We start from the raw sequence: 144,179 nt of genomic DNA, 5'->3' as shown, positions 1-144,179 counted from the left end.
TGCAGATAGTGATTGCTGCCATGAAATTAAAAGATGCTTGATCCTTGGAAGGAACGTTATGACCAACCTAGACAGCATATTCAAAAGCAGAGACATTACTTTGCCAACAAAGGTGCTTCTAGTCAAGGCTATGGTTTTTCCAGAAGTCATGTATGGATGTAAGAGTTGGACTATAAAGAAAGCTGAGCACCGAAGAATTGATGCTTCTGAACTGTGGTGTTGGAGAAGACTCTTGAGAGTCCCTTGGACTGCAAGGAGATCCAACCAGTCCATCCTAAAGGAGATTAGTCCCTGGTGTTCATTGGAGGGACTGATGTTGAAGCTGAAACTCCAATCCTTTGGCCACCTGATGCGAAGAGCTGACTCATTGGAAAAGATCCTGATGCCGGGAAATATTGAGGGCAGGAGCAGAAGGGGACAACAGAGGATGAGATGGTTGGGTGGCATCACTGACACGATGGACATGGGTTTGGGTGGACTCTGGGAGTTGGTGATGGACAGGGAGGCCTGGTGTGCTGCGGTTCATGGGGTCGCAAAGAGTTGGATACGATTGAGCGAGTGAATTGAAGTGTACCCATCTCCCTCCCCATCCCACCCCTCTAAGTTGATACAGAGCTCCTGTTTGAGCTTCCTGAGCCATACAGAAAAGCCCCGTTGGCTATGTATTTTACTTATGGTAATGTAAGTTTCCATGTTACTCTTTCCATACATCTCACCCTTTCCTCCCCATCTGCCCATGTCCATAAATCTATTCTCTATGTCTGTTTCTCCATTGCTGCCCTTAAATAAATTCTTAGTACTATTTTTCTAGATCCCATGTATAGCATTAGAATATGATATTTATCTTTCTCTTTCTGACTTACTTCACTCTGCATAATAGATTCTAGGTTCATCCACCTCATTCGAACTGACTCAAATGCCTTTCTTTTTATAGCTGAGTAATATTCCGTTGCATGTATGTACCATGTATGTACCACAACTTCTTTATCCATTCATCTGTTGATGGAAATCTAGGTTGTTTCCATGTTCTAGCTATTGTAAATAGTGCTGCAATGAACAAGGGGATACTTGTGTCTTTTTCAATTTTTGTTTCCTTAGGGTATATGCCTAGGAGTTGGATTGCTGGGTCATATGGTGGTTTTATTCCTAGTTTTTTAAGGAATCTCCATACTGTCTTCCATAGTAGCTGTATCAGTTTACATTCCCACCAACAATGCAAGAGGGTTCCCTTTTCTCCACACCCTCTCCAGCATTTATTATTTGTAGAGTTTTTGATGATGGCCATTCTAACTGGTGTGAAGTGATACCTGATTGTAGTTTTGATTTGCATTTCTCTAATAATGAGCGACATTGAGCATCTTTTCATGTGTTTGTTAGCCATCTGTATGTCTTTTTTGGAGAAATGTCTGTTTAGGTCTTTTCCCCACTTTTTGATTGGGTTGTTTGTTTTTTTGGTATTGAGTTGTATGAGCTGCTTGTATTTTTTGGAAACTAATCCTTTGTCAGTTGTTTCATTTGCTATTATTTTCTCCTGTTCTGAGGGTTGTGTTTTAACTTTGCTTATAGTTTCCTTTGCTGTGCAAAATATTTTAAGTTTAATCAGGTCCCACTTGTTTACTTTTGTTTTTATTTCCATTACTCTAGAAGGTGGGTCTTAGAGGATGCTGCTTTGATTTATGTCATCGAGTGTTCTGCCTATGTTTTCCTCTAAGAGTTTTATACTTTCTGATCCTATATTTAGGGCTTTAATCCATTTTGAGTTTATCTTTGTGTATTTTGTTAGGAAGTGTTCTAATTCTATTCTTTTACATGTAGCTCTCCAGTTTTCCCAGCACCATTTATTGAAGAGGCTATCTTTGCCCCATTGTATATTCTTGCCTCCTTTGTCAAAAATAAGGTACCCATAGGTGCATGAGTTTATTTCTGGTTTTTCTATCTTGTTCCTTTGGTCTATATTTCTGTTTTTGTGCCAGTACCATACTGTCTTGATGACTGTAGCTTTGTAGTATAATCTGAAGCCAGGAAGGTTGATTCCTCCAGCTCCATTCTTCTTTCTCAAGACTGCTTTGGCTATTCGGGGTCGTTTGTGTTTCCATATGAATTGTGAAATTTTTTATTCTAGTTCTGTGAAAAATGCCATTGGTAATTTGATAGGGATCACATCGAATCTGTAGATTGCATTTGGTAGTATAGTCATTTTCACAATATTGATTCTTCCTACCCAGGAACATGGAATATCTCTCCATCTGTTTATGTCATCTTTGATTTCTTTCATTAGTGTCTTATAATTTTCTGTGTACAGTTCTTTTGTCTCCTTAGGTAAGTTTATTCCTAGATATTTAATTCTTTTTATTGCAATGGTGAATGGGATTGATTCCTTAATTTCTCTTTCTGATTTTTCATTGTTATTATATAGAAATGCAAGTGATTTCTGTGTATTGATTTTGTATCCTGAAACTTTGCTAAATTCACTGATTAGCTCTAGTAGTTTTCTGATACTATCTTTCATCTGCAAACAATGAGGACTTTACTTCTTTTCCAATCTGGATTCCTTTTATTTTTTTTCTTCTCTGATTGCCGTAGCTAGGACTTCCAGAACTATGTTGAATAATAGTGGTGAAAGTGGATACCCTTGTCTTGTTCCTGATCTTAGGGAGAAAGCTTTCAGTTTTTCACCACTGAGAATAATGTTTGTTGTAGGCTTTTCATATATGGCCTTTACTATGTTGTGGTAGGTTCCTTCTATGCCCATTTTTGGATGAGTTTTCATCATAAATGGGTGCTGAATTTTGTCAAAGTCTTTTTTCTGCATCAATTGAGATTATCATATGGTTCTTATCTTTCAATTTGTTAATATGGTATATCACATTGATTGATTCGCATATGCAGAAGAATCCTTGTATCCCTAAAATAAACCCAACTTGATCATGGTATATGGGCTTCTTGATGTGTTGCTGAATTTTGTCTGCTAGAATTTTGTTGAGGATTTTTACATCTATGTTCATCAGTGATATTGACCTATAGTCTTCTTTTTTTGTGTGTTGTGTATGTCTGGTTTTTGGTATCAAGATGATGGTGGCCTCATAGAATGAGTTAAGAAGTGTTCCTTCCTCTGAAAAATTTTAAGAGTTTTAGGAGAGTAAGCATTAGCTCTTGTCTAAATGTTTGGTAGAATTCTCCTGTGAAGCCATCCGGTCCTGGGCTTTTGCTTTGGGGGAGATTTTTGATTACAGCTTCAGTTTCAGTGGTTGTAATTGGGTTGTTCATAATTTTTATTTCTTCCTGGTTTATCTTGGAAGATTGAACTTTTCTAAGAATCTGTCCATTTCTTCCAGGTTATCCATTTTATTGCTGTATAGTTGTTCCTAAGAGTCTCATATAATCCTTTGTATTTATGCATTGTCTGTTGGACCTCTCCTTTTTCATTTTTAATTTTGTTGATTTGATTCTTCCCTCTTGTTCTTGATGAGTCTGGCTAAAAGTTTGTCAAAAACCAGCTTTTAGTTTTATTAATCTTTACTATTTTTCTTTACATTTCTTTTTCAGTTATTTCTACTCTGATCTTTATGATTCTTTCCTTCTACTAATTTGTGATTTTGGTTTTTTTCCCTCTTTTTCCAGTTGCTTTAGGTGTAAAGTTAGGTTATCTATCTGATGTTTTTCTTGTTTCTTGAGGTAGGATTGTATTGTTATAAACTTCCCTCTTAGAACTGCTTTTGCTGCATCCTATGGGTTTTGAGTTATCGTGTTTTCATTGTCTTTTGTTTCTAAAATTTTTTTGATTTCCCTTTTGATTTCTTCAATAACCTGTTGGTTATTTAGAAACATATTGTTTAATCTCCATGTGTTTGTGTTTTTTACAGTTTTTCCCTTGTAATTGATATCAAGTCTGACAGCGTTGTGGTCAGAGAAGATGCTTGATACAATTCCAATTCACTTAAATTTACTGAGGTTTGATTTGTGACCCAAGATGTGGTCTATGCTGGAGAATGTTCCATGTGCACTTGAGAAGAAGGTATATTTGTCTGCATTTGGATGGAATGTCCTGAATATATCAATGAGATCCATCCCATCTAATGTATCATTTAAGATTTGTGTTTCCTTATTAATTTTCTGTTTTAATCATCTATCCATTGGTGTAAATGGGGTGTTGAACTCTCCTACTATTATTGTGTTACTTTCAATTTCTCCTTTTATGTATGTTAGTGTTTGTCTTATGTATTGAGGTGCTCCTATGTTGGGTGCACAGATATTTACAATTGCTATGTCTTCCTCTTGGGTTGACCCCTTGATCGTTATGTGGTGTCCTTCCTTATCTCTTGTAATCTTCTTTATTTTAAGATATATTCTATCTGATATGAGGATTGCTACTCCAGCTTTCTATTGCTTCCCATTTGCATAGAATATAGTTTTCCATCCTCTCACTTTCAGTCTATATGTGTCTTTAGGTCTGAATTGGGTTTCTTGTAGACAGCAATTCAGCCAGTCTGTGTCTTTTGGTTGGAGCATTTAATCTGTTTCAGTTCAGTTCAGTTCAGTTCAGTCTCTCAGTCGTGTCCGACTCTTTGCAACCCCATGAATTACAGCACACCAGGCCTCCCTGTCCATCACCAACTCTCAGAGTCTACCCAAACCCATGTCCAGCAAGTCAGTGATGCCATCCAGCCATCTCATCCTTTGTTGTCCCTTTCTCCTCCTGCCCCCAATCCTTCCCAGGGGGAAGACCTTAAGGTCTTTTCCAATGAGTCAACTCTTTGCATGAGGTGGCCAAAGGATTGGAGTTTCAGCTTCAGCATCAGTCCTTCCAATGAACACCCAGGACTGATCTCCTTTAGGATGGACTGGTTGGATCTCCTTGCAGTCCAAGGGCCTCTCAAGAGTCTTCTCCAACACCACAGTTCAAAAGCATCAATTCTTCGGTACTCAGTTTTCTTCACTGTCCAACTCTCACATCCATACATGACTACTGGAAAAACCATAGCCTTGACATTTAAAGTAATTATTGAAATATATATTTCTATTGCCATTTTCTTAATTGTTTGTGGTTGGTTTTATAGATCTTTTTCTTCTCTTGTATTTCTTGACTATATAAGTCCCTTTAAAGGAACTATATAAGTCCCTCGTATAGCTGGTTTGGTGGTACTGAATTCTCTTAACTTTAGCTTCTCTGAAAAGTTTTTTATTTCTTCATCAATTTTGAATGTACAGTAATCTTGGTTGTAGATTTTTCCCTTTCAGTACTTTAAATATATCCTGCCATTCCCTTCTGGCCTGCAGGATTTCTGCTGAAAGATCTGTTAAACATTTGGGGTTTCCCTTGTATGTCACTTGTTGCTTTTCCCTTGCTGCTTTTAATATTCTTTCTTTGTGTTTAGTCTTTGTTAGTTTGATTAGTATGTGTCTTGATGTGTTTCTCCTTGGGTTTATCCTTTATAGGACTCTTTGCACCTCTTAAACTTGATTGACTGTTTTCTTTTCCTTGTGGGGAGATTTTCAACTATAATCTCTTCAAAAATTTTCTCATACCCTCTTTTTCTCTTCTTCTTCTGGGGCCTCTGAATGTTTGTGTATCTAATATTGTCCTAGAGATCTCTGAGGCTATCCTCAGTTCTTTTTATTCTCTTTACTTTATTCTGCTTTTCAGAAGTTCTTTCCACTATTTTTTCTTCCAGCTCACTGATTCGTTCTGCTTCAGATGTTCTGCTATTGATTCCTTCTGCTGCTGCTGCTGCTGCTGCTTCATCACTTCAGTCGTGTCCGACTCTATGTGACCCCATAGACGGCAGCCCACCAGGCTCCACCATCCCTGGGCTTCTCCAGGCAAGAACACTGGAGTGGGTTGCCATTTCCTTCTCCAGGGGATCTTCCCAACCTAGGAATCAAACCCGGGTCTCCTTCATTGCAGGCAGATTCTTTACTGACTGAGCTATAAGGGAAGCCCAATTCCTTCTAGAGTATTTTTAATTTCAGTAATTGTGTTTTTTGTCTCTGTATGTTTATTCTTTAATCTTTCTATGTCTTTGTTAATTGATTCTTGCATTTTCTGCATTCTGTTTTCAAGGTTTGTGATCATCTTTACCATCAATGGGGCTTCCCTGGTGGCTCAGAGGTTAAAGCATCTGCCTGAAATGCTGGAGACCCGGGTTCAATCCCTGGATTGGGAAGATCCCCTGGAGAAGGAAATGGTAACCCACTCCAGTACTCTTGCCTGGAGAATCCTATGGAGGGAGGAGCCTGGTAGGCTACAGTCCATGGGGTTGCAAAGAGTTGAACACGACTGAGCGACTTCACTTCACTTTCACTTTACCATCATTATTCTGAATTCTTTTTCAGTAGTTTGCCTATTTCCTCTTCATTTATTTGGACTTCTGTGTTTCTAGTTTGTTTCTTCATTTGTATAGTATTTATCTGCCTTTTCATTGTTATTATTTTCTTAACTTATTGTGTTTGAGGTCTCCTTTTCTCAGGCTTCAAGGTTGAATTCTTTCTTCCTTTTGGTTTCTGCCCTCCTAAGGTTGGTCCAGTAGTTTGTGTAAGCTTTGTATAGGGTGAGATTTGTGCTGAGCTTTTTGTGTTTGTTTTTCCTTGATGGCAAAACTGAGTGAGGTGGTAATCCTGTCTGCTGATGATTGGGTTTGTATTTTTGTTTTGTTTGTTGTTTAGATAAGGCATCCTGCATGGAGTGCTACTGGTAGTTGGGTGATGCCAGGTCTCATATTCAAGTGGTTTCCTTTGTGTGAGTTCTCATTATTTGGTACTCCCTAGGGTTAGTACTCTGGAGAAGGCAATGGCACCCCACTCCAGTACTCTTGCCTGGAAAATCCCATGGACACAGGAGCCTGGTGGGCTTCAGTCCATGGGGTCGCTAAGAGTCAGACACGACTTCACTTTCACTTTTCACTTTCATGCATTGGAGAAGGAAATGGCAACCCATTCCAGTGTTCTTGCTTGGAGAATCCCAGGGATGGGAGAGCCTGGTGGGCTGCCGTCTATGGGGTCGCACAGAGTCAGACATGACTGAAGTGACTTAGCAGCAATAGCAGTAGCAGGGTTAGTTCTCTGGTAGTCTTGGAGTCAGTTCTGGCACTCCAAAGGCTCAGGACTTGATCTCTTCAAAGATCTACTGGGCCAGGAACCTCCCCAAAACTTCCTTGCTTCTGGAAGCCGTTCTTTTCCCAGGATGCCAACTCCTGAGAGCAGCTTTGGTTAAAGTCTTCAGCACACAAGTGTGGAGTATCACAAAGATTCCTTTCTCCTGGAATTTGCGCTCTCTAGTTTCCAGAGTTCAAATCCTAGGGCACTTGAAGGCCCATCTACATTTCTTTTCCTTCCAGAAAGCCTCCCTATTATTGAGTTTTTTTCATTAATTTTTTTAAGTAGCTAAAAGATCAAAAGTGAATCTAGTTTGCAAAAATGCTCACTTTGCAAGGAGTCTCACAGGCATGTGTTTTGGCCTGGGGATGTGTGGAGGTGGCATCCAAGAGATTCTACCTCAGTTTGGAGCAATTGGAACCTTGTTTTTAAAGTTCCCCCTGCAGGCTGGCACACTGCTGACACTGAACCTGAGCATGAGTTGGCAGGATGACTATTCAACAGAGCTGAGACACAAAGCCAAGCATGAACCCCGTGCTGTCTACCAGATTCTTCTGCGGCCTTTGGTGTGAGTCACCCCACTTGTTCTTATAACATATTTTTTTTTTAATGGAAAAAGAGTTTAGTGATACAGTTTTTAAAGTACTTTCAAAATACAAAGTCTTTAACATCAATACTGGACTAGATTGCTAGTGGTTTTATTGGAATATTCAGCATATTCCTCTGGGCAGGAATGAAATTGTCAGAGATCCAAGAAAGGATAGGATAAAGGGGGTGAGAATGACAAAGGAAGAAATCTTCCATTTATGAAATCAACTTCTTCAGAACTCTAGAAAATTGAATTTCTACCCTCAGCTAATTTTCCTAAGGAGAGAGAGAAGCTCTCTAGGACTTGTGATAAATGCAATTTCGGTGTTTCAATACAATGTGATACATTGTTAGAAGGTAGCACCTGAATTATATTAACTGACTGTCCATGTTGTGGCAGACCATTTAGAGACATTGTCTATTTATTGATCTCAATGACCATGTGAGGACATAGAGAAACATCCTTATTTTAATGATGGCAACCTGTGTTTCAGAGAGGTGAAATAATCTGGTCACTTTCACACAGCTTCTGATGTTTGACCACAAATTATGACCTGTCCCTAACATTATACTGCCTCTATTAGAGCACAAAGGCAAGTATTTCTCCTCCTTACCTCTTGGTTGGAACTTCCCAGCTTGCTTTGCAGCACGGAGTGTAACAATAGTCCACTCTCAAGGGAACAAAAGCTGGGATAACTATGTTATGTACCTTGGTATTATTTGCATGGCAAAATAAAGCGTTCTTGCTACAGATGTAACCTTCGATAATTTATTGATGTAAAAGTGGCCTCAGGTACCAGGTTTTTGGCAGCTGTTACACTGTCAGAGTACACTGTAGAACATGCCAGCTATGAATATTTTATGTGGAGAAGAAACGGAAAAATATACCTTTCAATATATCAGTTCCCAGTCCTGATCTTCATTACTGAAATATGAATCGAATCTAATCTCTTAATTTGATCAACCCAAACTGTGCAAACCAAGTGCTCCTGAAACTGGGTTTGAGTAGTGAATTGATTTGAGCCCTAATTTTTGTTGAGTACATCAGCTGTTTATGTCAGCCCATCCTGTAGTGGTGGGTTAGTGACCTCAGTGATATGTTGAAAACTGCAGACTTAACTGTCAATAGGATTGGCTTGGCCCTTTATTCTTCAGCGGCAGATAAATAGAGCCCCATTCAGTTGGTTCATTGTGTAGGGATTTGTTGGAGTTTTATTTATGCAGATTTTGAAGCAGTTGGAGATCATCAACATCCAATACACCCTCTGTCAAATATTTCTCTCCCATTGTTGGGTTATTAAAATATGGTCTGGAGGGTTGGGGGATCCTGTCCTTTTTAGAAGCAAATACTTCTAAAAAATAATCAAAAGGGAATTTTTTTATTTGTATTTTTTTTGTATCCAGGGTACCTCTGAGTAGTAGATTTTTGATCTCTAGCCCATCCTCAAAACTGAAAACCAATCCTCCATTTCTCCAGGGCTTACCTTTTCATCACTTGAAGACCAGTGGTTACATGATTTGGACCCACTGAGGAAGGTAGAATGATATCAGTTCAAAAGTATCGGATACCTGTGGAGCACTTTGCAAGATATTGCAGGATTTTCTGTGCTTTCTATAGAACTACACAGAAGTATTGCTGAGTACTTTGCAATATGAATTCCTGCAATTTGCAGGAATTTGCCGCGCTTTTCAGGTGATCATACTAGGTAAGTGCTTCATTTTTATCTCAATTGGTTTGATTTTGGGCTTTCATTATATTATTGCATTTAGGTTTTACATACTTGGGGGTTTGCTTTTTTTAAAAAACCAGTCTTTAATCCTATCTCTGATGAGCACCTGACTAAGCTTAGCTATATCTTTAATTGATGCTCTCTTCAACTCTATATGCTAAATTGCAATTCCATGATCTACCTAAAGAGATAGACAGTTTAATCAATGTATAAGTTACTCTACTTATTTTAAATAAATGCCTTTCAGACTTAGTAAACACCATTAGGGGAAACATGGGTGGTTTAAAATCAGGTAAGTGATTTATGTTTCCTCAAATGAAGCCCTTAAATTCATTTAAGTAATGAAAAACTCATATGGCCCTTAGAAAACTGATTTTGTATAAAGTCTTTTGTTTGCAAAATTCTGTAATTGAGCAGGATTCCTTTAAGATAGATTGAAAGGTACACCTTTGTTGGCAGCTGTTAAATCTTCCAGTAATATTCTAGGGTTCTAAGTTTAGGATGCTAAGATAGACCTTCCCCATAATATTTGTTATATCCCAAAATGTATTTATCAAAGGGGAAGAGGTTAATTAATATTATAATTAGCATTATAAAATTGAAGCTCTCTAGAATTTTTAAACATATGAGTATAGTGAGTGACAAATAATTACTGGGTTTTATGGATAAGCCTAAATGCTTTAGTTAAACTTCCTGAGCTACCTAACTTTTAGCCATAAATGATTGCAGATACTGAGTGAGTAAGTTTCATCACACTTGATTTCTGCATGATAACCACCCTGATGATTATCACCACTTCATCCCAATGAGAAGGTGGTAACTTTGTGTTTTCCTTGTTTGTGTGTGTGCCTAAGTTCTTATTCCTAGCTGGTAAAGAGTCAGAATTAAAACTCAGATCTTCTGATTCCTAGCCCAGAAATCCTTCCAAAACTGTGCTTTTCTTGAATGCTCTCCTTCAGCACAGATGCTAAATAAATCAAACATGAATATCTAATCTATTCAATTTTAGAAGAAAAGTAAAAACACATCCTCTTTCCTACCAATTGGCAAGTTTGGTTTTTCACGTTAGAGTACTAGAGCACTTGGTTGATCAGAAGCAATAAAGCTTCAAAGTGTTACAGAAATTATAAATCACCAGAATCTCTTTTCATGAAGGAATCATGAACTTACTTTCCTGGGAGTTTCAACTTCAATATTTTTGTCTCTTATTCCCATAAATGTACTGGTACCAGTTAGATATTGGTGTAAATTTCTTATTTTAGAACATAGTTACTTAACTACAGGATTCCTTTAAATGGCAAAAATCCCTAGTGAGTTTAAATTATCATTTGATTCAGAAAATCATCAATACTTACAAAAATATTTATCTCCAGCAGCCCTAAACTCCCACCACTAGTCAAAATTTGAGTTAAGTCTCTGAAAATCTCTCCTTTAAATGTCAATATAATCATAATAATAATTACCATTTGTTGAATGCCTACAGAGGGGCAGACTAGATGCTTTACATACATTACATCTTTAATCCCCGCGTCTGTCATTGAAAGTCTGCATTATTATCCTCATTCTAAAGATAAGGATAAGCAACTTGCCCAAGGCCACACAGCTAGTAAGTCCTAGGGCCAAGGCTTGAATCCAGGTCTCTGTGTTTCTGAAGTCTTTTCATTTCTCCCTGTAAGATGGAGAAATGAATGCATGAAATTGTGCTGATCAATGACACTGAGTCCACATCACTTTAAACTAATGAAAGTCTTGAAATAATTGCCCTAGGGAAGATGCCACAAGACAGATACTTATGATAAAGACTTGTCTTCATTTCCTTCATGACTTCACCTCAAATCCAATGGCTTCGCCTTCCCAGCTCCATATTTTGCATCCTCTGGCCTGCCAGGGTAAAATTGGCTCTTTTTGGTCACTCAGTCTATTTCCCTTCATTCAAACGCATGCTTTGATGTAGAACCAAAGTCTGAGAATTCCAGCACCATCTGGTGACAAAGAAGGAACAGCCAGTCACCACCTGTCAGGCAGTCACAGATAGAAGAGTGACCGCGGCTGAGCCTGCATTGGCCATGTGTCAGCGTGCTCTCCTCCCAGGCTGCACTGCCCCGAGGTGGCCAGGGCTCCAGACCTCTGTGCAGTGATTCATTGTAGGGTGTAGGGTTTCCCACTAAACTCATATCAGATTTGCAAGCATGACCAGAATACTCACGTGCCCTCATGCTGCAACCCAGTAAGGGTGAGGTCATTTATTTGAAAGCATTTTTGCAATACATGCCACATGATGGCTGGGTGGTTACTGATGATCCTGGTCTCGGTACTTGCATTTCCCCTGGAACTGCCTCTGGATCTTTGCACGCACTGTTTCCTCTTCCTTGCTTCCTCCTACTCTTTATGAAGTTACTGCCTGCACATCCTTCAAGACTTGGCTTAGATGCCACCTCTTCTGACCCTCAAAGCTGAATTTAATGATTTTTCATATGTCACCATAGTAACCCAATGCCTGCTTTTCTTGCAACAGCTATACCTAATCTCAAAATGGTATTTTAAATTGTCTTTCTCTCCTAGAAGCCTAAGATCAGTGAAGGCAGAGGCTTAGAGACACTGTTGCATCTAATTAAGATGGACTTTGAAATCAGACAAAACTAGTTTCAAATCCTGACTTCAGGATTTATGTACCTATCTTACTTTGGGTTAGGTTAACCCTGGACTAAAGAACCACCCAGAGCTTCATCTTCCTTGTCATCAAGACTGTGATAATAATATAAACTATCTTATTGAGTTGTTTTGAGGATCAATTGCAATAATGAATATAAAGTACTTAAGACAGTGCTTGGTGTATATACTTGGTATATAATATTGATACATGTGTAATAAAGGTACATATATTCTATAAATTGTTGTACCACATTTTCTATCATAGTGCCTACTTAATAAAAAAATATTTGGTATTCAGATTGTATTAGAGAGCTTGAAAAAGACAGAACAGTTGAGTACATTAACATGAAGCTCCCCTATTGGGTATTAGAGGGTCTCTGGTCGTTTGTTTTCTTTTTCTGTGCTACTGTGAATAGCTGATAATTGCTTGTTTAGTGCTAAATCCTCCCATTCAACACCAACAGTTCCCTGCTTTTCTGCTCCAAATTAGCAGGAGAGGGAAGAGCAAAAGATACCGAAGCTGCAATTGAAGATCAAACCTGAGGTCTGTCCAGGACCCACAAGACATAGCCATGAGTCCATCATCCTCACGTATGTGAGTCAGACTGCAAGTTCCAGGAGACGGAGAACTGCCATTTTTGTACAATGGAGCATTGCTAGCATATTGTATAGGTCTGACACATCCTACACACTCAATAAATGTTTGCTGAATGAAGCAGTAAACATATGTGAAATGTTTGAATCAACCCAATTTCTGCTGGGAACCATGGAGCCCTATGATTGACCAGGTCTGCCAACTTTTGAAACATTTTGCTTACATTTGCATTAGTAGTATCTGATGTGATACAGAGAGGACTTCTTACAGAGCCTGTATTCATCTTATTTAACTTCTAGGAGCTTTCTTCGTGTTCTGTTAACTTCAGGATTTTGTGGACATGTTTACATTAACCATGCTGTTTGCTATTTATAGATTTGTTCCTCTACCTTTTTGTTTTGGCCTTTCTGGACTGGAAAGACTAAAACATTTAGGTCTGTCCATGCATAGCATCCCTGTACTCATTTCAATTTTGTTGTCATTGTGGAGTCTCTCAGTCTTGTTTAACCCTTTGCAACACTATGGACTGTATCCCGCCAGGTTCCTCTCTCCATGAGGTTTTCCAGGCAAGAATATTGGAGTGAGTTACCGTTTCCTTCTTCAGGGGATCTTCCTAACCCAGGGATTGAATACACATCTCCTGCACTGGCAGGCAGATTCTTTACCCTTGAGCTACCTGGGAAGCCCTCATTTCAATTACATTAGTTTAATTCTATACTAGAAGTTGCCTCCAGTATCTCCAATGACAGGCATTGGGAATGCTGAGACCATTCTCTAGTCCAGTGGCAGTCCTCCTTGGGGTCAGGTAGTGATCCAAACTTCCCTCCAGGTACAACACATTTTAGGATAAGGTCATAGCTTGTTTAACGTTTTCTTTCTAATTGCTTTCTCAGAGATGTTGGTTTTGTACTGACCTCTTGGATGCTTCTGGGTTGCTTTTTTTTTTCCTGATACTCTCCCTACAAGCATGATCCGCTTTATTATTCAAGACTTTTCTCTTATTCCCAAAATTCTTACAAAGGGAGGCAGCGTTATCTCCAGAGTCTCAATATGTTTTCAACCTGTGTGGTTGTGCAGACCTTGCTTTTCTTTTTCTATGCAGAGGGACCCAGCCTTGCTCTATTTCTGTGTTATGCAATGCAGAGCACTGGATTTGGAGTCAAAACACTTGGGCTCTAGACTTAATTCTGCTGTATGCTCTCTGCATGACCTTTCAAAAGACATTAAACTCACGAGTTCTTTACCTGCAAATGAGGTTAGAACCTACCTCACAAGTTTTCTGTGAAGATTAGGGAACTCTATGGGCACCCCTTGTGGCTCAGCTGGTAAAGAATCTGCCCACAATGCAGGAGACCCAGGTTTGGTCCCTGGGTTGAGAAGATCCCCTGGAGAAGGGAAAGGCTACACACTTCAGTATTCTGGCCTGGAGAATTCCACGGACTACAGTCCATGGGGTCACAAAGAGTCGGACACGACTGAGTGACTTTCACTTTCAGAGAATACTATATGTGAAAACACCTTGCAAACGACAAAGTACTCATAAATGTGGGCTTCCCAGGTGGCTCAGTGGTAAAGAATCCCCCTGCCAATTCAGGAGAAGTGGGTTCGATTCCTGGGTCAGGGAGATCACCCGAAGAAGGAAATAGCAACACCCTCCAATATTCTTGCCTGGGAAATCCCATAGACAGAGGAGCCAGGCAGGCTATAGTCCATGGGGTGGCAAAAGAATCAACTACAACTTAGCAACTAAACAACTCATAAATGTAAGTTACTAATTCATTGTCATCTGCAATGATGTATAGAGGATGGACAGGGAGGCCTGGCGTGCTGCAATTCATGGGGTCGCAAAGAGTCGGACACGACTGAGCAACTGAACTGAACTGAACTGAGCTTCTTCTAAAGAGTTTAGTTGCCAGAGCATGAATTTCCCAATCTCTCAATAAGAACTTGACTTAATAATGTGCATTTATTTAAAGATTAATAAAACTGTATACACTAACCCAGTGTCAGTTTTTTGAAGGGGAAAAAAAATCCCTTTTCATGGGTTTATAGTTGGCACTGAAGAAAATATTAAAGAAACAAAAGAAGAGAACTTAATCAACAATTTCATTTGTTCTTCATCAGCTTGTGCTGTAGCTAAACTAGGATAGAATAGAGAATGTTCTGCCTCAACAATTCATTCTATAAATGTGTGATTCAGTCAATATTCCAATCAACATTTATTGGATGTTTGCTTTGTGAGTACTATGCAGTTTATGTAGATATAGTTTTTCAGTTGCTAAATTAAGACTTTTGTATTTATTATTGCAAAAGCATCAGATTCTCAGTCTAAAGCCAAACTGCAGAATTAAAATACAATTCTGCATATGAAAAAGATGAGTAATGCATGATCCCTGTTTTAAGGCACTTAAAATTTCATTGGAGAAAGAAAAAAAATAAACAACTCACTCTAATGCCAGCCAGAATAAAATGAAAAGATGCAGAAAAATTTGAAAGTCACACTATGGTGTCTTCTGTCATATCATAAAGAAGTGATAGCGGTTGGAGATTTCAGGAGATGGGAAAAGAGTGTAAAAAGAATATGGAAGAAAAGACTGTCCTGTGAGAATTAGACAAAGCAATTTCCTATTTTAGTAAACTCTCCTTCAGTTCAGTTCAGTCGCTCAGTCGTCTCTGACTCTTTGTGACCCCATGAACCGCAGCACACTAGGCCTCCCTGTCCATCACCAACTCCAGGAGTCCACCCAAACCCATGTCCATTGAGTCGGTGATGGCATCCAACCATCTCATCCTCTGTCATCCCCTTCTCCCACCCTCAGTCTTTCCCAGCATCAGGGTCTTTTCAAATGAGTCAGCCCTTTACATCAGGTGGCCAAAGTACTGGAGTTTCAGCTTCAACATCAGTCCTTCCAATGAACACCCAGGACTGGTCTCCTTTAGGATGGACTGGTTGGATCTCCTTGCAGTCCAAGGGACTCTCAAGAGTCTTCTCCAACACCACAGTTCAAAAGCATCAATTCTTTGGTGCTCAGACTCCTTTATAGTCCAACTCTCACATCCATACATGACTACTGGAAAAACCATAGCCTTGACTAGATGGACCTTTGTTGACAAAGTAATGTCTCTGCTGTTTAATATGCTGTCTAGGTTGGCCATAACTTTCCTTCCAAGGATCAAGCATCTTTTAATTTCATGGCTGCAGTCACCATCTGCAGTGATTTTGGAGCTCAAGAAAATAAAGTTAGCCACTGTTTCCACTGTTTCCCCATCTATTTGCCATGAAGTGATGGGACCGGATGCCATGATCTTTGTTTTCTGAATGTTGAGCTTTAAGTCAACTTTTTCACTCTCCTTGAAAAAGGAGAAACTCTCCTTGATTAATGATTTTTTCCAGTTTTATCTTTTAGAAAAAAATAGGATTCTTCTATTCCAAACAGAGTGAGGAAGAACATGCTTGGCTAAGAGAGAGGCTCTGCCCAGTTGGCCGAAAGGATGTGTTTGGTGGCAGGGCTGGGGACCCTTGAAGGAAGCAGTGAGGGTGGTTCTGAGGCAACTTGAGTTTCATTTGTGCTATGCTCCCTCTAGGCAAAAAGGAGAGATAGATTTTATTTCATGGATGATGGGAACCTAAAGAGGCTTAGAGGAACAGCTGTGACATAATTCAGGAAAAGGCAATTTGAAGACTGGATCTAACAGGCAGGATGAGATATGAGTGATGTGAAATTATGAAAGATGAGGAACTTGGTTAGAGAGCAGCAGAGCAAGAGGAATGATGGGCAGTTTGAGATTCTCAGATTAACGAACCTGATAGGTTTACCAGATTGATGGGCATCCCCTTAGCATTTGCTTCCTATGCCTCAGTTTTGAACTGAATCAGACATACTGCTTCGTGAAGAGGGATGGAAAATGTGAACCATTGATTTCAATAGTCTTATCTTAAAGACAGTGACTTTAAATGAAAAATGTTAAAATCTAAGCAATATAAATGGTAAGGGGACTATTTTGAGGAAGCGGGAGAGCAACTGGTGCATGTGTATTTCTGTGTGGTATGTGGTATGTGTGTATGTGTGTGATGTGATATGTATGTGTGTGTGTGTAGCCCATATTCTTTGCTAGAGATACTGATTATAAGAATGCCAATTATGACAGAATAAGACTCAGTAGTTAGGACTCTAGAGAATATCATGCCTTAATCACCCACTATTGATACTTAATGTGGAATAAAGTCTATTTTTATCTTTCTGTAATACTCTGTACATTAGAAATAGCCCTACAGTAAGTATATAATTAAACTCTGTATTTCTTTAACATTCATTTCAAGTACTAAGGCAGAGAAAGAATTGAGTCATAGCAATCAATAAACATAGCCCCCGAAGTCTTTTTAATTGTTTTTATTTTACTTTTTGACAGTCTGTAACTTATGGATGAAAATAAATACCTCCAAATAGCTGGCTTGACATAATTAAAATATTTAAATGGAATATCTGATAGTTCAATTGTTTAACTATAATTCTTCACCTATAAATGTCAAGAATGTGTTTTCTTACATCTATCCATTTTCTGCACTTCAAATCTCCCTCACTCTAGGAAGCATCTCCCAAGAATGAACTTCCCTGTCCTCTAAGCCTTCAGAGGAAAGCTCTGGGCTTCAACCTTATTGTGGCCACAGCTAATTTTAGGCAGAGTAGAAGACACAACAGTCTATAATTAGGTCCTATTACAACAATGCCCTGGGTGAATGGAACATACTCAAATAACATCACAGGCAAGATAGGACCATCCACAAGAAATCAGGTAGGCCATCTAACATCAAGTCTTGGCCAGCCCTAAATGCTAGAAAAGTATGCAATATGTATGATAGGATATTGAAATATCTTTTTTTCTTTGAATGACAAAGACAAGATTGTAGATGTTGATAAATGTTGTTTTAAAATGCTCCAAGGCTATTCACTGTTGCTTTATAATAATGATAGTGGTTACTAGTACAGAGTGCATAGGATTAGATAACCAAGGTGGTGTGATCACTCACCTAGAGCCAGACATCCTGGAATGAGAGGTCAAGTGGGCCTTAGGAAGCATCACCATGAACAAAGCTAGTGGAGGTGATGGAATCCCAGTTGAGCTATTTCGAACCCTAAACGATGATATTATAAAAGTGCTGCACTCAATATGCCAGCACATCTGGAAAACTGAGCAGTGGCCACAGGACTGGAAAAGGTCAATTTGCACTCCAATCCCAAAGAAAGGCAATGCCAAAGAATGCTCAAACTATTGCACAATTGCACTCATCTTACATGCTAGCGAAATAATGCTCAAAATTCTCCATGCCAGGTTTCAACAGTATGTGAACTGTGAACTTCCATATGTTTAAACTGGATTTCAAAAAGGCAGAGGAACCAGAGATCAAATTGCCAACGTCTGTTGGATCATTGAAAAAGGAAGAGAGTTTCAGAAAAACATCTTCTGCTTTATTGATTACACTAAAGCCTTTGACTGTGTAGATCACAACAAACCATGGAAAATTCTTAAAGAGATGGGACTACCAGACCACTTTACCTGCCTCCTGAGAAATCTGTATGCAGGTCAAGAAGCAACAGTTAGAATTGGACATGGAACAACAGACTGGTTCCATATAGGAAAAGGAGTACATCAAGGCTGTATGTATATTGTCACCCTGCTTATTTAACTTATATGCAGAGTACATCATGCGAAATGCCAGCCTGGATGAAACACAAGCTGGAATCAAGATTGCTGGGAGAAATATCAATAACCTCAGATATGCAGATGATACTACCCTTATGGCAGAAAGTGAAGAAGAACTAAAGAGCCTCTAGAGGAAAGTGAAAGAGGAGAGTGAAGAAGTTGGCTTAAAACTCAGCATTCAGAAAACGAAGATCATGGCATCCGGTCCCATCACTTCATGGCAAATAGATGGGAAACAATGGAAACAGTGACAGACTTTATTTTCTTGAGCTGCAAAATCACTGGGGATGGTGCCTACATCCATGAAATTAAAAGACACTTGCTCCTTGTAAGAAAAGTTATGACCAACCTAGATAGCATATTCAAAAGCAGAGACATTACTTTGCCAACAAAGGTCTATCTAGTCAAAGCTATGGTTTTTCCAGTAGCCATATATGGATGTGAGAGTTGGACTATAAAGAAAACTGAGTGCCGAAGAATTGATGCTTTTGAACTGTGGTGTTGGAGAAGACTCTTGAGAGTCCCTTGGACTGCAAGGAGATCCAACCAGTCCGTCCTGAAGGAAATCAGTCTTGAATATTCATTGGAAGGACTGATGCTGAAGCTGAAACTCCAATACTTTGGCCACCTGATGCAAAGAGCTGACTCCTTGAAAAAGACCCTGATGCTGGGAAAGATTGAAGGTGACAGAAGGGTATGACAGATAATGAGATGGTTGGATGGCATCATTGACTCAATAGACATGAGCTTGAGTAAGCTCCAGGAGTTGGTGATGGATAGGGAAGCCTGACATGCTGCAGTCCATGGAGTCACAAAGAGTCGGACACGACTAAGTGAACTGAACTGAACTGCACAGGAATAGAACAGAAGAAGAGAGCCACAGGTCTGCAGTTACTGCTCTTTGACCTTGAGAAAGTTACCTGAACCTTAGTTTTTCCATCTACGAAATGGAGATTATGATGTCTCACAAAGCTGTGAAGGATCCAATGGAATAACCCATGTGAAGCTTTAAGGATGCTCCTGGCACATAATAAACTCCAAAATCTTTAACAAATATTAGTTATGAAAAAGTGCTTTGAAAATAGTATAGAACATTATGTATCAAATCATTATCATTATTAAATGTGATAACTATTCACTATAAAATGCTAGTACCATATCCGAGTAGGGTAGCTCAAGATAAAACCTTATATGTATCCATCTCCCTCAAACCCCACTCCCATCCAGGCTGCCACATAACACTGTGCAAAGTTCCACATGTTATACAGTAGATCCTTGTTGGTACTTTTTCTTTTTTTATTAGGGATGTCACAGGTGTTAAATACTTAACAAATTATAAAATTCATAAATTGTTTTTTAATGTATCCTCTAGATAAGGATTTTCTCCCCAAAATGTTTAATAGTTTTGTTTAGTTCTTTTTTTAAACACTACATGGAAGATGTTGCCTTTACTACTCCTCCACATACTACTCATTTGAAGTGTCTGAGATGTCAGAATAGAGACTTGCAGCCCCCTCAGCCACACTATGGCTCAGCACTAAAGCATCCACCTGCCAGCGCAGAAGGCCTGGACTCGATCCCTGGGTTGGGAAGATCCCCTGGAAGAGGAAATGGCAACTCACTCCTGGGTTTTACCTGGAAAACCCCATGGACAGAGGAGCCTGGTGGGCTAAAGTCCTTGGGTTCTCAAAGAGTTGAACATGACTGAGCAGCTAACCAAGTCACATGCCACTTCTACTTGATTTACCTGTCAGCATCCACTCTCTCTGGGCTGAATGTTTCTTTGGTCTTGTTGGGGGGACCTTGCGCTCCTGGCTATCATAATCTGGTGTAGCCTCTAGGCCAAGTGAGTCTAACTCACTTTCAGGTTTTATTTCTTCTTTGAGAAAAATGTAAACAGGGAAAGAGGATAAGTACGTGGAAATTTGGGAGAGGGCAAAGTGAAAGTGTTAGTCTCTCAGTAGTTTCTGACTCTTTGCGACCCTATGGACTGTAGCCCACCAGGCTCCCCTCTCCATGGGATTTCCCAGGCAAAAATACTGGAATGGGTTGCCATTTCCATCTCCAGGGGATTTTCCCAACCCAGAGATTGAAACTGGCTCTCCTGGGGGAGGGCAAGTAAGGATAATAAGAGACATCAGCCAAGTAATTGCCCTAAATTACACCCTGTCTGTTAAATGGCCATGAGCAAGGACTGAGGTGAAAGCTGAGTGTGGAGCACTGGGTGCTTTCTGGGTGCTAACTCTGCTAACTGCTGGACAGAAATACTCTCCTAAAATTTCTAGGAGTTCTTTCTCAAAAGATATATTGTTTGAGGGGCTATAGATTGAGACCCTTGGGGTGCAGAGAAGAAGGGTAATTAATTTGGCAAACCAATTCCTTCTATCCTCCATTAATTAAGGGAAACTTGTCAGTATTTGGGGTATACTCCTTCACGTATTTGGGGTATGCATGTTAACACAGAGAGATACAGTTCAAAATAATCTAAATTTGTACTAAATCCCATTAAGTTTCTTTCCCCTTATTGTGTCTATAATAAGAAGCAATGAAACAAGCATCTTTAACAAAATAACTCCTTTTGTTTTTGTTACAAGATCGCAATACCTGCTAAAACCATGAACTTGTGGTGTAACAAAGGTAAAATGTGGCTAGTCTTCACCTAAGGCAGTTCTGAGATAGGCACTTCAGTTTTATTATGAAGTGAAGCTGCTTAATCCCAATGAAGTCCTCAGTCTGAGAAGAAGCAAGAAATCCTAAAGGTGGCAGGGGTCATCATACTGACCAGACCTGGGTTTGAATCTTTACTCATTCACTGGCTGTCTGTGTGACCTTGTGTTCCAAGCCTCTCTCTGACTTTAAAATGGGCATAATTGTACTACTAACTTTAAGGATTAGCTACTGCAAAGCCCTAAACCCTCTGTCTTATCTGGCCCCTAGGAGGCATCTGATAAATAATCTTTGCTATCTAAAGAGTTGAGCTGGCCTGAATTCAGTGGAAATAAATATGTCACCATCATTAGACTCTCAAACATCAGGCAGATATTTTTTTAAATGTGGAAATCCTATGCTGCAGTAGACTTGGAAGAGCTTTGAACACACAGGTCATGAGGTCTTTACAACCTGTTTAGTTTTTTTAAAGTTTGCTTTAATTGGGATTTATTTGTATCTGGATGATAAGAGGGATGTATTTGGGCAAATGTGACAATGCGAGAAGCAAGAGTCCTTTGTTTCAGCTCCCCACTTTGGATCCCTGAAGAGATCATCCCAGTCAAAACCTTCTGAATGCAGCACAAAGAAGGTTCTGATTCTGAAGAAACCGTGCAGTCCCTTTAACCTGCACAAAAATATTTCAAGGGTAACTAGAAAGTACGTAAGAGGATTCAGACATTCCGTGACATACATTTAAAATTCTTCCCTTTCCAAATGAGAGCACCATAATATGCAGAAGAGAAGTGCATCAAAAAGATGAGGGTCCTTTGAGGCAGGCGCTTGGAGAGCTGTGTAAGTATTATTTGAAAAATAATCCTCAAAGAAGGATCAGGAGAAGAAAGCTTGTAAGTGAGGAGCATAGAGCCTGAGGCTCTGTATTTGCAAATGAGACTCGGAATATGAACTTGGTCTGCTCAGGTAATTTTACGAAGTTCGAAACCCTGGGCAGAGTAGCCAGTTACCCAAAGCCTCTTACTAAATGTCTGAGAAAATACGCTCACCCTCATGCTGCATGAACACCGGGGAACTGTGGACTGCTCTCCGTCTGCCTGAGCTGAGGACATGGAGTTAGGAGCTGAGCGCATGTGTTGCTCTCATGGGGCATTCTGTAGAAAGCCTCACTCAGTCCACCCAGAAAAAGTAAAATACCAGCCAGATTGCAGCTGAATCAATAGCAGCAGCACTACCAGGCTACTAATCAAAAAGGATAACAATAATAGTCCTTATTCAAGGAGAACTCACTAGGTACCAAGCACCATTAGAGAATATATGTTATTTTGATTTTTACAAGAATTCTGTATGGAACATTCTATTTGTGTTCCCCTTTTATACGTGGAAAAACTGAGGCTTGGTGATTTGGTAACTTGCTGCATGTCACCTCTGGTCAGTGGCAAAATAATAACTTGAACTCAGTGTTGCCAAGCTTCTGTTTACCATACAGGCAGAAGAATCTAATAACAAAAGGGGAACAAAATAAGATGCTTGATCAGAGGTTCTTATCTCCGACATTCAAGTTTTCTTTGCATTCTAAGGCTCAGCTGGCCCGGGAGTCACCCTTGACTTTTCAAAGATCCTTAAACGGGATTCATCATTTTTTTCCTAATTTGTCTGACACTACTCCCCTCTACACCCTTCAGAATATACTTGAAAATCAGTATAATCTATCATCATTTTACCTTCCTCCCTAAATGTTATAATTAAAATATTTAATATTTGTAACTCCTTCTGAGGTTATTTTCCTTTGTTAGGTACAGAACTAAGGATGTGTTAGTGAAGGTATGGGCTAAGCTGCTGTAACAAAGTATCTGTGACAGACAATGGCATCAATAATCTGGTGCTGTGTATGTTTAGTTGCTCAGTCTTGTCCGCCTCTTGCAACTCCATAGACTGTAACCTGCCAGACTCCTTTGTCCATGGGATTACTCCAGGCAAGAATACTGGAGTGGGTTGCCATTTACTTCTCTAGGGTATCTTCCCCACTCAGGAATCAAACCCAATTGCAGGCAGATTCTTTACTGCCTGAGCTACAAGGGAAGCCCAGCTAGAAGCTAGAAGTTTATTTACTTCTAAATAAGCTAGAAATTTATTTACCTCTTTCTACTGTCTAACGGTTCCTGCCTGGTAGGCCACACTGGCATTCTCAATGTTTCCAGGGTTGTTCGTTTGAGCCATCAGCACTTCGCAGACAGCAGGAAGGATGCAAGGAATAATGGATGGCAAATGGGTTCGACTTTGAGGAGATGACCCAGAATGACAGACAGCTCCAGCTCCCATCTCACTGGCTCAGATGCAGCTTCACAGGTATACCTAGTTACAAGGGAGTCCAAAAAATGCAGACTTTTATTGTCTGTGCTTATCTGCAACTCAGGTCTCTTACTATTAAAGGGAAAATCAAGAGGGTGGACACTGCGGACAGGTGGCTGCCTATGCCACAGTCTTTCTGTCTAGTCCCAGTCTAGTTCTATTACTGAGGCAATGGAAGTATTAAGTACTAAGTCTCAAATGTTATACTTCATGGACTCGGTGCTAGAGACCTTAAAAATAATAAGCAAATAACACCAAAATAATCAGAGAATCATTTGTGGACTTTTAGGACATGTCAACCACTTCACTAGCAAAAATCTGTGGTCAGACCTGCATCAAGCTAGTTGGTTGGGTTGCCAGTACCAAAAATACAGTTAGTAGGGAGAGTTGTCTTTAACAAGCTGCAAAATATTATACTTACTTCTTGGCTTGGATGAGTGATGTATCAATATAAAAGTCTGTGTTATGGGTTGGGGATTTGTTTAGAAGTAATAGGATAAAACTGCTGAAAGAGATTCTGTCCAATTCTATGTTTTAACCGAAGAGGAAACTGAAGCTCAGAGTAGTTAAATGACTTCTCCAAAAGTAACAGAGCTGGCTGATAGAAAAGTATTTTGTGGAAGTGCTGTATTTGCAGGGTTAATGGAATGAGTGAGTGAATGAATGAATGAATGAATGTTTGAATATTAAATAAATATGAAAGGTAAAGCAAGAAGTCATTGAAGAGACTGAAAGTAAACAAAAACATTGTCACGGACAGGTAAACAGAGAGATGGCAGCTTTAAAAGGTCACATGGCACTCATACTTAAATTTTATGAGATTTAAGCTTTAAATGGGCCACCCTGAACTAGACATTTATATTTAATTTTCCCTGGGAACTGTTTTGGCTTTGCCTATAAACACATCATGATGACAGCATGTAGGTTCCCTCTTCTAAAGCTGCTTATTCCAGAATTCAATCAGGTTAGGTCAGATACCTTGACAACCAGGAGCAGAATCTTCAAAAGAAACCTAGAGCAACTCTTTGAAAATGTATTTTTCCTATTATTAAGACAGGGTACTGTCTTGCTGTGCTGTTTTTTCCTATACCTTGACACTGTTTCATGAGTCACCTTTGCTCAGCCTGACAGCGGAATGGTTCAGAAGGTCACAGCCTTCTTCCTGGCTCAAAAAACCTGCACATTCCTGGGAGGAAAGGCATTGTTTCACAGGAAGAAAGCTTATTAGGTTAAGAGATACATTAATGAGTTCTGCAGCCATTTATGTGCTGTAAATAAAGAAGAAGACAAAGGATACTATGGAAAAGGAAGCCAAAACACACAATGAAAGCCTTAGAAAGTTGAGTTTTCATACAAAAAACCATCTGAAGAAAATCAGAAAGAAAAATTAATTTGCTTCTTTGCTCCTTAGAACACTGATTCCAACCTTGGTTTTGTGACACTCCAGGATGTCCCCAATTATCTCAATGACTGTCATGAAACGTTCCAAAGCATTCTTGAAATGAAATTAGTTTTATTTCATTTAAAAATAGATGGCCAGACTCTCTTCAAAGAGTAAGGGAATCAAATGAGCAATTGGCTGCCACCTGCTCAAAAGGTTTCCAGGCACCAGGTTAGGTCTGATGAAAGGTGCAGAGCCATTTTAGAATGGAAATTTTTAATACTTATCTAGACATTTATATCCTCCCAATCCACCTGAGACTTCTTTTTTTAAAAAAATAGAATACTAATAATAGTGAGAATGATGTTGTTGAGATGTTTCCTTCACAAATCACCCATGGTGAGGTGAGGCTGCAGAAAACACTAGAAAGAGCAAAAGGTTGAGAATCAGATGATTCTGCCTTGGAAATTGTCTGGGTCACTTAACTGTGGAAGGATCTTAGTTTGTTCTTCTAAGCAATGGGGATAATAGCAAGTACTGACTTCCTAGGAGTGTCGTGGCATGAAATGAGATAATGTGTGTAGAGCGTGTGGCGCAGTAGCTGCCTCACAGCAGCTACAATAATGGAAATGCTTTTCTTACTATCTTCTGACTTTTGAGATGGAAGAGCAAGCTGATGAAAACCTCCCTGGTGGGGGTGCTGGGGGTGGCCCTGCGTGATGGTGCTGACCCAAGTGTGGAGGAAGGAGTGTGCCTGCTACCCTTCGGGATGACCAGAGTCCCCACCTTTTTCTCCACGGAACTGCACCTCACCCAATGGCTGAGCTGTTTTCTACTCCTTTCCCATTAACGCCTCTGGGAGGGCAGTCCCCCATGCCTCAGAGATAGTTCCACTGCACTATTTAAAAAGTGGAGAAAAGCACGTGAAGCCAGTGATCTATAAGCATATACTGAGGTTAAAGCAGCCAAGGGGGTAGGCGGAGAGCGGAAGTGCTTTCTCTTGCGCAGGAAGTTCTTAGAACATGAGAGCGGTGAAAGGGAGTTCGAGATCTGTCTTATCAACACCCTCCCTTAAGGAACAAGGAAACTGAGACCAGGAGAAGGGGGGTGGCTTCCTGCAAACCACACAGCAAGTTAGGGACCAGGCTTTCCTATCAACCATGCTGCTTCTCCTCTGTCTTGTGGCATGTGTGATACTCAGAATTAGGGGAAGAATTGAGTTTTACCAGCCTCAGCGGGTATCTCTACTTTTATTTTCACTGAGATAGATGTCTCAAATATTATCCCAATGTTCAAACAGAAAAACTAAGTTCTAGGTAAGTTAAGTCTTTTGCCTAATGACACAGGACTTTTAAGAAATGGATTTTGTTTTCATGCGAGCCTTGAAATCAAGGTGAGGGAAGGGCTGTAATGAGACATGATCATAAAGAGGAGTCATAAATATGAGTCAAGACTTAAGGCATGAATGAGCAATCAGACATATGTGTAACAAAGTAACCTGAACACATACCCATTGCTAATGGAAAACAATGCACAGGAACAGAGCTTAGGAAAAGAAAGCGTGCATGAACACCTTAAAAATGTGTTTTGCTAAATCGGGGTCTTTTGAACAGTCAGAGAAATAACGCTGCCACTTCGGGTCTACACACTGGGTAGCACTCTTGAGGATTCCCCCTCCCAGGTGCTGTTTCGGTGTCAGGCTAGAGGCTGTGCTGGTGGTGCAGTTTTAACCTGTGTTCAGTGCAAACACAGCAGTGTGGGCAAAACAAACAACGGGATAACAGAGGAGAGCACAAACAAACAGCACCGGCTGTACACTTCAGAGCAAAATGCCCCAGGTATGGAAGTGCCGGGGAGGTTAAAAGGTCACCTGTCAGCCACGTTTGTCCACTCCCCTTAAAAGGGTAATTGTGAGTAAATTTACTTTCCAAGGAAGAAGCTATAACCTTTCTTAATGTATATGCTGTGTTAATCAAGATGTAGCTGAGCAATTCAAATGGCTGAAACAAAACATTTGGTGAAATTAAACATCTTACCAGGCCACAGTCACCAATGTGACCCCACCATATTGCCCTTGGGTATCATTGAGGAGCCCCCTGAAAATCTAGCAGTTTGATCGTCTTGCAGCTTGTATGTTAAGGAGACATTAAGAATCGGCAACCAAAGGAAGTACTCAGATTTGTATTTTAAAAAATATTCTTTTTCTTACTTAATTTACCCTTCAACAGGCCAAGTTATATTTGATTTTTTAGCAGTATCATTCTTGGATTGTGTTTAGAGCCAGTTCACAATTCATGACATAGCCTAGTTATGAGAATCCTTATTATGTTCCAAGGGCTAGCATATAAAGATAAGTAAAAATGATCTCTGCTCTCAAAGAGTAGAGAGGGTGGAAATCAAGAGAAGAAAATAAAATTACATTTCTTCCACTTTTCCCTTAAAAAAATCATACGATCACAAGTAGATTATAATAGCCACTAACAATCCATATTTCTAACACTAAATCGTTTATGTATTATATTAACTGCATTTGTAAAGGAAAACAAATGGGTTTAAGATGTAGCTTTATAGTTTACTAGCAGTGGCTCTGAACAAGCTCTCTAACATCCTTGAATCTATAAAATGGAGTTCCTAACATTAACCTTAGAGGCTGGCAAGGCTCCAAAGTGCACGGAGCACCTAGGGTGGCATGGGACATGAAGTAGGTGTTCAATAAATGGTGACATTATTATTTCTAGCTTACTCTCTGTCTTCAGAGTTCTAAGACTTGTCTAATTTCAATTACAAAGCATTTAGACAATGTTTCAGATAACTTTCAGTCTTAAAAATCTGTCTGTAGAGAATTTTCCCAATGTTTTTCTATGTTACCACTTTATGGTTTTTATTCATGTAAACATATAAACCGACATGGATAACATATGTTATAAAACCTGAGAAACATGGGGACCAATCATTTAAGTTAGAGGATAAAACATCACTAATATTATTAAGTCTTCTCTGAGAGCTCTTAAATATTGACATTTACTATAGATTTTTTTACTTATTTTATTGCTACATTCTTATTTCTCAGAATTTCAGATGATGGTTTTAATACAGTGTTTGTCAGAATGGTAAAGGAAGTGGCAGGGAAGGTAGAAAACCTGGGAGTGGAGTAGGAGAATTACAAGGAGGGAGCCTACTGATTTTCCACAAGATTAACATTAAATATGCCCTGAACACCAGGTAGGGGGAATTTAGGCTGAATCCCATTGTCTATGTGGGAGCTATTTTTTGCTCTATGGTTTCAAAAAAATATAACAAAACTGCATTTTATTAGCACTTTATAAATTTAAGTACACCAGGGAAAATTGCCTTATTTAACATTACTTAGTTACCTGAAAGGCACAATGTTAGAAACTAATATTTTTACAGAAGACTGACATTAATAATCGGTTATACTTCCCTTAAGAGCTTAGTAATCTTTGATGAATAAAAAAATTCTCTTCTGAAGAGGAAAATAAGAAAATGTTTTAGAAAGTAAACAACAGTTGACAGAGGGCTCTTTCCCTGTCTAGTAACCCCAAATGACCATCATAATCACTGATTAATGTCTATACAAGTATCTGTCACAGGAGAATTCTAAGTAATGCTACAGACTTGCTATGTTCAAAGAAAACAAAAATTTCCTGCCAGTGGTACACAAATCAGACTTCTCATATAAGGTCAACAAATGCTGAAGTAAAAAACATGAGAAAAAATGCCATGGGGGAGGGAAGGATTGGGAGTTTGGGATTAGCAGGTACAAACACTTATACATAGAACAGATTAACAATACGGTCCTACTGTATAGCACTGGGAACAAGAGTCAATATTCCATGATAAACCAAACTGGAAAAGAATATGAAAAAGATTATATATATGTAAAAGTGAGTCACTTTGCTTTACAGCAGAAATTAGCACAACATTGTAAATCAACTATACTTAAATTAAAAACATTTTTTTAATGCCAAAGTAAAAAGTGTAAACATTGGAAAGGAGGCTTATATCTTATTCAATTTTAATGTTAAAAATGGAGAGAAACATTAGCTTTGAGTATAACACAATGTGCATGTTTCCTTTTTGGTTACCTATTGTGGCCACTAATTAAAAACTTCTGTATTTTACAAAAGTTCTCTGGCTGACTTCCTATAAAACTTTCCTGAAAAGATCTTTTGGGTTTGTTTTTGGCTTGATTGTGTTCTTTTTTTTTTACGATTCCAACACACTTACAAATAGGCCTAAAGTACTCTTTCTTAAACCATAAGCGTAGGAAACAATAAAAGGAAGGTATTCTGTGCAGTCTAGGAGATAATAGTGTCCGGTGCCTGGTCAGCAGTAATAACCAGCTGTTCAAATCATGCGTTTGGTGCTAATATCATCCAAAGTGATTCCCTGTAGAAATCCATGCTCTGTGAAGGGGTAACAGAGCTTTGCAATGATAGGGTAATATTTGCGTTTCTTATCTTTAAAGCATTAGCATTTTATTGTTTTCATAAGGAGTTGTAGCTATAGTAGATGTTGTTAAAGAAAGCCCTGAGAAGTAGATAGAGAAATCCTTTTGCTTTCAATTTTTCTTAGAAACCCTTCATGTGCTGCCTCTCCAGGCCATTGCCTGGCACCCCCACCTCCATCAGACACACACACACACACACACACACACACACACACACACACACACACACACACACACAGAGCACTGGTGCGTCTCTAGTCTGGCCTATGCTGCCTGGGGGGTTTCTGCGGCAGCTGTGATATCCTGAAGGGTGTGTGAAATTGAAGACAAACATTTTTACTAGGAGTTTACAGCCTTAACAAAGTAAACTGCAAGCCCTCCAGGTGTCCTTGATGGTGGGAACAAAGGCCTGTGGTGCAGCAAAAAGAGACCTGGGTTTTGAATTAGAAGGAGCTGCGTTTGTATTCCTGCTCCAAGTTCATGGGCTGGGTGAACTTGGGCAATCACTTTCTCTCTGAGAGTCTAGGCTTCATCACAAGTCAAATGGGGGTGCAGACTAGATTGTTTCTAAAAGCCTTTATCCAGTCCTAGGAGTCTACAGTTCTAATGTTTGCATTACCTTTTATATTTTATTAGTTACTTTCCCATAATTTTTTTTTAATCTTAAATGCCTAGGAACCAAAGAATAAAATTACATTTCTGTCGTACTTTTTACTTTGAGTGATGTTTTTTCCTCCTTATTTTTAAAAATTGAACATGGCCTTTAAAAACAAGCAACAAAAATGAGACAGAAGTTGCTGTTAGGTATCTCTTCTCAAGAAGCCAAAAGACAGTGGTGGTATTTTGGTACTGCTTCAGAGCAAAGGAATTCTTATTTACTTATTACTCTAAGATAATTTACTTTTCAAATATTCCAAAAAAGTCATCTTAAATCCTAGAGGTTTCATATATGAATCATTATTAATTACGAAATTTTGTATCATGCATTTTAGTTTACAAAACCTGCAGTTTACCTGCAGGATCTCATGACCTCACCTAGCACTGGTCCCACTCTATTAGACTGATGTTGTTAAGACAGATACTAAGTCGTGTCCAACACCTTGGAACCCCCATGGACTGCAGTACATCAGGCTTCCCTGTCCTCCGCTATTTTCTGGAGCTTGCTCAAACTCATGTCCATTGAGTCAGTGATGCTATCTAACCATTTCATCCTCTGCCAACCCCTTCTCCTCTTGACTTCAATCTTTCCCAGCATCAGAGTCTTTTCCAAGAGAGGTACTAACCTCTCCATCTGATTGGTGGGAAGTTGAGGCTCAGAGAGTTGCTGAGGCTCTGCAGATACCCCTAGAGCCAGGGTCTGAATGCACATACCTCCTAGTGTAGGGTGTCATGTAAATGTTCATGTGATTAAACTAAAATTATTCATTTCAAGGCTACTACATACATCAAGTGGCATTTCACCTGGATTAGGTCAAGGAGTTTAGCTCATTTCTAGTTTGAAGTTTAGATTCCTTGAATGCATAAAATGGCTCAAAAATTGGCCAGGGTTCAGATCGGAAAAAAAAAAAAACAGGTGAATCAATTCAAAGATAATGTCCTTTGATGATCAGTATAGAATATAAAAAATAATTCATGGGGAAAATAGGGAAAAAGAATAAAGCACATTTCTTCAGAGTCTTGGAGCCTTTGTCTTTTATTGAAGAATCTGGATGCCAGGCGTGATCGGGGAATGAACTTGGACTTCATTGCCGTGCAGGTCCGAGTTGAAATCCTGGATCTGCCTCTTCCTGACTCTTACACATTCGACGATTCATTCCTTGGAGACTCCACTGAGTCATATACTAAAATAGAATTAGTAGGAATATTTAACTTCAAAGTTGTTTGTAAGCACTAGAAATAATTATATATATAAAGCACCTGTAATATAGTGCTTGATAAAATAAACGTCTCATAAACCATGGCTATTGTTATTAGGATTCATTTTCTTTCAAATTGTTGTTGGGTCCATTTTATGACACGTTAAACTATTTGGTGTATGAAATCTAAGTATAGGAGGAGTTCTATCAATGGAAGGGCAGTTGATCTAGATAATCCACAAGATCCCTTGCAACTCTGAGCTAGTGTTATTATAAACTATATTTTCCAAGGTGTTCTCCCTATCAGAGATCCTGATTATGGTAGTGAAATAGATACTTTTGTCTTCATACATGGGATCTTTTATCTGAATATCTATATTAATGTGTTATGCTGTGCTTAGTCATTCAGTTGTGTCTGACTCTTTGTGACTCCATGGACTGTAGCCCTCCAGATTCCTCTGTCCATGGGGATTCTTCAGGCAAGAATACTGGAGTGGGTTGCCGTGCCCTCCTCCAGGGAGATCTTCCCAACCCAGGGATCGAACCCAGGTCTCCTGCATTGCAAGTGGATTCTTTACCATCTGAGCCACCAGGAAAGCCCTTATATATTAATGTGTATATATATATGTGTATATATATATATATATATATACACATGCTACAATTTTCAAAATGGAACCTGCCCACATGCATAAAGGAAGATACTGGTCTTCAACTAAAAATAGTGCCAGAAGGGGACCCACACGATACCAATGGTAACACTAGTAATAATAGCAGCAATCATTTCTAAAGAATCTAGTGTATTTCAGGCATTGTAAATCACCATGCAGAAACGTGTCTGTATCCTTAGGATGCTGGAGTTCATGGCCTGTGCTTATGCCGGGGTTGGGTGAGACTTACTGTGCAGTCTTGTCTGTGTGTGCTAATGAAGTGCCCATGAAAGTCTACAAAACTTTTCTAAGCAGCAAGGATGTCATGGAAAATATGTTGCGGTTGGTATCGTAGGACCAGAATATATCTTTCATTAGTCCAGAGTGACTTTGCACAAGTCACAATCTTTCTAAGCCTCAGTGTCCTCAACTATTAAAAATAATAATAATCTTTCAAGTCCAGCATTCTATGGTTGGATGTGTTATTTAGTTAGTTTTTACAATTTGCTTGAAATCTTTGTATTCTTATTAAGTATGTATAGTCCTATAGGTGTTTACAGTTCATTAATTCTTTTTCTTTTTACCTCTTTAAATAACATTAATATCTCTTGCTCAGCCTGAATGAGCTAGAACAGGAATATCTGAACTGACTCACAAATATGTTTCCTAATTAAGTTTTAATTATTAGTACAGTTGCAGAATCAGTTGTTCCATCTTCAGATATTTAAACAGTTTTAGAAAATTAAAGCTTTCTACAAAGGAGTGACATTGCAACAAGGTTTCTTTTTGTTAACTGTACATTAATTTCTTAATGTACAGTTAATCAACATCGTAGTTTTCACAAATTTCAGAGTGACCAGACGCAGAGGATTGGCAGTGAAGTGGGTGTCAGAGATCCAATTACTAATAGTTAAAATGTCTACGTGAGATTTTGACTTGACTCAGTCTTTTTCCTTCTTCCTAAATGGCTCCTAAGGAGAGTGACATATTAAGGAAAAATCCAGATATTAGACTGACATAAGAAAGGTGGAAAAAACAGTACCATGCATCAGGGGTGAAAAAAGAAGTCTCTACGAATGTGTCAGACATAAAAGAAAGTGAAGGAAAGTTAAAAATTACCATAGGGCAGGCAGGACACCTGCTAAAGAACCTACCGCTGCCAGTCACAGCTGGAAAGAAAATGAAAGAGATGCAAACAACTGTCCTGGAAACATGGAATCATCCTTTTGTCTTTTTGTCCCCTTATGAACAATTACAGTATGCAAAAATGGAGGGGGATCTCAAAGTATTGGGATGAAAATTTCAGCAGGCTCTGCATATAAATAGCAGAGGCATGGAAGTGTGCCTCTTTGAAAACAGGCCGTGTTTGGGAGCTCCCAGTGCATTGAAGAGAATGGTAATTAATGTATAGTGAATGACTTTGAATGAAGGATGAATAGGGGGGCCTAACAATGGGTAGGTTTTCTCTTTCTTTCCTTTTTTTTCTTTTTCTTTCTTTTCTCTTCTTTTTCTTTCTTTCTTTCTTTTTTTTTTTTTAGGTTAAAGCATTGAAGAAAGAAAGCTGTTAAAAGATGGCTACTGTGAGGCTACAACTTCAATGTCTGTCTTGTGTGGCTTTCCTTTCGAGGCTGTGGTGGGAGTTTGTTTTGTATTGCTCTCCAATCACAATGGAGTTAATTTGCACCAATTTCATTTTTTGTGCGTGCTCCTCAATGTTTTCCTTTCTGCTGGATTTTTTTAAAAAAATATTATTTTGGCAGGGCTTGGTCCTTTGATGATCCTTTTGAGCAAATGGTTTGCCCAAAGTTCAGATGGTGCTGGCTCCGTCTTCTTTTTCATTTACAACATCAAGAGGATTACAGAGAATAACTTTGTTGCCCAACATCAATGATATATCTTCAGGCTACTAGAAAGGTAGTTCTCAGAAAGTGTGTCTTCTAATAGTTTAGAACCTCCACAGGCTTCAGATAAAACAAGTATTAAATACAGAAAGCTCACAAGGATACCAAGGAAGGTTAAACTCACGCAACCTCCTTCATCTCAAACACCTGAAATATATCGTTTTTTTTTTTTTGACTGTCGAAGTGTGATCATGGTGAAGACAGCAGTAAGATCTTATATAACAGCAGACAGAAAAAGGCAGAGGAGTCACGTGGAGATGCACACACATATTAGTGAGAGAACACAAAAACAATCTTGTCAAAGAGCAGGTAATTTATAATAGGTCCAAAACCAAATATATGTGTCAGTTCAAACGAAGATGGCATAAACAGGGGTGATTTCTCTCTTGGTGGAACTATCTGACATAACCTAAAATTTTATATTAGGGGAATTTTAGGAATTCTCACCATTTTAACAATTATGGGTGTGCAGAGGAAATCCCAAATAGGGCAGACAACTTGAACCTCTCCCCTGGGTTCCAGTCATCATTTCAGCTGTGGCTGGACATTCGAATGCGGATGGCTCACTAGCTCTTTCAAAACCTTTCCTTTCCTCTGCCCCTTCCTGGGGAACTAGCGTCTCTCATCTGGTTGCAAATTCTGTGCACAGCTGTAAGGGTCCATGGGGACTGGTATTCTGGTTGTGGTAACTAAACACCCCAGAGTTTGGCCACAGTCTTACTGCCAGGCAATTGTGTTCTTTTTAATAGATTCAGTTTTAGACTGCATAACTAAATATGATTTTGACTTTACATCTCTATATGGCTTCTCATATGAATAAATTCAAACTCAGAATAATTTCTTGGTGAGATTATGAAGGATTTTTGAGTCGACTTTAAAAATAACAGTATATTTCAAATGCCACAAAGAGCCTTTGCTTAAAGGCTTGTCACATTACTTGAAATTCCACAGTGGGAAATACTTTCCTTTTTGTCCAAGGTCCTCAAAGCCCCCATATTAAAACAATAATCCCTGAGCTGGGAATTTCTGCCATCTGGGGATGTGCTCCCAACCATTGGACATTGTGGAGAAGCCAAAACTATTGAGTCAGTAGGAAGATTAGTGGTGGCCAGGGGCTTGGAAAATGGGAGGGAGGTGTGAATAGGTGGTGTACAGGAGATTTTTTAGGGACTGAAACTCTCTGTATCACATTATAATGATGGACATCACACTATACAATTATCAAAACCCATGGAACTGTAGAACCTAAACAGAGAACCCTGGTGTAAACTGTGACCTTTACAGTTAATAATAATAATAAATTTAAGTTGGTTCATCAATTATAACAAATGTACTTATTATTGCAAGATGTTAATAATAGGAAAAACTGTAGGGTGGCGGAGGCGGGGGGAAGGAGGAGGTATACGGGAACTCTTTGTGCTATCTGTTCAATTTTCTGTAAACCTGAAACTGCTCCAAAAACAATTCTATTGATTTTTTTTAAATGATATGTTTCATTATAAAAAGGAAAGCACTTTCAAAGTAATTTCTAATATTCCTCAGAGATCACTTGGAGTGCCCACTCCTCGAGTTTTCTATCATCTCTCAGGCCATATGCCGTCTCCATAGCTGATGCCTCTTAAGGCTTCCTTAGCCCACACACAGGTCACTGCAGTTTTGGGAATGGTGGTCAGCCTGGGGCAGGAACCATGCACAGTGTCTGTTGTACAGAGCACTGCCCAGAAACTTGTAGGCACAGGTGCAGACACACACGGGAACATGAAAAGAAAGGCAAAACTGATCAAAAGTATCTAACAAAATAGGTATGCAATGTACCTTACACATGTTGACTTATATTTTTAGAAATTTTGGTTGGAGTATAATTGTTTCACAATGATATGTTAGTTTGTGCTGTGAATCAGCAATATGTATACCTATATTCCCTCTTGAACCTCCGTCTCGCCGCCCACCCATCCCACCCCTCTAGGGCATCACAGAGCAGAGCTGAGCTCCCTGTGTTGCACTCCAGGTTTGCCCCAGCTATCTGTTTTACACATTTGAAAATAGTAACTCAGCTTTGGAAAGAGCTACTACTCTACTTATGTTATGTTAACAATGATTTAGGCTATTTTAGGGGGGAAAAAAGTACTCACAGAATCTGTCTTTCTCATACTCGCATAATTGGTCTTTCTCACAGGGTCTCTACTAGGTACTATCAGTTGAAAATGTTAGTGTGTTAGAGCTTAGATAATCATCAATATCTTTCCCAATATAGTATATAGCTCTTTTTTTATTAGTATGATCTTGCAATAATCATCTTGAATATTTTTCCCCAGTTTTCTCCTAGATACATAATCTAGTACTTTCAACATGCATAAAAGTAATAAGAAATCACGTAACTTCTTAGAATACTTTGAACTGTTGCAATTTAACAGATTCAGAAGTTTCATCTTTATTTAATCTTTAGATTCCAATGGCACTTTGTAAATACAATTTGACCCACCCACATCACTTCTAGAAGTTATACACATAAAGCATCTAAAATGTATAGGAGGGAGTAGCAATATAAAATAGAACAAAAGAAATAACTTTATGTTGTGCTTTTAAAAAAAGAATGTATAATATATACTATGATCTTTAAGTAACCTGTTGTGTTTCAAGAAGAAAAGACATATTGTTAATGGATTATTCCTTTGGTTCTTTCCATCTCAATTAATGTAGATGCTCTTAAACATAAGGGATATAGTGTTGGCTGCAAAGATGATCCAGCATTTTGGACTCTTTTCATTATTTTGCTTCTAGTAGCACTTTAAGTCTCTGGTGTCTTACCTCTACTGAGACCTGGCATTTCTTTGTGTTGGAGAGGCAATTTAATCCATTTTTACTGTCTGCAAACAGACTTTCAAACAAAACCTCAGACTCTTTGACTGTGCCCCAAGGATTCCACCAAACCTATAATCCTCCACTCTCTTCTGGGGCCGTGGAGGGTGACAAGAATAGAGCTGGGCTCAACGAGGAAGCCTCATTAGTGTTAGTGATTTTGATTTCTGTTACATTTCTGCTCTGCGGCCATTTCAAAGTTGGAGTGATAACTATCTTTGCATCTCCTGCACCCCAGCCCCAGCTGCCCTGAAGTCAAGCCCTGGAATGATCTGGTGGAGCATCTTAAGACCACGGAGGAGGCCAGCAGACATGCTTTCTCTCAAGGAGTCAGGGGGCCTGATAATAAACAGATGAGTATTCAGCTTCTAGATGTTGACAGTTTGCAACAGAAAGTCAACTCTGACAAGCACCATCCGAAGTTCTGTGTGATCATGACCACCACTGGGTGACATGTGTGTGCCAGGCCACATAGGCAAAGCTTGGGGAAAGATAAATTAGAAAAAAATGATCCTGGTTGTCCCTTTCTCTGTGGGAAATCACACTTAATGCCTGGGAAAATAGTACATTCTGAAGGTAGTCTTTTGAAAAAAAAAGAAAAAAAAATGGAGCCCAGTGGAGTAAACTGCAGGCAAACAACATTTAACAAGTGACTGCCATGTGTCAGGCAAGGGATATCATTTAACTCTCACAACCATCTAGGCATTATTATTCCATTTTATAGATATAGGAACTAACATCAGAAAGATTAAGCCTCTTCCACATTCTGTGTTTAAATTGCTCCTGTCTAAGCCAGGATGACTGCTCTTGATTGCTGCAGACTGCCTTCTGATGGAAGTTTGTAGGTACTTATTGCTATAAACCCTAAGAGGTATTTCCCATCTCACCAAAGCTCTTGTACACCCTCCCCTTCTCTGTGAAATGTGATTAACTGTTAATTTTAAACTTTGGTAAAGTTTGTAAAGTACCTAAACATAAACATTTAATATTTATGGTTTAGCCACTAAATCATGTTCAACTCTTTGCAATCCCATGGACCCACCTGGCTCTTCTGTCCATGGAATTTTCCAGGCAAGAATACTGGATTGGGTTGCCATTTCCTTCTCCAGGGGATCTTCCTGATCTGATCCAGGGATCAAACCCAGGTCTCCTCCTTTTCAGGTGGTCTCTTGCATTGCAGGCATGTTCATTACTGATTGAGCCAGAGGGGTACAATCTAATCCTTAAATTTGTGGAAACAGTCTTTGTAATGTACGGTTGAATTTATGTATTGAGAAATATATCTTGGGACAAATATGTCTCTATTTATGAAACAGTAACAAAAACAATACTCAAGTAATTCCTTTCAGTCTAACTGCAACTTCTGGTAGAAAAACATTATATACCTATTTGTCAATGCATAGGCTTGGTTGGCTAATATTAACTTTACTGTTGCTATGCCTATTACAGGCATATTGCCCAGGAAACCAGAAGAGTATAAATAACCAAAAAGAAAAGGGTCCATAATATCATGGAAAGATCAGGGAGTTCACACCAACTCCTGGTTTGAACCCTAGTTTCTCTGCTGCTGAGTGTGTAATCAGTTACATATCTCTCGAGCTTCACTCAGGCACATTAATGTGAAAATACAATGACACCTTTTATCTGCACTTTATTTATTTATCAGTAGAGAGATCATCTGAGTGGATTTAAGCACTGGCACAAAAAAACATGTCTTTCACATGGACACTCACAACTTTTAGCAGATGTAGTAATGTGGACCTGAGCCAACATTTCACTTTTTGTGTGTCAACCTCCACATTGGTTAAATAAGAAATATGTGCGTTATAGGGATACAGGGTTAGGAGACATAAATAGGTACAATTGTTTTGCTGTCGTTCATAATTCAAATTGGAGGAGCTCATCTGAGCATCTCTAATTCCCTCCCCATCTCATTGAGAATCAAATCATATAGTAGCTTGTAGACCACACACATTGCATTACTCCTATTATTATCAAGCTGAAATGGTAAAGGTCAGAGCAGTTAGAGCTTTAGCTTTTATTCCTTCTCTTTTGGTATTATTATCCATGTGTATGGATTATTGATCATGCTGCTGGCTTTTATAAACTCTGTGGGAAGGAGGAGTGCTGCCTCTGCCTTTGCAAACGGCAATGTAGCCCTGCTTTAAAATAAAAGAGAGAAGCACCGCCCCCCCCTAAAAAAATTCAGATGGGTAGAAGTAAATAATGTCAGATTCTAATCTTTTGAAAAGAATAAGACCAGATCTATGTAAATAATAGCACGACCATGAAATAGACTGTCTAGTCAGTCAAATACGTATCTGTTTGTAATTCGAATACATTTTCTCAACTTTTAAGTCCTTTCTCATTTCACATCAGCTCCTTTCAGGAGATTTAAGTGTATTTATTTTTCACATATATTAGATGTGCACATATAAAGTTTCTTTAGGGCAGAGATATGTTATTGTAATTTTTAGAATTTTACCTCCTACATAAATAATGATAATTTACCCCATAAATAATAATCTTACCAGTTAATCAGTGCTTACTAAGCCCCAAGCATTGTCTTAGCCACTTAATACAGATTTTCCCAATTAATATACAACCCCATTTTACAGATGGGGCAGATGAGGCATGAGGAAGCTAAATTGTGTCTTAGCCTTGCTACCTAAGGTCACAGAACAGCAGAGTGGTGGAGCTGAAATCTGACCCAAGAGGTGTGAACCCAAGTCAATACTTTTAGCCACTTCACTGTGTAGTCTCCTTGGAAAGTGCTCAGTAAATATTGACAAATAAATGAATTAATGGGTACAATAGTGGGTATCTAGGACAAGGAGCCTATTCCTTAAACTCTCCCTTCCTTTCTTTTTCTCCTTTTAAAAATTTGTTTTATTTAGACTCTCCCTTTCTTTCTGAGGAGGCATTTCCCTTCGGGAAGGCAGGAGGGTGATAGGCCAGCTAGGTGTGAAGCTCAGGGATCCAGAAGAAGCACTCAGTGTCTGCTGACAATGCGAGCAGGGTGGTGCCCTCCATCGGGAACTGCCAGCTCCACTCCCCTGCTCTGTTCCTGCCTTATTATTGATTCTCAAGAGAACAAACCAGGGCTGGGGCTGGGGCCTCCTGACAAGAGATGGGGCTGCATCTGGTCTTCATGATATTTGAAATTATTAACAATGTCATTATTTTTACATTCAAAAACCTTTTACTAACAGCTTTCCATCTAGAACCAGAACATTTTACCACTTTTGAATAAGAAAAAGCTTCTGTTCCCAAAGATTCCCACAAGACACTCAACATTTGGAGTCCCCTTGGCCCCTGGACTTTTCAGCCACCCCTTGTTTCCCTCTCTGCCTAGGTCTTGAATCCGGTCACAATTTATGCTTAAGACTCAAAGAATCAGAATGAAATTATGCTTGTCACGTAATTGGAGCAAGACGATCATTTAATATGCTGGTGGCTGGTGCTTAACACAATTTCTTAAAAATATGGGTGACACCATGAATTGGTGTTTTTCATGGTTTTACTAAACTATCTTGGAATATTTAGCGCATTCAACAAGAAAAGTTAGGCAGGCCGTTTCAGACCAGGTTACAAGCGGGAAGACATTTGTCAGGGCTGCTTTCACTGGCAATATACTTTAATGAGATGGCATTGAGAGAAGATGGTTTAAAGAACAAAGTCAGGTTTGTTGGGAGGCCATCAGTAACCCAAGAAGCCACACCGCTCGGGGGCAGAGGCTGTGGAAAGGGTAATTGCAGAGAGTGTCAATCACACATACACGCTACACAGAAACAACTGGCCATTGATGGTCCACACCAGAGGAAGGGCACAGAGGCAAGGAGGCTGGAAAACAGCAGATTCTTCAGAATTTCTTTCCACTTGCCTTTCAACTTCATCACATACATTCCATCATTAGGAGAAAAAAAGACAGAAAATGGTGGCCAGGAGCAAGAAAAATACAGCAAGGGACACCGCCCAGCTGAGACCATGAAATTAAAAAGAAAAAAATGCAAGCCCCCATTTCAGTTTGGTTGAGTTCATGCAAGCCACAGAAAATTTGTGATTTGCTCTAGATACTCCTATTGGAAATATTTAGAAGACTTGTGAGTTTAGGGAAGACCTATCAACCACAATAATCTGATGACAGGTTATCCATGGATACAGATGAAGAATCCCTGCATCAGACTAGATCACAAATCTGCTCAGACTTTTCAAGTGCTGGCTTTACAATTTAAGCCAGTACCTATGAGGTCATGGGAACTATGGACTCCTCTGCATCGTCCATGGTGGACTTTTCACTTCCTCCTAGAGACCTGGGAAGGACTGCAGTACAATTCGAAAGTCATATTGCTTTACAAGAGAGACTAAGATGAAACACTGGAAGTTTAGGAGCTAAAAGGCAGATAAGCGAGGTGAAGCAACCATCTTTCAGGTAGATGCCATTAGTATGCTTGATTCAAAGGAAGAGAAAAAAGAGGGAGAAACTGAAGAAGTGCTTTCAAGCAGCACTGGGACTGGAGTCATTAAAGCCTCCTCTGTATCAAGCCATTGAGCAGGAAGAGTTGGAAGCTGTTCTGGTGGCAAGAACACTCCAGAAATACGATAAAGTTGCATTACTTATTAGGGTTTAAATGGAGATAACGAAGAATAATTTTGATGAGCACAATCATACATGATTGATTTTTTTTTTAAACTGAATCCTCTGATCTTGATTACACACTTTGGTATATAAACCACCTTCCCTTTTTAGAAAGCTTAACCCCTCTGAATAAATTCAGCTCATGTTTCAAATTAAGTTATATGCCAGATTGAATTCAAATTAAACATAAAGTAATGAATTTATATCCTTGATGCTCAGAGACAGCAGACTGATTTTGATCCTTGTTTCTCCATCACTTGGCCTGGGGTCTTTCACCTAGCAGTTGATCAATAAACAGGTTGATTTGCTTGATTTAATCGGTGCTTGTGATTATTTTCAGCATTGATTGTTGAAGCTGTGGATTCCACCATTGCCCTGGCTTGAGAGTGACCTTTTTATTTGCTATGTCCTATGAACATTCTCCATCTCTTCTTTTTGACTCACTTCACCTATAATTTTATACTTTTCCTCCTCTTTCTTTCTTGGTTTTGTGGTGACTGTCTTAGTTCTTCCTGTGCCTCTCTGACCGCCCTTTTGATTTCCTTTTGCTGATCTTCCCTGTTGTCTTCCAAAACCTTTAAATGCTATTGGGTGGCCCATATGGTCTGATGAGCTCCACATCCATATCTCCAGCCCACAGTGGTTTTCTGAGCACCAGACGAATGTATCCAACAGCCTACTAGAAATCAGCACCTGAATGTTGCAGTGGTAATTCAGAATCAGTTTTATCCATCTTTCCGCATGAAACCTCTTATATTTCTATCTTAATGAAAAGCCCAACTTTTCTCCAATTGCCCAAGGCGGGAACTTAAAAATCATTTTAGGTTTCTCCCTCCATGCACCCCTGATATTCAATCACTAGACCACCTAAATGTCTTTTTTGTACCTACTACCTCTGCCAGAGTCCCGCCCCTCATCATTTCTTTCCTGAACTAAAGCAGCGGTTGCCTTTTCGAATAGCTAAACTTATGATTTTCTTATCTCCAGTCCAGTCTTCAGTCTGCCTCCAAGATGACTTTACCGAAACAAACTTAGAGGCTTAACCAACAAGAGGGCAATCTGCATTGCTAGGGGAGAATCCTTGGGCACTATGCCAACCCCAGACAAAGTTACTGTGAGGATTTTTCAGTTATGTGAACCAGTGACACACCCCAATCTTTGCTATCCCCTGCCCCCTATTTAAACCAGTTTCAAATGAGTTTCTGTTGCAACTTTCAACAAAACAGACTTAACCTGTACATCACTGTGCATATAGTATAAAAATTAAGCTTTCTCTTTCTAAAGGTTGATCTTCTTCCTTTCCTTTTGCTCCCAATTCGAGTTTCCCCAGCTCAGCACACCCTCATGCCTTGACAATTCAGATGGCTCCCTTCATTCAAAGTCCCACTCTTCTTCAAGCCTCCTCCGTACCTCCTTCTCTGACTCTTTCATGCTGAAACAGGCATTATTAGGATGTTCTGTACTCAGTAGGACCACCTACAAAGGAACCCCAATCAATGGATGATACCATCCATGGAGTCAATTGTTGAATACCTTCAGCAGCATTTGAGTGAAAAGCATGGCCAGAGTGAATTGAGAAGAAACTTCTAGTTGTCAGGAGACCCTCTGAACTCTTAGAACCTCAATGCTACCTTTCAAGAAAAAGATGAATGGGACAGTGTTTTGAAGTGAGAAGACTCTTGATAAATATCTCGTCAGGTCAAATAAAAAGAAATCTCAGTGTCTGCATGTCTCCATAACAAAGGGAACCACAAAAAGGTACGTAGGAGTAAGAAGTTCCAGCCCTCATACAGGGCAAGATCAGTGAACTTCTGGCTTTAGATTATTACCATAGAGTACATTTTCCATGTATAGTACTCCGCTAAATTTTCCTAAAAAATGAACGATTTCTCTTCATTTTCCATATTGTTCAAATCACTGGTTGTGTTCATTTATAGGATTTCTACACCAGTGATTTTAATAGCAATTTATTTCAGAATTCAGTATTAAAATATTTTTTGTGTTCAGAGAACATGTATCCTTGATTTTCCTCTGGACTCATGTATTTGCAGTCTTCTTTATAGGGAAAGGCTGAACAGAAAACAGGAGCTTGGTTTAAACACCCATTCAGTGTGTCAGATCCTTTGCATATATTATGTAATTTGATCCTCACAGCATTATTGCTCTGGTATGGGTAATATTGGTTGAAGGCAACCTCTCTTTGTTTTTGTTTTTTTTTTCCAAGAATGCACAGCAGACGGTTCAGGCCTTGTAGATTTTCTACAAGTTAAATAGGGCAAAGGGCATAGTGGTTAAGAGTTTCATCCAAGGGAGGAATGATAGATTTAATCCCTGCTCCACCCTTGACCAGCTGTGTGACTGTGGGTAAGTTCCTTAACCACCCTGAGTCTTGGTTTCATCACCCATAAGATGAGGGTATTAATAGTACCTACATCATAGAGCTATTGTGCTGAGTAAATGAATTAATATTTGAAATGTACTTTGAAGAAAGAATGGCACTTGGTAAATGCTAATTTTTATTAACAAAATTAATAAAATATTCACCAAACATTATATCTCTTCTTTGCAATAAAATAGCAAGGCAATTCCCTCCATCCAACCAGCATTTAAAGACAAGATTTTCAGGTCAATTTTATAAAAGTATCAATTAAACCTATCAAAACCTCTGATATCTGACTCTCCCTGCAAATCTCACTAGAATAACTGGCACAAGCCATTTTTGCTAAGCCATTAGGGAAAAAATTTATGAGTATCAATTATTTGTACACCCTTTATTCCCCTCTATAAATCTGAAATCTGTAATCCAGATATACTATAAAAGAGTCTAACTTGGATAGAGAGATTTTGAGAAAGAAAGTATCCCCAAAAGTTATTTAAAGGATGTATCATCTACACGTGTATATCAAGAATGTTGTTTTAAGGATCTTGTAGCCATTTCCAGTCTCATCAAGGAAAGAGCTTGGTGTTCAACTAGTGATGTCTTCCTTGAGCATAAGAAGGGGAGTGACATGAAGCATACTAAGAGAGACCTGCACCCTCATCTTATGGAGAAGGAAACAGAGACAGAGGCTAGAGAGAGGGAGTGCCTTGCTGAACATCACACATGGGCTAGGACAATATGAACCTAGGACCAGAAGGGGAATATGTGTGTGTTGGGAGTGATGGGTGGAGGTGGACTTAAAGACCACATGTAAGTTTTGTCAACCATTTCCCCAAAGTTAGGATTTTCCTACAGGCCAGGCATTATGAAAATGAAAACATAATTTGCATCCTGACTTTGGGCTAACATACCTGGGTATCTGCAAAACAAAACATTACTAAAGGTAAACTCATGCAATAGGACTATCTGGGATGACAGAGAAAGAGACCCAGAGTTTCACCCCATAAAGCTTCAGTGACAAGTATGGCAATGACTCACCCAAAATGCAAGGCAAGAATGAAGAATGACAAGCAAGAAATGCTGGCCCAAATCTCGACAACAAGAGAAGCCAAGCATAACTGCAAGCTCGTCATGGCGCTGCAGAGAATGAACTGGTCATGCAGGATTTGGTACCCAATGATCCTTCTGTTATGACAGATGCTCTCCAAACACTGAGAAGCTGGAAGACACACACACACACACACACACACACACACACACACATTCATCTCCCTCTGGTGGATCTCAGTCTTGGAAATGGACGGCTAGGTTTACGCCAATATTCAAATATTAACAACACTCTTATCTGATAATGATGTGTCCCTTCATCTGGAAGAATTAGGGAAGAATTTCTGCTTGAGTTACTGAAGTGTCACCACTTTTCAAAGGATATCAAGTATAAATAAGTTCTATTACTTACAACAAGATGCAGGCTTTGTTTAGCTACAAAGAAGCGCAGTGAATTTCTCATTTAAGTCAAAGAGCTTACTGAAGAGGACATGGCAGACATTGTTGTCTCCAAGTTGTCATTAACCAGTTTTATCCTGGCTGTGGTGACACAGGAGAAAGCTTTCAGCAATAACTGGATGATTTTGGTTTTCTGAATTCTATGGGGTTGCTGCAGATGAATGCAAATATAGGTGTTTGGTAAGGAAGGGTATGTTGATAGTAGACAAAGGCTGTAATGCCACAGTTATACCCGTGAGAAAAAGTGTGCTAGTTGATTTTGGGAGCCTTTTTGGTTCCCTTGTGCGCTCCTGGGAAGCTGTGAGTTAGTCACAACTTCTCTGTGATGCCAAGGGGAGATCACAAATCTGTTAGTCAAAGGAGTGGGTTTTCTGTCTTGACTTGGATGCCATCAGCTGAATGACCATGGGCAAGTCATTCCTGGCCTCTCAACTAAGCCTCAGTTTCTTACCTGCAAATGAGGCTAGCATAATCTATTTCATCAGATTGTTTTGAGACCTAAATAAGAAAAATATACGTACATATGCACTGTACAACAGAGGATGTTTGGTTCAGTTCAGTTCAGTTCAGTCACTCAGTCGTGTCTGACTCTTGGCAACCCCATGAATCGCAGCACGCCAGGCCTCCCTGTCCATCACCAACTCCTGGAGTTCACACAGATTCACGTCCATCGAGTCAATGATACCATCCAGCCATCTCATCCTCTGTCGTCTCCTTCTCCTCCTGCCCCCAATCCCTCCCAGCATCAGAGTCTTTTCCAATGAGTCAACTGTTCACATGAGGTGGCCAAAGTATTGGAGTTTCAGCTTCAGCATCATTCCCTCCAAAGAAATCCCAGGGTTGATCTCCTTCAGAATGGACTGGTTGGATCTCCTTGAAGTCCAAGGGACTCTCAACAGTCTTCTCCAACAGCACAGTTCAAAAGCATCAATTCTTTGGTGCTCAGCTTTCTTCACAGTCCAACTCTCACATCCATACATGACTACTGGAAAAATCATAGCCTCGACTAGATGGACCTTGGTCGGCAAAGTAATGTCTCTGCTTTTGAATATGCTATCTAGGTTGGTCATAACTTTCCTTCCAAGGAGTAAGTGTCTTTTAATCACCAGCTGCAATTACCATCTGCAGGATGTGTGGTATGTGCTTGTAAAAATTCACTGGATACAAATCTAGAGATGTTTTATTTCTATTTTGAACTTGATGCCTTATAGTAAATACTAGAAGAGGACCCCACCCCCAACTTGAATTCAGTTTCCATCATGACATATATAATAAGCTCATATAGATTAAAAAATAGGAGCATCCACTTAAGGAGGAGAAGGGAGCATAAAGCTGGCAGACTGGGAATAGGTTGGGCTTCCTGGGCAACGAGGATCCCAAGCTGTGCCAGGCCTGGACAGGAAAAGGAAATTGAAGCCAGATTGACTGGGGGAATCTCTGGAACAATGTGGAAAGAAGCAGTTTAAAAGAAAATGGGAAGGGAAATCAAGAGGATTCATGTTCTCTACTTAACTGCCAGGTACCAGGCACAGGGCCAGGCCCTCATATAACCCCATGTGTAGTTATCAACACAGTTCAGAGAGGGAGTGTTATTACCCCTGGTTCCCTGGAGCACAGACAGACCACTCACTCACAGCACACCTAATATACATCAGGGCTGGGATCTAAGCCTTGGTCTCTAAATCCCATTCCCCAGTTCCTTCTGTGGAATCATCCAGTGGCGGGTGGGAGAGGATTAAGTCAAACAATACACACAAAGCATGAATTTCAATGCCTAACAAACAGGAGTTGTTGAGGGAAATCCAGTCTCTCTTCCCCAGTACAGAAATCTGTTTTGGAACGTTTGTGTATCTGAACTTAGGTACATACAGCAGGAGGGAAATTTTGCCTTCCTACAAAATATGCTATCATATGCATGTGTGCTGAGTTGTTTCAGTCATGTCTGACTCTGACTCTCTGCTACCCCATGGACTGTAGCCCGTCAGGTTCCTCTGTTCATGGGATTCTCCATGCAAGAATACTGGAGTGGGCTGTCATGCTGTCCTCCAGGGGATCTTCCCTACCCAGGAGTCCAACACGAGTCTTCTGCGTCTCCTGTATTGGCAGGTTCTTTACCACTAGCACCACTTGGGCAGCCCTTGCCATTGTAGAATACGAATAGTACCCCAATCAATCTTTGTGAAACAGGAGGACCAAATCTGTACTGCTAAAACATGCTGTGCTTGAATTTGAAAAACAGAAAAAAGAATCAATTGTGATTCTATCAAATTATTGGTAGAATGTCATGGTCTTTACCCTTTCAAGCCATAGCCATGACAGAAGAATCTTGGATATCCAGTCCTCCTGTCACAATAGCCCAACACATACTTAAACTCCCGGTGAGTCAGAAACATGCGAGTTCAAACTCCCCTGAAATCTATGGTGAGAAAATACTTAGGTCAGCTCTTGTTAAGCTCCCACTAAGCACTCCATGATGGTAATTAATCAGGGAAGGTTGCTCACCAATGTGTCCTGCAGGTCAGTCAGGTTCTTGTGCAATGATCTGGGCAACAGCTCTTGACCCACAGTTATGACAATGTGATCAGCAGTGACACTCACACAGGAGTGTGGTCGGCTTCATTTCTGCCTGTGTTTCAGAAAGGCAGAGGGAGCCTGGGACCCAGGGGACCCTCCATGAGTATTTGATGAATGAATGAGTGAACAAACTCAAAGCCAATATGGAGATTTGAGTGCTGGTCTCATTTCAAGGAACACATTAGTCACGAACTGCATTCTGCACATATTAGACGATACATTTATAGGTGCTTGGGTCTGGATATAATTTTTAAATTAGTTTTCTTATTATAGAAATAATACTTATATACATATGTGTGTGTATGTGTATATAGATGAAAGTGAAAGTAAGTGAAAGTGAAGTCGCTCAGTCGTGTCCGACTCTTTGTGACCCCGTGGACTGTAGCCCACCAGGCTCCTCCATCCATGGGATTCTCCAGGCAAAAATACTGGAGTGGGTTGCCATTTCCTTCTCCAGGGGATCTTCCTGACCCAGGAATTGAACGCAGGCCTCCCACATTGCGAGCAGATGCTTTAACCTCTGAGCCACCAGGGAATATTATACCTTATTCTTGTTAATTGTTGTAAAATAATATACTATAACATGAATGTACCCCAGTTTGATTAACAATTCATTTTGATTGTTATAGTAAATTTAGTGATATTCTGTAGATAAACATAAAGGTTTTGTCTCGTTTTTTATTGCAATAAATATTTCTGATTATTCATTGTGCATTCATAAAAGAATATAAACAGTTTGAATCCCTACAGTTGGTGTTACGGGGTCAAAGGGCACATGAATGTTTGTTGTTCTTCTTCCTATTAATAATTTCCAAATTGCCCCTCTGGAATTGTCTATTTAGCCACCCCTTCACCAGCTCTAGCTATTTTCATAATTTAAGATATTTCATAGGTGGAAAATGGTATCTTACTTTTTTTAAGGATTTTTTTTTAATGTGGACCATTTTTAAAGTCTTTATTGAATTTGTTACAATATTGCTTTTGTTTTTAGTTTGGTTTTTTGGACACAAGGCATGTGGGATCTTAGCTCCCTGACGAGGGATTGATCTGCATCCCCTACATTGGAAGGCAAAGTCATAACCGCTGGGCAGCCAAGGAAGTCTCTTATTATTGTTGTACTTTGCATTTCTTGTTTTATGAGTGAGGTTGAGCATTAATTCTGTATGTGTTGGGAACTGGTATGCCTTTTTCTATGAATTCCCTGCTTATATATTTCACCTGGTTTTTCAGTTCAATTATTGGTCTTTGTCTTGAATTGATCCCTGAGTTATTTGCATATTAAGAAACTTAGCCCTTTGTCATATATATAACAACAAATATTATTTTCTAGATTATAGTTTGTCTTTTGACTTTGTTTATGGGATATTTTCACATAGTAGTCATTTATTTCATTAAGTTTGTTTTTTAATTTTATATTTTAATTAAATTTTTATTCAGTTAAATTTAATCCATTTCTTTCTGAGTTTTGTGTCATACTTTTGCTATGCCAAAACCATATATTTTTGAAATTTCCCATTTAAAAATATTTTTATGGCATTTTCTATGCTTAAATGTTTGATCCATCTAGAATTTATTTTGCTTTAAAGAAAGAGTAGAGCAGAGATCAAAATTCACAGTCCTCCAAACAAGTAGACTTGTATCTTAATGTCTTTATTTATTAACCCATCTTTACTGATTTAAAAGGCTACTTTCGTCATACACGACTTCAGATGTGTTATGCTCTATTTCTGGATTTTCTTTCTCATTTTTAAATAGTAGCAAACATTTTAATTTCTGCCTGATTTCATACCCCCACCACTATTCTCTTTTCACATTTTCTGGTTCCTTAGGCATGTTTATTATTCCAGATAAAATTATATTAACTCATGTGATCAAGTCAAAAGGAGATCATCCCTCCATCAGGAACACCAGTCTGCACCTTACACCTGGCCTTTCCTTCTGCACAGCGGAGGATTCCTGTCCCTGTCAGGAGCCTCTCTCCACCTGCAGTCCTCATCTGCATCCCTTTTTGCTCTTGCGGTTCTTCATATTCACTCATCATTAGCTCTTGCTAACTATGCAACTAAATATACCTTTAACATCACCATTCAAGAAAAAAGAAAAGGAAAAACCCTTGGGTCTGTTTCCCAGTCTTTTTTTTTTTTTTCGCTCCATTTGTTTGCTCATCTTTTCAGCAGAAATCCTTAAGTTGTGTTTGCTCTCACACCCCATCCTCTCCTCAACCACTGCATTAGGCCTTCCTTTCCACCACATCCCTGAAGCAGCTTTTACCTTCCATTTGGCAACTGCATGGTCAGATCTCTGCTTGCATTCTACTTGACTTTCAATATCATTTGACACAGGTGATTTCTCTTCCTTTACTTGTTTATTTTCTCCTGAGTCTTTGAGGCCACCACATTCTCCTGCTTTTACTCCATCCTCATTGGTCTTTCCTTCTATGTTTTAAATCTACTCTCTAAGCGCTAGAGCACCTCCCCTCTCCCCCAGCATCCCCTGTTCTTGCTGTTTCTCCTCTCCTCATCTTCCCTCCTCCCCTGTTCTACTCTTCTCTCCTGTCCTCCATCTAGTTGATCTTCTCTAATGCTACGCATTCCAATACTCTATGCCTCCAATCTTGATCTCTCCCCTGGACTCTGAGCTCTACACACATCTCCAATAGTCTACAGACATCTCTGCTTTGGGGGTTTGGTGGACACACTTAATATGCTCAAGACAAAAACCTTGTTTTTTGTCCCCTATATCCATTTGCTGCCCCCTTAATCTTAACCAGAGGTACAAATTGCAGTGCTACTCCTCCCTCACGCTGAGGCCAAAACTTTGGCATTGTCCTTGGCTCCTCTCTTCCCCTCACACTCCTGATTCCATCTATTAGCAAAATCTGTCAGTACGACTTCTGAAATACAACACAAAGTCTCTTCTCCTCCCTCCCATCTCCTCTACTACTGCTGTAACTTAAGCCTTTGTTTTCTCAGTCCTGGACCTCGAACTGGTCTCTTCGTTTCCACTCTTGCCTCCCTATTCCTCTGCAGTTGATTCTTTGCACAGTAGGCGAGTGATCTTCTCAAATAAGACCTTATCACTACCCAACTTCAATTTCTCTGATGAAATCCAGCTTCTCACCATGAGTTGCAGGCTCTAAAGAACCTGAGTGCTTGTTGACTGACCACCCCACTCATCATCCTCACCCTCATCTACTCCGCTCCAGCAACACTGGCCTCCTTGCAGTCCCTTGAACACAAGAGTTGTCTCAGGGTCTTTACTTCTGCTGTTCCCTCTGTTGGGAAGATCCCTTTCCCTGTAGGTTATTGGACGGATGCTCTCAGGGTTTTAGCTCAAATGTCATCTCTGCCAGAGGCTCCCCCACCTATCCTAGCTAAATACACCACTCACACATCAACCCTAGTCATTCTCTACACTACTGCCCTGTTGTATTCTCTTCATTTCACCTAAAGCTTTCTTAAATGATATTTTCTATCTTTCTGCACTAGAATGTAAGCCTTATGAGTAAGCAATTTTATCTGCCTTATTATACACAGTAGCTGGAATAGTGCCTTATACATAGTAAGCCTATAGTAAGTTGAATGAGTTTTAACAGCTCTAGGGAAAAAAAAAACCCTACATTGTTTATAATTTATATATTTATTGACTGGGACCATATGGAATATATAGATTACTATAGGGAAGTATAGGTCTTCCCCAGTGGTTTAGTAGTAAAGAACCCACTTGCAGTGCAGTGGACGTAGGAGATGCAGGTTTGATCCCTGGGTCGAAAAGGTCCCCTGGAGAAGGAAATGGCAACCCACTCCAGTATTCTCACCTGGGAAAATGCCATGGACAGAGGAGCTGGGTGGGCTACCGTCCATGGGGTCACAAAGCGTCGGGCATGACTGTGGCGACTGAGCACGCGTGTGTAAATAGAAAAATATGTAACACCTTTAATATATTAAATCTTGGCCAAGAACATTGACTGTCTCTGCTATCTTGTTGTTGTTTAGTCTTCAAGTCAAGGCTGACTCTTTGCAACCCCATGGACTGTAGCACACCAGGCTTCTCTGTCTATGGGATTCTCCAGGTAAGAATACTGGAGTGGGTTGCCATTTCCTTCTCCAGAGGATCTTCCCCACCCAGGGATCAAACCCACATCTCTTGTATTGGCAGGTGGATTCTTTACCACAAAGCCACCTAGGACGTCCATCTCTGCCATCTCAAATGTTTATTTTTAAAATCAAAGTTCTGGTAGTCTAGGGGACAATTTTTTTTATTTCAGAGGGATACTTATTTCAGGGAAACAAGTATTCAAGTTTATAATCACATTTGTCTCCAAGTGTGACATCAAGTGGAAGAGGAAATTTATTTATTCACCATATTCCAAAGACCAGAAGTATATGGGAATTAAAAGGTGAGAAAGTTCTAGCTCAAGGAAGAAATCTCCAAAAATGAAAACTGTTCAACATGGGGTAAGCTGCCTAGTGAAGGCATGAGCTCTCCATCACTGGGGATGTCCAAGCAGAGTCTGTATCGTCATTGGGGAGATTCCTGTATTGTAGGGGAGTTTGGACTAAAAGGTACCAAAGCTCCTCTGAACTCTAAGGGACTGTGATTCATATTCCTATTACAAGTCTCTACCAGTTTGATGCATTCCAAGAAATTGAACCAATCCAAATTTTCCCTAGTCAAAGATACTTGAGGGATTCTGAAACAGTGATTTCATGCTAGAGCCCAGACACCATTCATGTGCTTTTAGCTCTGCCCTATGAATTATATCTCCTTTCATTAAATAAATCTCTAATACTGACTTCTCCTAGGACATAACTTTTCTGAAATATTTGACTTTCCTAAGGCACCATGAAACAGAGGGTGTTAAAATCTAAAAGTACTTGGTATTCTCCTTAAGAAATCAGATGACAAAGCTGAACGGCCAACAGGTTTTGCAAGATGTTACTTGTCTCTGCAAGTTATTGCTTTCAAATCAGTTGAATCAAATAGTGTGAAGCTTTATTGAAGAAGTTTTGTCCAAAGTTGTTACTACTGACCTGCAAACCTGGACTTTTTTTCCCCCCTGCTTCCAAAACCTTGAAATGCTCATGAAGGAAAAAAAAAAAAAAAAGACTGAAAGAGAAAGTAATAATGATAGTAGCCTCACTTGCTATTATCGTCTTTTGAAAGAAACGATATTGTTTGCCAAAAGTTCAAGGCTGTGGAGCTTAAACCACAATTCTAGATAGCTCAGCAAGGCTTACCAGACAGCAGAGTGAACTTCTTTGTTCCAGGGCTTCATGGAAAGGAATCATTTCACAGCTTGCCTGGCTTGTGCAAAGGCCTCAAGCTAGGAAGTGGACGGTGACCCACAGGAGGTGTGCAGGGGTCACTCCAATGATGCGAGATGGCTCTTCAGGCTGTTGGCTTACACTTGTGAACTCTTATAATGTGACTGCCACCGTGACCTTGATGCTCAAGTCCAGGGATGTTAGAGATAGGAAAAATATTCCAAACCAAACCACACGCTTGCAGCACGATGTCACTCATTTGTCAATCTAAAATTCACACAGAAAAGGCAACCCATTCTTGAAGAAGTGTTTAGACATCTGAGTGCATCAAAGCTGTATTTTATACAATAACTTTTTCTCTGAGGAAGTACACAATGATTTTAGTCACTGTCAGTAGCCTAGAAAATCCTCCAGGCTGGCTGCGTGGAATTTCTCGAAGCACATTCAGAGCTTTGGGTGTCATTTCCCTACATGTCTACCACAAGCTGTGGTTATTAGACACAGTCAGGATTTTTTTAAAAAATTCCCTGCAAAATGCTTTGAACAGAGGGACCACGGATGCTTGACACTATGCAAGAGACACAAGCCATCTGAGACCCAAGGAGCTTGCCTTTTAGATTTGTTTGATGGCTTTTCATTTCAGGAAAAGCAAGATTAATGCAATGCTCCCTAAATGCTAAAGTCTGTTGGGAAAGAAATCCAGTTTAATGGAACGCCAAGATTCCAGGGCCCATGTCTTTTTTCTCTAGTAAGTTTTGCTGCCGAGATTTTGCTTCTTGCCTTATTAAATGCAGATAACTTTACTTCCTCTGCACTTCACAAGGGTAATGGCAGAAGCTAATAAAATAATTTACGTGAAAATGCTTTGAAGAATTTTAAAGTACCATTCAAATATAAAATAATATTATTACTGAAGACCTGAATATATTTGTAGAAGTTTTTTGGTTTTGTTTATTTGTTTCTTACTTGCTTTCTCTGTCAATGACAAAAGAGCAGGGGTATTAAATTCTTTATCCCTAAAATGTGACTTTCCCATGGAAAGGAAGACATGAAGTATGTGACACACGACGACTTCTTTGGGTGTGGCTTTTAGAAACTAATCTCACTGCTTTTTAGGCATGATGAGATATGAGAAACATATACATAAAAGCAAGTACATTTCTCAGAATTTGTTATAAAGCCTGCGAAGTGCATAGGTTGCTTCAGAATATTTCCTGAGTTGCTTCCAACCACAAAAAAGTACTTTGTTTACATAAAAAATATGGCTTGAAGTCCTGCCACCTCCCTAACATTTCAACTGAACAGGGAAAATTAAGAATTACCTTGTAGAGGAAAACTCAATAGATCATCATCAACTGATTTTAACTACCCTCACTTAGTATGTGGGCTTCCCTAGTGGCTCAGAGGGTAAAGAATCTGCCTGAAGTGCAGGAGACCCATGTTTGATCACTGGGTTGGGAATATCCCCTGGAGAACAGAATGGCAAGTCACTCCATTATTCTTGCATGGAAAATTCCATGGACAGAGGAGTCTGGCAGGCTACAGTCCATGGGGACTCCAAGGGATTAACACTTCACTTCACTTAGTACTATTTTTTTTTAAATCCTGCTTTTAAGTATAAATTATAGTCACAGAATTAAAAAAAAATTCAGTCCCCAAAGGAATTTCAGATATAATCTAGCCTATCTTCTGATTTTATAGGAGAAAACATCAAACCTCAGAGATGGTAAGTGGAAGAGAGATTAAGACTCACCTCTTCTGGCTTGCAGCCCATGGCTTGTTCCACCCTGTGCTACTTTAGCCCAGGGTAAGAAATATTTAATTGAGGGCTAATGACAAAAGACAATGAAGACATATTGTATTTCTTCTTTAGATTTCTTCACGTATCACTGCAGCACCTAGGAACTCAGATAATTATACAGTGAGGAGACAAGTGACAGGAGAGCAAAACACCTCCTCTAATTCCTAGCCCTCTGTCAAATGCAGAGGCTACGACAAATTGCTACCCAGAGGCTTCTGGAGGCAGGTGGGAGAGGCGCACTACTTGTGCAAAGTAGTCTTGGCATCTCCCTTTGTGAGACGTAAATCTAAGATTTGGGCAGATTTCGTGGATGGAAGTTTAGAGAGGGCCTCAGGTCTTGGACTCAAAATATTCTTTCCCCAGGTCGTATCGAATTAATTTGAGCCATGAACAACTGCCTGGGCTGGGGAGCAGAGCCGGATGGGGGATGTGAGGTTGATCCTCTGCTACTTAAACTCTTCAGGTCTCCTATTATCTGATGCAGCTTCCCTCTCCATAATGAAGATCAAATTATATCCAGGACTCTGGTTTGCTGAAAAGAGAGAGCGATCATAGGGTCATATCATTTTACAGAGGACAATACCAGCAATTTCTGAATGAATCTGGCAGCTAAGCCCAGCAATTATTTGGACCAGCAATCACGGGTTCTTTGGGGATAGACTGCTCGTGGGGCTTTAGGAAAGGGTAGAGCTGTGGTGGCATCCAGTCTCCAGGTGGCAGAGACTGTTGACTCTCACTGTTCAGCTCATCCTAAGTCACAATATTTTCCTAAGATTCCATGAAAAGTAAAAAAAAAATCAAATCACTATGTTCAGAAAAATGTTTATTTTCTCTTTAAAGCCTTTAGAAGGAAAACTGCCTCCCTAGAACAAGAAAACATTGGGACATTTTCCACGTGAAGTTGTTTGGATATCTTTGTTTGTAAGGTGAAAACATGTTTTCTTTTTAATTATAAAGAAATTTGGTGCCAGTTATGAGAAAAGGATTTGTGAAATAGCTAATTCAAACCAGATGCCTAGAGAAATTGAGTTCACTGTTCTTTCCTCAACAACATTTCAGTGGAGAAAGTGTCTCTGCTGCCCTGTGCAGAGTAGAGTGCAGCCAGTGGGTAGAAAATAAAGGTGGATGCTAGTTCCATGTGAGGAAGAATTTCCTAATGATCTGAGCTGTCCAAAGATGTATTGGGCTGCAACAGAAGGTCTTCCAGGGCTGAAGGTGTTTATAAAGAGGAGGGACTGAAGCTGAGATATAGTGAGGGGATACTTCACTATATCACCTGTCAGTGCCATTGTAGAATTTTCTGAAAGCCCTTCCTTTATTGCTAAGAAACACTTCTCCATGTTCATGGCTTTTGTAATTTAAAAATCATGGATTCTTAGAAGTGCATATTTAACATCTAACTCAAATACAATAAGGGAAAAAAATGAGTCCTCAAACAATGGCGTTACAGAAGGAAATTTTTATGAAAAAAAAAAGTCTCATGTATCCATCCATTCTTTCTAGGGAATTTTCTAAAATGATTCAAAATTGTGAAAAACAACTGAGCATTTAGCCACCCTGGGTTGGTTATGGCCTTGAGGTGGGGGTGCCACCCCTTGGCCTGAGAGCCAGCACCATCACATTTTCCTGCGATGGAAAAAGTTGATGTAGGCAACCAACCCTTTCCTCATGTTTCTGCGAAGCAGTGTAAATGTTAGTAGGTCATAACAGAACAAAGAGAATTTGACAAGCAATCTGTTTATTCTTCAGATTATAAAACTGTTTTCAGGGCTACATTAAAGTAACACGCACTTGGCCAAGAGAAAGAAGCCATCACTTGATACAGACAGAATAGGAGCTTTCAGACAATCAGGAGAGCGATGGAGAGCCGTCCCCTCTCGAGGTGGTGACAGGGGTAGAAGTTCTGTTTCAAAGGCTAGCACTGCAAATACAAAGCGCAAAATTGGTCTAGCGTAAGAACAAAGATAGGCCACAGGTGGGGAAAGCAGCCCTCAACATTTAAGCCACTTTATAAAGGGGAGCAAAACCAAATAAAAGGAAACACTCTGATTGTGGCAGTACCTTAGGCCATTGTAAAGACATCATCTATGAAACTGCATCCACCCAAAGAAACTTGAAAAATATACAAAGTGTACCTTCGTCCTGGAATTAAGATATTTAGTTCGCATTTGATTTAGGCTTTTGTAAAATATCACCAATAACTGCCTTTTCAGATGCGTTTTACATCTGTCTGTCTCTCTGTCCCTCTCTTTTTTGTGCCTCTCTTTATGTGCTCTTCCCTCTGCCTGGAAAGCTTGCCCTCTTTCAACTTACCTGTGTGAACTCGGTCTCAATCTTAACATCTCAGCTCAACTGTCACTTTCTGCTCTGAGAGAACTTACTTCAGGCTCATTTTAGTTTTTCTCTGGGTAACTGTCTCTTTTCCTCATAGAACTTCCACATTTTGCCAATAGATTTTCATTCTTGTGTTTGCTTATTGCCTGACTCCAATAAGCTCCAGGAACCAGGGATCTTATCCATCATGTTTCCTACCTTGTCTCCAGTGTCTGGCATGGTGCCCAGAGGAACGTTTTTGGATACATAAACAAATGTCAGAGTTAAGATCAGCATGGTAATAAGCAAGGGGCATCCTCAGCAACCAGTGTAATACTGCTGGGTGCCCACTCTTCCCTTCTGGACCCCAGCAAGTGGGTGGGTACTGTGGGCCATGATGCTCTGGATCAAGAGTGCAAGGTTAAGATGGCCAACTTTTATGAAGGTAAGTGATTCCCAAGGATCAAAACAGTACAATATTTCTCAATTCTCTGCTACCCAGCTAGACCGTCATAACTCAGATTGCTCCACTATAGCTTACCCCTGTGGCAAAGCATCAGCATTGAGAATGGCCAAAGGTAAAGAAGACTCTAAAGTTGTTAATATCTACTCAATGAAACAAACTGTGTTGTGCTTAGCGAGCTAAAGTATCACATAAACAGACAAATAAATCAAAGTTTGCAAACATAGAGTGGCATCTTGCTTTTATCAAAGAAGCAGCTTGATTGAGGAACCTTTTGACTAGTCAGAACTTGACTCTGAGTGCTTCTTCCCAGCATTTGCCACAATTGAAAATTCACTTTTATTGTTGTGATTATTGTTTAACATCTGTGTTTCCCAAATAGACTCTAAGGTGCCTGAATGTGAGGGCAATGTCTGCTTTTATTACCACTGTGACCCCAGCACAAAGCCTGGTAGAGATTCAGTGAACTAATGAATGAATTAATAAGTGGATAGGACACAGTCTCACTACACATAGCTTATCACCAGCTTGCTGAGTATTCTTGAATAAGTCACTTTATCTTGCTAATATTCATTCTCTCATTTGAAAAAATGGTGATATCATTCTAACTCCTTTTTAGTAGAGTTTCAAAGATCAAATGGCACAAAAATGATATGAATGTTCTGAAAAAGATGAGATCCTATTAAAATTTAAGCTATCATGCAAGGATGTATTCTTTCTACCAGAGCCTTAGATACAGGCGATAGAACAAAAGCAGATCTGAGATCAAGTGAGACCTGAAAGCAGCTGTGGAGCTAGGACAGGAAAGAGACTGAACCTAAAACGTAACTTCAGGAACTTCGAAGTCACTCATTAGGAGCTCTGTTTGCAGAAGGACTCCTTATTAGCGGTAAGGAATCTGCCTGCAATGCAGGAGACCCAGGTTCAATCCCTGGGTTGGAAAGATTCCCTGGAGGAGGGCATGGCAACTAACTCCAGTTTTCTTCCCTGGAGAATCCCCATGGACAGAGGAGCCTGGTGGGCTATAGTCCATGGGGTCATAGAGTCAGACATGACTGAGGTGACTGAGAAAGCAAGCTCCCTATCACCTCGGGGAGGAAGGAAAGGAAACATGGAAGCTTCATGTAACCCCAGGTAACACTCCAGAAAAACTAGGTAGAGAAAGATCACCCCAGCCTTCCTGTAGAGGATGTTAAGGAGACGTGCTGAGTCTAGATTCAGGGTGGCATGAGATGATACTAGATGCTGACCTGGACACCATCCAGCCTGGGCATTAGAGTAAACTAATTTCAGTTTCCTTAATTGAGTGAAAGGTAAACTGTAAGAGCAAGATTATATTTGAGGGGAGAGATGTCTTACAGCTATCATTATTCAATAATAATGATGATGATAGTATTATTTATTATCTAATGCATATTAGAAACCCACTCCAGTGTTCTTGCCTGGAGAATCCCAGGGATGGGGGAGCCTGCTGTCTATGGGGTCGCACAGAGTCAGACACGACTGAAGCGACTTAGCAGTAGCAGCAGCAATGCGTATTAGAAGCTTTGCCTATGTTCATTTCTACATCAGCTTTGTAAAGCAGATATCTCTATACTTGTTTTACAGATGGGGAAACTAAGACTCAGAGATCAAGCAACTTGATCACACAGCTAGGTGGCAGAGCTGGGATTCAAACATGGAACTGCCTGATTTTAAATATCATGGTCTTTCCACTCTGTCTCTCCAAACAAGAGTCCAGCTGGAGATAAAACCATCAGGACCAGCTACATAATTGGCAGAGCCCTCTGTAAAATGAAAATGCAGGGTCCCTTGTTCAAAACTCATTAAGAATTTTAAGACAGCAAAGAGTCAGGAACATGGCCCTCCTGCATGTGGGGCCCTGTGTGTACAGATCATAGGCCCATGAAGCTGGTTCTGCAAACCATTTAAGGTTGGCTGAAAAGAATCAAGCAACCAAGAAATGCCCACCTCTTTTTTTTTTTTTTTACAACTTCCCACCTCTTGCCAGTTCTTAGGACCCCTCAGAACTCCCTGTATTTGGAGATTTAATCAGAGAAATAGTGACAATCATGGTGAGGTAAGACAAAGGTGAGCCTAGGAAGAGGTGAGGGAGAGGCCACAGCAGTGAAGCAGGTCACCACTGCTATGTATTCCAGGAACCAGAGCTACCTGGAACCCTCACCAATGGATGAACCCTGGGAACCCACCTTCCTGGGAGCAGCCCTGGGCCAAGGCTCCCGTCAGGCACCATGGTTATCCCCACCATTGCCATCCACACCCTGGTTATCCCCAGGACAGGTGCCCCAGGGAAACAAGAGAGGCAAGTATGACATAAACATGCAAATATTTAGACAGAGAGAAGAGAAAAAAAATTCCCATGAGAAACCAAATAAGAAATAGTCACCAGTAAAAACTCAAGTTACATGGTGGCAAAACCAACAAAACAGGGCTTTTCCAGTTTGGTTTTAGTGACTGTCATATCCAAGAGAACAGGACAATCCAAAGAGAGGAAGTTGTCTCGAGAACAAATGAAAGCAATCTAGTGGAATGCTATTAATAGTATTGACTGCCCAGCTGGTGGGCTCTAAGTATGTAGTTTTTGGAAAGGATGGATATAAGGACTTTTATTAAAATTTGTTTGTAAAACTAACACAAAAGTCATACACACTAGCTCAGAAAACCTGGAAAACATAAGAATCACAGTGAAAAAAAATCACTCATAATTCTACCACTAAGTGATAACAGTGGTTAATTTCACCTCCTGTGCTTTCAAACTTTTGTTATATACCAACATACACACACACACGATCATTTTCAGGCATGAAAATGGTAGTAATATACCATGATTTTCTTCTTGCCAAATATTATTTCATGTGATTTTTTAATAGCTGAAGAGTAGCTCATCAAATAAATCCTCTATATAGTTCCTTTTATTTATAATTAATGCTACTGTAAATAACTTTTGCACACACTTTAACTTTCACATTATTTATTCTTGGTTTTGCTCAGAAAACATCTTCGCCTGGTGCAACATCTTCTGTTTTCACTCTTAGGGAAAGCCGCAGAAGAACAGGGATGATGGCAGCACACCACCGCCTGCACCACAGCCGATCACCTGCTCTGGGCTCGTAATCTCCCCTAGCATTTCACCGGCACATCGTTGATGGCACTTAACACCGCCGCTTATTGTAATTTATGCTGTAACTGGATCCTCCTGGAGGGAAAGGGCATGAGAGACTCATCGCTACATCCCCCAGAGCCTTGTCCACATTAGGTCTGTCATAAATGTTTATGCAATAGCTGAACAAGTTCCTCAAGTACCGTAGCCTAGTCCCAATTCCAGTGTCTTTCCAACTTTCTTCCGTAATTGATGTGACATTTCCTTCTCAGCTGAGGGATTGATGTTTGAGGATATGTCCTAAGGGGGTCAATTAGTCCCTTTGATGCATCTACCACAAGATGACCGGAGGTGAATCTTTTGAGAAATTTAGCAGGAAAAGTGGTTTTGAATTTCCTAGATAGGTATAGGAGAATTAAGTAGTGGAGGATTATGCTAGAGTCTATGCTTTCCAAAAGTGCCTTCATGTTTCCCATTCAAAATTAATTATAGTCAGAAAAGCACTGTTGCCTTACATCTACAGACCATTCAGTGTCTTATAAAGGAAAAAGGCAATCCAGTACAGATGACATACTGCCTCTTCTTAAATGAGATGAACCTCTAGTTCTAAACGTGTGCTTGGCTTATTCTGCTCCTCTCCAAAGGATGCCCCAGGCTTTTCTCTACTTTAGCCTTGAAATATTCTAGTTGTTCTAATCTAGTAAACCAATAAAACAGGGCTTTTCAAGTCTGATTAAACCACATTCTCTTATCAGTAATAATAATTTATTTTATTAACTTTTATAATGTTCTGCACTGATTAATTTAAATAATACTTCTTCCCCTATACTGGCCTTCTACTAGAGCTACTCTATGCCTTCCTACTATGTGCTAAGCTAGGTTAGGAGATGGGTGTAAACATGACTGAAGCAGGGTTCCTGCTTCCTACCAAGTATTAGGAGAAACAGGTTCAGAACAAAGGCCAGAGCCTTTGAGGGAATCCCAAGGGGTAGAAAGTCTAATGAGTCAAAGCCGCATTCCCAGGCCCCTTATCACTTCCCTTGAACTAGACATTCCCTTCCCTCAAACTCCTACACTGAATAGACATCACAGTACAAGGGAAGCAGGGAAGATTTAGCTTTGAATTTTGGCTCGTTTCTTTAGCAGCCATGGGTCTTGGGTAAATCACTTCAACTCTGAACATCTCCAAATTAGTATGGAGTAATAATAATGTGATCACAACAGTGATTGGTGAAGAGCATATAGTTTGCAGTCAGACAGTTTGAGGTCAAATCTCTTTTAGCATTATAAGTTGCATGACCTTGTGCAAGTCATTTCAGTTCTCTGGGCTTCAATTCCATCAGCTGTAAAATGGGAATAAAGATAAGACCTACCTCATTGGATTGTAATGGTTGAATATGGTGATATAGATATATATATATATATATAAAGCGCTTATAATAATGTTAAGTTTTATTACAATGATTAGATGGTTGCTGCTAGTAGAAGTCATTAATAGTGGTGGTAGCGGGGTAACAGTTTTAACAATCTATGCCTAATCACAGCCCCAGACTCAGTCTGGTTGTATGCAGTTACCTCCAGTTAATTCTATTAGGATTTGAAGAACCTAAGTTATATGCATCTTTCCTAACTTAGTAATGACATTGACATTTCATATGTCAGACAGATTCGAAGAACATTGGAAGCATTGGCTCACTTAATACTCACAATATTGCTGCTGCTGCTGCTGCTGCTGCTAAGTAGCTTCAGTTGTGTCCGACTCTGTGCGACCCCATAGATGGTAGCCCATGAGGCTCCCCCATCCCTGGGATTCTCCAGGCAAGAACACTGGAGTGGGTTGCCATTTCCTTCTCCAATGCATGAAAGTGAAAAGTGAAAGTGAAGTCTTTCAATTATGTCGGACTCTTAGCTTCCCCATGGACTGTGGCCCACCAGGCTCCTCCATCCATGGGATTTTCCAGGCAAGAGTGCTGGAGTGGGGTGCCATTGCCTTCTCCACACAATAATGCTAAGCACTATTATTAGCACCATTTTACAGAGAGAGCAACTGCGTTACAGGGAACATAAGTATCTTGTTCGAGACTAAATAGCTAATAAGGAGGCTGGCTCCAGGTGCGCAAACTGTCAACTGATAAGACAAATCCCACCATGCTCCTTGCTGAATCCTACTGGGGTTTGACTTCCTGTAAAGAGCCAATGTGTACTCCATCACTAAGTCATGTCTGACTTTTTTGCAACACCATGGACCATAGCCCACCAGGCTCCTCTGTCCATGGGATTTCTCAGGCAAGGATACTGGAGCGGGTTGCCATTTCCTATTCCGGGGATCATCCTGATCCAGGGATTGAACTGGTGTCTCCTGGGTCTCTGGCATTGGCCAGCGAATTCTTTACCTCTGAGCTACCCGGGAAACCCCATAGATAGCCAATAGTTCTCCAGTATTATTTGGGCTTCCAAGTGCCAGGTGTTCTGTATAGCTGCAAAGTGCTATTCTGAAAAGTATTCACAAAAATGACCGATTTTGACCAGCAGAGATCACAGTATTTTGAGAATTTGGCTGAGCTTTTCTCCCCAGCCTCTGTGTTGGGATAAGAGGGAGTGCTCCTGTTTGCATTAGCCAGAGGAGGACTGTGAACTATTATCTTACCTTGTTATCTGAGCTGCTGGTGCACAAGGAAGTTTCCTTTGCTAATGGTTGAACTGCTCTTCAGATAAAGGCCTGCCCAGGATCTCCGCAGCACTAATTAATCAGCTGTTAAAACAGTAGTTGATAAAGACAGGCTTACTTAAAGTTCGAATTGCCTGCAATCAGAGATAACCAGCAGTCCCTTTTGGCAGTGAGATATACAAACAGGAGAATGATCTCTTATCAAAGTGAACATGGCACTCAAATGAAAAATGTGATTCAGAAAAAAACTATGGTTCCTCACATCAGATTGGGAAACAAACAAACAAACATATAATTATTTCTTTTAACCTGTGTGGACAAAGTGGAAATGGCACCAAATATGCACACACACACACATAAGGACTAAAACATGGTCCACACGAATGTTTCAGTGTAAGCTGGGTGAGCAGAGCCAGAGCAGATTTCACTGTTACGAATGTGGTTACACAGCAGCGTGTGACATGTGGCCACCATTTATTTCCCTTTGATGGTGCCTTATTTGCTGACATTAGTCACTTAAAAAAAAAATTTTAAAGCACTGATTTCCTCAGAGGCAAAGGGTATGATTTTAAAATATATTTATTAAAGAAATCACTTTAAAAAATGAGCATCTGGTGGATAAATGGAAATAGACTTCCCTGAGAAAAGGTTTGGATGAAACAGAGAAATAAAACATGAAGATTGGTTTGGATATTAGTAACAGCTTTCCAGCAGGCTTAAAGGAGAGAAAGGCTCTGTTTGGCACAGATGTGAAGGAAAGAACAACTCTACTTTCTGGGAGTGAGGCTTAGGGAGGCTCAGACAGGTGGGAATATAAAGCTTGGGGCATGGGACCATCAGTGATCCTAATACTTGCAGAAACACAAAAGTGAAGGTGTGTAGAAGTATGATGTAGAGTTGAAAGATCTTCAGTAAAACTTAAATTCCATTTTCTGGGAGAATCAAAAGCAAATGTAATTGTCAGAAAGGTTGAGTTAAGAGAACATTTATAATTGAATAATCTATACAATTTTGAATTGATCACAAACATGTAGTGAATGAATATGCAAAGCCTCCCAGATAAGTTATAAACTGGGAAAATAAATTGTAATACAGAGGTGAACTTTCCTAAGTGAAGCTGTCATTAGCACTGTTTGCTAACATTTTAATTTTCTCGATTTCATAAACTCAGTATAAAGAAGTGGAAGAATCATTGGTTTTGGAATCTGGCAACTTGACTGTATAACAAATATTATTAAAACTAAAAATCAATGCAAATCTAAATAAATAATCTCTCTCCACCCCAGTTTTCTCACTTGTAAAAATGAGTGGGGAGATCACCAAACTAGACTATACCAGTAACTCTTTTAAGTTTCATAGCCTATAATTCTAGATTTTATCACGTATCATTTTTATCTAAATGCTCTACATTTTATTGGCAATTTCAAGTCACAAAAGAGCATCTCAAAAGTTTCTAAATGCTTGGGTTCCAAGAAAATATTACTAGCTGTAAAACACAATTACTAATGTGCAAGTCTTTCCCAAAACTTTCTTGGAAACATTGGCCTTAAAAATGCAATGGTAATTGGTAATAATTAAGAAATATTTCAGCAAAATTCCACCTACTTATGTATTTACATAATGCTGGCACAATGGGAATTAGATGTCACTGAGTTTCCATGTCAGTAACCCCATTTTGCATGCTTCAAATTGCCTTCTGCCTTCCGGATGCTGATTTTGCCTTTCTACTTGACATGTATGTAACATTATCACCACAGTGCTCAAGTGCTTTACAAAACAGGATAGAAATCAGTCACAGATTATTACTGTTTCAGGGTGTGGGGATTCAGGGAGTGGCGAGTGTGGACAGCTAGTGGGGTTTGCACCCGTTTGGTGGTGAGCTGGGTTCTGAGGTCAGAACACCCCCTGTGCCCTGCACCACCTTGGGTCCTGCATTCCGCCTGCCCTCTGTGAGTCATCATCGTCGTCTCACACGAAACATAGATGATAATAACTGGCCATTGTCCCCATGTGCTGCTGGCTGTGGTTCAGCCGTGGTTCACCTGATCTAAAAAGCCACAGGGACATGGGAAAAACTGCTGTATAAATTTGGTGAACTATTATTATTCCACAGGATGATTTCTTTGCTACCTGAGAAAGAACCAACCATAGCAAAAAATAAATGAGAAGGTATATAAATACACTTTAGCTAGTTACCAAGAAGTGGCTTTTGGGTAGCGGGGAGACGTGCTCAAAATTACTTCTCAAAGATTGATGACAACGAATCTGTCAAGCAGGGTTAACATGCTTAAAAATAAAGAAAAAAATCTTCGAATACTTATTCTATGTCAGGCACTGACCTGCCAGTTTACTCCCAGTATCTTCTCTAACCCTCACAAGCAAAAGATACTGTCATCCCTATTGTTATTGATGAGGAAACGAGGCAAACATGGTTGAATAACTTGCCCAAGGTCACCCAGCCAAAAAATGGCAGAGCCTAGATTTAAATATACCTAGGTGGGCTGGCTCAAGAACCTGTGCTTTTAAGCACTACATATATGGCACCCCACTCCAGTACTCTTGCCTGGAGAATCCCATGGGTGGAGGAGCCTGATAGGCTGCAGTCCATGGGGTCGCAAAGAGTCGGACACGACTGAGAGACTTCACTTTCACTTTTCACTTTCATGCATTGGAGAAGGAAATGGCAACCCACTCCAGTGTTCTTGCATCGAGAATCCCAGGGACGGGGGAGCCTGATGGGCTGCCATCTATGGGGTTGCACAGAGTTGGACACGACTGAAGCGACGCAGCAGCAGCAGCAGCAAAGTTCAAAGGAAAAATACAGTAATTTACCCAAGATCCCATGGCCTGTAAATGGCAGACCCACAACCCGAAGCAGGTCTTCCTCAAGCAGAGCCTGTAGGTTCCCAGCATTCTCACCTCAGTGTCCACGCCCCTGACAGGCTGGGGTTTTCCTCCCACCCTCAGGGGATAGGTGAGGCATGCCTTCCTCAGCTTCCATCCTCACGGTAAGGAGGAGCCTGAGAGAGATGTGATGAGCCAACTCCAGATGACATCCAGAGAGAGGGAAAGAAGAAAAGTGGAGGAGGACAGGAATAGTTCCAGGCCAAGAAAGTAGGAATAGGAACTCAGTTCTGTCAAAAGCCCCATTAACTCTACCTCCCTTCTCTCATTCACCTCTTTTCAGCCAGGGCCCTGCCAGCACCCACGGCCATGACTGGCACGTAGCAAGTGCTCAGTAAAGGTCAGTGGCTCGTCTTTCCCTCTTTCTTTCCTTCCTCCTGTCCTTCTCTCTCTCTCTTTGGGCATAAGGACTGCATATTCACAGGTGGACTCATCTAGTTTGTTAGAAAATTACCTATTTATTGCCTGTGCTGGGTCTTTGTTGCTGCACAGGCTTTTCTCTAGCCGTGGCGAGTGGGGACTACTCTCTGTTCCAGTGCTCAGGCTTCTCACCTGCAGTGGCTTCTCTTGATGTGGAGCATGGGCTCTAGGGCTCGTGGGCTTCAGCGGTTCTGGCACGTGCGGCTCCCAGGCTCTAGAGCACAGGCTCAATAGTCGTGGCACAGAGGCTTAATTGCTCTGAGGCATGTGAGATCTTCTCAGGTCAGGGACTGAACCCTTGTCTCTGAGCCATCAAGGAGGTCCTCATGTAGATATTTAATATGACCAGTAGTGGTGGTGGACAGGCACCCTCTGCCAGTAAATTGAAAGACTAAAGCCAAATAATACCCATCTCCTTTCCTATTCCAGCCACACACCTGTTGAGATGGATAATCCCCACCAAGGAGCACCCATCTACTCCCAGTTTATTTTTAATTCTCACTCATACTTGCAAATAGAAGTCTCCTCCAAATGCCATGCTCCACTTTGGCATATTGTGATGCATGCTAGTATTCAAGAAATGCCATCCATGTTGTTGTGATAGCCGTGAAAAATTCAATATCCTTCCTGGACTGCTCGTGACTTTTCAGGGACTCAAAAGGGAAATACTTTCTTCTTAAATTCACCCATTCACTAATTAAATACCAAAGCAATCTTCCCTTATGAAACTACAGAGACACAAGTCATACTTGCCGGGATTAGTTTCTGGGCCCAGATCTCTTAGTAGGATTTTCTTTCCATTATTGACTACATTTTTGCTCCCGGTGCTCAACAACAAGCGATGACTGAAGCCAGACCTTCACACAAGGCCCCAAGTCTGGCTGATGTCTCCTTGTTTCCCAAGAACCTGCTTAAACAAAAGGCCTGGGTGCCTCTGGCCTTCCTGCAAATTGATGGCACTGTGCTTTCCTAATTGGTTTGGGGATGGGGATGTGTGCACGTGTGTATGTGCTCATATTCAACAAAATATTTGCTTGATTCCTGTTTGTTTGTTTGTTTTTTAAACTTCCATCTAAATGCTTAACTCAGAAAGAAAGGAGAACCAAGGTGCATTTCTATGTCAAGGTAGAGAGGAAAGAGGACTTAGAAAGATTCTATGGGGAACAAAAGCTTTTTGTTTAGTAGGTGTCTTAATATTAGTGTAATGACTTCAGAGGCCAAGATAAGGTAAGGAAAGGTAAGATGGGGTGAGATAAGATAAGAACAGGTGGCAACATCAGTAAGTAATACAGTTTTAAGAGCATAAAAGGTGAACACACTAAAAATGTTTGAGTCTGAAGAGAAACTGTAAATTTAACCCTGGTTCTCAATGGACTCAATGTTACTCTAATCTATGTTATAGAAATTCAATAAATGGCTCTATAATCTCCAGAAAGACTTGTTCTTCAGAGTTGTGATTGAGGAAGTATGGGTTTGGAACCACCAATTTTGCAGACACTATTGTAAATGGGGCTGCTCCTACTGGTAAGAAAGGCACCAATTCCCACTTTGAGGGGGTGTATTCATCCTTTCAAACACTGTCCTCTTAGTAAATACCTTCTCCTGGTTAGGCTTAAAAGATCAGTGACACATGGCAAAAGTAAAATCAAATCACATTAGTGTTTTCTTTTCCCTACCCTGGTGAAAGAGTATACGTGACATGATAAAATGTCTTTTGAAGCATATTGATATAATCACGTCCATTTTTTTTTATTACAGTGTTCATCTTAGACACAACACTTTAGAGCTGGGTTATCTAGTCCAACCCCCTCACCATAAAGCTGAGGCACTGAGATCCAGCGAGAGGCCTGACTTCCTGGAGGCTGTAAGATGCTGTCAGAACTGGAACCCAGTTCCCAGGCCAGTGAGGGTTCTTTCACCACACCATACTGCATACCATGTCTGTGGGTTGTTATTGTCAATGGTGAAAGTTCTGCCTTTTGAATAAGTTATATTCCAAAGAGCTGAATGGAAAATTTAGGATGCAGTTCTCTTCTATTCTATGTAAAACACTTCATCATAAAAGAGCATGAATTTGCATAAGATTGGAAGAGGGGACTCATTGCAGCAGTTATTGGTCAAATGCCTCTCGTGGTGGGAGAAACAGTCTGGGAGTCTTGTGAACTTGATTCTAAATCCAGATTTGCTTTCAGCTCAGTTCAGTCGTTTGGTTGTGTCTGACTCATCAACCGCATGGACTGCATCAAACCAGGCTTCCCTGTCCATCACCAGTTCCTGGAGCTTGCTCAAACTCATATCCATTGAGTCGGTGATGCCATCCAACCATCTTATCCTCTGTGGTCCCCTTCTCCTCCTGCGTTCAATCTTTCCCATCAGGGTCTTTTCCAACGAGTCAGTTCTTTGCATCAGGTGGTCAAAGTATTGGAGCTTCAGCTTCAGCATCAGTCCTTCCAGTGAATATTCAGGACTGATTTCCTTTAGGATTGACTGGTTTGATCTTTATGCCTTGCTTTATGCTTCCACTGTTCCAATGAAGTCTAAACATTCAGTGACTAAGAATCTAGCTATGCTCTAAAAAACCCACCAAGTTTCCAGGTGGAGGGTGGGAGAGGTGGTAAGGTAGGAGATGAGCAAGAAGCAAAGAAAATCTCCCCAAATGATTTTTTTTTTAATCCCTTAACAAGCTCACCTAATACAAATGTCCTTTTACTCCCTGTCCATTTTGTGGCCCTCTTTCTTTGTCTGTAACTGGAGGAAAGAGAGGTCTAATGGAAGCAAAACAACACTTTTACAGAAAAAAGAATTCCTGTTCTCTTTCCTTTGCAACCAGCAACACCGTGGATTAATAACATTTACATCTCCAAGTCTTGCTTAGGCTAGTTTTATAGCTTGTCTGGCTTTATAAAATACAATTGTGGTTTTATAAATCCTTAAAAAAAGCAAAGCTGCCCATTTCCAAATCTGCATTTAAGTGCAAAAAACATGAAGGCATAGTATTCAATCAAAGGATAATTAAATTATTGAGAATTTAGGAATATATTTAATTGGGAAAAAACCTTTATTCAGCTACATATGGTCAAAAGAAAAGCTACAAGTTCATATGCAAGCAATAAGTATAGACTGATATTCTTAGCTACATTTACAGCAATGTGTTAAGTGGGAAAGTGGCAAACCACAGCTATCAGTAAAGGGCATGAGATTTGTTATCAGATAGGCATGGATTCTACTCCTGGCTCTTCCAGTTAAAACCTACAGATCTTAGAAAGATTCTTTAGCTCTCTGTTTTCTCATCTGTAAAATTTAGATGACAATAACATTTTGTAAACAGGTTTGTTGTAGAGACTACATTTTCAATCATATATGTCAAATCCTTTGTAAACTCTAATTCACCATGAAATCATTATTTACTAATTATCATCATCATCATCCTCTTCATTGTTAGTAAATAAAACACGGTCCTTTCAGAAGGCTGCCATTGCACACCTAAGTGTTCTCCCAGACATGCTGACAACTGGGGAAGCGTAACAGCCAAATTGGTTTCTCATCCAGAAGTAACTCAGGTGTGGCTGCATCAGGGAACAGGAATTGGGGCTTTGGGATTCCAGGGAATTATAGTGTGACATCCCAAGATGTGAGTTTGCAGGCCATTACTTTCAAGAAAATTAATTACAGGGAAAGGTAAACTAACACCTATGGAGAATCCATAGTGGGTCTGATTCTACAAAAAAAAGATTCACAATTCAAAGGACTGGAGTTTAGATCTAACGTGTCAACTTGGTCAACTGCAGATGACCTTGGATAGGTTCCTTAGGCTCTCTGAACCAGTATATTCAGAGTCACAATTTGCAATCCCATCATCAGTGTTTCAGAGTAGAATTCAGTAAATACTTGTTTAATGTATTTGTGAATGAGCACCCATTTCTCCAGGTTTTTGTCGACAATAGCATTGTTGAAGTTTCAAAATCTTTACCTGGTAGATGAAAAGTGGTACATAAGCACTTTAATTTGCACTTTTATAATTATTGAGTGATGATGAACACTCACTAATTTACTAGCTATTTATATTTTATTTTCTAATATTTGCCTGTTTGTGTCCTTTGTCCATTTTATATCGAACGATTCATATTTTTCTTATTAATTTTACAACGGCTATTTGTGTATTTATTAAATTAGTCTTGTTTCACATATATTAGACAAATTTCTTTCCAATGTGTTTTTAATATTTTAATCTTATTTTTTTGTCCATATAAACCCTGATTATTTTAATAGGGTCAGAGTTATCACCCTTTTCCTTTATAACTTCTAGATGCCTGATGCCATGTATATTCTTTACACATGAACCACTTATAGAGATATATTTCTAGAGTTTTTGTTTTTAATATTAAAAAGATCATTCAAAATATATTAGCTACTTAATTAGCCAAATTAAGTTAGGGTGGGTTTTGTTGACTAGATTTTCTTAATCTGAAATGTTGAGATGATTCAAGATAATAAATGCTGCTATTACTATCATATAAATAGGGAAAGTACAAAACTGAAAAATAACTTGACCAAGGTGAGAGACAGAAAGAGCTAGGTGGTGACGGACTCTCAGACTCACTTGCTAAAGAACATTAAAATAATATGTGAAAGTAGAAAAAGTTTGTGAAGGGAAAAGAAATGATAGGGACAAGTGAGGAATAAAAGAAGATAAGCCAATGGAGCAGGGAAGCACAGTGAGCGGGAAATGGGAGTGCTGAAAAGAAAGCTTCAGAGACTGAGGAAGGTATTTAGTGAGGCTTACAAATGGGAGTGAAGGTTCAGAAGACGTTGAAGAGGGCTGTTCCCAGGCAAATATCTCCCATCCATTTGGTTTCTGAGATATCTCTTATCACCTACCACTAGAGCTCTACAGGCCTCGAGATGAAAATCAACTCCAGTCGGCATTACCTGTCTCCATTCACAGATGCATGTCCTTTTCTTTTCTTTTCTTTTTATAAATAAGAAAAACAAAGTCCCATATAGCCCCCAGAAAGCCATCTTCAGGGAGGTAACACTCAGGCTAGATATTTATTTTTTCAAATTTTCTTTTTCTGGGTAAGAAAAATTGGAGGAAAGGAAGGTGAATGACTTTCTATGGGCTATTCAGAACCATAAGAAAAATGTTAGTCTTCCTCTATTCTTCTGTACCTCACTGGGCTCAGTTTCCATTTGTAAAATGAATCAACATAAATCAGCATTTTCCTATGAAACACTTTTATAAAGGATTCTAGGAATAGACTCTGATACGGAAAATCTAAGGCCAAGAAATTGACCATACAAATCGTTTTATTCTTTGAAAGCTACAATTAAATATTTTATCACTTTGAGCAAGGTTCTCATTCGCCAATGTCATCCAATCATATATTCAAAGTGAAAGAAAAAATCTCACTATTTCTGTGTTTAAAAATGACTGTGCGTATTTGGGATTTGGCTGGACCTTTGTTATAACTGCATAGGCTCTCTCTTTTTAAAATGGAAATACAGTCTGTTCCTCCAATTATTCCCATCCTCCCTCATCCTCTTCTTTCCTAGTTTTTTAAACTCTGGATATTAGACACTACAAATACATCAATTTCTCCATTTCTCTGGGATTCAGGATTTATGCAGTTGAGTCTTTCAATGTTAGGTGATTTTTGAGATTCTATTTTATTCTTGTCCTCTTTGCATGTCCAATTATGTCTATTTCTTAGCTAGTGATACCTACAAAATATGACTAGTTTCAGAACTATTTCCAACTTCTTTGTTTTCTCTTGTATTTCTATTGTGGCACTAATTACTAGCAATATGATTAATGCACTACTTACCCGTGGCTTTGTTCCCTTTGTTTTTCCAATAATGCTAATTAATCCAATTTCGAAAAAAAAAAATTTTTTTTTTCAGTTCTGCTCACACACGTCAGATTGTAGGTGCCTTTGAAATCACTTTTTCCCCTTTGGTTTTACGTTAAAGCAAAGAGTAAGAGTAGACCAATTAGCGATACGGCTGAAAATACTCCTATCAAAGTTGTTCATCAGGGAATGTCCAGGACCGGTAGTGTTGGGGATGGCTCTGAAGTAAGAAAGTTTCCATTTACTAAAAAGTTATTTTGCCCTTTGCTTATCTTAGTTACTGTGCTTGTGTGGGCATTGGGGTCGGGGTGGGGGATGGGTATGTTACCTAGGTTTGGGTGCAACAGACTTTTAATATTTCCAAGGGGAGGCACAGCTGAGGATGGCTGCCAAAGACATGGTCATTAGTCAGATTCAAGCAGAATTCATGGGGCCCCCGCCTCTGAGTGCGTCGTCATCCCGCAGTTCTGTCTTCGCCTTGCCTTTGGGAGACCATTTTAAGCCTGTAGTTGGTACTCGCTGTGCAGTTTGGTTTACCTTCACAGCATTCATTTTCTTTGATAGATCAATCAATAATACTCAATGGTACTCCCCCATTAAACTGAGCACTTTTTAGGGCTTTGCTAAATTACACTATATATACTAAAATTGGAGTGGTACCTAGTTTCCCAGATACCAATGATGCAGTGATTTTGGTCCTAAGAAATATTACTTTAAAATCCACTCCATTGTTCCTCTTAAAAATATTTTATAGGGTTAATTTTGTTAACAGTATAATTTTATAGAGTTAATTTACATTTTTATAGATTAGGGGGAAAAAGGCTCACAATTTATGAATCATTGCATAAATAATTACATTATTATTTATACTTTTGATTCAAATTATAGAATTATGTAGTGTGTATGTAATTTCAAAAGGTTTAACATGTTAGATGTTTATACTCAATATGGAATAGAAAAATTGCTGACTTCCTCTTACATTGATCATTTACTACACAGTACATCTCATTTTGATCATGCATACTCTAGTCTATCATTTGTGTATCTAATAGTATGCCAGAGAGGGTTTTCAGAATACCTCTGAAACTCAGAATACCTCTGAGAACTGCAGTGGGATGCCAACCTTTGTTTGTTTCATTTCTTTCTTTTCCTAAATAAAATGGCAGAGGAAATCTGTCTAAACTCTCTCATTCACTCAGCAAGGGTAGGTAAAAATAGTTAAATATTTTTGTTGCAATTCAAGGTTTTGCTTTTAATTTTTAAAATTAACTTTGAAATCAAATTCATTTTGACAAAAGGCAAGGGTCTGGGTGAAGTCCCCACCCCGTACAAAACTGCATTAAAGTGCTAATTGTTTTATTTGAAATATCACTTTCAACTAATTAATTCGTTTTGCCCTTGACTGAATTGATTGGAAACCACATAAGATCTTTAGGGAGAGAAAGAGAGAGCTGTGCGCCTTGACCTTCCCTCATTCCCAATCACATCTTTATTTACTATATTGAAACATGAAGCTCTGCCACAGAACAAAAGGTGGAGAAATTATGTATTGAGGGAATAGTTTTCCCTTATGGAAAGCAAGCAGGCTAGGAGATTTTCTTCTTTAATAAGATGAAATTTATGTGTTTAGATCACTTTAAAGAAACTACAGTCACTCTAATCTAGGTTTTCAGTTTGTTTTCCAATCTGCCTTGGCTCACATTTCGAGGCATTATGTTGACAGATTCCATGTCACTCAGTAGTCACCAAATAAATTTGACTGTTTTTGGTATAAAAATTTGGAGTTGAACAACAGAATTATTGCTGGGGGTTTTTGGTTTGAGTGTTGTTTTTTTTTTTTTCCACCTGTTAGAGTGGAGCAGCATTTCTTGCCTCTCTTATCATAACTTTAAGTTCCAGTACAAGACTGTTCTAATATCTGCTCTCTATTGTGCATAAGTGCCGAAGAATTGATCCTTTCAAACTGTAGTGCTGGAGAAAACTCGTGAGAGTCCTTTGGACAGCAAGATCAAACCAGTCAATACTTAAGGAAATCAATTTTGAATATTCATTGGAAGGACTGTTATTGAAGCTGAAGTTCTAATACTTTAGCCACCTGATGAGAAGAGGTGACTCATTGGAGAAGACCCTGATGCTGGGAAAGACTGAGGGCAGGAGAAGGGGGCAATTAGAGAATGAGATGGTTGGATGGCATCACTGACTCAATGGACATGAGTTTGAGCAAACTCTGGGGGATAGTGAAAGACAGGGAAGCCTGGCATGCTGCAGTTCATGGGGTCACAAAGAGTTGGGCATGACTGAGCTACTGAACAACACTTGTGCATGAGGCCCTTAACTGATTTTCAAAAGTGGTTAAATACAGCAAATGTAATGCTTTCTTTTAGACATATATATGAAATTCTGTTAGGTCAGTAGAATACCTTTGAAGCGTATTAAAAATCTCAGATGCTATCATGCCAGGCTCAGAATATTCAAAAAAGTGTTTTGGGAGAGTTTGTATAGGTTTTTTTAAAACTCCTTTTAATTTTCATAATCTTTTATCAGAACTTTGATTCCTTTTTAGTTCCTGACCACAATCAACACATAAAAATGTGTTTTATAAATTGTCTTTATTGTAAGTTCTAGTATTTCTAGGGATAATTGCTTGTCTTTCTGTTTCCACAATTTATATATAATGACTAATGTCAACAAATATGCCATCTGAGAATTATATGTACTTACCCTGAGTTCTATAACAGTCCTTAGGTTACCTGGAACAAAATAACTGAACATTTGGGCATGTAGCATGAGTTCAGGACTGTTTGTATCGCTCATACAAGGAAATGACATATTAAATAACTGAGCGCTACTGTTTATTGAGCACTTGCTATGTGCCAGGCATTCTGCCAAGGAGGGTACACAAATGCCTTTTCACTTCAAATGTACAGCATCCCTCTAAGGAGAGTGCTGGTGGTGAAACTGAGGCTCAGTGAGATTACTCCAGGGTTCCAACTGTTTGTCAGATATACCTGAGAATTCTGGAGCAAGAACACTATCCTTTCTGAGATTCAAAGTTTATTTTGACTAAGAAGTGATTTTTTTTTTTAAGTTACCAATTCAGTGAAAAATATTCAAAGAGCTTGCCTTGGAATCTGTGTTAAGTATACTTAAAGGAATTTCCAGAAAATAAAAGGATTAACAAATTAGATTGTTTATAGTTTGACTACAAGGCCATAGTGTGTTAAAGAAACTCCATGAAATCAGTTAAAAACAAAAGGAAGGAAGGAAGAGAGGAAGAAAGCAAGGGGAAGAAAGAAATGAAAGAAACATCTGGTTGATGAAATTCTTCACTTTTTTCAGTGCTTAAAATGGGGCTGTCCAGGACTGAAATAACTTAAGCACCTTCACAGCCACAGAGGATTTTAGATCTTAATATATTCTATGGTCAAAACACAGAGGACTGGTTTTATTCAAGAGCCGGGGCCATTTAAAAACTTTCTTAAGTGCTGGAGAAGGTGTGGAGAAATGGAAACCCTCCTACACTGTTGGTAGGAATGTAAGTTGGTGTAGCCACTACAGAAAATAGTACAGATGTTTCTCAGAAAATTAAAAATAGAATTACTATATGATCCAGCAATCCTACTCCTGGGCATGTGTCCAGACAAAACTATAATTCAAAAAGGTACATACACTGCTATGTTCATAGCAGTACTATTGACAATAGCCAAGGCATAGAAACAACCTAAATGGCCATCAACAGATGAATGGATAAAGAAGGTGCAGTACATATATACAATGGACTATTACTTAGACAAGAAAAAAAGCCTCTTGAAAGTGAAAGAGGAGAGTGAAAAAGTTGGCTTAAAGCTCAACGTTCAGAAAACTAAGATCATGGCATCTGGTTCCATCACTTCAGGGGAAATAGATGGGGAAACAGTAGAAACAGTGTCAGACTCTATTTTGGGGGGCTCCAAAATCACTGCAGATGGTGACTGCAGCTATGAAATTAAAAGACGCTTACTCCTTGAAGGGAAAGTTATGACGAACCTAGATAGCATACTAAAAAGTAGAGACATTACTTTGCCAACAAAGGTCCATCTAGTCAAGGCTATGGTTTTTCCAATGGTCATGTATAGATGTGAGAGTTGGACTGCGAAGAAAGCTTAGCACCGAAGAATTGATGCTTTTAAACTGTGGTGTTGGAGAAGACTCTTGAGAGTCCCTTGGACTGCAAGGAGATCCAACCAGTCCATTCTAAAGGAAATCAGTCCTGGGTGTTCTTTGGAAGGACTGATGTTGAAGCTGAAACTCTAATACTTTTGCCACCTCATGCAAAGAGTTGACTCATTGGAAAACACCCTGATGTTGGGAGGGACTGGGGGCAGGAGGAGAAGGGGACGACAGAGGATGAGATGGCTGGATGGCATCACCAACACGATGGACATGAGTTTGGGTAAACTCCGGGAGTTGGTGATGGACAGGGAGGCCTGGCGTGCTGCAATTAATGGGGTCGCAAAGAGTCGTACACAACTGAGCGACTGAACTGAACTGAACTGAAAAAAGAATGAAATAAAGTCATTTGCAGCAACATGGATGCAACTAGAGATGATCATACTGAGAAAAGTAGGTGAGAAAGAGAGAGACAAATACCATCTGGTATCACTTATATGTGGAATCTAATATGCAGCATAAATGAACCTATCTAAAAAACAGAAACAGACTCACTGACAAAGAGCAGAATTGTGCTTGCTATGGGGGAGGCAGGGTGAAGGAGGGAAGAACTAGGAATTTGGAATTAGTAGATGCAACTATCACACATAGGATGAATAAACAAGCTCCTACTATATTGCACAGGGAACCATAACTATATCCAACATCTTGGGATAAACCATAACGGAAAAGAATATAAAAAAGAATGTGTATATGTGTATACCTGAGTCACTTCGCTGTATAGATATTAACACAACATTGTAAAACAACTACATGCCAATAAAAATATGTATCTGTAAGAAAACAAACAAAAAAGCTTCACTTTTTTTCTGGAAAAAGTTTAAACAAATGCAGTAGAATTAGTTGTAGAATGCTATAAAATAATCCAAATATTTTTGTCTAAATTGAACTATATATTCATAAATATATTGACTAAATTTTCAAAGAATTTTTGTTAATTTTATTTCCACAGTACCTGTATGTATATATATTGCCTATATATATATATGTGTGTGTGTGTGTGTGCGTATGTGTGTGTGTGTGTATAGCCTGTATAAGGTAATCAAATTTGGTTTATATGAATTAAATATCGAAAAAAATATATATGTATATATGTATGTATGCATATATATCCATGTATATGTATATATACATACACACATGGATATATGCATAGGAAAACACTTCTTAATTTGTCCCTTTATTTGATTTAAAATAATTATAACTGTACCATAAAGCAAGCATCTTTATTGAAAATGGTGCTTATGAGAAGACAGAATTGACATTAGCAATATTCTTTTCATCATACCAGTTTCTTATGAAGTTATTCTCCATGTAGCAGCTTATATTCAGGGAGAGTTTCATAAAAACTTTGTTTTTCTTCTTTCATTATATACAGTTCTTACTATTTTAAGGAATGAAAATTGTTATGTAAAGGTTAGCTTTTTGCTTTTTAAGATAATCTTTGCTGGTGAAGAAATATATTTATAAAATAGCGGCTAACTTTCATGTCTGTAATCCACACTAAAATTATTAGAAGCAATAAGAAACTGTACCTTGAAAATGATTTATTAAAATATTATACACACAATGACCTTTTATTAATATTTTATTTAATACTTAGTACAATATAAAGTATGAATAATATTTATGCATTATCTGTAATTTTTTTAAAAAATGGTTTCCCTTTGCCAGTTACTGTATTCTCAGGTTACTTTCTCTTTCCTGTATGAAGACAAGTGTTAGAAAAATACAAAATATCTTTCATCCACTTAGCAAAATTCAGAAAGATGAATTAGTCACCAAAAGAAAGGAAAATGTAATTAATTAACTATTCAGTCTATTCATATGTCCCACTGGAGGTAGAATCCACAGTTAACTATACATCAGTTCAGTTCAGTTGCTCAGTCGTGTCTGACTCTTTGCGACCCCATTAATCGCAGCACGCCAGGCCTCCATGTCCATCACCAACTTCCAGAGTTCACTCAAACTCATGTCCATCGAGTCGGTGATGCCATCCAGGCATCTCATTCTCTGTCGTCCCCTTCTCCTCCTGCCCCCAATCCTTTCCAGCATCAGAGTCTTTGCCAATGAGCCAACTCTTGGCATCAGGTGGCCAAAGTATTGGAGTTTCAGCTTCAACATCAGTCCTTCCAAAGAACAACCAGGACTGATCTCCTTTAGAATGGACTGGTTGGATCTCCTTGCAGTCCAAGGGACTCTCAAGAGTCTTCTCCAACACCACAGTTTAAAAGCATCAATTCTTCAGTGCTCAGCTTTCTTCACAGTCCAACTCTCACATCTATACATGACCATTGGAAAAACCATAGCCTTGACTAGACGGACCTTTGTTGGCAAAGTAATATCTCTGCTTTTGAGTATGCTGCCTAGGTTGGTCATAACTTTCCTTCCAAGGAGTAAGCATCTTTTAATTTCATGGCTGCAGTCGCCATCTGCAGTGATTTTGGAGCCCCCCAAAATAAAGTCTGACACTGTTTCCACTGGCTCCCCATCTATTTCCAAATACCTACATAATATTTATTCTCTTACCTCAAGGATTTTTGTGCATATAAAAGTATGCTTCCACAGGAACTTATACTTAGGAAATACTTATAATAAGAATTAGTAAACATGAATGATGTTTATCATATTTATATAAAGGCAAAAAACAGTAGGGTATAAAGTTATGTATGCAATATGATCACAACTATGCAAAAGAAAACTATGAATAATATTAGAAGATAATATACCAAAATGTTAATTTTGATCATATTGGGTTATGAGTGATTTTTCTTCTCCCTTTTTTCTATATTCTCCAAATTTTATATATAACAAGTGTATATTATTTTTATAATATTAACAGTATCACATAAAATGAATGAGGTGAGCTTGAGTTATATTTCCAAGCAACATTTAAAATCATCCCTCCATTTTACTGGAGTTATTTTACATGTAAACATGAAAATTCTGAGTCTGTGCCATAAAAGAAGCTGACCCCTAGTTGGTAGATGTGCTGGTGCAAAGGATGATCTGGAGACAAAACTGGTGGATGAGAAGGAGAAAAATGGAGGGATGGTTAGAATAATCAGATAACAGAAATGATGCAACATTGATTATTAATATCAGGGTACAATTGAGCCAATTCTGGGTTAGATCCCACTCAGTTTTACTGATCATTATTAGTAATTGGTTTGCAAGTATTTTTTCCCCATATACTATCACGCGAAAATGTTTCCTCCCTAAAACAGATCTTAGAGAAACAGAAACAGTGTTGACTAAACTACTTGATGTTTTTATTTTATTTTTCTCCAAGTAGTTATGGAAAAACATGGCTCTTCCCTGGTGGCTAAGACGGTAAAGCGTCTGCCTACAATGCGGGAGGGAAGATCCCCTGGAGAAGGAAATGGCAAACCACTCCAGTACTCTTGCCTGGAAAATCCCTGGGGAATGCCATGGACGGAGGAGCCTGGGAGGCTACAGTCCATGGGGTCGCAGAGTCGGACACGACTGAGCGACTTCACTTTCACTTTCCTAAGACTATGGAAAAACACAGTTCAGTTCAGTTCAGTCGCTCAGTCGTGTCCGACTCTTTGTGACCTCATGAATCGCAGCACGCCAGGCCTCCATGTCCATCACCAACTTCCAGAGTTCACTCAAACTCATGTCCATCGAGTCAGTGATGCCATCCAGCCATCTCATCCTCTGTCGTCCCCTTCTTCTCCTGCCTCCAATCCCTTCCAGCATCAGAGTCTTTTCCAATGAGTCAACTCTTCGCAGGAGGTGGCCAAAGTACTGGAGTTTCAGCTTTAGCATCATTCCTTCCAAAGAAATCCCTTTAGATCTCCTCTTGCAAGGAGTCAAGGGACTCTCAAGAGTCTTCTCCAACTCTACAGTTTAAAAGCATCAATTCTTCGGTACTCAGCTTTCTTCACAGTCCAACCCTCACATCCATACATGACCATTGGAAAAACCATAGCCTTGACTAGACAGACATTTGTGGGCAAAGTAATGTCTCTGCTTTTGAATATGCTGTCTAGGTTGGTCATAACCTTTCTTCCAAGGAGTAAGCATCTTTTAATTTCATGGCTGCAGTCACCATCTGCAGTGATTTTGGAGCCCTCCAAAATAAAGCCTGACACTGTTTCCACTGTTTCCCCATCTATTTCCCATGAAGTGATAGGACCAGATGCCATGATCTTCGTATTCTGAATGTTCAGCTTTAAACCAACTTTTTCACTCTCCGCTTTCACTTTCATCAAGAGGATCTTTAGTTCCTCTTCACTTTCTGCCATAAGGGTGGTGTCAGCTGCATATCTGAGGTTATTGATATTTCTTCCCGCAATCTTGATTCCAGCTTGTGCTTCTTCCAGCCTAGCATTTCTCACGATGTATTCAGCATAGAAGTTAAATAAGCAGGGTGACAATGTACAGCCTTGACATACTCCTTTTCCTATTTGGAACCAGTCTCTTGTTCCATGTCCAGTTCTAACTGTTGCTTCCTGACCTGCATATAGGTTTCTCAAGAGGCAGGTCAGGTGGTCTGGTATTCCCATCTCTTTCAGAATTTTTCAGTTTATTGTGATCCACACAGTCAAAGGCTTTGGCATAGTCAATAAAGCAGAAATAGATGTTTTTCTGGAATTCTCCTGCTTTTTCGATGATCCAGCGGATGTTGGCAATTTGATCTCTGGTTCCTCTGCCTTTTCTAAAACCAGCTTGAACATCTGGAAGTTCACAGTTCACATATTGCTGAAGCTTGGCTTGGAGAATTTTGAGCATTACTTTACTAGCATGTGAGATGAGTGCAATTGTGTGGTAGTTTGAGCATTCTTTGGCATTGCCTTTCTTTGGGATTGGAACGAAAACGGACCTTTTCCAGTCCTGTGGCCATTGCTGAGTTTTCCAAATTTGCTGGCATATTGAGTGCAGCACTTTCACAGCATCATCTTTCAGGATTTGAAATAGCTCCACCGCAATTCCATCACTTCCACTAGCTTTGTCCGTAGTGATGCTTTCTAAGGCCCACTTGACTTCACATTCCAAGATGTCTGGCTCTAGGTGAGTGATCACACCATCGTGATTATCTTGGTCTTGAAGATCTTTTTTTGTACAGTTCTTCTGTGTATTCTTGCCACCTCTTCTTAGTATCTTCTGCTTCTGTTAGGCCCATACCATTTCTGTCCTTTATCGAGCCCATTTTTGCCTGAAATGTTCCCTTGGTATCTCTAATTTTCTTGAAGAGATCTCTAGTCTTTCCCATTCTGTTGCTTTCCTCTATTTCTTTGCATCAATCACTGAGGAAGGCTTTCTTATCTCTTCTTGCTATTCTTTGGAACTCTGCATTCAGATGCTTATATCTTTCCTTTTCTCCTTTGCTTTTGGCTTCTCTTCTTTTCACAGCTATTTGTATGGCCTCCCCAGACAGCCATTTTGCTTTTTTGCATTTCTTTTCCATGGGGGTGGTCTTGATTCCTGTCTCCTGTACAATGTCACAAACCTCAGTCCATAGTTCATCAGGCACTCTATGTATCAGACCTAGTCCCTTAAATCTATTTCTCACTTCCGCTGTATCATCATAAGGGATTTGATTTAGGTCATACCTGAATGGGCTGGTGGTTTCCCTACTTTCTTCAATTTAAGTCTGAATTTGGCAATAAGGAGTTCATGATCTGAGCCACAGTCAGCTCCTGGTCTTGTTTTTGTTGACTGTATAGAGCTTCTCCATCTTTGGCTGCAAAGAATATAATCAATCTGATTTTGGTGTTGACCATCTGGTGATGTCCATGTGTAGAGTCTTCTCTTGTGTTGTTGGAAGAGGGTGTTTGACCAGTGCATTTTCTTGGCAAAACTCTATTAGTCTTTGCCCTGTTTCATTCCATATTCCAAGGCCAAATTTGCCTGTTACTCCAGGTGTTTCTTGACTTCCTACTTTTGCATTCCAGTCCCCTATAATGAAAAGGACATCTTTTTTGGGTGTTAGTTCTAAAAGGTCTTGTAGGTCTTCATAGAGCTGGTCAACTTTAGCTTCTTCAGTGTTACTGGTTGGGGCATAGACTTGGATTACTGTGATATTGAATGGTTTGCCTTGGAAACGAACAGAAATCATTCTGTCGTTTTTGAGATTGCATCCAAGTACTGCATTTCAGACTCTTTCGTTGACCATGATGGCTACTCCATTTCTTCTAAGGGATTCCTGTCCGCAGTAATAGATATAATAGTCATCTGAGTTAAATTCACCCATTCCCATCCATTTTAGTTCACTGATTCCTAGAATGTTGACGTTCACTCTTGCCATCTCTTGTTTGACCACTTCCAATTTGCCTTGATTCATGGACTTGACATTCCAGGTTCCTATGCAATATTGCTCTTCACAGTATTGGGCCTTACTTCTATCACCAGTCACATCCACAACTGGATATTGTTTTTGCTTTGGCTCCATCCCTTCCTTCTTTCTGGAGTTAGTTCTCCACTGATTTCCAGTAGCATATTGGGCACCTACTGACCTGGGGAGTTCCTCTTTCAGTAGGCTACCAAAAAAAGGAAAATTGCTAACTGTGACCCTCAGCAACTTAATTTTCCTTATCAGTAAAATGAAGATAACAATATGTATTTTATCTTTATGTAAATAACCTCAAGAAGTGACCTCAAAATCAGATTAAGCTTATACTTACAGGTGAAAGTAGAAAAAAAAATGGTTCACTTTTATTATATATGTGTGTGCATGTTATGTATTATAATTTTATAAGCAAATATATTGATTTATATACACTGACATATATTCTGACCTCAATGCCCAGTGTAGGGGCTGACCCTGAGGCCTTGGCTTTATCCCACGTGTTGGATGAGTATAGTCTTATATAGAGCAGGAGGGATCCTGGTAGAGGGATCATGGACCAGGGAGCTGACCAGACACCCTCAACTCTTAGGCTGTTTTCAGTACATTGTCAGGCATTACAATCTTCCTTCACTTGGCTAAAGGGAATTGTGAATTACATTATCTAGTTTTAGCTACAGTGTCCCGCATAACGTGGATTAACGGCTTTAAAACATTCATACAACGAAACCACGTGTTGAAGGTAATATTAATCATGTGAATACAAATGAACAAGAAATGGCAAAGCTGACATCCCTCCCACCCCTAGCAGAGCTCACTGATAGCCACACTAAGCTAAGCACAATGACAGTCTGTTTATGCTTTGGCATAACCATGCTTCGATAAGCCAAGGCTTATCTAAGAAATTTGGATCTGAGCAATAAAAAAATTTAACTCAATATAACAATACAAGCAAAAATTTTTTCCCCTCAGCATTAATTAAAAGTTATTTAATTAATGATTATATTAATTATTGATCCTACATCTTCTCAGGCAGAGTAGTAAAAGTTATGGGATAAAATTAATAATAATAGCTATTTTGTCCTTCATTTTTAGATAGTTAATATCAACATAGGATTAGAAAATTTAACATAGTATTTACAGCTGACAAAGAGTTTTCCATAGATTTTTCACAGAGTTCTTTCTCAGAGTTTTACTTATAGGGGGATAGATAGTTGTAAGAAAGAGAGAGTGAATGTGTGTGTCTAATAGCCACATTTCAATGTGATTCTTGAAATGTTATCTCACTTGAATCTTTTCTTGTGTTAGGCATTCAAATTTGTAATGTACAAGAATCAGTAACCTATTTCTTTCTCCCCTATCCCTTCCCTATTGTTTCCTCAACATAAATAAATACATTTAACACAATAATAAAAGACAAAAAGAAAAATATCTGCTTGGAAAGTTATTTTGACCCTGACTCTTATTCTTGAGGGATCAAATTATAAACAAGAGAGAGGGAAAAGCTAGCCAGTGCTTCCTTCCTCTTTTCTTGCTTTCTGTCTTCCCTGGATTCTCCTCTCTGTCTACTGGAATGTAAAAGACAGAAAGTTCGTTGGACCATACATAGTGGACTCATTCAAATTCCATATGCATTCAGCTGTGCAACTAGAAAAGGCCCCTATTTCCTTGGTGCTTTGGGGAAGCCAACATAATTTGATCAGCAAAATTAGTAAAAATGATATTTAAAACAAACAAAGAACTGGAGAGTTGGGACCTAGAACAAAACAGTGGTTTTCTTCTCACAGTTTTTTGAGAGGTATGTATTCAAAATCATAATTCACCCAGGGTTTCTAAACACAGCAGAGGGAAAGGGCAGCCCCTCTCCCTGTCCAAATGCCTGAGCAGCCATGTGACTAAATTCAGCCCTGCTGCTTTTCCAGTTCTGATTTCCTAGCCCTGTGAGAACATCCAGCCATTTAAGGGAGTGTCACTCAAGCTTATCCTTTTAATCGGAGCCCTTAGAAGAAATGCCAGTTTGTTTTTGGAGACAGTTAATCTGACGGAAGTAAATTCAAGTTTTGGCAAAGATCTGTGGTAAGATAGAGTGTAAAGCTGCCAAACAGTATTATTAGCAGAAGAAGAAAAGGCACGACCTCCTCAAGTCAGATGCCAAGCACACCTACATCAGTTTCAATCAAGCTGTAGAAAAATAAGATATTTTTAGGTGTATTAAGCCTATGTGCTTCTGTGCCCCAAGGGCTGTTTTATTACTGCAAAAAGAGTTTATAATCACTTTTCCATATGGTTTTTATGATTTAATATGAAATAAACTTTTAAAATACTTTAGTGCCAAACAAACCTAAACTGTTACTCCTCTGCCTCATTTCAGACGCTCCTGTGGATGCTCACTTTGTCTATCACAAGGTTCTTCTATGACGCTCTTCAGACATCTGTGCAGTTCTACAGCTGCATCTTCAAACTTGGATTCCATGAACTGCACTACACGGGGTGAGTTACTGTTACAATGCTGAGCTGATCCCTAAACTGAGACCTACAATGACACTGTGGCCTGCCCAGTGCAGAGCAGAGGAGCAAACCAAAGTCTCCATGGTCAAGGTTACCCATGGATGAGATTTTGGAGATGCTCTGTTCTAACATCCCCTTCCTACAGAAGAGGGGATTGAGGTTCAGGGTGGTTGCAATGGGTGCAAGTGAAACCAGCAATTAAGTGTTAAGTACAGAACATGGATTTGAACCTAGGTCTACCCCCAGTACTTGGATGGAATCTCAAAAATGACAGAATGATCTCTGTTCATTTCCAAAACAAAACATTCAGTATCACAGTAATCCAAGTCTATGACCCAACCAGTAATGCTGAAGAAGCTGAAGTTGAACAGTTCTATGAAGACCTACAAACCTTCTAGAGCTAACACCCTAAAAAGATGTCCTTTTCATTATAGGGGACTGGAATGCAAAAGTAGGAAGTCAAGAAACACCTGGAGTAACAGGCAAATTTGGCCTTGGAATGCGGAATGAAGCAGGGCAAAGACTAATAGAGTTCTGCCAAGAGAATGCACTTGTAATAGCAACAACACAAGAGAAGACTCTACACATGGACATTACCAGATGGTCAACACCAAAATCAGATTGATTATATTCTTTGCAGCCAAAGATGGAGAAGCTCTATACAGTCAGCAAAAACAAGACCAGGAGCTGACTGTGGCTCAGATCACGAACTCCTTATTGCCAAATTCAGATTGAAATTGAAGAAAGTGGAGAAAACCACTAGACCATTCAAGTATGACCTAAATCAAATCCCTTATGACTATACAGTGGAAGTGAAAAATAGATTTAAGGGACTAGATTTGACAGAGAGAGTGCCTGATGAACTATGGATGGAGGTTTGTGACATTGTACAGGAGACAGGAATCAAGACCATCCCCAAGAAAAGGAAATGCAAAAAAGCAAAATGGGTCTCTGAGGAGGCCATACAAATAGCTGTGAAAAGAAGGGAAGCCAAAAGCAAAGGAGAAAGGGAAAGATATACCCATCTGAATGCAGAGTTCCAAAGAATAGCAAGAAGAGATAAGAAAGCCTTCCTCAGTGATCAATGCAAAGAAATAGAGGAAAACAATAGAATGGGAAAGTCTAGAGATCTCTTGAAGATAATTAGAGAAACCAAGGGAACATTTCATGCAAAGATGGGCTTAATAAAGGACAGAAATGATAGGGACCTAACAGAAGCAGAAGATATTAAGAAGAGGTGGCAAGAATACACAGAAAAACTGTACAAAAAAGATCTTCACGACCCAGATAATCATAATAGTGTGATCACTCACCTAGAGCCAGACATCCTGGAATGTGAAGTCAAGGGGGCCTTAGGAAGCATCACTATGAACAAAGCTAGTGGAAGTGATGGAATTCCAGTTGAGCTATTTCAAATGCTGAAAGATGATGCTGTGAAAGTGCTGCACTCAATATGCCAGCAAATTTGGAAAACTCAGCAGTGGCCACAGGACTGGAAAAGGTCAGTTTTCATTCTAATCCCAAAGAAAGGCAATGCCAAAGAATGCTCAAACTACCACACAATTGCACTCATCTCACATGCTAGTAAAATAATGCTCAAAATTCTCCAAGCCAGGCTTCAGCAATATGTGAACCGTGAACTTCCAGATGTTCAAGCTGGTTTTAGAAAAGGCAGAGGAACCAGAGATCAAATTGCCAACATCCGCTGGATCATCGAAAAAGCAAGAAAATTCCGGAAAAACATCTATTTCTGCTTTATTGACTATGCCAAAGCCTTTGACTGTGTGGATCACAATAAACTGAAAAATTCTGAAAGAGATGGGAATACCAGACCACCTGACCTGCCTCTTGAGAAACCTATATGCAGGTCAGGAAGCAACAGTTAGAACTGGACATGGAACAAGAGACTGGTTCCAAATAGGAAAAGGAGTATGTCAAGGCTGTACATTGTCACCCTGCTTATTTAACTTCTATGCAGAGTACATCATAAGAAACACCTGGCTGAAGGAAGCACAAGCTGGAATCAAGATTGCGGGAAGAAATATCAATAACCTCAGATATGCAGATGACACCACCCTTATGGCAGAAAGTGAAGAGGAACTAAAGAACCTCTTGTTGAAAGTGAAAGAGGAGAGTGAAAAAGTTGGCTTAAAGCTCAACATTCATAAAGCAGAGATCATGGCATCTGGTCCCATCCCTTCATGGCAAATAGATGGAGAAACAGTGGAAACAGTGGCTGACTTTATTTTGGGGGGCTCCAAAATCACTGCAGATGGTAATTGTAGCCATGAAATTAAAAGATGCTTACTCCTTGGAAGAAAAGTTATGACCAACCCAAACGGCATATTCAAAAGCAGAGACATTTCTTTGCCCACAAATGTCTGTCTAATCAAGGCTATGGTTTTTTCAGTAGTCATGTATGGATGTGAGAGTTGGACTATAAAGAAAGCTGGGTGTCAAAGAGTTGATGCTTTTGAACTGTGGTGTTGGAGAAGACTCTTGAGAGTCCCTTGGACTGCAAGGAGATCCAACCAGTCCATCCTAAAGGAGATCAGTCCTGGTTGTTCATTGGAAGGACTGATGTTGAAGCTGAAACTCCAATACTTTGGCCACCTGACTCATTTGAAAAGACCCTGATGCTGGGAAAGATTGAGGACAGGAGGAGAAGGGGAGGACCGAGAATGAGATGGTTGGATGGCATCATTGACTCAATGGACATGGGTTTGGGTGGACTCTGGGAGTTGACGATGGACAGGGAGGCCTGGCATGCTGTGGTTCATGGAGTCACAAAGAGTCGGACACGACTGAGTGACTGAACTGAACTGCCCATAGGGTTTTCCAGTCCCCACTCTGGGCTTTTATTTGCTCAGAAAAGTATGAATAAGAGAACTGGTCAAAGGAATGTAGTAAGGTCCTTTCTCCTCCTGCATCTGCCTCTTCTTCGCTGACAGATCACAGGAGTCCATACTGTGCCTTAGTGTGATCTGTGATTTATCAGTCCCTGGAATGCCAAAGAGAAAACTGCCAGAGCATCCCTTTATAGAATTTACTCTGGCATGGGAAGAAGGTGAGGAAGAAAGTTTTCAGGAACACCCCTCAAACACAGGAGATGGGGTAGGAATATGGGTGACTGAATGCCGTTAGTTCCATGTACATCCAATCCCACCAGATGGAGCTGAGTATGCTCTCAGCAGCTTCCCTTGTTTTCCAAGAACTGTAATTGAAATCATGAAACTAACCATATCCAACTGTTCTTGACCTTCAGAAACATCAGTCTCATATAGTTCAGCCTAATTGTATTGAGCAACAACCATGTGCCAAGTGCTCTGCCAAGTGCCGATCAGTGTGTTAACCCTTCAAAGGGCCTGTGAGTTCAGTGTTTCAGTTCCTCCCACGTAGATAAGGCAGTGGGGATTTGGAGATGGAATGTGATTTACCTAAGGCTGTAGGGCTGGAAAGTGAGGACAATTAGTTTTGGACAATATGGTTTTACTTCCTATTCCCATTCTTCTGTGCTATCTCTAGTGGAGGAAAAGGAGAGTATTCTGCCTCCCCCTCTCCCCTGCTCTTTATCTTGCCTCAGCTGAGCTCTGCTCCTCAGTCTTCTAGGTACTCACTGTGTGCAAGATCTGGCTGCAGTCCCTGGCCCTCCTCTCCCCACCCCTCTACCACCCATCTTCCATCACTGAGAGCCCCTGCCCCTATCTCTCTCCTGTGTTTACCTTTACAGCCCTTTGATCAGCTTCCAGCCCTGTAAGATCCATCAGCACAGTTTTCTACCCCACAGAGATTGATTGCTTTGCCCTAGGAGGTGTTTTAAAGCTCCCATCACCAATCAAGGTGGCGCTGGGGCTGCAGGAAGGGTTGGGCTGCAAAAACTCTGTCCATCAAGATCCTGACCACTGTCTAGCCTGGCCCAGGAGTCCCTAGCCTCAGGTTACTGAAGAGAATTCAGGAGACTTGTAAACTGGAATGGAAACAACAGCTTTTTAATTTTCACTAGCTTTTTACTGAAATTTAGCATTTTCTCCTATTTTGAGTGAATGAAACAATAGTATTACTGGCACCCATGATTTTGTCATCAGCAGAAATCACAGATATTTTCATTACAGTTGTTGCTTTTATCTCAAAATCTTGTTGACATTCATCAGGACTTCCAAATCATGAGCTGCTACCAGCTCTAATTATTTAACTAATTAACAAAGAAGCACTTATATTGCTATATACAAAATTTGCTTTCTAATATTTTAGCAATTAAAATTTTAATATAATTGGTTTTCTTCATAAGACCTACACATCTTACCCATTTAAAAACATTTTTCTCAGAAGGGGTCTGCGGGCTTTATCAGATGTCCAAAGGAGTCTGTGGCACACATGTGGTTATGAACCCCTAGCTCACTGGTAAAGACACACCCACTTACTGTTGCATCTGAATGCTGACTCTACCCCTTACCAGTTGAGAACCTGAGAAGGGTTTCCTCACTTTTCTAAGCTTCCATTTCTCCAGCCTCTAAACAAGGGATGAGAACCTACCTCATAGTTTTGGTGTGAGGATCAAGTGAAAGAATCCAGGTAATATACAGAACACAGTGCCAAGCTCATAGCAAGGGTGTAGTGACCCTAACCTCCACCATAATTCGAGGCTTCCCCTCCCCTATGATGGCACACACCTTAGACAGTCCTCCATTGTGCAGAGCTGACCCAGAAGCGTGTCTGTGATCAGCGTCCACTCCAGCATCCAGGGCTTTCATAGTTCTTCCAGGTACCCACAGAGCTTCTTAGATTGCTGCCTCCCAGACACAAGAGGTATATCATTTGAATGCACCTAAGCCATTGGTCATCAGTTTAGCAAGAATGAATCATTTCTACAGATGCCATCACTCTGTCCGAAGAGGGAGTTTTCACTTGTGGACCTGGAGTCAGACCTCAGTTCCAGGGACAGCTGTGTCCTAGTTCAACGCCAGTTTGGGTGAGCCCCTTAGCCTCTCTTTATTTCTGTGAGTGTAGCCCGGGAACCTCTGCCTTGTCTTCCTCACTGGCTGCTATGCAGAAACAAATGAAAACAGAGTGTGGTGCCCTTTAAGAACTGTAAAACACGATATAAATACCCACCGTGTACACCTGCCACCCTCCCTTTCCCATGTCTTTGCACAGGTTTTCTCGTCTGCCAGCAGTGCTTTTCCTAGGTTATTTCCAGGACTCAGATGGCACCTCCTCCGACAGCTCACCCTGCTGGTGACATCTGCCAGGTGTGATGGGGACTTTCCCTTTCTCCCATCATCCCTTCACCACGTCAGTCTTTCCGCACTCTTCACTTCCTGCACTGTAGCTTTAGGTCTTACCTTTCCTGCCACGTAAACTTTCTGAAGGCAGGACCATCTGTCTAATTTCACTTTGTATAAGTAATCCTGTTGTATATGGTTTCCCACCTAAATACATCAAAACCTCATTTTATTTATTTATTTATTTTCTGGGACTGAATTTATTTATTTATTTTTAATTTTTATTTTTACTTTATTTTACTTTATAATACTGTATTGGTTTTGCCATACATTGACATGAATCCACCATGGGTGTACATGAGTTCCCAAACATGAACCCCCCTCCCACCTCCCACCCCATATCATCTCTCTGGATCATCCCCATGCACCAGCTCCAAACATCAAACTTAGACTGGCGATTCATTTCTTACATGATAGTATACATGTTTCAATGCCATTCTCCCAAATCATCCCACCCTCTCCCTCTCCCTCAGAGTCCAAAATCCGCTCTACACATCTGTGTCTCTTTTGCTGTCTCGCATACAGGGTCATCATTACCATCTTTCTAAATTCCATATATATGTGTTAGTATACTGTATTGGTGTTTTTCTTTCTGGCTTACTTCACTCTGTATAATCGGCTCCAGTTTCATCCATCTCATTAGAACTGATTCAAATGTATTCTTTTTAATGGCTGAGTAATAGTCCATTGTGTATATGTACCACAGCTTTCTTATCCATTCATCTGCTGATGGACATCTAGGTTGTTTCCATGTCCTGGCTATTATAAACACTGCTGTGATGAACATTGGGGTACATGTGACAATATTTTTCAAATCATTAAAGACAATTCCTGCCCTAGATGGAGCTGATAGAAAAATACTAGATAAAAATATGGGGCAACTCCAGGGCAAAAGCATTATCCAAAAGCCATATTAACTCTGAAGAAAGATCAAGCACTAGACTCTGTGGCTGGGATTGGGGGTATGACAGATCAAGGGAGGCTTCCTGGAGGAGGTGAGTGTTGCCAAGAGATAAGTAAAAGGCAGGACTGATAGCCTGAAAGAAGCAGGAAAGCTAGGTGGGGAACTATGCATGGAGAATGACAAAAAGAGGACAGGAACGGGAGCTCATCCATATATTTCTCTGGTTCCTCCTTCTGTCAGCAAACCTTTGGAGAAGACCTGCTTTGTGCCAGGTATAGTGCTGAACACTAGGTACACACAAATGATGGAGGGTGCAGATGTACAATGAGAATTATTGAGACTGTAAGGCTATAGTTGCATCTCTCACCCATAGCAAGGACATTACTGATGCAGGAATTCTGGCTTGACAAAGTCTTGAAAATGGTATTTTTAGGGGAGATCTTCCTGAGCAGATCACACATCTACACCACTGCTAGACGGTCACCATGGCACTGTTAGGCCTTTCATTTCTTGTGAGTCCCAGGACACAAGGAGATTATGGAGGTTAATGGTCACTGAAGCTCAGACTTCAACACCCATGGCAGGAAGCTTGAGGTTTCTTCAAAGAAGGAAAGATCCTTTCTTATAAATTTTTTGGCTTTTTATCCAATTTTGAACCAAGGTTTTTGTGTTCCAACTCTTCCAACTATATTCCAGACATTTTCTGTTTATTATCTCATTTAAAGTGTTCAATGATCCCAAGGGAAGTGGGTATTTTACCCCACATTTTACTATTGAGGAAATGAGATGGAGAAGTTAGTAACTTTCCTAGGATCATGCAGCGTGTAAGCAGTGAAGCCAGATGTAGGTTGTAAAGTCAGTGGTTTTTGTTTTTGTTCTTTCTTTTAAACCACATAATTCTATATCTATGATTTTTCACGATACATGCCTTCTGGTGAACTTTCTGGGCATACAAGATGGACTGGAGATACTCTTTACTGTGTATGTTCTTGTCACTCCCAGAGAAAATGTTCCAGAAGTGAAGAAGAAAAATGCTGATCAGGTCTGAGCTGGGAAATGTAATATGAGCCTAATATTTTAGAACAGATCTTTTAGAATTGCAAAGAACTCATCATAAATAGGATGTGGCCATTATTTTTGGTGAGCAATTAGAATAGCATTATCTTGACAGAATTGAATTCCCATTAGTGGAAGTAGGAAGAGCACTTCAGAATTTGGCACATCCTCGCTTTCATGTTTGAAGTAGGCACTGGAAACAATATTCTCCTAAAACTTCAAAAGCCTGCTTAAAGTTGGAAATTTGTCCATGAATATATGCAGCTATTCTTTGGCACTTCTTTTGCAGAAACGCTTTAATATCCAATTTCAGAGCATCCATTCTTTCACACATTTAAAAAATTGATTTAAGTTAGTGCAGAGAATTGTTTGAAATCCATAGGACTGTGGCTCGGCTCATTGAGTCAGGAATACGCCGGTATGGCTTTCACAAGGGTGTTTGTTGAGTTGCCCATGTATGCTCGAAGAAGAATGTCATCTGTAGGGTTCTGTCTGTGCTCATGTGTGCATTTACACACCTACTTCCGCATTCACATGTACACAGGCTATGGAATTGCCTTGAAAGTTTGGTTGATTCATTCACTGAATAAATATTGCCTAGTATAAACCCCTGTGCATCTTTTCTAGATATCTGTATGAGATTCAAAGAATCCTCAGATTCAGCCTAGAAAGAGGAAGAAGCTGAGAAAAATGAAATGCTAAACACCTAAATGAAAAGTCCCAACAGTGACTCTGTGGCAAATGGTGGCTGTGGTTATAGAGAGGAAAATGCTATCGCTCATGGCCTTGTACAAGAGGGTGTGTCTTTAGCTTCCAGGAATAACTCCCATTGGATGACTTCTATCAAGTGTGAGATAGTTCACAGGCATCTTCTCTGGGTCACATCCCTATTTCTGAGATGGGAAAACAGACTTTAAGGGATTGACCCAAGGACACATGGCAGCCAAAGGGTGGAAGCCGATTCAACTCCAGTTTCACAGCCTGCAAAGTCCACACACCTCTCCCTCCACCCCACGGCCTCTCTTCCTCCCTCATTTGTGTTTGGGGGAACAGACAAACCTTTCCTGTACTGGGAAAGACTGAGGCTCATTGCCAGGGCAGCATCTCCACAGTGCGCACACCACTCACGCCGAGACATGGCCCAGGCACGGGAAGGATGCAGCAGGGTGGGTGGGGAATCAGCGAGCAGGCATCACAGAGCAGCTCCACCCATGCCAGGGGCTTTGCCCTGGGCAGGCAAGTTTGGTGGCTACCAGGCACCCCCTTGGCCTTGGACCCTCCTTGCGTCTCAGTCCCAGTAGAGACTGGAGCTCAATACAAAATAGAGTGAAATGTGGGGCCTTCACTGGACCTCAGGGACTGTGAGGATGGCCCAGAGGCTTGTACACCAAAAGGTGGTTCTCCTATATCCCTGTGCACACGCCTCGTGGACAATGTGTAATCTGTGCTGTGGTGTATATCAACGTACACACATATGTCCTATATACATATATGTTCTGTGCTGTGCTAAGTTGCTTCAATTGTGCCCAGCTCTTCACAACCCTGTGGACTGTAGCCCACCAGGCTCCTCCATCCATGGGATGCTCCAGGCAAGAATACTGGAGTGGGTTTCCATGCCCCCCTCCAAGGGATCTTTCTGATCCAGGGATCAAATCCATGCCTCCTGTGACTCCTGCATCACAGGCAGATTCTTTGCTGCTGAGCCACTGGGGAAACACACACACACACACACACACACACACACACACACACACATATGTTAGAGGTATGAGTGGTGGTTGGCATCACTACTCAAGTGTTAGTCGCTCAGTCACGTCCGACCCCACGGGCTGTAGCTTTGTGACCTCATGGACTGTAGCTCTCCAGGCTCCTTTGTCCATGGCATCACTATGGGCCAGTTTATTTCCAAAACAACACTCTTCTGGTAAATTTTTGGTATTAAAAACTGGCTTTCAGAGTAGAATTCATTATTTCTATTATTAATATTATTTATATTAAATTTTTGTATTGCTACAATATTGGCTAAAGTGCCCTTTTTATTTTTACCAGGCACATCACCTTTTTCTTCCTTTCTTTTTTTTGTTTTGTTCTGTTTTGCCTTTTTTTTTTTTTTTTAAGCAAGCGGCATTGGTTTTTTAAGAGAAGTATTATTGATGCCCTTCATATTAAGTGACTACTGTTTGGTGTCCTGTGGCCTCAGATGATTTATAGCTCAGTTATCTAATATAAAACTTCACATCATAAGGGGAGAACGTTTAAGCATTAGCTTGAGGTACCCAGGCAAAAGAGGCAGGAATTCCTGATGGCCACAATGCTGGCTGGACATTACCACCAAATAACAGCCAAGAAGGGGAAACTCAGAAGAGTTTTTTGCCTTACTCCTCCTATTCATTCTTATTCTCCAACTAATGGAATTCTCTGGGCCAGAATACTGGAGTGGGTAGCCTTTCTCCTCTCCAGGGGACCTTCCCAACCCAGGGATCGAACCCAGGTCTCCCGCATTGCAGGCAGATTCTTTACCAGCTGAGCCACAAGGGAAGCCCAAGAATTCCAGGCCAGAATACTGGAGTGGGTAGCCTATCCCTTCTCCAGAGGATCTTCCAGACTCAGGAATTGAACCGGGGTCTCTTGCATTGCAGGTGGATTCTTTACCAACTGAGCTATCAGGGAAGCCCAAAAGGCTAAGCACTAGATTTTTATTCTTTTACATAAAATTTTTATTTAAAAATATCTTTAGATTTACAGAGAAGTTGAGAAGGATAGTACAGAGTTCCTGCATACTCAGTACCCAGTATATTATTGTTACTATTCCCTACTAATATCTTACATTTGTATGATACAGTTGTCACAATTAATGAACCAATGTTGATACATTATAATGACCATCATTATACATTATTATAAACTAAACACATTCTGTGCAGATTTCCATCATTTTTACCTAATGTCCTTTGTCTCTTCCAGGATCCCACTCAGGATACCATGCTCCATTTATTGATCATGTCTCCTTAGGCTCCTCCTGGAAGTGATGGTTTCTCAGACTTCTGTGTGTTTGAAGACCTTGATATATTTGAGAAGCACTGCTTAGATATTTTGTAGAATGTCCCTTGACTGATGTTTTTCTCACAATTAGCCTGTAGGTACGGGTTTGGGGGAGGAAGAGTGTGGAGGTAAAGGGACACCATCTTCACATAATGAATCTTCTTTTTTAACATATGAAAAACAATGAGCACATGTAGCAGCTAGTCCATAGACGGCAGATTCTTCCTCTCCTCCCACCTCCAGGCCAGTTTAGACACCAGAAAGTAAGGTGGATAGGAAACATCTTTACTATATCCTTGTTCCTCTCTCCTAGGAAAGGTATGATCCAGCTAGAAAGCAGGCTTGAGAAGAAAGTAGAAATTCAGATTCTCGATAATCACATGCAGGGGTGGTCCCCTGAACACAGCGTCCCTGTGCTTTTATTTGCTGTTCTGGGACATCTCTCACCCTCCCCTGTGCCCCAGATAGGCGATCTCTAGGGTCTGTCTCATGGATAGTCTCTGCTGTCTGGACTCTTGTGGGTTTGGTCAATGGGTCACCAGTAGGAGGAGAGGGAGCAGTGGACACCTACTCAGTGGGCCCCAGAGGCAGCTCTCCATAGCCCATCCTCTTTACCTTGCCCATCCCTTCCTGCTGAAGGGTGTGATGGCGCCCCCTGCTGCTCCTCCAGGATCTGCACTTTGTTTTTCACAAACTGCTCATATCACTGTCAATTGTGGCTTGCTTTACCCATTTTGAGTTACCATCTCTTTCTTGGCATGATCTTGAGTACACACACACACACACACACACACACACACACATTTATATACATACACATGCATATTTATATACAGAAGACAGTCGAAGGTATTCTCCCAGTTCAGGTGGCCAAAAGGCATCTGTTGAACTGTGGCCTAATACTGTGGTTTCATATGTTTAGAGAATGAATCACTGTAAAGATGTGGTACATATGTACAATAGAATACAACTCAGCCATGAAAGAGAACGAAATAATCTCTAGTTGCAACATGGATGCAACTAGAGATTATCATACTAAGTGAAGTAAGTCAAGAAGAGAAAGACAAATGGCATCTGGTATCACTTAAGTGTGGCATCGACACTATGGCACAAATGAATCTACTTGCAAAGCAGAAACAGACATAGACATACATTCTCACAGACTCAGAGAATAGACCTGTGATTGCCAGCGGGGAGGGGGAAAGGGGGAGGGATGGACTGGGAGTTGGGAGTTCATCTATATAATATACCAACCCTGGTGGCTCAATCTATAAAGAATCTGCCTGCAATGCAGAAGACCTGGTTTTGATCGTTGGGTTAGGAAGATCCCCTGGAGAAGAAACTGGCAACCCACTGCAGAATTCTGGCCTGGAAAATCCCATGGACAGATGAGCCTGGAGGGCTACAGTCCATGAGGTTGCAGAGTTGGACACAACTTAGCAACTAAACCATCACCAGATGCCAGCTATTACATTTAGAATGGATAAACAACAAGATCTTACTGTATAGCACAGGGAACTATATTCAATATCCCATGATAAACCATAATGGAAAAGAACATCAAAAAAAGAATGTATACATGTGCATAACTGAGTCACTTTGCTATATAGCAGAGATTAGCACAACAGTGCAAATCCATTATAGTTCAATTAAAAAAGTGGAAAAAAGAGAATGAATCACTGTATCAGATACATCTATTGCTATTACTACTACTCTCTCTAATGTTCACCAGAATGACCTCTGCAAGCTTATACCTTTATTTTAATGGTGTTGCCATTTCACAAAACATTGTTGGTATTTTAGAACCCTTGTTTGAAAATTATCTTTGGCAACAGTTTAGGGTATAGTGATCTTATCAAACTTTACTTCTCTCTTCACCAACAGGAGTTCTGAATTACTATTGATTGTTTCCAAAAATCAAATCCAACCTCAACAAGTAAAGCTTTTACTGGTGACATTCAGAGCAACAAACCCTAGTTTCCGAGGAAATTTTTAAAAGGAAAAAAAAATTTAAGAGAGAGAAAGTTCTAGATTTGTTGAGCCATGAGAACATTTCGAATAAGCATGGAGTATTTCCTGGTGGTTTAGACAGTAAAGAATCTGCCTGCAATCCAGGAGACCCAGGTTCAATCCTTGTGTCGGGAAGATCTCCTGGAGAAGGGAATGGCTACTCACTCTAGCATTCTTTGCTGGAAAAATTCCATGGACAGAGGAGCCTGGCGGTCTACAGTCCATGGGGTCTCAAAGAGTCGGGCAAGACTGAGCAACTAACACTAACACATAGCAGCGTGTACATGTCAAAAAAACAACTAACATAACTATACATGAATGACTATTTGGAGTGGGAAGGATTCCTTTGGATGTATACATTCTGCTGTATTTATTTAAAAATCTGTCACTAGAACACAATAATGTGGTATTCTGTAATGTAAGCTCTAGGGTCTGACTGGGTTTAAATTCTGGCTTCATCACTTATTATCTGTGTGTGACCTTGGGCAACTTACTTAATCTTTCTCTGCCTAGAGTTTCTCGTCTGTAAAATGGAGACACTAATAGTACCAACATTAGTTATAGGGTTGTTCTGATAATTAAACAACATATGTAAAGTGCTTTAAATGGTGGGGAACATAAGAAGAAACCAAATGTTAGCAATTACCATTGTGTACAATGTTGTGTTATGGATCTTGATTAAAGACTATCAATTTTTAGCCAATTTATACAATGTGGCTGTATTGCAATCTTCAATTCTTATTTCTTTATTTAATTGATGGCTGTTATCTTTATTAGACACTGCTACCATGTAAGAGGGGATCTTCCTGGTGGCTCAGTAGTAAAAGAATCTGCCTCTCTGTAGGCAATGTGGGTTCAATCCCTGGAGAAGAGCCCCTGGAGAAGGAAATGGCAACCCACTCCAGGATTCTTGCTTGGGGAATCTTACGGACAGAGGAGCTTGGCAGGCTACAGACCATGGGGTCACGAGAGTTGGACACAACTTAGCAACTAAACCACCACCACCATATAAAAGTAAGGTTTGTTCAGAGATTAACAAAGTAAAGAAATACATTTATCTTTATATTTATATTAGTCCTTTTGCTTCCACAGAAAAATTGAGGGTTCTTTAAAAAGAAAAACTCTGATGTGCCAGCATTTTTGAACATACTCAAATAAACTCCAAGGATGAGAAAGGAATTATTAATAGAATTTGCTAATTCTTGGTCCCTCACATGGGCCAGATAGAGAGAAGAGAGGAATCCCATTACCAGGAGTGGGTTTTGCAAGAAAAATGATACACATAGTAATTATTTTTCTTTCCAAAGATTTCAAATGAACTCAGTTTCTAATTATTCAGTGATAGATTTTACTTTTCAATTTCTAAGTTGCAGTGCACTCCTGGAATATAAATATATACATAAATATATAAACATACACAGACACTCATTTCTAAGCTACTGTACGGTCAGATTAAGTAAGCTGGATCTACTGAGTAACCCCGTGAACTAATGAAGTAAACATTTGCCCCTGCTGGGCTGTGGAAGGCTTCCAGAACTCTCGAGCATACACCTGCAGAGATGGGTGATTCACCTCTGAGTCACTCGGCAAGCACTAGCAGGGGGAAGCCAGCCCGGGCGCGGAGGGTGCGCTCGGCTGCCGGTTCTCTCCTGCTCTCCCAGAATAATGACATTAATGACACTTCCAAACAGCGCACCCAGTCACAAAGTGGGAGATTTCAAAGTCCATGTGGCAGCTGATTTCCTAATAGGACGCATTAAACAGGACATTGCATGTTTTATGGGCTGGGGTTGATTAGACCATAAGACTTAAAATATGTAGCTAAAGTGGTTGAAAAATAGGCCTTGGAAGTTCAGATCAAAGCATTACAGGGGGGTGATTAGATAAATAAAAAGTTTAAGCCTAACTGAGCAAATAATTGCACATCCCCTGAAAAGCTCAGTTCACAGGGATTGATCAAATGTGAGTCACCCCAGGCACAGATGTCTTTCTAAGAATATTCCTTTTAATTTTTTTAATATACATCAAAAGAAAAAAATCTGGGTACTGACCAGCAAATACTCCTGTTTATATAAGAAAAGCCTCTTTAAGATACTGACAAAAAAAAAAAAAAATCCCTCATTGTTTAAAGAGGCCAACTTTTTCCTTTCTCTTGCTTCTCAGTCTGTAGTAAAAGGTTTTTGCTTCTTTAACACCGACTAATATAACTCACCTAAAAAAATTCTAAAAGACTTCTGGTGCCTTATCTTGCCCATAATTATACAGAAGTCAGATACAGGTTTATGCTAAAAGCATGTACTGTTATCTTTCTGGAGAAAAATATGTCAGTGGGGAAGATTCATCTTTGTCTAGTTAAAAAACAACAAAAAAAGCATTTGCAAAGCGTCCTTGTGAATTGGTATGTGCCAGACACAAGTTATCTCATTTAATCCTCGTGACAGTGCTAACAGACATGTTTTCATATTCCTGGGTTATATGCGACGAAATTGAGGCACACGTGCGGATTAGGTAACTTGCCCCAAGTAACAGGGCTTGAAAGTGACAGAGTGGAGTATGAGGCCAGGTTTTAGGTGGAACTCTTCCCACCTGCCAGCACTCTTCTATCTGACAGTCGTTTTTCAGCGGCCACAGAACTCTGCAACTACATCTAGATCGCAGTTATTTTTATAAGTTGATCTTGGCCGTTTCCTTGAGGCAGAATGCCAGTATTATTTCTTATTTTGAAAATAAGAACGTATCTGCATCCCCATGTTCATTGCAACATTACTTGCAGTAGTCAAGATATGGAAACAACCTAAGTATCCACTGACAGATGAATGGATAAGCTGTCCGACTTGTGGACATAGCAGGGAAGAAGAGGGTGGGGTGAATGGAGAGGGTAGCATGGAAACACATACCGTACCATATATAAAACACACAGCCAGTGGGAATTTGCTGTGTGACTCAGGGAGCTCAAACCAGTTCTCTGTGATAACCTAGAGGGGTGGGATGGGGTGAGAGGTGGGAGGGAGGTCCAAGAGGGAAGGGACATATGTATACCTAGGGGTAACTCATGTTGATGTATGGCAGAAACCACACAATATCGTAAACCAATTATCTTTCAACTAAAACTAATCAAATTAAAAATTCAAAAAAAAAAAAAGGAAAACAAAACAGGAAAAAAGGAAAAGAAAATGTGGTCTACTCATACAATGGAATATTATTCAGCCATATGAAATAATGAAAACTTACCATTTGTGACAGCATGAATGGACCTTGAGGGCTAAATGAAATAAGTCAAAGACAAATACTGTATGATTTTCAGTGTGAAAGCTCAGAAAAAAACAAACCTGTCATAGATAGAACAGATTGGTGGTCGCCAGAAATAGGGAGGGATGAAGTGGGTGAAGGGAGTCAAAAGGCTCAAAATTCCAATTACAAAATACATAAGTCATGGGGATGCAATGTATAGCATGGTGACTATAGTTAATTCTGTATTGCATATTTGAAATTTGCTAAGAATAATTCTTACAAGTTCTCATCACAAGAAAAAAAAATTTGTGTGTATGGTGGAATAGACATATTGTATTCATTTTGTAGTAAATATGTATAAATACCAAATCATTATGTAATATACCCAAAACTAATATAATGCTATATGTCATTATACCTCAGTTTTTAAAATTAGTGTATTTCTTATTATTGCATCAAAGAAATGGTGCTCATCTTGCACCTCTGAGAGTTCCAGGAGGAGAAAAGGCAACAGCAGAATGTTGGGGTTTCAGCCCTTGGAGTGAATGGGTATCACTATTATCATAGTGATATATCATAGAATGTAACAACAATAGCCTTAGTTGCAGGTGCTGTGAGAACTATACGAAATATATGCAAAGTCAACTAGCTGTAGTCATCATATACAAGTATCCAATAAATATTCTCAAAGCAAACAAAACAAAACCAAGCACAGTCTCCCCTTGTCAGGATCGTGTGTGAGAAGAAAGGCAGAGTGCTATCAACATGTTTATCTGCAACAACAGGCCAGCACTCCACAAATAGGTGTAATACAGTTAGGATGTAGCTGCGTGTGAGAACAAACAAACTTAGAAACAGAAGGGCTAAGGGCCATAAAAGTCTGCCATCATCCTCAGGAGTCCATTGGTTGTGGGTCTTGCAAATGTCAGTGTTAAAATTGACATGCTCCAGCATCCAAGACAAAGTGGACAATGAAGGAAGGACTTTCTCTGCCGTCCTACTTGGGTTTTCACTGATTAGTTTGGTAGTGGTGATTTAGTAGCTAAGTCTGACTCTTGCAACTCCAAAAACAGAACAAATCCTTCATGTTTCAAACAGGGCTGGTCACTTCTCCCTAGAGCAGTTTTCCACATTTACTTCGTCTCAAGGAAAGGCAGAACCAAAGGGGAATTATGAGTGATATATGCTCATTCCCCCTCTCCCAAATTTGTATTAAAACCTCAAAGAATATTCATGGAGAGAGTGAGACAGTACAGAACAGTGGTTTTCAAAGTCAGAGCATCCTTCTCAGAATCAGTTGAGGTCCTTGTTAAAAATGCAGACTCTGGACCAGTTATCTCGATCTTTTGTGGGTGAGGCTCTAGAATCCACATGTTTAACAAGCTTCCCAGGGATTCTAGGACACAGATACTGGAGAACCTAACAGATAATGGGGATAAAATTCTCTGGATTTACTTTGCCTTCAGACAACACCAGCCTATTTTAAAAACAAGCAAAATAATAACAGGTTGGATTTAAATGGACACACAAGAAGATAGGGTACCTAGGAACATTTCTGATTTTAAGGGATAGCAAACCCTGATATTAAAACTCAGCAAAAGACCCTTTTTGCTAAGTTCAATGCTGAGACTTTTCTAAGCTTACCAAAATACTAGGAATCCTCTAATAAATTAAAGAAAAAACCCTCTAAGAAATTAAAGAAAAACATTTTGTTTTGAAGCTGGGTAGATAAAATATTAATAACCATGACAGAGTAGGGTCACAGAATCACTGATTACCTCTCATACCAAAAAAATGTCAAAAATAATAAGCTTTAGTACTCAGAAAGACTCACTGCAAATCAACCAGGATTATGTGCCCACTCTGTGGGCACAGCCCTAGCCCCAGATAAACAAAGACGAATCAAACAGTGCAGTTCTTCTTGAATAGTTCAGGCTCTCAGAACCCTTTGAGAGTCTGACCCCCTGAAAAATGTCCTTATGCAGAAACACTTGATTTTGAGTTCAGATTCAGGGGACTAGTTAAGACTTCACTTAAGAAGTCTTTAAGTCATTAAGACCAGACACAGTAAGAATTTAGCAGGTCCTAAATCTTGGATGGTTTGTGGTGTTTCCTTCCCACATGCAATTCAAAATACAATTTAAATGTTCTAAAGACTCACAAGTGAGATGTTCTAAAATAAAACTGCTCCTTTTCAGAATTTCTAATTGCTGTTTGTTTTGTAGTTTCTATAGTATTTTTGGTGTTGGTGTTTTTAGTAGTTTGTTTGGTTTAATGCTTCTGCTTTCCCAGAGCCCTAAGTGTATATTTAATTTGTCTCTGGATAATCCAGCATTAATAGAGAGGGAGGCACAGCTCCCCAAATACGTTTATTACAGTATTGGGTGCTATGAGTTCAGTAATGATCTGAGAGTAGAGAGAAAATATTGTGGAGAAGAAAGTTTCATCTAAACACACTAGCCAAATATAAGTTCTGGGCTCAAATAGAATGTTCCTTTAGTGATGCTAAGGAGAGGAAATGACACCAAGTTAACAGGTAGTGTACTCCATGGTGCCCTTGACAACCCCATCTGATTAAGCAATCAGGAAGGGCTTATGTAAGGCTGGTGTGGAGAGCAGAAATGGAAGGCATTTGGGTAGCGTCAGATGCTCTGTGTCTATTTTCCAACAAAAGATGGCATTGAACATCTACTCACGGTGACAATTAGGGGCAAGGTAATGTAAGAACCAACATGAAGGACACTGGGGACAAAAGGAAGGGGAGAGGGTAGACTGTGGCAGAAAAACACTAATCAGGTGAGAGAAAAATCCTGATGCATGACACAAAGGGAAATAGATAAGAGAACAGAGAATGTAGCCAACCACGCCAAGAAGACTGTGCTTTGCAACTTACTCTAATACTGAACAGAACAGAGAGGCTCCCAGAGTAAAGACACTCAAGTGACCTGGGTTCCTGTTTAAGAAAGATCTCTATTCTTATTGTTCAAGTTATTCACCTCACAAGACATTTGTTTTTAACTACCCCCCCCCCCACACACACACAACACATTGACCCCTGTCTTCTCAATCAGCACCTGCTTTCACCCAAACAACCAGGGGAGAGTTGACTATTTATGCTCAGCCTGTTTCCACAATGGATTTAGGGCAGTGGAATACAAGAGGCAAGTCAAATTTCAATGTTAAAAATTCATCACAGGAAGATTTTTCCATATCTTTAGCCAGACAATACTTGATCATTAGAATGTGATGTTAGTACTGCTGACACTATTTATATTCAGGTGTTTCTTTCCACTTATGTAATAGAGGAAAAAGATCGCTTCCCCTCATCTCTGTACAGGTACTCCTTCACCAATACAGTATACTAACGCATTATATATGGAATTTAGAAAGATGGTAACGATAACCCTGTATGCGAGACAGCAAAAGAGACACAGATGTATAGAACAGTCTTTTGGACTCTGTGGGAAAGGGAGAGGGTGGGATGATTTGGGAGAATGACATTGAAACATGTATAATATCATATAAGAAACAAATCGCCAGTCTAGGTTCAATGCAGGATACAGGATGCTTGGGGCTGGTGCACTGGGATGACCCAGAGGGATGGTACGGGGAGGGAGGGGGGTTCAGGATTGGGAACACCTGTACATCCGTGGCGGATTCATGTTGATGTATGGCAAAACCAATACAATATTGTAAAGTAAAAAAATAAAATAAATAAAATAAAATCTGAAAAAAAAAAAAAATAAACATTTCAGGGCAGGGTACCAGGATTCATATTTTCAAATGAAGACTCAGTCCACGAGTGAGAAGGTCATATTGATAATCACCATCATTTCAAGGGTGCCTGCTATTTTATACAGAGCCACATTGAGTCCTCACAATTGTAGCCTTTGAAGGAATTTTACTATTCCTCATTCTACAGATGAGGGAAACTGAGGCCCTCAAAGGGACTTATTCACTTGCCTGAGGTCACATGGCTCATGGTGGCAGGTTGCAACCACAGTTGTGGCTGACATCAAAGCTCTCCTCTCTTAGGGGACCTCCCTGGTGGCCCAGTGGTTGAGCGTCCACCTTGTAGTGCAGAGGATGTGGGTTCCTCTCCTGGTCAGGGAAATAAGACCCCACATGCTGCAGAGCAGCTAAGTTGGTGCGCCGCAACTACTGAGCCCGTGTGCTTTGGAGCCCACATGCCACAACGAAAAGATCCCACATGATGCGACGAAGGTTCTGAGTGCCACAATTAAGACCCAATGTAGCTAAATAATTTTTTTTTTTTAAAGCTCTCCTGTTTTCCTTTAGTCTGTTCTGCCTTCTTGAAACAGGGAGGAGGCAGGAAAGGGGCAAAGCATGAGAGGCCTCCCTGGGCTGTCTGTGGGAGAAAACTCAGGACCAGTAGCATTAACATGGAGAGGAATACTTGGCCTTCGCCCTCACTTCTGAAACACACCCTTGCTATTAATCTGTCTCAAGGGTTTTACTCATGTTTTTCCACCTAAATGAACAGGATTTGCTTTAGCATCACTTATGTAATGTAAATATCACCTTTCCCCATGGGAATCCTTTTCCTGTTTGGGACTGTGGGTTTGGACCTGGATTTGTGCATGTTTTGCCCGGCTGATCATTGCCATGAGCAACCTAAGTGACTGCTTAAGAGAAAAAGTGAACATGTTATTTTCAGACACCAATGCAGAAGTAAGATTAGGTAATTAAGACCCTCGGCTACCATTTTGGTTTTTTATACAGTATTTATGATTTTTTAGGGGGTAGAGGAAAAGGCTGGATGAAATTCAAAAGGAAATGGGGATTTAATAGGATCCAATCAGGAGTTAATTAGCCATTTATGTGCCAAAGAGTCTTAAAATATCCTTCCACTAATCCCAGCTTCTGTGACTAATGTCTATGAGAGTACTGAGGCCAAGGTAAAAGTCAGAGATGACACCAAGGTTCTGAGACAGGTACTCAGACCTGCATTAGCAATGAGCTCTTTTGTGGAATGTTCTCCTGTCTCCGGATGAATTTATCTGCTGTGTTTTTCATCAGCCTAGAGCTGTGCTCTTCTATGAGGCAATGCTTCTCCAACTGTTTCTGAAAAATGAATGAGAAGTTTCCCTCCCTCGTAAGCCTGATTTGAATCTTGCTTATTATCTGTTAAAGGTTATCTTTCTGTCAATAAAAATAGTCGTATTCCCAACAAAAGATTTATTTTTGCTTCTAACCATAGCCAACCTCAATTCAGGGTCCACTCCCACAGCTGTGGGCCTGGATCAAAGCTGCTCTTTTTCAAAAACAGATCACCAAAGCCTGTAACACACACAGGCTGAAAGTGCTGTAAACTTGAAGGAAAGCAGGCAGCACACACAGACCTACAGTCCAGACATGGTTTTGATGATAAATAACCAAGACCGATTGAAATGGACTGATTGTCATTTTCTTATGCCACTTTTTATTTACTCGTGGAAGAACCTTAATACAAAAAGCAATATATGTTTCTTAGAGAAAATGTAAAGAAGAAAAATATGAAAATCATATGTAAACTTATCACACAAGAAATAGCCACAATTCACATTTTGGTATATAACCTTTCAGTCTCTTCAAAAAGCATACTATTTATTTTCTTTAAAAACGGATCACGTTATAGGTGACATCTTTTAATCTCATTTTTTCACTTCACAAAATATCATGAGCATCTTTATGTCATTAAATCTTTTCTAATCTTATCTTTCTGTCTTTATAGTATTCTGTTGTGATTATCTCTTTTTAAATAGTTTCCAAAAATCCTAATTTTAAATATAATACATGCTCATTGTTTAAAAAATTCAGACCCACAATAAAGAAGATTTTTTTTTTTTAATCTATAGTCAGCTCCATAACACAAGGTGGAGTTTCTACCTCAAAGATTGGTGTATTTTTAAAGTTTTATTTATGTGTTGATAAATTATCAAAAAGTTGTATCAATTTATATTCTAACAAGAATATATGAGACTATGTATTCTTTTCATAACCTCAAAGAAGTATCTTTATTATCTTTTCTTAATATTTACTAATTAGATAGGCTGAAAAAGGGGGGACAGATTTTATTTTTCACAACTTTGATTCTTAGTAAGATTGATTATTCTTATGCATCTATTTGTATTTCTCACTATAAATTGCTTATTTATCTTTTATGCCCACTTTTCAATGGGTTTATAAAAGCCCCTTTGTAAGGCTGTCAATCATTTTTCTGCCAACTATACTAAGTATTTTCCTCAGTTTGTTCTTTGTCTTTCAATCATTTGTTTTTAACTTTTTATATTTGAATAATTTTATATTTATAGAAGATTTGCCAAAGTACTACAGAGAATTCTTATATACCTCCCATCCAGCTTCCACTTTTAACTTAACCACAATACAATCACCAAAATGAAGAAATCATCTTTGGTACAGTACTATTGACTGAACTACAGACTATCCAGATTTTGCTAGTTTTTCCACTAATGTTATTTCTCTGTTACAGGGCCTAAATTAAGATCCTGCATCGCATTTAGCTGTCACATCTCCTTAGCTTCCTCCAATCCCTGATGGGCTCTGTCTTTCTCTGATTTTCATGACCCCTACACTTCTAAGCAGTACCACTCAGATATTTTATAGAATGTTGATCAATTTGTATTTCTCCCTTCTAAAGTTATCATTTTTCTCTTTCCATATTCAACTGGAAAGGGATTCATTAAGCCCAGTCCACACTTCAATGGGAGGTAGGCTAGTCTATATCTCCTAGAGAAAGAAGTATCAAAGGATTTGTGGACATATGAACTATCACATTACTTAATAAATATTTTGAGGTAGAGATACTTTAAAACTATGCAAATATCCAACTTCTTAATGTTTCATCAACTAATTTTAGCATTCATCACTACATCTTCTTGGGAGCAATTACTACTATGGTCTTATAAATGTGGGTTTCTATTCCCTTCATGCTTCTTCATTTATTATTTGGGATCCTTCTGTAAGAATATTTCTTCCTTCTCCCCCAGAGATATGGTGGGTGTCTGTGGCTAAACTACATCACCAAGGGCCTAATTTCTTTATCTCTGCTCTTCTTTCTGTTTTGTTAGCTTTGTCTAGTGACTAGAAAGCTGTCAGTTGCTCCCAGGGTGTATTTGTTTCCTATGACTGCTATAGCAAATCACTAAAAATTTGGTGGTTTAAAAACAACACATTTTTTTTTTCCTGGAAGTCCGAAGTCAAAAATGGGTTTCGTTAGGCGAAAATCAAGGTGATGGAAGGCTATATTTTTCCTGCAGTTTCTAGGGGACAACCTGTTGTTGTTTGTTTGTTTTAACATTTTTCGGCTTCTAGAGATCATCCACATTCCTTGGCTCGTGGTCTTCCTTCTCCATCTTCAAAGTCATCAGTGTTAGGTCAAGACCTCATAGTGCAATCAAACTGATTCTCTCTCTCCTACATCTCTCTTCCATCTAAGAACCCTTGTGATTACACTGGGCCCATGTGGATAATGCAGGATAATCTTTCCATCTCAAAGTCAGTTGAATAGCAACTTTAATTACATCTGCAACCTTAATTCTCTTTGCCATGTAATGTAACATAATTACAGTTTGGGGGATTAGGTTATGGACCACTTTGAAGACTATTATATGTCTACCATACAGGGCCATAAGCTTTTTGATCTATGGACACACTAATGATGAGACAGAGATAGAAGGAGAGGTAGAGAAGCAGAGATAGAGATAGCGATTAATATAGAGTGAGGGAGAGAGAGGGAAAAAAGGGGGAAGGGGAGAGGAGAGGAGAGAAGAAGAGAAGAAAAGGAAAAGAGAGAGAACAATTCCACCAGCTCAAGCAGGTGTAACACATCTGAATTAGTTTTTACGTGGATCCCAGATATACAGCATAATGTTCTTTTTATCTTGGGAGCCAAATAAGTGTCTCAAATAATGAGACCTTATTGAGAATGGCCAGAATTCTCAATAATTCAGGCCTAAGCTCTTTAAGTAAAAGTAACCTTGAGCCAAAATTTAAGCTATTACAATATCATCAGTCTTTATACTTAAGGTCTACAGACTTCAAATAAAGTTTCATTCCAGATTGACCATTAAAAGGTTTTTTGAAAGGAAATTTTATTTATTCATAAACCTGTTCTTGATTGAGTACAAGCCATTCTCAAGATCTCCTGAACTTGGAGGGAGGGCTTCAAATACCGGCTTCCTCTAGGAGTAGTGATTTTGACCTTGTTAGAGACTGAGCGACTTCACTTTCACGCATTTGGAGAATGAAATGGCAACCCACTCCAGTGTTCTTGCCTGGAGAATCCCAGGGACTGGGGAGCCTGGTGGGCTGCCATCTATGGCGTTGCACAGAGACATGACTGAAGTGATTTAGCAGTAGCAGTAGCAGAGCCTGTAATCTCTTATTCTCTCTTGGACTAGGGATGCCCTGCCTTCTCTGCTAGGTTTAGTGAGCAATGAGGTGACAGTAATTTCATTTTTTTTTTAATATTGTGAGATTGTATTATCTGTATAAAGGCCCATTTCTCTTAGGTCGATTTTCTTCTGTATATATTACCCCTGTTGGGGGTGCTTCCTCCACTCTGCTCTGCTTAGAACTAAGGGGAGTGTTCTATTATTCCTGAAAAAACAACACAGAACAACTGGCCTCCCCTTCTCTATTACCTAGAGCCCTTTTCAGCAGTACAACTCTTCCAGTATTTGAAAAAGATGAGCCTTTGGAGCCATCTAGATCTGATTTCAAATCCCATTTTTGCTTTTAACAACCATGTGCTTTTTGAGAAATTAAATCCTTTGGAACTCTACGAGTCATTGTCTTTGCCATGAGGGCTACTTGTCACCAATGGCTGGTGGACATTTTATCTCCTATTCACTTATTAACACCTACAATGTGCTTCCCTGGTGGCTCAGCAGTAAAGAATCCACCTGCCGATGCATGAGAGACACAGGTTTAATCCCTGGGTTGGGAAGATCCCCTGGAGAAGGAGATGGCAACCCCCTCCAGTATTCTTGCCTGGGAAACCCCATGGATAGAGGTGCCTGGTGGGCTACAGTCTAGAGGGTTGCAAATGGTCAGACACGACTTAGTGACTAAACAACAGCAAATCACATGTGCTACACATATGTGTGATATGAACACAGAGGTGAACACAGTCAGTACAGTATTTGCCATGTTGCCCTGTCTAGAGTGGAAGACATACTAAAGAGCTAAGGACAGTGTAGTGAGCACGATGGAAAGTTGTGTAAAGGGTAATAGACAAGAGGTCAGGTAGGGAATCAAAGATTCTTATAACTCTATTAAAATTTTTCTGCAGCTATAAGTACACATGTCTACCTCTGATGGATGATAAATTCTTTGAGAGTGAGGACTGAGTCCTTTCTATCTGTGCAAACTTTTAAGACATGCAAAGCAAAAGTGTAATAAAAACTCTGATAAGCTCAAGTCTTGGTGGACACTTTAAAAGTTATTGCTAAATGAAATGGACTCAGTTGATCACCATAGAAAAATGAGATAGTAGGCTCCTTTGGAACAGTCACTACCTCCCTATTAATCTTGGTACCCTTAATATTTTGTCTAGAGGCAGGTGCAGGGCAGATATGCAAAACATTATTGTTTAATAAATGACTAAACAAACCTAGAATCTAAACCTAGAATCTGAAAGTGCCTCTCTCCATCATGAAAATTCTCAAAGAAAAGAAAAGAAACATCCTTTATGAATGTTTGTTCTACCTGAACACTTAAAACTCATCATGAGTAAACATAATCCTATCCTAGTATCTCTTAAGTATGCCCTGCATAAATAAGGTGTGAGCTTTACAATCTCATTTGCTCTATCTATGTAAAAGCTTTTTATTTGGCTTCAAAGTCTTCAACTTCACAGCAAAATTTCATTATGTCCCAGCTGAGTTCTGTTTAATGGAATTAAATTTCACCCTTTTTAATTATCTTTTGGAACAGACAATCTTTACAGAATAATTAGTAATAGAAGAACATAATGGATCATTGTCTTTATTACTGCAAAGAAATCCTAGATGCTGCTCTAAATCTTAAAAAAAGATCTCATGAAATATAAAATGTATTGAATCCTTCCTCTTAAATTATGTAACATTTAAACTTTGTCAACATAGCTTAAAGATGATGGGAGGTAATTATTTTCCTGCTTCACTTTAAATTATTTTATGAAACTAATGATCCCATTCAAATTAATAATGCTTACATTTCACTTTCAAGATTTTTATTGGTAGAACATTCTATTATCAAACACAAATTAAATGTATATTTTTCTCACACATCTGAAAATCTATTTTGCTTCCTTGAACAATTTTTTTCTAGACCCTAACTTCATTAAATTGTACATACAAAATGTAAAAGAGGGTTAAAAATATAGCTATTCACTATTTTAAAAAATAAAGCCTAATTAAAAATCATTTCACTTACTCGTTTAAGAAAGCATAGTGCCTTTGGGAAAATTTTATAAAATAGTTCAATGAAAAAGACATATCCAAACATGGGTAGTTAAAAAAAAATCACCAATACCAGAAAATCTTTTTCCTCTCTAAACATTTAAGCAATTAAAACTTACCTTTATAAATGGAAGATAGGAAATGTAGAAAAATGAGTAGGGTCCTTCTTGGACTTCTAGTCTTTATAGTTTAATTTGTTGAGAATTTAAAATTACAGTAATTGCCCTTAAATAACTGACATTATTTGACACTACAACAACAGAGGAGTGGAAATGACTGACAAACACACAAAAGACTTTTGTTATCTTTGTTTGTCTGCCTGAATAAATCTCAACAAGTATTTCAAAGATTTAAATTTATAGCATACTTAATCGCCATTAGATGGCCAATCCTATTGGCTTTCAGCTACATTTCACTGACACTCAACATTTTTGGTATCAAGTTCTTTAACATATCTAGTTTGTCTAAACAGCTATCTTTAAACTAAATTATTACCTCTAAATTAAACATTTTGATAAAATATGTGGAATTAAACAGAATTAACTTGAGTTAAGTAGAGCCCCTTCTTTTTTGTTCCCCTATATTGAGGACTGGATTGTGGGAGAGAGGGGAGGTTTGAAACAGTGATTTTGAAAAATGTAACTGAGTACTCACCCACCATAAATGATGGTGAGTTGGTTAATATTTGGATTAATGATTTATTTCTTAGCAAAGAAGGTGCATTTAAGAAACTGATATTCAAAAGCCATTTATTACGACTTCAATATCAAACAGAGGTCACTCAAAAAAATCAGGCCTGCCATATAATTTAGAATTCCTGCAAAGAATTTAGAATCCAAATGATATCGGTGGAAGGTTTTTAAGAAACTGTTTTTATTTAAGTATTTAGTTCTTATGTATTACCACTGTGGAAATAAAGCATAAACTACAAATGAAACATAATGAAATGAAACATAAACTACAAATTCCTTCTTGAAGGCCCCATTTTATTTCCTAGTGAAAATAAACACTGAAAGGAAACAATCGAGTTGTGATAATCCCTTAATTGGTATCACACTTTCCATTTTGCAAACTGTTTTACCTAACATTCACTTGGCATTTACCTGACTTGTAAAAACTCTGTTCCCTTTTGTGTTTTAATTTTAATATCAAGTTCCATTTATACCCAAAGAAGAGACATGACTCATTCTAGGTACATGATAATATATTGACTTTCTGTTGGTGTAGTAAAGTAAGGAAATGCTACATACCGCATAAAGAAGAGACTTCTGGGGGTGTGAGTACTAGTAAAACAGGAAATGTATTAAGTTTCTGAGAGGTCAAGGGGTTAGGTAATGAGGATGAATGGGGCACAGGGGGCTTTAAGTTCAGTAGTGCAGGGTTTACTTCAGAAGAAAGATTATCTGTTTTTCCTTATAGATGTGTACTCTTTGCCCTTTATTACTTATCTTAGTGGATTAAAAAAAAGCTAGATTTTTAAAAATCAGAAAACACATTTATTATTTGTACTGCTTGGAGCTAAGTACACAAAATTATGAATACTTGATTTTTCCTTTAGTTCTTTTCTAGTACTTTTATGAAGTTAAGGAAAGCACACTTATTTTGGTTCTAAGGACTTTGCCTCGGGAGCTGTTTGGTCCATCTGAGATGTTTATGCTAACTGCTTAATTAACTAGCAGAAACTAGGATTTCATTCTTCCAACCAAATAGTGGAATTACCTTCTCTTATGGTTACACAGTACAGGTGTAAAGCTCCCATAGCTTTATATCTGATACTGTCATTGCAATGGCACTCTTCCCCTATTCTTTCCAAATGGTAAAACCTGGGATCATCTTTTTCTTGATGGTTAATGAGCATTTCACCCAATTTCACAGGAAACAAATCTATTTTCAAATCTGAAGTATTTCACCAACTCCTAAGTGTGAAATCATTGATGTTCTTTAGCTATGTCAAATTGAGCAACCCCAACCTTTGAGCTGAGGATGTTCAAAATTAGGATGTTGAACTCAAAATTAGGTATTGGTCTCCTCTCTAAGACCAGAAAACTTTGCCTTAATCCATAGTTACTCTGATATTTGAGCCAGCATTTAAAGAGAGGTGATTAGTACAAGGTGAAAATTATTTTAGGTACTTAAGGGTGAAATCCTAACTGATCAATCAGTTCCAGGTACCCAGTTATTAATGTTTAATCTTAGTCATACACCAGTAGCAAGCAGAGAGTCTGATGTCTTCACCCAGTTTCAGACAGTGAGCCTGGGTACTGGGCCTTCCTGTGAATGTAGCTTAAGCTGATAGGATCAGCAAACTTCCTAAAGCCTACTGGGGGGCCGGGGGGGTTGATGTTTTTCAAAGAGTCTCTAGGAAAACAAGGGAAGCAGAAGTCCCTAGTCTTTGGAGGTAGAAGGAAAGAGTGGGGAGGATGTAAAAAAAAACAAAAACAAAAAACAAACCTGCAACAAGGGATTAATCCCTTGTTGATTCTATTCTGACAGGAAAGGAGAATGTGTACTTACATTGTTTTTCTCTTTAGAGATTCATTTGAGATAAATCTGTGTTCAAAATGGGGCTTAACACAAGTGGAGAGGGGATATTAGTCATGTGAGTTCAAACACAGAAACATCACCTGAGGAATTATAAATTGATCAAATTATATACCAGACTAACTTTGCATTTAATTTTACATCTCTGTGGGCAATTATTTGGCTATTGTTGTTATAGATAATTCTTAAATTTTAATATTATTATTATATGTGTAGCAGAGATAGAATAGCTTTACCGCTTATTCTGGTAGCCTCTAGTAGCAACATTAATTTGGAAAGCAATGTGCAAATGGACTGCCTTGCCTGTGTTTTGACTTATAAAAGCTCTACTCATTTATTTGTATTCTACTCAATGCGGGTTATGGTTTGCCGCTTTTTACCAGTAAGGTGTCACTAAATACCTTGACTCTGGATTGAGGTTATTTGAAAGATCACTTTTTACCAAACTTGAGCAGGTATTAGTGAGGTCACTTTGTTCTTATCACACTTAAGAAATAAAACCAGCTTCTTTCTATAGTTACAGTTCAGAAGGACTGACCTGTCATCATTAATTATCTTCTTTATGTTATTACAGATTCTCAGGATGAAAACAGAAAAGTTTATTCATAGTTTGCTTGCTATCAGAGCTCATGTAAATTGATTAATTTTTCCTGGCTTAAGATAGTTTTTTAACACTAAATGGGAGAAAAAGCAATTAGTATCTGTGTTATTTTTTTGCATGATGCAATACTAGATGGGAGATATGTCAAGACTTCTCAGTGCATATATATACACATTAAGAAGCACAGTCATTTGTAATAATTTTAGTTAAAAGTACATTTTTTAGCAACAAAATGATCTGCTTGGAGACATATTTTAATGTTTTATCAAATCTCATGTCCACGTGGATCCCATTACTACCAAATAAATTGTTTTGTTAGAGCAATACATTAAGAATCATAAATATCTTTTTGCAACTGAAAACATTTAAGAGTTGAACTTAATAAAATGTTACAATGATAAAACTTAGGGGGAAAACACAAACACAAATAAAATTTAAATTGAGTGCATATTCTATTATTGCCTGTCAAGGGGAATAAACATTTTCATATTTATTTCCTCTTTTTAAGTATAACTAATAACTGTTTAATTTTTCCCTCCTTACTTCTATTTGACTCTTATTAATTAACTGTTTTACCTAGCTAGAGGGTCAAACAAACATACTAGTATTTTGCTAAGTTGGAAACAGCAACATTAGAGGGAAATAATATTTGATCTGCCAGCTCCTGGATATCTAGCTGTTGATCTCAGTCATACACAGAGATTCCCAGTCATACCCAGGAAACAAAAGGTCCAGAACAGTGGGGCTTTCTTTTGAAAGTAGCTGTGTGCTGGCTATTAAATGTTAAGGCTGGTTCTATGCAAGGAAATAGTTTTATTTGCTCCTCCTAGAAAACCCCTTGTATTTGGAGCACTCCTACACTGAGAAAAGCATTCTGGTGCTTTTTGAGATAATCATATGTTTCTCAGGGTTTTGTTTTGATTTCCTATTAAACCAAACTACACATAATGTTGGTAGGGATGGCTCAGATGTGACCAACCTCGTGGTAAAGCACAATAATATCTAAACCCTTTTCATGCCCTCCTGTAACACCAGCGATGGCAAACAGCATTTAGTGAAAACTTGCACCAGTAACAGGCAATGAATATATAGCAGATACTGCAAATGTTACATGAATGACACATTGCAATGAACTCATGAGAAACATATTATTGTGCTTCCCATTTTATGGATGAAGAAACTGAGACTCAGAAGTAGTAACTTGCCAGAAGTTTTAGAATTAAGACAATACACAGATCTATAAGCTTCCCAACGGATACCTAATAATGAAAGCTTTACCTAATAATGGAAAAGCTTTGCAGAGCATTTCTATTCAGGACAGCTCCACAAACTACTGTAACCAAAGAATTTTCCAGTTTGAATTAGTCACTTGTTTAAAACGTGGGCTGATTCCTGACCTTGCTTAAAGCATTAACAGAGCAGCTGCCTGTGTTTTAGGCTGCTGCGTCAGGTGAGTGGAAGGTTCCTCACCACTTATTGTGCACATCCATCTGTTTTTCTGTGTAGTTTTTATGTTGATGCTTTTCTAATACTATATTTCAGAGTGTGAACCAGATGAAAAATTTAAAAATAAAAGGATACAATGATGTTTTAAGAAGCACCCTTTTTGCTGAATGTCAAATTTTTCCATGGATAACAAATGTGATATCTTTTGCTAAATCTTCAAGAAACTTCAAATACTGGATTACTTACATAGGAAGATTGATTATACAAGCATGTATTTCTCACTAGATTCACCAGTCAATAAACAAAATCTTTCTTCTTCCATATGCGCAAGTCTTCTGGTATGCAATTCAGGATTATTATACTCTCTTCTTCTCAAATTTTCTTTTTTCCCTCTGTTAAATCATATGCACAAAAGACTGAGGAGGGATTGCCACAGTCCAAATAAATATGTAATATAATTTAGCAATGCAAACTGTATTAAAAATGGCACCACAAAAAGTCAAGACCCCTGGAAGCAGATCAGTCAAGCAAATTACTTGTATTTGTGTTACAGTTGTTTTTTTTTTTAAGGTTTTACTTCTTTTTTGTCTGCCCACAAGATTTTCCTGTGCCTTAAAGTTTTTATTTTTATTACTATTATTATTTAATCTAGTTGACACATTATTTTTGGAAAAACACAATGAGATGGACAAGTTGGCCTCTGACTTTGGAGGGAGTTATTAATCAGTCATTTAAAGCAAATAGACTGGGAAATAATTTGTGGCTCATTTAAGTGACAAAATATCTTGAATTTGAAGACGTTTCTAGCATATGTTTAGGAGTTGAAAATTGACATGACTTTGATTATTAATGATAGTGAATCCAAATGCAACAGCAGCAAATGATCCCTTTTACAGCTCTTATAATGATAGTAGCTCACATTTATTGAGGACTTACTATGCATGAGGTACTGTTTAAGTACTTACATGCATTATCTCGTTTAATCTTCACAAAAATCCCTATGTGGGAAGTACAATTATTGACCTCATCTTACAGATGATAAAACTGAGAGTCTGAACAAGCCATAAGGTCGCTTGCTCAAAGCTGTACACTAAACTGTTAAACCAAGATTTAAACCTAGATCAGTTCAACCCAAAACTTGGGAGTCTAACCTTCAGTACATCCCTGCCTCCTACACTCAGAGTCCTAAAACATTCCAACTAAATTTACTGTATGAGATTCCAGGCTAGCCCTTTTTTTCCTACAGACGAAGAAACTGAAGTTTTAAAAAATTAACTATTTTGTCCATCCTCCTAGTAACAAATTAGTGACTGAGCAGGACTAGAACTCAGATCTCCTGCCTTCAATGCCACACAAGACACCACTCTATCATTTAGTGAAATCTGCATTACCCAGGAGACTAGAACACCAGCTTTGTAGTTTAACACACCAGATAAAACAGCACAGAGCTAAATTCAGGTTGCTTCTGTGTTTTCTAACTTGCAGCTGCTTCATTGCAGGATCATACAACACATGATGCGACAGGGACTTAAAGCCACACATAAAACATATTAAATGTAGTCGGCAGTGATGAGATTTGGTACCAAATAAGAAGCTTTAATTAATTTTAAATGGTGCTTTTCATAGTGTCAAAAGCTCAGTCCACTGAAGTGGAAAAGGGGGTTGGAATGGCGAGATCCTAGCAACCCAGCTAATCTGGGCCCTTCTGAGCAAGCTCATTTGGAATTCTTACATCAGTGCATCGGCACGCCGAGGTGGGGCTCATGGGGACAAACAAAATAGCAACCCCAACTCGGGCACCACTCAGAATCCCACATCCCAGGGAGGCCTGAGAGCTCAGCTGTATTAAGGGGCCGTTGGAGTTTCCCTGTTATTTGTCTACTTTTTGAGGATTAGAACTTCCGCTGGGCTGTGTTCATCTGTGCTGAGAATTTAAACTCGGTGCATGCAACAACAAGAACAGTGAGATCTCCTAGAAATGTTCAGAAAGAAGCCTGTCTTGACTTTTAAAAGCTTTCAGATGCACAAAGAGAAGTAAATTGAGGGGTTTCCGATTTCTTCTGGGAGTCAACATTGGGTGGTGGTTTCTTTTTTTGTATTCCCCCCACTTCATGAGTCTTTGTTTTTAAAACTTTTGATAATGCCGATATTCACCATGTGGATCCAGTTGAGTGGTATCATGATAGAAAGGCCCCAATAGTCATGTGGTTCTTAAACATTTTCACACACATGCATATGAAACTTTTTTTTCTCCATGACACAGAAACAGGAATTATCACTGAGGCCCTTCCTCACAGAGGCTGTAGAACAGATAGTAAGGATTCTTTGAAAACTATTAGGAAACTACATGACTCTTCGCTGGCTACACAGCTTAAGAAACTGAAGCTCAGGTATTATGACAAGGATAAGGACACATATCCAGATTTCCCCATTTTTTACTCATTTCTGTAAGTTGCAACTTACGGAAATGCCTCAGTATTTATAGGCATCATTTATAAAAGCAGCGTATAAACAATAGCAAGTTGCCAGTTGGGTGTGGGACATATTTACTACTTTTAATACAACTACGCTTTGCACACACATCAACGATAATAATAATAGTACAAATCATGGTGAGTTCTTTGCTAACAAAGCACTCATTTGGGTCAACAACCATGAACCAAAATTTTTTTCTCCCTGTTCTTTTAACTTACATAAATGTACACCCTGTCACCATGAAAATAACTAACTATAATATAATTCTAAGTTTCTGATGGTCATCCATTTATGACCAATAAGCCTTTCTTTTTCCATACTCAAGCTTGATTCTCTTTTGTCCTCTACAGAGAAAAGGAGTGAAACACCACCTATTCCCTACTCATGTTCTCTGTTCTTTTCAAATATACAAGGGTCTGTAGAATCAGAGGACAGTTCTGCAGCCTAGGTGAGTAGTTAGTGGTGGGAATTGCAGACAAAACAATTTAGGCAAGCATCCAAAAATACAGGCCTATCCAGTGGTCTACACTCTGAAAAAGAACTAGAAATGATCAGGTTTCCATCACAGGATTTTTAGAAACTTGATATTTGCAAGACTGAAAATATTTTAAGGAAATTCTTTCTTAAGGTGCTCCTAGTTTGTTTGTTTGTTTGTTTTTTTAATTTTCTAGCTTAGATTCAATTAGAGTGAGGAAGTAGAGAGTAAATAGAATAATAACTGTATTTTGCATTAAATTAGAGGAAGAGTGCAATATTGATTTTTATTTTTTTGAATATTAATGAAAAAACCACAAAAACTCAGGTAAACTCTTTATTGGGGGTTTTGACTTTTTTTTTGGTAAGGATGTTTGAGATATTCTACACAGTTATTTAAGTCATTCCACTCACTCTGTCTTGAGTATCCAAATGTCACTCCCACTGCCCGCTTCCCCGACTAGTTCCCTGCAAACAATTGGATTTTCTTTTCCACTTGACCCTCTGCCTCCTTAATCACAGCCCAAATGTGAGATGCTGGCACTGGTGCAGTTATACTGTATTTTTATATTGAATTTTATCTTCTTGGTCTGATCTACCAATCATGCAATTCAGAAGGAAAAAATAAAATTGAAGGGAGTCTGCTTATCTTGTTTTAGTAGCTCTTACCATAGAAATATTTTATATAGCACTCGTTCAATATCTACTGGGTTTAATATATATATATATATATCATGCAGTTTTCAAAAACCAGAATGTTCTTGGCACACATGAAGTATAAAGCTATCAAATATTACAATAACTGAATCAATAGAATGTATAAATAGATATCTACTTTGCCCATCTGCACAGCTAAAATGCAAATAACATATTAATTACAACTCTGAACAGAAGAAAAACGAAGCTTCACACTAATCTGAAAGCATTCTTTTTTGGCATGTAGGAATGTACAGTATGAAACTGTCTCCCTTAACTACTTAGTAACTAAGTAAGTAATCACGGAGCAGGCAGCAGACATTGCAAGTATGGAAAATGGAGGATGATGTGGGGGTGAGCGTATGGGGAGGAATCCAAAAAGGTGTTAGTGGAAAAGCAGTAACTTTGTATACATTTTTAATCATTGCTGAAAAAAGGGTAAAGAACTTTTGTTAGCCTAATATAAGTTCAACAACAAGAGAGTAAAGGTTAAGAATCCTACTTTCAGCTCCAGTGTGGAATTAGAAGTCCATTCGCTCATCAATACACAGGGGATTTGCACATGAGAATGGGAGTTACATGAGCAAAGTTTTCAGGGATCTGTGAGAAAATAAACTCTAACACGAATATTTGAACTACGTTTTACAATAGACTGATCATCAAAAAAGACATGGGTGTGGAGATTGTAATATTTTAAGAGCCATCTACAAATATACGTCTAACTGTATAGACAGGTATGTAAATACATATATAAACTGTATACATGTATACTTGAAATCTGCATGTATCGGTATAGGCGCTAACTCTAGTCAGTACAACTAACTAGCTCATTAAATTCTCCCACTGTTTTTTGTTACTGAACACAATCACAGCACTTGAAATTTCATTCAAATGACTGAAGTAATACTATGGAAAATTTCAAATGCACTTCATATGAATTTTTCTTTTACTTTCTTTTCTTTCCTTCTACTTTCTTTTTTTTTCTTCTTTTTTGATTCTCCTCAACCACAAAACACACATATACATGCTCATTGCAATTTTTCTCACTTGAGCCTTTCCAAACAATGGATGTAAGCATCTCTATTTTTCTTTAAAAAAGACCCAAAGAGGCAAATCTTCCATTTTCTTCTGCAGTAGCAGTTTGAATTTTAGCATGCAGATTTTAGCATAAAACGTTCTTCACTGTGGGAAAAGGGGTGTGTTACAGCAAAATTAAAGCAGACAGATCTACTAGCAGACACATTATAATAGTAAAACCTGTAAGGACACAGGTGACAGGCTCTCTTTTATGAGATGATTTCAGTCCTTCACTGAATCTGTTTGCTCAGTCCTAGAGCAACTTGTTGATAAGAGGAAGTCTTTGGTGAGAAACGGCATGAAAAACAATGAAAAGCATCAGATTTAATAAAGTATCTAAGCAAAGTCTTAAAATGACACCCACACTATGAAGGGAAAGCCAAATTTGCTTTTTCTGAGGGGAATTTGTGTTTGTCAGGAAGGGTTCCTGGAGGCTTTGTTTGGAGGCCTTGATGTGTGACCAGGGCGCCACAGGCCGCGCTTCACCCTTGCCCTCCTCTACCCCGCTCTGCCCACCCATACCGACACCGCAGGGGGAAGGGTTTCAGAGCAGAAAGAATCAAAAGCTGAGGGACGGGGGAAAAAAAAAGTGCTTTTCAGGGTCTGATGTGTGGGAATCAAATGAGAGGCCTAGCTCAAATCCGGTCGCCAGGCAACCAAAGTGATATGCTGAGGGAATATCATTAAAGTTGGAAAGTAAGCAGTCTCTCTGAATTAGTAAACCAACCACAGGATGGACGACACACCCGAACTCTATCAGGGCTGGAGTGCCATTCCTCCAAGGAGGACGAGCGGGGGCTTTGCTAAGTTAAAGGGGGAATCGAGAGGGAGAGGGAGAGAGAGAACGCAGCTGATTTGTAGAGTTTTTTCATAAAAAAAAGACAATGGCTGTCCAGACATGGAGTTGGTGGTGAAATATGGTAACTGCCACGGCTGCAGCTGGCTCTCTGACACAAGATTAATAAGTTGCCGTTTCCTAGCCGACCAGAACCTAGTGGGAACTATCCAGCATTTTATCTTGAATTGTGGGTAACAGCCTTACTGCAAGCTGGCCTAGTTTACTGCTCTGTTTTTTCCAGATCTCCCAAAGTGCAGCAAACATCTGTGACTCTAATGAGGTCATCATTGAGGGTGTCCAGAGAGCCAGGCCCTGAGAACTGACCTCACCTCTGCCTGAACATAAAGTACAAGTGCTGCGGGGAAGCAGGACAGATTAAATAGGGGAGCCGGCACTTGGCTGTAAGCTAAGCTCTTAAGAAACTTTTTGCTGTCATTAAAAAAAAGAGAAGGAGTGGGAGAGAGAGAGAAAGGGAGAGAAGATTGAGGTTCAAAAATGACAGTACAACAAAGCAATAGCGAGCCTACAGAATTAGATGCAGGCCTCACTGATGAATATTATCACTGACGTGAACAAGGAAAACTTATCTGGCCTTCCTTCTTGAAAGGCAGAATAAAATTGAATTGCCAACTTCTGCATTTTACCACATTTTGGTGGAAATGGCTCAGAGACCTACATGATTTAAAATGAAGTCTTGGTGAATTCAACCCCACAGCACATATATGTGTTTCTGACCCAAAAAATTGCAAACATTATGTAACATGGCATATCATTCATAGGTAATTTGACTATAGACACGGAAAACAAATGAAACTTCTCTGAATAGGTCTTTACCCCTCTCCAGCCCCTAGTTATTCCAACAATCATAGTTTTTATAAATAACATCACCAAATATGCAAACACAACCCAGAACTGCGTTTAAATCAATGAAAAATAATAATTTTTTTAGTCCTCTAAGGCAAGGATATCTAACAGATGACTCTACCTACTGCTTCCTTTAAAAACTCCATTCTTTTAGGATGATCTATATAAGTTTCAAAAGGCAGGAAAATGTTTTAGGGGGAAAAAAATTTCCTGAAATTGTCCCTATCATTTTATTTATAAATACATTGGCCACATGTTGATTATTTATTGTCCATTTCAGCCACATCTGCCCACAGAGGACAATCAAGGCAATGGTGACATCTTTCATGTGTAAGGAAACACTGATGTGAATAAAGTCCAGAAGGAGAAAAAAAAAAGATGGAGGTCATCTTCAGAACTCATCTAGGAACCTTAATTTGCTTGTGTTAACTCATTCTGTAAGCAGATATATTTTTCCCTGAGATGAAATCAGTGAGACCCAAAAGGCTATATCCTGGTACTTTTATAATGAGTTTTTATTTTGGAAAAGTGGGAATATTATGATGAGATTAAATTTGCCAAGTTTATATTTTATTTGCATATTATTATCATTTTGTAGACTGGATCTAATGCAAGAGATACAGAAGACTAGTAATAGAGAAGCAACCACTTTCTCCAAACCCAGTAAATGGTGCACAAAACTCTCAGCTGACCATGTGATGTAGGAGTTCAGGAATGAGAGGGCAGGAGTGGATTGGCTGGCCAGAGAAAGTGGTAGCCACTTCTGATTGATACTGAGTCGTTTCATTGAGATAGCAAGAAGGGAATCAAGGTGTTGTCCTAAGCTTAATTCTAGTGATGGACATTATGGAGTGGGGATGGTTATAAACATGTGCTTACAATGTAGGACATGTAAGATGAAGGGTCTAAAATAGTAGTGCTAGAGAGAAGTTCTAGTACTACCTGCAAGTCCCTCGAAAAGGCCGTTTCACCACAGAAGAAAGGCACCTGCTCCTTGTTCAAGGCCTCAAGCTAGAGTTGAGACAGAAAGAGAGGCTTATGAAACAAACCCACCTGTGCTTGTATGTGGACTGGGGAGAGGAGCTTTTGGGGGGCTGAGGTCTATTGCATTACACTTTCGCTCAACTTTCAGGAAGGGCTTGGCTAATGCCCATTTGCAGGCTGAGTTTATTTTTTAAATGCAAATGAAGGAAGTGTTGCAGTTCAGCTTTGCAAACAGTTTTCAGAAATCCTGTTGGCCTACATTTAGCTGGAAAGCAGCACCCGGTACCAAGAGTAGGGGCTCAAACAATCAAGCAGTTGTTTGCTTCACTCACATTCCTGAGGCAATCTGGTTCCAGCTGAACTCCTTGGGAACAGTCTGGGCTATGTACCCCTAGGGCATCTGCCCCAATTAGCACTGACCCTTGGGAGCCTCCTTACTGGCCCTAGGTCACTCCCAGCCTCTTGGATTCTGGGTAAACCAGATTACTGTAGGAGCCTCTAGGCTTTCCACAGCCCCAGGGAAAAACTGGACATCCAGGATTGCCAACAGGAACTCGGTAACCTTGGCCACCTCTGGCTCTCTGAACCAGAGACACACATAGTGGTGGGATCTTTCTAGTGACTGAGGAACAACAGGAAAGAAGGCTCAGAGAGAGTTTGGCCAGGCTAAACTTTGTAATGCACAGAGCGAGTCCAGGCTGTGGAATTTCACAAAACTGGGTTTGGCTCTTGGATCTTTTCTGTCTAACTGGGTGACCTTGGGCAAGTCAACAAACCCTACAAAACTTCCATTTCTTTAAGTGTAAAATGGGGACAAAATTATCTGATCTGTCCTGCAGTGTCTTCATGACTTTAACATGGTCAATAAAATGCCTGGCTCATAAAATGTTTCCAGTAAATGAAACTTAGTTGCAATGACTAAAACTCACCATGTTTGACCAGGACACTACCACTCCTGAGAAAATCAGAGGCCGCATAATTATTCAAATCCCTCTGTTTTGCTGTGGTTCATGATCAGTTTGTGATCAGCCCTTCCTTTCTGAGAAAGAATAATTTACAATTGACGATTACTTTTTATGCCTCTCTCCACCCAGCACCTCTAGGCACACTGGGGGTGACAGAAGGCATATATGATGTGGTCTCCAGCTTTGAGAATCTAACTGTAAGAACAAAACTAACAGAGCATGAACCAATTCAAGAACAGTTATAGGCATCAAACTACACAGTCCTGAGTAGCGTGAACAGAGCCGGAAGGAGGAAGGAATTGGCATGGGCTGCCACGGTCAGGGAAAGCACCACAGAACCATTGAGTTGGCCTGTATTTACTGAGTGTCTACCATGAGCTGGGTCCTGAGAGAGATACCGATAAGGAGGGAACTTTCTCTAAGAAGCTTAGAACCTAGTCTGGAGAAAGACCCATTAATATCCCACTTCAACATAATGCAGTGAGTGCTAAGAATGGGCTTGGAGGAGGAAAGTACTGTAAGAATCTTCATGATCAGTCTACTGGAAGAAGACTGGCTTAGATTGATTTTGAAAGAGAAGTTGGGTTTAGATAAATATCAATGCTAGGCAGGTAGATCAGCATAAACAAAGATATGTCAATGGAAAACAATCAAGGTACTCGTGTGTGCGTGCATGTGTGTGTGTGTGTGTATGAGAGAGAGAGAAAAGGGGAAGAGAGCAGAGCAAGTTCAAGAGAGGAACAGGGCATGTAATTGGAAAGAAAAATAGAAATTCTAAAATTAGATACAAGATTTAAAGAAGTTGCTGTTCAGTCACTCAGTCATGTCCAGCTCTTTGTGACCCTATAGACTACAGCATGCCAGGCTTCCCTGTCCTTCACAGTCTCCTGGAGTTTGTTCAGACTCATATCCAACAAATTGGTGATGCCATCCACCCATCTCATTCTCTGTTGTCCCCGTCTCCTCCTGCCTTCAATCTTTCCCAGCATCAGGGTCTTTTCTAATGAGTTGGCTCTTTGCATTAGGCACCCAAGATTTAAAGAAGAACCTTTTCTAAATTCTATTTATCTTTATGAATGAGGCAGATGATCATGCTAAGAGGCAAGCATAGGTTATAAAGTCTAAGAGGATTCTCAGATATGGCTTTTGTGAGTGACCCAACAGGATAGAGGTCAGCTATGAGGGCTTCCCTGATAGCTCATTTGGTAAAGAATCCACCTGCAATGCAGGAGACCCTGGTTTGATTCCTGGGTCAGGAAGATCCCACTAGAAAAGGGATAGGATACCCACTTCAGTTTTCTTGAGTTTCCCTTGTGACCCAGCTGGTAAAGAGTCTGCCTGCAATGCAGGAGACCTGGGTTCGATCCCTGGGTTTGGAAGACCCCTGGAGAAGGGAAAGGCTAACCACTCCAGTATTCTGACCTGGAGAATTCCATGGACTGTATAGCCCCTGGGGTCGCAAAGAGTCCACGGCTGAGTGACTTTCATTTTCACATGAGGATATTCACAGTTGAATACACTCCTCTTTCCCATAGAAAAAAACTTCCCAGGCTGATGAGGTCAACCACAGTGGGGCTAGAACTAAGGGTGATTTTGTGAGTTGTTTTTCTGGTCAAGGTCTTCTCTTGGAAATTAATTAGGAAAGTAGATATCTGGGCCCAAGCTCCCCCAGGAGAAAGAACTGGCCAGGCACTGGTCCTGGGAGTGGAGGGACTGTGGAAGCTGGGACACAGAAAGTATTTCTGGAGTTGACTGAGACAAAGAAGGTAGAACTAAAGACTTCTTTAGTTTCAAAGCTTTCTGAAGACCTCAGTATCCCAACCCAATTCCCAGCAAGTCCTCCCTGCTTCTCTGCCTTGAGTCGCCTACTGTCCTGGTGGATCCCCACTGGCTTTGCTGTCTGCACTGCATACTGGGGCCAAATCAGAATGGTGTTGAGCTTCTGAGTTATTCCTGACTGGGTTATTCAAGACTCTGTCTTATGGAATTACACTTGATGATAATCACTGAACCAGAGTAGCCCAGAAGGTCTCCACTATTAGAATAAATGCTCCTTTGAAGAGAAGTATGAGCAATTACAGGCTTCTTTCCTTAGTACAAGAGACCTGGAGATATTTACTTGCTGCCACCATGAGGACTGGACATAAACAGACAGTAGTTCTGCTGTGTGATTATGTAGGGGCTTGGGAAGATCAAACTGTTGAAATATAATCACTCTATACAGCCTAAGAATCATTTGGGTTTTCCCCTTCCTCTTTCAAACAACAAACATTCATTAAGCACCCATATTGGGAGCTGGTGGCTCAGACAGTAAAGAATCTGGCTGCAATGCAGGAGACCCTGGGTCAGGAAGATCCCTTGGAGAAGGGCAGGGCAACCCACTCCAGTATTCTTGCCTGGAGAATCCCCATGGAAAGAGGAGCCTGGTGGGCTACAGTCCATGGGGTAACAAAGAGTCAGCACATAAGCTAGACCCTGTGTGAGTCACAGTCATCATTCCCCAAAACTCACAGTCAAGTGGAAGAGACAAATGGAGTGAGAAGAGCTGTTAAACATAGGCCCAGTCACGGAGGGAACCCAAAGGAGTGAGCTTTCCCGGTGGCTCAGGCAATAAAGAATTTGCCTGCAGTACAGAAGACACAGGTTTGATCCCTGGGTCTGGAAGATACCCTTCCTGATCTACCTGGAGAATTCCATGGACAGAGGAGTCTGGCTATAGTCCATGAGGTTGCAAAGAGTTGGACATGACTAAGTGACTAACACTTTCACTTTAGGGACTGGAAAAGGTTACAGGGAGAGGAGACAGAAAACACAAAATGAAATAGTTGGCCTGGTTGTGTGCGGAGACATGTGGGACAGAAAGAGCTGAAGCAAGATGGGCAGGTAGATGTCAAGCTATGAAGAGACTTACACAGCAGTCTAAGTCAAGGTTTTGCCTCTCTGGTGATAGAGCATCACTGAAAGCCTCAAACCAGGAAGCGGCACATTCAGTACTGTGTTCTACAATAATCTGCTGGCAGGCAGACACCTTCAGGGATAGAGGTGGGAAATGGAGAGACTACCAATCTGTGTATCAGACAATGAAAATATTAATTACCCTTCTATCAAACCAGTCAGTTCTAAAGGGAGTCAATCCTGAATATTCATTGCACAGACTGATGCTGAAGCTCCAATACTTTGGCCACCTGATCCAAAATGATGAATCACTGGAAAAGACCCTGATGCTGGGAAAGATGGAATGCAGGAGGAAAAGGGGATGACAGAGGACAAGGTGGTTGGATGGCATCACTGACTCAATGGCCATAAGTCTGAGCAAGCTCTGAGAGATGGTGAAGGACAGGGAAGCCGGGTATGCTGCAGTCCATGAGGTTGGAGAGTCGCACTTGACTGAGCCACTGAGCAACAATAACAAGTTAGCTGATCTAATTTTCATGGCTCCCCATTGGAGTTTCTCAAGGTCAGGCACCCATATTTCTTATTTGGGTGTGCTTCCCTTTGTCTAGATAACCACCTGGTCTATTGTAGGCACTTGCAAAATACCTCTGAATCCATGGCAAATAGAGGGTAAGAAACTAGGCATCAATCCTCTGATCTGAAGGTTTTCCTACACACTGGTTCTCTGAGAGACTTTCATTTGGGAGATGAGGATAGGCTGGAGTAACAGTTCGATGTAATATTCAGCCAGGCATTATGGAGTATGCTGTGTGAATGCTAAGCGAGCAGACTAGTCTGGACAGAGCAGAGCTCAGCAGAGGTTAAAGAGGAAGTGTCTCCTTCAGTCTCGGCATTGTTCAAGCGAGAACCACTTTGTCAGTAGCTGCAGCCATTAGATTACTGAAGAGGTGAACTTTGGGTCATGCTGAGTCAGGAAGAGTTCCTGGGGTGGAGGAGAGGCCAGGGAGACAGAGCAGTTTCTTAGAGAGAGGAGAGACTCAGGAAGGAGAAGAGAGGAGCCTCACTTTGACATTTAATTGCTGATCTGCCTCTACCTCATTCTTCCATTCCCAGACAAAGTGAGGAGCTTTTTCTCTCTTACCTCCGGTCAGGCGAGTTCAGTTTACAATTGGCACCTAACAGATCCTGTCCACTCAGAGAGTGAAACCAAGGTGTGAGAATATGCATGCGGGCTGCAGAGCACAGTGACTACATGGGCTCGGGGGTCTGAACTATGTGGTCTTTTGGCCTTAGTTTCCTCATCTGTAAAATGGAAATAATAATAGTAACGTTTCATAAAGTTGCTATGTGATAGATGATATTTGTAAGGAGTTTAGCACAGTTTCTGACACAAGTACTGAAAAGAGGATGAATATTGATTATTTTTAGGAGCTGGGGAGGAGAGAAGGTGATACAACAATCATGGGTGTTTCCAAAGACATATCTAACTCTCATCAACTACATTAAACTCACTGGACAGTGGTTCTTCAAGGGCCTGAGGGCTCTGGCTCCACTGGGACTTGTACAGCCATCTGAGGCAATGTAGGAGGAAAAGCCCTGGTGACTGGTGAGGGTGTGGAGACAAGACGCTGCTCAAGGGGCCTTGGGGTTCTCATCCACGAACTCAAGAACCAGTAGCTTGAGGGAGTGCTAAGAAATCTGTCTACATACTTTTTGAAAAATATCAGATTAGCTAAAATGGGAAAGGAAAAGAAATATGGTCATTTCCTCAGTTCACCAACCTTAATATTGAACCAACGCTGGTTCTTAGTTTTTCCAGCAGTCACATATGGATGTGAGAGTTGGACCATAGAGAAGGCTGAGTGCCCAAGAATTTGATGCTTCTGAACTGTGGTGCTGGAGATGACTCTTGAGAGTCCCTTCAACAGCAAGGAGATCAAACCAGACACTCCTAAGGGAAATCAACCCTGAATATTCGTTGGAAGGACTGATGCTGAATCTGAAGCTCCAATACTTTAGCCACCTGATGCAAAGAGTTGACTCATTGGAAAAGACCCTGATGCTGGGAAAGATTGAAGGCAGGAGGAGAAGGGGATGACAGAGGATGAGATGGTTGGATGGCATCACTGATTTGATGGACAGGAGCTTGAGCAAACTCTGGGGGTTGGTGATGGACAGGGAAGCCTGGTATGCTGCAGCCCATGGGGTTACAAAGAGTCAGACATGACTTAGTTGACTGAACAACTGAACAACAACAAATGTCTGAAGAGTTAAAATACAAAGGAGACTGTACTTCTTCCTATTTATTCTTTTGAGCATAATGTAGAAAAAAAAACACAAAGCATTAGAAAAAACAGGCAAACAATAACTCTTAATAACTCAAAGAATCTTTAAAGAAAAAAATAAAGCATTTGACATCATCAGAAAAAATCTGATTGAAATATCTAGTATTAGCATTTTCACTGATACATTTTCCCAATTGTTATAATCTTGGCATTGCTTCAGTTCAGTTTAGTCATTCAGTTGTTCAGTCAACTAAGTCATTTCTGACTCTTTGTAACCCCATGGACCGTAGCACTAAAAAGCCTCTTGATGAAAGTGAAAGTGGCGAGTGAAAAAGTTGGCTTAAAGCTCAACATTCAGAAAACGAAGATCATGGCATCCAGTCCCACCACTTCATGGGAAATAGATGGGGAAACAGTGGAAACAGTGTCAGACTTTATTTTTCTGGGCTCCAAAATCACTGGAGATGGTGATTGCAGCCATGAAATTAAAAGATGCTTTCTCCTTAGAAGGAAAGTTATGACAAACCTAGATAGTATATTAAAAAGTAGAGACATTACTTTGCCAACAAAGGTCTGTCTAGTCAAGGCTATGCTTTTTCCTGTGGTCATGTATGGATGTGAGAGTTGGACTGTGAAGAAGGCTGAGTGGCAAAGAATTGATGCTTTTGAACTCTGGTGTTGGAGAAGACTCTTGAGAGTCCCCTGGACTGCAAGGAGATTCAACCAGTCCATTCTGAAGGAGATCAGCCCTGGGATTTCTTTGGAAGGAATGATGCTAAAGCTGAAACTCCAGTACTTTGGCCACCTCATGAGAAGAGTTGACTCATTGGAAAAGATTCTGATGCTGGGAGGGATTGGGGGCAGGAGGAGAAGGGGACGACAGAGGATGAGATGGCTGGATGGCATCACTGACTCGATGGGCGTGGGTGTGAGTGAACTCCGGGAGTTGGTGATAGACAGGGAGGCCTGGCATGTTGTGATTCATGGGGTCGCAAAGAGTCGGACACGACTGAGTGACTGAACTGAACTGAACTGAACTGGACTGTAGCACACCAGGCTTCCCTGTCCATCACCAACTCCCAGAGTTTGCTCAAACTCATGTCCATCAAATTAGTGATGGACTGGTTGGATCTCCTTGCAGTCCAAGGGACTCTCAAGGGTCTTCTCCAACACCACAGTTCAAAAGCATCAATTCTTCGGCACTCAGCTTTCTTTATAGTCCAACTCTCACATCCATACATGACCACTGGAAAACCATAGCCTTGACTAGACGGACATTTGTTGGCAAAGTAATGTCTCTGCTTTTTAATATGCTGTCTAGGTTGGTCATAACTTTCCTCCCAAGGAGTAAGCATCTTTTAATTTCATGGCTGCAATCACCATCTGCAGTGGCATTGCTAATAGACACTAAATCAGCAGGGAGATCAGTATAAAGCATATATAGCAAAGCGAGAAACAGCATGTGTTGCATCTTAAAAAAAGTAAAACAGAGCTAAAACTTCAAAACTAAAAAAAAAAATATTTCCACTTTTAGAAATCTATCCTAAGCCAAAGGACAGAAATTCAGTGAATAAAATATGTAGAAATATATTTATTACAGAATTTCCATAATGGCAATAAGTAAAAATGAATTTCATGTCCAACAAAAGGGGACTTGTTAAATCCACAGGTGGAATATTATGCAGTTATTACAAATGATATGTGTGCTATACTGAGCCAACTAGCTTCAGTCATGTCCAGCTCTTGGTGACCCCACAAACTGAAGCTTGCCAGGCTTCTCTGTCCATGGAATTCTCCAGGCGAGAATACCGGAGTGGGTTGCCACGCCTTTCTCCAGGGGACCTTCCCAACCCAGGGACTGAACCCACATCTCTTATGTCTCCTACATTGGCAGATGGGTCCTTTACCACTAGTACCACCTGGGAAGCCCTATAAATGATATATCTTAATATTATAAAAAATATAAGGGAAATATTCAATATAAAGGGAAATACTTAATATACTATTAAGTTAAAAAGAAACAGAACTGCAAATGGAGTATGATATCACATAGATAGTAATAAGACTGAAAGGAAATATTCTAAAGTGCTAACAATGGCTGTCTCTGGGTGGCAAGATTATGGGTGATTTTCATTTTCTTCTCTGTTGTAATATGTTCTAACTTTATAAACTATGTGCATGTAATACTTTTATAATTAGTTTAAAAAACAATAAAATTATCTTGCACAGTTATAGTTGTTTTAGACCTCATAAAAGGAGCTAATTATTTCTGTCCATAACAAATTCCATTTAACTATTATGGGAAGATTTAAAACTGGTTCTGAATTAAGAGTTTTAAACACTTTCCTCTCCCACACCCAGATCTCCCAGTCCCAATCGTTTAAGTCAGAGTTTCTGATTTCTGAGGCTTTTCACAACTGGTCCCCTCAGTTGTTCCCTCTTTTCATCCACTGGTGAGTTTCTATCTCATATCCCTCTTATTCTTTCTCTTGTATATTAACGAGGGAAAAAGTGAAGAAAATAGTCATTTTGAGCAAGAAGGCATATGTATGCCTTCAGTAAAAAACCCAGCAGATTCTTTGCTGTGTGAGCCACCAGGGAAGCCCCGAAACCAGTATATAAAATCAAATATATGATGTAAACAAAGTGACCCCTTGCTTTAAAATAATTCACATTAATAAATTCACCTTTAGAATCTACCCTAGTGCATCTGAAATGCAATTTTATTGCTAAAGGCGTGAGTTTTCCCAACTTCTCAGGGCCCACCTATTGTTTTCTCCATGTCACTTCATTCTCCAGGGTCTCCTAAGGCAGATTCATCTGACCCTGAAGTATAAAGAAACCCCACCAAGGCTGCAAGGAAGCAATGTGGAAGAGGCTGTCCTGTTTTTTAAATACTCATTCTACTTGTTTGTTTTTGGCTGTGTTGGGTCTTCGTTGCTACTCACAGGCTTTCTCTAGTTGCGGCTAGCTGGGGGTACTCTCTAGTTATGGTATGTGGACTTCCGATTGCAGTGGCTTCTCTTGTTGCAGAGCGCCAGCTGTAGGGCGCAGGTTTCAGTAGTTGCAGCTTGATGGTTCTAGTGCACAGACTCAGTAGTTGTGGGCCAAGGGCTTATATTGCCTGGGACATGCAGAATCTTCCTGCAGCAAGGATGGAACCAGTGTCCCCTGCAATGGCAGGTGGATTTTTGGCCACTGGACCATCAGGAAAATCCAAGGGGTTATTCTTCAGGTTAGGGTTATCTTAAGGCAAGCTAGACACTGGCTTTGGGCACAAAACTTAAGGAGCGGGGGAGCAAAAATTTCATAATAGAAATAAATACAATATTAATGCAATGTTTTTAAAAATTGAAATTAATGCAAAAAAAAATCTGTGATGAACAAAATATTGAAAACTGAAAAGACTAGCACCATGCCAAGCCGTAATGGAGCCCAAGTTGAAAGGGAAAAATGTGCAGCCTTATAAATATGTTCTTACATTTTTTTAAATATCCAGCTTTTTCAGAACATGAAAGTTGTTTAAAAATATTGAAACAGTAAAAAATTGGCATCTGTTCATTCCTCAAGGAATAAACTCACTTAAGAATCACTCCTCAAATTCTGTCACTTCCTCAAAACCAGCCATAATGAGAAGGCCCGAAGCTCTGGATCAAACATTTGACATGTATGCCATCTCAAGTCCACTTAATTATGGTTTAAATTCCCACCCCAGGATAGGCGCTGAGGACTCGTGTTCTAGGAGTGCACATCCTACACCTATACCGTTCAGTTTACAAATGTTCGTTGAACACTCACTGTCTGCCGGGCCATTTCCTAGGCATTGATGCTACGCTGGTGCATAAGACAGACCAGAGCTTGATAGCACGGAAACTGCATTTTACTGAGCCCTTAATTAACAGATTTTCCTTGCTTATTTGTTTGACTGTTTTTAATGGATGTTTATTTCTCACCTAGCTTTTCATTTTCCAGCTGCCTCAAATTTACTGTCAGTCATCTATATCATTCTTTGGGTTACTGAAATGGGCTGTCTTGCTCTAACTCTTGCGTTTTGCACTGGACCTTTACACTTCAGTGACGATTTATTTTCCACGTGTGTTAAGTCTTCTCTGCCATTCGACCTTTGCTTTTCCTATTTGCTGCTTTCTCAAGCCCAGTGCTTTGCATACAGTAGATGTATACTAAATATTTGAGGATCACTTAATCTTTGAATGAATGTATCAGTAAAAGAATCAACAAAGAAAGGAATAATGAATGGATGTACCTGGTCCCTGGAGGCAGAGAGGAAAGATCATCACAGGCCCCCTTGTTGTTTCTGTGTGTTTGATATATGAATATGTGATCACATATGCATTTGTGTATGCTGACACATATTTGCTGGTAGAATAGGAACAACTGGATAAGGCTTCACAGCTGTGGTGTTTCAGAAAGAAGAAGATGTGTGCTGGGTTGGGCAAGCCACTCCTCCTCATTGAAAGGGTCTCTGTTTCCTCATCTATAAAATGAGGGAGCTGAACTGTAAAGTCTAAAGTACTTTTCGGCTCTAACATGAGTTGAATCCAATGCTCCTGATGCTGTAGGAATTAGCTAGTGTGGGTACCAATGAGCACTGCCTTGGCCTCTTTTGTGCTTTGGGGTTCTCTAAGAAAAGGAATGTGCTCTAAATATGCAATACAAACATCAGTCAGGAGAAGGGGATAATTGTGGTGTTTCTGATTGATGAAGATTCCAGGAAATAACTGTGTGATTCCAAGATGTCCCTCCTGATATTCAGTTATTTTAATGTTATAATGAGTAAAATCCAAAGAATCACTGCAGGTTCCTTAGAACAAAATTTACCTGTTTAGGACGTTCTTTGAGAATTTCTGTGTTCATGTGAGGGGTGGTGGGATGTTATTTTCAATTCAACCCTTGAAGAGAACCGGTAAGTCAAATGCCAGCTCCTGAATAGTATTACCAGTAACCAATATTTGTAGAGTGTTTTATAGTTTACACAGACGTTTCCTCATTTATATTCCTATTTAATCCTCAATACAGTCCTGTGATGGGAACGTCTTCTTATAATCCTCTTTTTATGTGTGAAGAAAATGAGCTGAGCCTGTGGTGCCCATCTCTGGACCCCAAACCTCCGGCTCTTTGCAGACACAGATTTTTAAAAACTCTTTCAAGGAGAAAGGGCCTGAAATGGAGCAGGCATCCAGCAGAGTGTATGCTATTGTCTCTCTGAGATTAGGGGAAAGGGTCCTTCTTTGGAGGATAGGGTAGAATAAATCAGTGGTTCTCCCAAACCTGGCCTCAACCTCGACCTGTGGAATCAGAATCTCCAGGGAGTAATTTAAATTTCAGTTTTGAAAAAATTTCAGAATTTCATAACTTTTTCTGTATTAAAAAAGTCTCATATAAAACTTGAATAAATATTTATTCAGTGGCTATTAGGTGTCCATTTGCTTTTCTTTCTCTAGTCAATAAAAGAAAAAAAGGATGAAACACTGTATTTGTCTCCTCCGTCTTTAGTTTCATGTATGTGTGCGTATCAGGAGGTCTATGAGTTTCTCAGAACTTTTTTAGACTGTGAAATTCAAAACTCTAGAAAACAGTGATGCACACCCATGACTTTTATCATATTCAGTTCAGTTCAGTTCAATCACTCAGTCAAGTTCAACTCTTTGCGACCCCATGGACTGCTGCACACTAGGCTTCCCTGTCCATCACCAACTCCCGGAGCTTGCTCAAACTCATGTCCATCAAGTTGGTGATGCCATCCAACAATCTCATCTTTTGTCATCCCCTTCTCCTCCTTCCTTTAATTTTTCCCAGCATCAGGGTCTTTTCCAATGAGTCAATTCTTTGCATACTTTCCTACATAAACATCTTCAATGGTCTTTCATTACTATTAGATCAGGTACTAGTTCCTAAGTCCAAGTTGATTACAAACTGTTTGATCTCAACTGCTCTAGGTTTTCATTTTTAAGCTGTAAAATGAAGTTGTTTGACCAAATAGTTTCCAAAATAATGGATTTATAAGTGTCATAGATAAGAGTCCTGTGGCATTCAAAGAGCTATAAGCAAAGGTTCCCAGGGAAGGCTCCTCCCGAAGACAGAGCAAAGTTGGCTCAGGGAACCCCTGCTGTCCTGGGTGGTACTGGCCCAGTGAGTGTGGTTTGGGTGTCCATTCTTAGAAGCAAGAGCTCCACCCATTTCCATCAAGGAAACTAACTAAATTCAAGTCTAGTGCATGTTTATAAAAATATTATAGTTAAATAGAATATAATGTAGTAAAAGATGAAAAGCATTTAATATGAACTGTCCAAATGACAATTCACTGCTCACTTTCCTTAGTGCTTGTGTCTTTAAGTGTTAAGAACCTATTGCACTTCTTGAATAAACTAAGTTTTTCTCTTCTTCTCTTTCCTTCCTTCTTTGGTCCTTCCTTCCTTCCTTCTTTCATCTTTCCATCCTGCTGTCCTTCCTTTTTCTTTCTCATTCCATTAGCACCTTTAACAGAAAATGATTACCTTCCTGACTTATTTTATCCCAGATCCTATCACATGCATGGAAAGAATTAAATCAGAATAATGAATGTTGTGAAAATGGGTAATAAAGTGATGATAGATGACTATTATTGTGGTTGTTATGATATTGTCAAGTTAAACCCATGTACAATATGTCCATTCAGAAATCTAGTAGAACACAAAAACTATTTTTCTTTTTTTTTTTTTTTCTTTTTTTTTAAAGCTTTGTTTTAAAAAGACACCTTCCTGTCACGAGTGCTTGTAAGTGAATAAAATGAAATTGATGCCTAGCAAGGGAAAAAAAGGAAAATACTTCTTTACTTTGTATTAAGAATACATGACATCTTTGCTGTCAGCGACAGTGAAGTGAAATACATACCAAATATGTCTTGACATAACTTGACAGGAATGTATGTCTTCTTTTCTCTCATTTATTTTTGTGATAAGAATATGTGATTTTGCTGCCAAGGAAACTTGTAATGTCGTAGAGAAATGGAAATGAAATTGTGTTGGGTATGTCCAATTTCTCCTGACAGAGTGGCATAAGCTATAGCATGCGTGTAGTCTTGGGAAGTTAACAACAGGCCTCAGCCAGCAAGACCCAGGCACTGACATTTGTCAAAACAACCTTCCTCAACACATCAAAATGTGCCTTTCTCTTTTGTGTTGTTCAGATGTGTTCGGGTAACTACGTTTTAGAAAATGGTGACTGTCAGAGAATCATTGCCATCCACATGTGAACGATATCAAGAGAGGGGAAAAAAAAAACTTATCTTTCCCTCTCAAATATGAACCTATTCCATTTTGATTATCCATGAGGGCCCTTTGAAAAATATCAAAATCTAATATAAGTGTTGCATTTTTGCTTTGTGGGTGATTTTTCCCCCATAACCTGACAAATATAAATGTCACAGATTGTTTCTTTTTCCTTTTCAAAGCATTGCACAGATGGATGTTGTGTGTTGGTGTAAGTCTGGTCTATTGTTCTTGAGTTCATTGCTTTTTAAAATTGTTGCCTTTCTTGGAAGGACTCAAATCATCGAGGTATCACTGGCTCTTTAGAAAACATTCTAAATTTCTTACTCTTGCTACAGAGCAATGGATGTTAAGTGAGGTGAGTATTAAGCACAACAAAATTGTATTTTAAGTGAAAATCCAATCTGCCTTTTGGGGTCTCTTTTATAGATACACACACAATTTCTAGAACCCTAGCAACAGTTTCTATAATAAGTTGTGTCTGAAGCAAGAATTCCTTACCTAAGGCAGACAGAAAGAGAATCAGCCAGCAGTGTAATCATTGCTCTGCTGTTTGAAGGAATATTGAGCTCAGATGCCTCCAGAAAGCCCACCAGGCCCAGAGGCACTGGACAATAAAAGGGGAAAAATAATAGACACCAACGCTTTATTAAGTATATTTTTTCTCACTTAGGTGCCCATTCCCTGGTCAGACAATTAGTTGAGGTTCTTTCCAGAGAAAGTGTTACCCACCAAGAAAAACTCTTTTAACCTTTCAAAATAACAAATATCTTTAATGACTTTTATCCCCTTTCCATTGACATCACAGATACAATGTGACCTGTCTTGAAGTCAAGCCCAAATTGAAATCACTGCTGGCAGGGAAAGGAAAAATAGAACATTTGACAATAAGAGTGACAGATGAAGCTTTGGGGACCTTGAAAGGGAGAATAACTCAAGCTATGACCTGGGACAGAAATACTGCACCTTAGCAAAATACCTGCCCAGTCTGTAAGTTAGCAGGCAGGTACATTTGCACATGATAGTGGGCTAAATCCGATGCTTGATAGAGGTCGGAATTATTTTCCATGTACATGTTTAAAAGGAAAGCCAGACATGCTTTCTAGGAAGAACCTTTTGATTATAGACCAACTGTTCAATAACACACTCCCTGGGGAAAACATTCTTATTTGGTTGTATGAAAGCTAAGATTTATTAGAAATATTTCTGAAGAAAGAACTTCTTAAATTTGCTTTATCTTACTACAAATGTTTATTAAACACTTCATAGGGTAAAGATATATAGTGATATTTTTATATATTCTACACATATTTTTCCAAAGATAAAGGCAACCATCTGTAATATCCCTTGATTTATTTTTAGGAGGGAGAAACTATTATTTTATGACTTGTAAAATCTCTTAGTTATATCCTAACTTTTAATTGTGCTACATTTCTAAGTGATTACTTGAACTACAGGTGTAAGTTCAGTAGGATCTATCAATTTCTAGTGTTTTCTGTCTTCATCTCTTAATTATCTGTGCTTGCTTTGCTATTCACCTTAGTTTTCTTTAAAACATGATTTGTTCAAGGCTTCTTCACTCTTGGCTGGTTTGGCAGTTAATAGTAACATTGTTGTAATATTACCCATTACAGTGAGAAAATTTCCCAATGATGGTCATTGCAGATCTTTTCCATCAGGTGTATTTTACTTCTAGAGCTGTCAGAGAAAAATTTAATTCCAGTAACTCTTTATTTGAGATAAATTTCCCAAAGAGTCTTCAGTTTAGGCTTTGGAGGCACTGCCTTCTATTCAAACATTGTGAAACGTTTTAGGTCATATGAATAATCAAGTTTGCATCATTGTGAAATAAATACATAAGGCTACATTTTCACTGAAGTTTATAAGTCCATGGTTGAAACAAATGCGTGTTTCTCTCTTTCCCTCTGTGGATAATAATGGCAGAAAGTCATAATGTTTATTTTGCCCTTGATATAAATTTAAATTGAATAAGGATGGTTCAAGTGGACCAAAGAAAAATCTGGTTACTTCCCTGGGTCCATCAGCATCTTAACTCACTTTCTGAATGTTTTGGGGCTTTGTAAAGCCTAAAACATATTTTACCATGCCCCTTTCCCCTTATTTAATAAACCAGTGTAATTTAAAAGAAAACCTTAATCCATATGTTTCTGATTAATCTGCACTAAACTCATCAAAATGGTGTTTTTAAAGAGTGATCTGGTGTCCAAGAAGTCTTTTGAATGTCTCTTCAACAGGGCAGAATGCTATTTCTCTTTGAAGCAGGAAGTTGTGTTTTGCCAACAGTAAAGAAATTTAAACCCCCAAAGGGTTGAGATCAGTTTAAAACTTCAAGCCTGAAGGCTCTGTGGGGCTCTACACTTGGCAAATCAGCTGCTTTCCTTCTGACTTTGAAATACCTTATTTCCCTCCCACAAAAATGCTCAATTTATTGTTTTGCTAAAATACATGTTAAAATCTGAACTGTCTTCAAACTCTTTGATACATAAAAGTGTATGAACTAGAAAGCAGAACCTAATGTCCAATTTACTCTAAAGCAATTTCATTTGATTGTCCATTTGCATCTTTCTTTAATTTCCTAGTTTCCTGACCCCACACATCTTTATAATTTGGGTTCACCCAAAAGTTTACCAGAAGAGGTGACCATAAAGATCTTACAAGCTGGAAATAAGTGCTACGCAACCAGTGGCTTTCCTCCTCGGGTTGCCCAATAAGGACATATTTCTTGGTGTACTAAGCTAACATTTCACACTACAGTTTGTAGTCATTTATGTTGACAACCAAAAATTCAATGCTGAAGATTTTGAATAGTGTGTTCTATGGCACAAGGTGAACCATAATTCACAGTTGGAGTGTTCGCTAGTTTTTAACATAGTTCACTTCTATTCATATGTTTAAAGGAAGACCTGTATGATTGCACTTTGTTTTTTGTACAATGGATGAGAAAGAGGAAGAGACAGTGAGAAAGAAAACAAAATAGTATGCACAACCAGTTAAGCACCCAGACCACTATGGTCCTTTGTCCTTCCTGCCTCCAGGCCATGAAGTGGGAGTGCCCTCTAGTGAAACTTTAAAATCATTGGAAGACATTGGGTGTAACGTGATCAAGAATTCCTCCTAAATTCTTGTTTCAAAAATCTGTGGGCATTAAAACTTTGCCTAAATCTTCAATGAGGCTTAGAGAAAAACACGAAATTCTGTCAAGTAACACTGTTTCTTTAGGGAACAAATAGAAATGGATATTTAAAAAGTCATGTCTCTAATCTCTATTTGGTATCTCTCTCTCCTATCTAATGAGAGATCCCAAGGACATGTAAGTAACATATAACTAAAGCTATGATTATATAAATGAAACTTATATAAAAACATAATTACCTTCCTCTCAAGAAGAAACATATCAAATAAATCATTTTGAAGTGTAAAAGTAAAGCAGCAGTAGCAATACACACAAGTAAACAGAACTGAAAACCACCTTTTGTCATCTATATTATTTCAAAGTGCTTTGCAGAGAGCTGCATATGCTTACTGTGATAAAATCTGATGTGCTCTGGAAAAAGTACAAGCCTGGGAGTCCGTGTCTTGCCCCAGACTTCATTTACCAGCTGTGCATTTGGGCAAAACACTTAACCTCTCTGAGCCTCAGGGTCATCACCATCTGCAAAATGGGCTGAAGAACCGGCCCTGCCACTTCATAGGATAGTGCTGCTGGATGAGATAAAGTGTGGGAAAGGGCTTTGAAGGTCAAGTGCTATATGGTGAAGATATAAATTTTCTGACTTTTCTGTCTTCCTATTGGAAATATTTCAAGCAAAGTCCACTTTTATGATGAAGTAAGAGAGAAAGAAGACTCCTCTAAAATCCTATGGAGTCAGGAATCATTGACCAAGCAGTTTCCTTCCCAAACAAGGAGAGCAGTAGAGAAAGAAACAGGTGGCTTGGAGGAAGGAGGCGGGGCGAGGCTTTACTACCGTGGACCTGCCGGCTCCCCTGTGCTAGGCTGAGCCTGGACCGGCTGCTTGGGCCAGAGCGGGCTGGGCGGCAGCTGGTGGAGCGTCAGGAAACGCGTCTTCTTGGGTTTATAACAGCAAGTGTCAGTGAGTCTAATTTCCACCTTGAACGGAGACGAGCCCGACAGCATGGATGCTCTGTGTTTCTGTGTTTTTAATCCCCTTGTTGATTACCATCCACACAACATAGTTCCTAGTTTTTGTTGTCTTTTTAAAATTGAAAATATTTTAGCTTTGTTTATGCCAACAGTAATAAACTCTTCATTTTAGTGAACAATCTGCTTCTTCCTTTTAGTTGCAGTTTGTTTGTGCTTTGAACATTCTTTTCTCTACATATGGCTTGTTTTTCGTGAGGACATGATTTCTCGTTAGCTATGTTTGCTATAAAGAGAGCTTAATTTTTTCTAAGTCAACTTGTATAGGTACTTCAAACCCATATATTTCAAATTTCAGATTTCTCAATATTTTTCCTTCTCTTTCTTCTCCTTCCACTTCCTCTTCTTATTTTTTAACAACACAAGTATCTTCTATGTCCTTACTGCCTGGTTTTCCACCTTTCCTCTTTTGGATGTGTGTCTTCTTTCTTTTGTCCAGAGTGAGAAACTGTTTCTACTCTCTGTACCCAGAGGTACTTCACATTGTCAGATATGCACAATCAATCTTGCACTTAAACCTTTGTGAAGAAACACAACAGATGGATAATGGGAGCATGGTTGCCATTCGGGCTCTGGTCCATTCATGAGTGGCCTCCACAGCCATGACTCTAGTGGTAAAGGAGGGAAATTATAAAGCTAATTTCGAAGGCTCTCTGACAGTTCCATGCCTGCTGTTTCTGTCTTCCTCCCCATTTGACCTAAACAGTTGGCATGGAGGGGAGTGGCGTGGAGGAATGGTATTTCTTCCTTATAATAAAATAAAACAAGACACTCAGCAGGTTTTAAACTGCTCAGGGATTTATCCAAATTAAGTGACTAGTTCCAGTTGAACAACTAGGGCTTCCATGTCACAAAACAGCTCTTGGCTATACCTAGAGTTCACTCTGTCTAGGCTACGTGCTCACACATTAGTGGAATACCACTTACTCCTCATTGAAACTTTGGGTTCCTTCTGTATTAGAACCTTCCCTGACCTTTGCTGAACATCACAAAGAAACCAAATGCTAACCTCTGTTTGTCTCAAATTTTCTCCTATTAATGCTTGGTCCAAGTCCACATTTCCAGCCAGTCTTTCATTTAAAAACACAATCTCATTCAAAACCTGCCTGGTAACTTTATCACTGGGGTAACTGTTACCCATGAGGCAGGGCTGACCTGGGTCCTTGTAGCACTTGACATCATCTTTTGGACGGGTTACAGAGCCTTTTGAGGGAGTTGTTAGAAGCAGGCTCACCCTGCAATGCAGAACCGGTCACAGAAGAAAATTAGTGCATTTATCTGTCAGCATTAGACTAGATTTTCAATCCAGTTCACTAGTCACAGGGTCTGGTTTTCTCTTCCTCTGGGAGATGAAACCGATATGCTGGTAGGTAGTAAAGGTGTCAGTTATAAATTGAACCGTTGGAGCACGCACACACAAAAAATAGACGAGAAGACTTTAAGGCCATAAATTTAGTTCAAGGCAAAGAATTTCCCTAAAAATAGTCCAGCTTGTTAAAACACTGTAGGAAGAATGTATGTCAGGTAGCCGTTGGTGTTATCAGAATCAGTTCACATATCCTTTTATAAGGAACCGGTGTTTGCAATTCTTGCTCTGCTGTGCTATTCACTTTAATTGCTTAAGAGGGAAAAAAAATCTTGCTGATTCTGGTGATAAACAAGTAAATAACTTGATTGTTCCCTCTTCACTGTCTCATGCATGTGTGAGGCTGCAGCAAATCTAAGTTGCAAAAAGAAGGGACAGGTTTGGCAGACACCATCAAGCTTTGCCTCGTGCCCCACTTACTGTTTACCTACCATTTAACTAAGTGGGGCTCCACCCCGGACTCGGAAGAAGCGTGTGGCCCTTTTCTGAACTCAGTGAGTGATCTTGTCCTAAACGGGTTGTTTCCTAACCTCAATTCTACAGTAAAAGAATCCAGGTGGAAGCCCCAAAGTCCAACCTGCTAATGACCCATTACTGAGACACGACATAAATGAGAACTTAAAGCAAAAACAGTTAGTGTCACATGACTCCCATACTGTCTACCAACAGGGCCCACGTGCCCACTCAGTTCAATAAATACTGAGTGTCTCTTGACCCTGAAGCACTGCACTGAGTTGTGTGGATTACAGATCCAACCCCCTGACTCAGAGAGCTCATAATTTAGGTTGAGAGGTCATATCCAACAACTCACCACAGAATAAACCAGAGTCAAATAAGAATTTGATGGGAGCAAGCATCAATGCCATATCATGTGAGGTACAAGAGAAATAATTGATACTATGTCATGGGAGGTACATAGTTTAATTCATTTATTATGTAAACCTTTATATATATGAACTACTATATGTCACATATCAATACTATACTACACATCAAAGATTTTTTTTAATCTTGTCTTCATGGAGTTATTTCCTCTTTAGGATAACAGAAATAGCTATACTCTATATCCAGGCTCTTTTCTTGTCACTACGTTATGTCTTCTCAGAGGATGGCCTCATCTTAGTCATCTTTGTGTCGCTAGAAAAGCACCTGATAGAGAGTGGGTGCTCACTCAATACATGTGGTTTAAAGGAAAGGATGAATATTAAATTGTGATAAAATGTGTGATAGCTTTTCTAAAAGGCTCTATAGTTTTCTGGATGATGGGAAAGATGTTGAAAACAGAGATGTGAAAAATGTCTCCTAAGTTTTCAAGCAGGCACATAATGGATAGGGGTGCTGTAAAAAGATGCAGAGAATACAGAAGAGAACTAATCTGGGGAAAGGGAAAGGTGATAATGCTAAACTGGATATGGGACAAATTGCGTTGGAGTTACCAGCTGCAAGACTCAGTTGATGTCTCATGGGCACTTTAAAGAACTGGTTGGGAGTTCAGGAAATAACTTGGAGCTAATTCATCTGTATGTTGAGAACATGCAGATTATGAGGAGCATCAAGGACTAAATTTAATAAGGATTTACTGAGCACCTACTATCTTTGAAGAACTGTAAGATTACACATTTGCTTAAGGAAATAATCCTTAGACTCAAAATATTTAAAGTTTAGCAGAAGGCACAGATCCGCTAACGCCTAAGTGTGTTGAAGACTAGTATGTAAGAGCTGGTGGAGGATGAAAAACCAACATAAAGCAATAGCATAAAAAAGCGGCTAACAATGGGGCTCAGACTCAGACTCTCTGGGCTTGAAT

This window comes from Ovis canadensis, chromosome 1 (assembly GCF_042477335.2).
Source record: "Ovis canadensis isolate MfBH-ARS-UI-01 breed Bighorn chromosome 1, ARS-UI_OviCan_v2, whole genome shotgun sequence".
NCBI lineage: Eukaryota > Metazoa > Chordata > Mammalia > Artiodactyla > Bovidae > Ovis > Ovis canadensis.
This window is presented reverse-complemented; position numbering follows the sequence as displayed.